The sequence below is a fragment of the Alexandromys fortis genome, unplaced genomic scaffold, assembly GCF_014885135.2.
Source record: "Alexandromys fortis isolate MF-2015 unplaced genomic scaffold, M_Fortis_MF-2015_v1.1 scaffold_245, whole genome shotgun sequence".
NCBI classification, from domain to species: domain Eukaryota; kingdom Metazoa; phylum Chordata; class Mammalia; order Rodentia; family Cricetidae; genus Alexandromys; species Alexandromys fortis.
In genome coordinates, this window is record NW_026068139.1 from 237170 (window position 1) to 340311 (window position 103142).

The 103142-nt window shown below is 38.4% G+C and overlaps 2 protein-coding genes and 1 pseudogene across 4 annotated transcripts in view; 1 reads left to right on the top strand and 2 right to left on the bottom strand.

Moving 5' to 3' along the window:
- Positions 1–4686: 4686 nt before the first annotated feature.
- Stk31 (serine/threonine kinase 31) lies at positions 4687–73681 on the bottom strand. The gene is given in 23 exon segments (XM_050126619.1): positions 4687–4715; positions 4718–4910; positions 8957–9025; positions 23714–23836; positions 25220–25369; positions 26937–27023; positions 27187–27312; positions 28514–28639; positions 33061–33141; positions 34356–34457; positions 36214–36345; positions 37328–37447; positions 38700–38816; positions 39256–39435; positions 44490–44612; positions 45509–45668; positions 51621–51736; positions 53134–53308; positions 55556–55914; positions 60026–60184; positions 62294–62368; positions 70473–70571; positions 73652–73681. Coding segments are annotated over 23 exon segments (2931 nt in total).
- A 587-nt stretch (positions 73682–74268) lies between these two features.
- LOC126491173 (60S ribosomal protein L29-like) lies at positions 74269–74940 on the top strand (annotated as a pseudogene).
- A 12937-nt stretch (positions 74941–87877) lies between these two features.
- Positions 87878–103142, bottom strand: part of Fam221a (family with sequence similarity 221 member A) — a 46982-nt gene continuing 31717 nt past the window's right edge. For all 3 annotated transcript variants that reach the window (XM_050126617.1, XM_050126616.1, XM_050126614.1), the window contains exons 3-7: positions 102477–102667; positions 100429–100635; positions 96539–96655; positions 94657–94736; positions 87878–88328 (exon numbers count right to left, since the gene is read on the bottom strand). In XM_050126617.1, coding sequence (XP_049982574.1) covers positions 88260–88328; positions 94657–94736; positions 96539–96655; positions 100429–100635; positions 102477–102667 — 664 coding nt within the window. In that variant the 3' untranslated portion in view covers positions 87878–88259. The remainder of the gene's footprint in view (positions 88329–94656; positions 94737–96538; positions 96656–100428; positions 100636–102476; positions 102668–103142) is intronic.

Below are 103142 nucleotides of genomic sequence, written 5' to 3' on the forward strand. Positions count from 1 at the left end.
GGGGGGGGGGGGGGGGGGAGGAATGGGCTTCCTCCTTCCCAGCATTCTCCTGTTCTATTTCCTCTCTGGTTTACCCACATATACTTCCTGACTGGCCAATCAGTATTTACTTAAAACATGATTGACAGAATACAATTATCCCGCACCAACTTCGTGAAATTAAAAGGCTTCTGTGCTGCAAAGGAAATTCCTAATCAACTGAAGAGGTTGATCACTGAAAAGGAAAAATCACTGCCAGCTACACATCTGACAGAGGGTTAGTGTAGAGAACATAAAAAGAACTCAAAAAAATAAACATCCAGAATACAACTTAAAATTGAGCGACAGAACTGAGCAGAAGTTCTCAAAAAAAAAAAAAGAAAAGAAACAAATGGCTAAGTAATAGTTTTTAAATGTCCACCATTCTTAGCGATCAGGGAAATGTAAATTAAAACTACTTTGAGATTTTACCCCAGTCAGAATGGCTAAGATTAACAAATGACAACATGTGCTGACAAGAATGTGGGGATAGAGAAATGTCACGCACCTTTGGTGGTAGTAAACCAGCATGGCAGTTTCTCAAACACTACTGATGTTCTACTGTGTGAACCAGCCACCATATGCCCAAAGGACTCTATCCTACTACAGAAGACCTTTTTTGTTCATTGCTGCTCAGGTATCTATCAACTCAAAAATAGATAATGAAAATTTGGTCTCTACACACAATGCAACTTTATTTATGTAAAATAACATGAAATTGTGAAAATTTCAGGTAAATTGATAAAACCATGTCTGAGTTGTGGTTTCTTTTAACTTTTCATTTCATTAATGTTTATTAGTAATCATTAAAATTTACAGGTTTTTCAAGTATCACAAATATATCCTTCTCAGTAATATCACCATTTAATATAAAACAATTTTTAATTAAACTATATAACCAAGGTAACAATGCCTGGAATTTGTAAACATAATGTTTTCTTAGACAGAAAATATTCTTGTTTTTGCCAGGCAATGGTGGCACATGCCTTTAATTCCAGCACTTGGAGACAGAGGCAGGTGGATCTCTGTGAGTTTAAGGCCAGACTGGTCTACAAAAGCTAGTTCCAGGATAGGCTCCAAAGCTACAGAGAAACTCTGTCTCGAAAAATCAAAAAAAAAAAAAAAAAAAAAAAAAAAGAAAATATTCTTGTTTTCAAAATGGAATCCTCTTTTTGTGTTTTTAACCTTATTTTTTCTCTTTTTCTTGAGTTAGGGTTTCTATTACTGTGAAGAGGCACCATGACCACGGCAACTCTTATAAAGGGAAACATTTAATTAAGATGGCATCTTACAATTTCAGAGGTTTACTCTATTATCATCTAGGCAGACATGGCAGCATGCAGACAGACATGGTCTGATATCTTGGACATGGTCATCTTGATATGAAGGGAATAGGAAGTTATCTGAGACAACTGGGTGTGGCATGAGTATTAATGAGACCTCAAAGCCTGCCTCCACAGTGGCACACTTCCTCCAACAAAGCCACACCTCCTAACAGTGCCATTTCCTTTGGGGGCCATTTTCTTTCAAACCGCTACCAACTGGCAAACATGATACTAAGTGAAGTAAAACAAACATAGAAAGATAAATGCCACATGTTCTCATTCTTACATGGATCTCAGCATCAAATCTTTAGATTTGTATATCAAGCTTAAAGTAACTGTAGAAGCCAAGAAACTTAGGAAGGGGCCACTGAAGGGTAGGAAGTTCTTAATAGGAGGAAAATAGTAAAGTATAAGTGATATGAAGGGGAATGTGGAATAAGGAGGAAATTTAAAGAGCTATAAGGAAGAGGTAGATGAGGATAAGAAAATGTGGAATAACGTAAAGCTGTTTGAAAAGGCCATGTTTACCTGTTATTTCATAGGCTTCTTAAATGTATATAATACACACAGACACATATTTATACCAGTATAGTAACTGGTCTACACAGGAGACAACACTCTTCCTTGAAGATACTAACAGAATAGCAGTATGAAGTGTAGGGTATCTCAACTCAAGTTGTAAGTCATGGGAGTGTCATAGAGATGATAAAAATATATAGGTATTGTCTTTGCCCTTGAGTGCCCACCAGAACTTGATAAGCTGCTATTGTTAAATTTACAACACATCTTAATTGCAAAACATGAAGAAACCAAGCTGGTACTAACCAAGAAGCTTTCTTCTTGCTGGCTAGCTCTCACAGCACTGGAAGGTGCTATGTAGGGGAAATGTCATCAAAAGTCTTACCCAGCTGTGAGCACTGTAAACTACAGTAATGACCAGAATGGAAAGATAAGCCCATAGGTGAAATAGTGATATCAATGTTATGGAGCAATCGTCTGCTTTCTAGTTGGTTTGAAGGTCTGCTGTACAGAATGAAAGGAATAACTAGAGCAGCCAGGCGGTGGTGGTGCACGCCTTTAATCCCAGCACTCTGGAGGCAGAGGCAGACGGATCTCTGTGAGTTCGAGGCCAGCCTGGTCTACAAGAGCTAGTTCCAGGACAGGCTCCAAAACCACAGAGAAACCCTGTCTCAAAAATCCATAAATAAATAAATAAATAAATAAATAAATAAATAGAAAAGAAAAAAGAGAAAGGAATAACTAATCAAATGAATCTGGCAAAAAAAACTCACAGTCACAGAGCTCATTAAGTTCCAGGGGGTGAACCTATTATTATTATTTTGATAAATGGACACAGTATCAAACTGCCCTCTAAATTCATATCTCTATACTCAAAGATTAATGCAGTTCTCAGACCTCATCAGAGAAGTTTCCTTGTGCAGTGGACAGAGGTGAACACAAAAACATACAAAGGATGTATGTGGATAATTGTCTGTAGAACATTGGGTCATAAATGGGACATATGTATTACACCTTCTCCATGGCTCAGGAATCATTACAGAAGAGGGGATAAGAACTACAAAGCTGTAAAAGTCACATTTCAAAGAGAACCAGGGCTAAACAGCTATCTTCTGGACAAGATGGGACCACTGCACACATGAATTCACAGACACTCCGATTTCCTGGAGAAGTTAAAATGTAGTCAACATTCCAGCATGCCAAAAATGGAGGAGGTATTTACAGCTCATGTCTTCTGGGAAGGGAGAATCAGGATGTGGTTGGTCTCTAGTAGGTTGGCCATGTCTAAGTGGATGACCCCACACTTATGAGTAAATAGACAGTCCTATTTGGACTCAGTGATTTTAAGAAAAAGGGGGTAGGAATATGGGAAGGGGAAGGAGTTAATATGATCAAAATATATTAAATGAATATATAAAAAATTCAATTAAAATATTTTAACATAAAATAAATAAACTTAAGGCTGGGGAGATGGCTCAATTATTTAAGTGCTTGAAAGCATTAGAACCTGAGTTCAGTGCCCAGAACCCACATAAGCCAGACATAGTGCACATTTGTAATTCCACTGCTACGAAGGTAGAGACAGGCAGACCCTGGGCACACTAATCAGCTAACCTAGCCTACATAGGTGATCTCCAAGGCATGAGGGACCCTCTCTCAAAATACAGTTAGCAGCATTCATAAAGAATGAAATCCAAGGTTGTCATCTATCTGGTCTTCACATGCATCTGCAATAAGTGAACACAACCTCCCCAAAACATGCACGTGCACACACACACACCCCAAAAATTAAATTTAAAAATTTTAAAGCAGTAAATTAGTGAAATGTAAGGAGGGTATAACCTACTCCAGAAAGCATTCTATGACACTACTCCTCCATAGAGAAAATGCCCCTTCTTTATAATCCCAGAAAGCCCAGAGCTATCTCTGGATAGCTCTATACTGCATTATCAAGATCTCTTTAAACATCAAAATTTTTCAAACTGTGGGCCATATAAAAACCATGGTTTTTTATTGTTGTTTTTTTTTTTTTGTATTTTGGGCGAGGGGGCGGTATTTTGTTTTGTTGTTATTGTTATTGTTTGAGACAGTTTCTCTGTAGCTTTGGAGCCTGTCCTGGAACTAGCTCTTGTAGACCAGGCTGGCCTCGAACTCACACAGATCCACCTTCCTCTGCCTCCTGAGTGCTGGGATTAAAGGCATGCACCATTATTTGGTTTCTTTCTTTCTTTCTTTCTTTCTTTCTTTCTTTCTTTCTTTCTTTCTTTCTTTCTTTCTTTCTTTCTTTCTTTTTTTTGGATTTTTCGAGACAGGGTTTCTCTGTAGCTTTTGGTTCCTGTCCTGGAACTAGCTCTTGTAGACCAGGCTGGCCTCAAACTCACAGAAATCCGCCTGCCTCTGCCTCCCGAGTGCAGGGATTAAAGGCGTGCGCCACCACCACCGCCCCCTCCCTTTAGAACCATATGTTGCCAGAAGTGGATACAAAACAGATACTAAGTATCCTTTGTTTCTAAAAGCATCAGTCTTTATCACTACCAACTAGCATACAAGAATCAATAAAGAACTTGCTCTAATGCCATAATGATTTCATTTCAGTAAGTCCAAACAGAAACCCCTTCCTTAACAATGCCATGGTAGGCAAAATTTCAAAGAGTATGAGTGATTTTCAGGCATAACCAAAACTTTTTTATTTTTTTACAACCCAAATACACAGACCCAATCCAACTAGTTCTAGAACACTTACACATTTTTTTTGGTCTACTAAGCAAACAGAACAAAGTTTTTAAGGGAACATATACAGAAACAATAGAAGACTACATGTCAGTCAAGGGTTGGCTTCACCATTTCTTGTATTTCTTTATTTCTATCTAAGCTCTCCACCTTTGACTCATCTTCTTTGTTATGCTGAAGATACTCAATCTCTTTTTCTGGGTTTGGAAGTGATTTCCCCTTTGGAAGCAAGAAACATTCAGCATTCAAAACTTGCTCAGCAGTCATTGAACTTCTAAAATATATCAAGTTACAGAGGAGGGATTTAACATTATCATCCTGAAAGGAAAAAGAAACATTTTTTAAAAAAAGAATCAAAATCAAAAGTAATGGTAAAAAGAGGAACAAATCTGTAATGATAGAGGATCCAATTTTTAAAAACCTCTTTTAGTTACTGAGAGAGGCTAACAGTTTTCTATTTAGATTTTTAGAGATTCTTTCTAAGTTCAGCTACATTTCATTGGAAATAGATATCTCCAGTGATAAGGAAAACAGAATTTATCTGCCAGGGAAAATGCAAAAGCAAAGAATCACAACTAAAATAAAATGAGTGAAATTTGAATAAAATTTTCTTTCTTTAATGGGACAGTGGTTGGAGTTTCATATGAAAATTTCACCTCTCTACTACCCAACATTTTAAGAGAGACCCAACCACTTAGGAAGGAAAAATTTAAAAAAATTAAAAAATTGAAAGAAGTAAACCCATCTCTATTTTAATGGTACACATGTAAATTAAAGCATTAAGATACCCATTAAAAATCATTAGAACTAATAGTTAAGAATAATTAAACAAAATAGTTACAAAGCATATACTCTGAAGACAAGATATAGTTGAAGGAAATCAAAGGTTTCAGTAAACAGAAAACATTCAATGTTTAATGGACCAGAAAATAACACCGATAAGGAGGCACAGAGTGAAAACAGTCCTTATCAGATAAACCAACTTCTTTGTAGACATTGACAAACTACTGCTGAACTTTATAGATCAGAATAGTAATCCTGACTCTTTAAAAAAAAAAAAAACAAAGTGTAAAAATTCTTATTTCCCAATTTTGAATCACTATAGCAATAATCAAGACAACATGATACTGGCAAATGAACAGACACAGTCACTCTGTCCGTGAGTGCTGATGGTTAGACTTGTATTTTAGCAATACAAAAGTCTAACACTCTCATTGATATTAGACATCCTCAGTGATCTGCACTCTAAATCAGCATGTAATCACTAAATCAGCTTGATCAAGAAAATCAAGCAATATTCTTCAGTGCACAGTATGCAAAGCTGTAAATTCTGCAGGTAACGTGGACCATATGCATTTTAAACTTACAATGGGTTAATAAGGATATAATCCTATCATAAATGAGGAGCATCTGTAAGACAGTGGAAAAGAAATCAGAGTCTAGAAAGAAAGAAAACTATCATCTACTGGTTCTGACAAGGATGACATGGCCATTTAATTTTTATAAAAGTCTTTTTCACAAATTATATCAGGACAGACAGCCACAGGCAGAAAACTGCAGTTGGACTATTACCTCTTAAAATATACAATTTATTTCAAAATAGATCAAAGATCTAAATATAAAATCTTAAATTATGTAACTGTAAAAAATATCTTTTTTATATTTGACAAAGAATTCTTGACAATAATCCCCAAGCACAAGCAACATCAGAGAAAGTTGTGCTTCATGAAAATTACAAACTCTTGTGCTTTAAACAACAATATCAAGAAAATGAGAATCCCACCCACAGGATGAGGCAAAATATTTGCAAACCACGTGCCCAATATGTCATTTGTTTCTAGAATACATAAGCAACCATTAAAATTCAAAAATCAAAGGACAACCCAAATTTTTAAATGTAAAAAACAACGTAAGAATCTGCACAGGCATTTCTCTGAGAAAGATGCCACAAATCTAAATAAAGACTATGAGATGGTACTCCCATTATGATCTCTAGAATCAAGACTTTTTTTTTCTTAAAATCTCCTGAGTAAATTGTGAACATGCAGGTCACAGGAGAGGGGAGAAGGAAGGGAGGGGGAGTGAGCAGAGAAAAATGTATAGCTCAATAAAAACAATTGTAAAAAAAAAAAAGTCCTTTTTTTTTTTTTTTGGCTTTTCAAGACAGAGTTTCTCTGTGTAGCCCAAACTGCCCTGGAACTAGCTCTGTAGACCAGACTGGCCTTGAATTCACAGAGATCCACCTGCCTCTGCCTCCCAAGTGCTGGAATTAAAGGTGTGCATCATCACTGACTGACCTCAAAAAGTCTTATAACCAGTATTAATATAGAGAAACTGAAGGTCTCACATACTGCTACTACATATGTAAAACAACTGCTTTGGAATCTAGTAAGTCTTCAATCTACTAAACAGGTGCCACAAGACTCAGTAATTCTACTGCTAAGTATACAGCCAAGAAAAATGAAATGTGTCTGTTCAAATATTTATAGTCAAATGTTTGTACCATTTTTCACAGTAACACAAAGGCATATACAACCCAAATGTCCATAAACAGACAGGTATCAATAAACTGTGGTAAATATGGAGTGTTAGTCATGAAAGGGATAAAATATTAATACTAGAATTTGTGAAATTTAAAAGCATGGTAAGTGAAAGCAAATCACATTGTACCCATTAATTTTCATTCCATCCACATGATTGCCCACAATAGCAAATTATACAGAATTAGAAAACATATTAACAGTTAAGATTGAAGAAATGCAAATACTGAGAGGTAGCACAGACAATGTAGTGTTTGTGGTTTGGTCTGACACATAATACTATACTTAAAACCACTAAGTTATATACTCTAGGTAGATAAACTGTAAGGTTAGTTATCTCTTTTGAAAGCCATTTTTAAATTATTTAAAGCCTTACTGAAAGGCATACCATATCTGAATAAATTTTAAGATGCACTAAAATTAAAGCAAAAATTTTTAATTTGAGAAAATTAAAATGTCAAATTATGAATGAACCATGATAAAAAGACTTCAACTGAAAAGTATATCCTGAACCTTTCCTTCCTTAAAAATTGTTTCTTTGACATATATTTGATCGCAGCAATAAAAAAAATGTAACAAAAGAAAATCTGTACTGAAAGCAGGGGTCATTGCTGGCCCTGTAGTTCTAGGGTCTATGGAACTGGTTTGCAGGAGAAGTATGAAAGAGTTTAGATCTTGGTGTTAAAATCTCCTAGAGTTCCGCAAACAGAGCATACTGTGCTTCTAGTGGGGGTTAAGAAGATAAGAATGCCAAAACAAACGTGGACAGTGGCAGTCTGGTCCATGAGGTTTCAGAGGGGAACAGGATTCTTAATGTGAAGTGGGACAGATGCCTTTGATGGTTTGAAAGAAAATGAGCCCCAGTAGGGAGTACCACTAGTAGGTGTGGCTTATGTTAGAGTAGGTTTGTCCTTGTTTGAGAAAGTGTGTCACTGTTGTGGGAAGGCTTTGAGATTTCCTTTGCTCAAGTTGCACCCCACGTTGCCTACGATCACAAATGTCGAACTCTCAGATCCTTCTCTAGCACCATGTCTGACTTCACGTCACCCACCATGACAATAACAAACTAAACCTCTGAAACTGTGAGCCAGCCCCAATTAAATGTTTTCCTTTATAAGAGTTGCCATGGTAATAATGTCTCTTTACAGCAATAGAACCTTAACTAGGTACATTCTGCCCATATTCTGAGAACATGAGTGTGAGGAGAACCTAAATAAAGGAGTGATGCACTAATGTATTTGGTGGAGGAAATTTCAAGACAGACCATTCAAGATGTGTGGCATTAGCTACTGGTAACTTTTCTCATCCAGATCTACAATGCAGGAGAACAAAAAGTAAAACAGAAAGATATAAAAACAAAAATTGTAGTTAGTCAAAGAAAAGGCTGGGCAAGATTACATTCCTAATTTCACTTCCTGCTCCAATCCTGGTAGCCCTAGTACCTTCCTAGTTCAAGTCCTGGTACCAGACAAGTGCTCAACATAAGTTGGCCAAAAACATATATGGATGACAAAGTCCTATTGATGACATTCATGAATTTCAAAGAAAAGATATAGTTACAGACACTTACAAAAAAAAAACAGGAGTAAAACACTCATTTCAAAACAAAATATCCTTGAAACATATAGTAAATGCTATTATTTTCTTATTACATAGATGCTTTGTTAATTATCTGGCAGTGGCTTAAGTGGGATACTTGAATTTTCTTAATACTTATTTCTAACACTAGTTTAAATTTTTGTAAAAATTAGGGAACATTTTTATACACTTACAAATTTATATTATTAGATATTTCAAATGAGTAAATAGTCAAAGGAAACCTACCAAATGAAACTGATCCACTTTTGGGATTCCATCTTCACTTGTCTCAAACTCCTGATTATGAACAGAAAGCTACAAAAGAACACAAAAGTGAATAAGCTCCAAAAGTATCTAAATGAGTTGTTCTCAACCAGGGTCAAATATCAGATAGCCTGCATATCAGATATTCACATTACAATTCATAGCAACAGCACAATTACAGTTATGAAGTAGCAACAAAATGGTTTTACAGCTGGAGGTCACCACAGCACGAGGAACTGAATTAAAGGGTCACAGCATTAAGAAGGTTTAATTAGCAATAGATACCAATCTGGACTACTTTCAGATATAATCAACCCCATAGCCCATTGGCTGCATATATCTTAGTATAACCAGGAATGAAACCCAACATTTTGTAGATTATAACATCAATTCCACAATGTCCAAAGAGTGGATGTTACTAGATTCTGGTGAGTAGAGAAGAACTCATAAGAAATCACATTTATCATGAAAGATAAAAGAACTTAGTAAAAATTACTTACATAAATAGCCAAATAGTTCCTGAGGCATCTACAATGTTGATCAGCTCATGGACATACCACAAATAAACACTGTAATACTTCCTTGCTTTCTAAGAAAATGTTCTAGGAACTAGAGAGCTGGCTCAGCAGTAAGAACACTTACTGCTCTTACAGGGGACCTAGGAGCTATTCCCCGGACCCATATGGTGGTGCATGCCATGAGTAACTACAGTGCCATCTCCTGACTTCTGTAGGACCAGACACACACATAGTGTACATATATGCAGTCAAAATACTCACTTGAATGAAAATGAATAAATCTATTTTTTTAGAAAAAGAAAATGTTCTAGAACCTAGTAATCTATGTCATATTGGCTTTACCATTCTCCAAACTTAAATGCTAAGAAAATAAATCATGTGAGTTTCCTTCCATTCTAACACTTACCTTCTGTTCCTAAAATATAAGATAAACTTCATTTGGGCTGGGCGGTGGTGGCACACACCTTTAATCACAGCGCTTGGGAGGCAGAGGCAGGTGAATCCCTGTAAGTTCGATGCCAGCCTGATCTACGAGAGCTAGTTCCAGGGCAGCTAGGACTGTTACACAGTGAAACCCTGTCTTGAAAAAAAAAAGATAAACTTCATTTGTCATGATTAGTTCTGTGTCAGCTTGGTACAAGATAGAGCTATCTGGAAAGAGAGACTCTCAATTGAGAAAATACCTTTAAAAATTGGACTGTTGGGCATTTTCTTGATTAATGATTGATGTAGGAGGGTCAAAACCACTGTGGGTGGTACCAACAATATAGGTGGGCCTAAGAAAGCAGGCTAAGTAAGCAAAGAGAAACAAGCCAGTAAGTAACATTCCTCCATAGCTTCTGCTTCAGTTCTTGCTTCCAGGTTCCTGCCCTGACTTCTTATGATGAAGGATTTTTTGGAGGCCCAAAAATGTGAGCCTATTTCCACCTTGACCAAAGGTTAGAGAGTTGGAACTTACCTCTACTCTTTCAAGGTTATTTTGTTTCCACCTAGATTCAGATCAGAGAGTTATGCTCTCTCAAGGTTATTGTCAACAGGTGTGTAGCTAACAGCCAGACTTTATATTTCAGGAATAAAGAAGGAGATACGTTTCTACTCCAAACAAAAGTCTAAGGATCCAACTAAGTCGTCCAATTCCCTTAAGGAGACAACATTGGATTCCACCCCAAGAATGGTTTGCTTACAGAATGTTTTGGTCTAAGGTGTGAGCATGATTTGTATTGTTCTAGCAACAGAATGTTTAACTAAGGATGTAGCCTGTGACCTTCAACTGGTCTTGTATCATGTTAATGCAGGTTTTTTTTTAACCTTACTCCTACTCTTGGGGTCAGGGGTATTTTAAGCATTTGGAAATTAAACGCGGATGATTTCAGTATTCACTATTCTGTGTTTTCTGTTTTATTCTTTTTACATCTTTGTACTCTTTACTTATATTTCTAATCTCCATGCCCCTAACCTGGCAAGTGGTAATTCTGTCAAGGCTGGTCCCCAACAATATTTCTATATGGAAATATGACAAACCTTTTTCTCCCCATATTTCTTTTGATCATGGTGTTTTATCACAGCAATAGAAAGCTAACTAAGACACTATTAAATACACTAAATTTTTTACATTCACAAAGGTATTCTAAGTTCTATATATTTCATCACCCAATCCTAACAACCATCAATTAATGATTGTTATTTTCCTATACACAAACCCATATTCCATATTTGTTACTATTTTAGTGGTGATAAATATAAGTATACAAGCACACGTGTATATGTATATGAGAGACCAGAGATCTCAATTATCCTTCCTTGGAAGTTATATTCACTACTTTTCAATTGCTGCAATAAAACAGCATGACCGAGGCAACTTATAAAACAAAGTGTTTAGGCCGGGCGATGGTGGCACACGCCTTTAATCCTAGCACTCGGGAGGCAGAGGCAGGTGGATCTCTGTGAGTTCGAGACCAGCCTGGTCTACAGAGCTAGTTCCAGGACAGGCTCCAAAGCCACAGAGAAACCCTGTCTCGAAAAACCAAAAAAAAAAAAAAAAGTGTTTAATTTGGGGTTCAAGGTTCCAGAGGGTTAGAGTCTGTAACCATCATGGCAGCAAGAACAGCAGCAAACAGGCAGCACAGCACTAAAGCAGTAGCTGAGTATTCACATCTCCATACATAAGCATGAGGCAGAGACACACAATGGGAATGACGGAGTCTTTTGAAACCTCAAAGCCCACCCCCCAATGATATACCTTGTCCAACAAAGACACACCTAATCCTTCCCAAATAGTTCCTCCAACTGGGGAACAAGTATTCAAACATGAGCCTATGAGGGTCATTCTCATTCAAACCACAAGAGCCATTATATACCTTGTATTCTGAGACAGGTTCTTTCACCATCTTGATGCTCCCAAATTAAGCGAGTCTGACCAGTGAGTCCTAGAAATCCACCTGCCTCCACCTCCTCAGTGTTAGGATACAAGTATACACCAAACATTGCCTGTTTTACATGGGTTCTGGGGACTGAACTCAAAGCCTCATACTTGTATAGCAAGCACTTTACCAACTGATCTATCTTCCCAGTCCACATATTTATTTCTTCTGTGGTAAATACTATACAAATCATAATTTCATCTATGAACATTTTACTACAAGAAAGAGAGCACTGATGGGACAGGGGCTTTGTGGACCCAGACCCTCCATAAACTATACTGTCACGAAACTCAAAGCCAATGTCACAGGACAATATGCTGAAACCTGACCATCAACTATGTCTAGTCTACAAGGAAAAAAACTGTGAAGCACATATGCACAATAAGCAGCAAGGTAGAAACATGGTGAAAGACAAAATATCTATAGATATCAAGATGCAGCACACTCAGTGTTGGGAAGGACAGCCCAGAGGTGTGCCAGCAGTCAACATGACTCCTGAAGACTAACAGGCGTGATTACCATCTGTAACCAGACACAACGATGGCTCACTAATGGAATTAGCATCTATATTACCTGACCTCCTCTCCACTTTATTCTTTCCCTAGTAATTTCTATTTGTTTTTCCTTTGGAATAACTTTAACCTGGTTTACAGAGTCTCCAACCCCTCAGGACCTGGAATTCTTTTAGGTTGTCTGATTACATTTCTTTCTTTCCATCCTACCTTTAGCTTTTACTCTCTAATCCTTACATCATCCCTCTTTATTTATTCCCTCTTCATGGAGAAGCTTTATTAACCAATTATCTTTAAGAAGTGGAACCAAGTTAGGGTGTGGCTTTCTAGGACCCGGAGAAAAATGAATGCATGGCGCAGGTGCCCTCTCTCTCTCTCTCTCTCTCTGAACACTGTTTAGAGGGTTGTTGATTATTACTTGTATCAGGTAGAGGGTTGGGGTGGAAACTATGTGGGTTCAAAAATGAAAAAAAGGGGGGGATCATAATTGTGGATAATAGAGTGAATACTTGTGAGCTATTATTTATGGATAATTTACATTGGTATAGTTTTTGTATATTGATACAAGTTCAAATTATATTTGTTATTTCTGTTTACAATATTTGTACACTTATGCAAAGTTATTCTGTCAGACTGTATACATGCATGTTCCTACCTCTGTTTAGGACATTTTGTATATTAATACAACTTTTAGGATATAATTTCATATTGCATTATATATTATTCTTACCTCTGATCAAGATACTTATACATTGTTTACATTTTGAGGTCACTGTCCTCATTTGCTGCACATTTGTTTACAGATTATTTAACATTCTGACATGAAGTCTTAGTCTTTAAGTTAGGCACGTATCAAATATTACAGGTCAACAGTTGTTCATGTTTGTTATATACATAGATTAATTAGGTTCTTTAGATACACAGAGACTATATTCTGCCTAGATAGGTAATCTTCAACCACTTCAAGGATCTGTAAAACATGTCATTTAAATAACTTAGGGTTCTGTTGACATGAGACATGATTGCTCCTGACAGCACCAATCTATTCCTGAGAGAATGTTCAGCACCAAAGACACTCCACTCAGAGTTTGTTTTCTTCTTGGCGCAATTGGCCTCTGGGCAAGGAACTGCCCATGCCTCAACCACTGACAAAGTACATGCTATCCAGACTAGATAAGTAGGACATAAGGAAAATAACTGCCAAACCTTTCCAAGATAGGGTAAGAAGAGTTAGTTCTGAAAAATTCCCTGCCTCTGAAAATGGTCTGTCAGTTATTGTAGGCCCTAGCCAAAGTTGGTTGCTTCAACGCTGCAAATAAGACAGGTAGCCAATTGTCTCTGTCATATACTGCTCGACTCCCTTCTCAGGACTTCAATGGGGTTGAAGATTAGATAGTTGTAGTTACCTTCCTCTTATGATTTAGCCAAGCTTATTTCCAATGCAAGACTTATACTCTTTGAAATAAAATGTTTATTAAAACATTTATCAAGTGTTCCTTGCTTAATATTGTTTGTGTTGTAATTTTATATTTGATATCTGTTCCTATTGCATATAGTTTGATATTGGGTTTGGATCACTCTTGTTTAGAAAAAAGTGGGAGGTGATGGGGAAGCCTTGTTAACAATTATCTTTAAGAGGTGGGACCAAGTTAGGGTGTGACTTTCTGGGACCCGGAGAAAAATGGGAGCATGGCTCAGGTTCTCTCTCTCGTTCTTTCTCTCTCTCTCTCTGGTTCCCTGAACTTGGACTTCTCGTTCCGGTTTCGTGAGTTTTCCCCTTTATAATAAATAAAAAAAATAATTGTTTATCTTTTAGCTATCCTGGTTATTTCCCAAATCGAGTTAGCTTCTACATTCTTCCTACTATTTTTCCTTCATCATCAATCCAATATTAATCACTAGTCTTACTCTCCTTTTGTTTCTTCCACTCAAACCCACAGTAATTAACATCATAGTATACCCTGTACTATGGAGTGTCCTTTATTTGATTAATTACATTTTTCAAATTTATTTACTTTTCATCCCAGCACCATTTCCCTTCCTATCTCTCCTCCCAGTCCCTCCCTCTAACCCATTTCTTCCCCCAACCCACTCCTCCTTCATTTTTGTTTAGGAAAGGGCAGGTCTCCCATGAGTATCAACAAAACATGGCATAACTGGATTAATTTTAAATGATGATGGTTAATTGACTATTATTCTAAGTTCATAGGGAATCGAGCTTTTGACAGTGATCTTACAAAGAGTAGTCTATTTTCAGGGTAGTACTAGAGACTAGAGGCCTGAACACTAGTCTAACAGTAAAATGACACTTCAGCCTTTGACAATGTCATTCTTCTTGAACACACTTGCAAATACTTCCACTAAAAGAAAGTGGGTATTTTTTAAATCCAACCAATATCATAACTCCAATTGTGCAAAAACACAAGAAACATGAAAAATTAGGGTGACAAGACTCCTTCAAAAATTGTTAATTCCACTCTTAGCATTCTCCAGCTATCTGTAGTTCTTTGTCTAGAGACGAAGCCCAGTGAACTTTCCACTTCTGTGTTAGTGTGTAGGAAGAGCCCTCAATTGGTTATCTAATATCAAATGATCAATCCTGATACCATATACATGCAGATTACTTTATACAGACTGAGTAAATTGTATTTATGTATTTAAGGAATACACACACACACACACACACACACACACACACATTCTAGAGCTTCCAAAACCCTTTTCTCGAATTCACAAGTACTGTATGCACATGGTACACAAGGATTCATGCAGGCAAAACAACCATACACATAAAATAAAAATAAACAAAATCTCTTTAAAAATTAATTAATTAAAAACAAAACCAGCTATCTTAAAAAAAATAATTTAATGATATGCATTGGGGCCTTGGTGAAAAAAGAACACGCTAAACACAAATCAGAATTGTAAAGAAATGAGGTCAAGTTAGGTGCGGTGGTGCTGCACACCTTTAATCCCAGTACCTAGTAGGCAAAAGCAGGTGGATTTCTTTGAGTTTTAGCCAGTTTGCTTTACATACCAAGCTCCAGCCCAGACATGGCTACAAAGTGAGACTCTATCTCAAAAAAAAAAAATAATAATAATAATAATAAATAAATAAGAAAGGAAAGGAAAAAGAAATACAAAAATATAGTCCAAATGGAAACAAATAAACGAACAAAAGGCAATAAAAGAACTGATGAAACAAAGATTGGTTCTTTAAAACAATAAATAAGAAAGGCAAAGTCTCAACTAAACTAACTAAAAGACAGAGAGAAAACCCAAATTAATACAATCAGAAAAAAAGGGAACATTACCAAAAATACTAATAGAACGCTTTTTTAAATTTAATTTATTTATTTCATTTTACATTCCACCCACAGTTCTCCCCCACTCCTCCCCCTTCTACCCCCCCCCATCCACTCCTCCCAATGAGTAAGGGCTCCCATGGGAAGTCAACAAAGTCTGGCATATCAAGTTGGGACAGAACCAGGGCCATCACCATTAAATTGGAAAACCTCAAAAAAAGTAATTTCTAGAAATAAACAACCTACCAAAAATTAAACCAAGATAATATAACTTTTTTTTTTTTTGGTTTTTCAAAACAGGGTTCTCTGTAGCTTTGGATCCTGTCCTGGAACTAGCTTTTGTAGACCAGGCTGGCCTTGAACTCAGAGAGATTCACCTGCCTCTGCCTCCCGAGTGCTAGGATTAAAAGCATGTGCCAGCATCGCTTGGTCAATATAAATAATTTTAAAATAACTATAATAGATACAAGATTGAAGTCATTTAAAAAAAAACCCTCAAAACTCAAAAGATATCTTCAATGCTGAAATATACTTTCACATGTGAGTATTGCCAAAAGGCCAGAAGCAATTCTAGCAGATCTTCAAAAAACTAATATCAATGCTTCCCAAACTATTCCACTAAGTAAAATTAAAGGGGTACCATATATTCTATTTATGAAGCTAGGATTGCTGGGTACCCAAACCAAACTAGTGACCACAACAACAACAAAAGAAAATTACACCTAAAGAGCATCCATGCAAAAGTGAACAAAATTTACAAACCAAATTCAAGAACACATCAGGATCACTCACCATAGCTCTATTCCAGACATGCTGGGAAGGTTCATCATATTCAAACCAGTAAATGTAATAAAAGGACTCAGAGACTATCATCTCAATGAATGCAGAAAAGGCTTTTGACAAAAATCCAACGTTCTTTTAGGATAAAAAGCCCTAGAGAGACTAAGAAGGAATATATACCAACACAATTAAGGTGATATAAGTCGATATTCACTGTCACACTACATAGGTGGAAAAACTCAGTACACTCCCACTAAAATCAAAACAACATAAAAATATCCACTTTACCCACTCTTATTCAATACAATGCTTAAGGTCTTAGCAAAAGCACTATAAATAAAAAGGATACAAATCAGAAAGGAAAAATGCAGTCAAAAGTGTATTTTCAGGTGATATAATTCTATCCATACTAAGGAGACTCTGAATAATCCACTAGAAAATTCCTAGATGTGATAAACATTGTCAGTTGATAAACATTGTCATTTAGTTAAATGGCAGGATTTAAAATAAACATATATCCCCCTACATGCCCTTCACATGTATCAGTAACAAGATGAGAAATAAACCAAAAGATACAAATCTCTGTCAGGCAGTGGTGGTGCACACCTTTTATCCCAACACTTGGGAGGCAGGCGGATCTCTGAGAATTCAAGGCCAGCCCAGTCTACAAGAGCTAGTTCCAGGATAGGCTCCAAAACTACAGAGAAACCCTGCCTTGAAAAAAGTACAATCTCATTCATAATTTTAAAAATCCTCCTTGGCGTAAACTGAACCAAGGAAGTAAATGACCTCTACAAATAAATTTTTTTAAACTCTACAGAAACTAAACCATCTCCCATGCTTGTGGATTGAAAGTTTTAACATATAAAAATGGCTATATTATCAAAAGCTATCTAATGATTCAATGTATTCCCAGAAAAGTAAAACGATGCTAATCTCTCACCCAGAAAAAAAATAAACTCTATATAAGATCTGAAACTCTGAAAATGTTTAAAGTAAAAATGTGGGGGGTGGGGGGGCTAGGGGCTAGAGACATGGCTCAGCTGTTAAGAGCACTGGCTGTTCTTCCAGAGGACCTGTACCCGATGGCAACTTACAACTGTAACTCCAGTTCCAGGGTACCTGACATGCTCATACAGATACACATGCAAGTAAAACACATAAATGGAGGAAGGGAGGGAGGAGAGAGGAAGGGGGAGAGGGAGAGGGAGAGGGAGAGGGAGAGGGAGAGGGAGAGGGAGAGGGGGAGGGGGAGAGAGAGAGAGGGAGGGAGGGAGGGAGGGAGGGAGGGAAAAATTTTTAAATGACAGATTAAAAAATAAAAGCCCAGCAGTAGTGGCACATGTCTTTAATCTGACCATTCAGGAGGCAGAGGCAGGTGATCTCTGTGAGTTTAAGGCCAGTCTGGTCTACAGATCAAGTTCCAGAAGAGCCAAAGAAACCCTGTCTTGAAAAACTAAGAAACAAACAAAAAATAACAACAACAACAACAACAAAAAAGCAAAAGGTAGGCAAAATACTTAAAGATCTAAGTATAGGCAAGAATTCTTTAATAGGACTCCTGTCACTCAGGAAACAATGCCAACAGTTAACAATGGTGACCTCATGAGATGAAAAAGCTTTGACACAAAAAAAGGAACTGGTTATTTGAATAAGAAAGATAGCTTTCATGTTCTAGTTAGTGTTTTTTTTTTTTTTTGTTTTGTTTTGTTTCCTTGACACAAGTTAGAGTCTTCTGAGAAGAGGGTACTGTAAACCTCTTGAAACACAAACTGGCTACCCTACCACACACACACACACTCATTCACTCCAGGCCATAAAACCATTCCTAGCCTCTGGAGGTGTCAGCAGCTTGACCCTCAACCCCAGACTTCACAAAAGGCCTTTCCCAGCCCCTCAAGAGTGGCTAAATTCTGTCCTACGGGGGCAGGGCATACACGCACGCGCGCGCACACACACACACACACACACACACACACACACACACACCAAGATCAGTTAACAAAATCCCTCCAATCCCAGGCCACCCTAGAAAGCTCTGCCTGCCCCAGAAGGAAACCCTATATAAAACTGCCTCCTGTTCAGTTCTTTGCTGCTTCCCTCCCAAGAAGAGGCAGTCACCGTTTTATATCTTTTCTAATAAATCTCTTGTGTGAGGTTTGTTGTGTGATGTGACTTTGTGGTATTCCTTGGTTCCCAACTGCCAGGATACCTCTCCCCTCAGAACTGTAACACTTACAAGGTACCTCAATTAAGGAAATGCCTCCATTAGACTGGCTCATAGCCAAATCTATGGAGCATCTTCTAGATTAGTGATGTGGGAGGGTCCAGTCCATTGTGGGCTGTGTCATCCCTGGGCAGGTGGTCCTGGAAGCTATACGAAAGCAAGCAGAGCAACCTAGCAAGCAGTGCTCCTTCATGACCTCAGCTTCAATTCCTGTATTCAACTTCCTGTCTTGGCTTCCCTCATGAAGGAAGTAAGCTATAAAATGAAATAATAAACCATTCCCTCCCCAAGTTGCTTTTAGTCTGGTGTTTATCACAGCAAAAGAAAGCAAACTAATATATAATTGAGTGGAAGAAGTCTTTGCCAACTACAAGTCTAAGAGGAGATTAATATCTAGAACACAGAAAGAATTCATCCAAGTAAACAAGAAACCAAACAACCCAGTCCATAAATAGGTTTCATAAAATGAATAGATTGTTATCAAAAGACTGTAATACACAAATAACTAATAAATACATTTTAAAAATATGTTCAATCCTGTTATGGTCCATGAAAAATCCCATAAAAGACCACCAAACATGTATGCGATCAACAAGAGCACTTAATTCCTACATGCAGGGCTCAGATCATCTAACAAAGTGGTAAAATGGCGACCCCAAGCAAAGCTCACAGGCTCCTTATGCAAGAACAGGGGAATTCCAGGAAGAGGAGGTTAATCTGGGGGCTGATTGGTGGGTCTCAACAAAAAGTTTACGGGTTGCTATAGGATTGGTTGGTGCCTTAGTGGTTAGGGGCTTTCCAGCAACAGAGTGGGAGAAGCTATCTTTAGCTATCTTGAGATTGCATAAGGCTGCAGGGTGCTTACTGATTATTGGTTGTCCCTGAGTTGTGGTCTTTCCAAATCCTGCTTGTTCAGTTCCAATAAACTAAAACTGGGGCCTGGTCCCTGGCAGGGCTATTAGGAGCCTGGCATGGCATTGGTTTGGCTCCTTGGCTCTCTCAAACCCCATCTGCCATCAGAGAAATACAGATTAAAACTACACTAAACTGCTAGCATACACCATTAATCCCAGCACCCTGGAGGCAAAGGCAGATAGATCTCTGTGAGTTCGAGGCCAGCCTGGTCTATAGAGCAAGTTCCAGGACAGGCTCCAAAGCTACAGAGAAACCCTCCCATGAAAAAAGAATAAATTCTCATCTCAACCTAGTCAGATTGGCAATCATTAAGAAAACAGCAAGTGCTGAGGTGACAAAAGGGAACCTTCACACTGCTGGAAAAATATAAACTAATCCAGGTACATGGAATTCAGTATGGATATCCTCAATAAATAGAGATCTACCATAAAACCCAGCTGCATCACTCCTGAATAGCCCAAGAGCTCAAAATCAGCATATCACTGTCAACTTCATGATTTAGAATTACCTACGAGACATACCTCTGGGAACAACTTTGAGAGTTTGACCAGAAAGGTTTAAATGAGGACCCAATCAATAAAAGTGGTGCCAATGAAGACTGAGAGATACCTTAGCTTGCAAAGCATTTGCAATATAAACATAAGGACCCTAGCACCAACATCAAAAGATGAGGCAGTGTGTGCCTTTAATCCCAGTGCTGGACAAATTTGGCCATTTCTTGCAATCTATCACTTCTGCTTGTCATCTACACACCAGAATTTAAGACAAATACAACTGGTGTCATCTTGAGTTCTTCATTTATTTTTACCTAATTATTTCAGATTAGAAATACCACTGCACATTTTCCCCCTTTGGTGGGGGCATTTGCCTATGTCACCATAAATATGAAATAAAGTATCAGGCTGATGGTTATAAGTAGGGATCAACAGCATGGAGAGGAACAGCAATGCAGTATTAACAGCAGCTAGAGACCAGGGGAAATGCAGAAATGCTGAACTTCTGGTCTGAAAAAGAAAACAGGAACCCTAACAATGGGCACCAGGCAAGACAGTAGGAAAAAAGGGAGGGGAGATTTTCTTCAGTAGGGCTTTAAGCAAAAAGAGAAAAGGAAAATTATGGCAACCTCCATGAGTATTCCATTTGGCAATCTGTGAAAATACAGATTAAAACAGGAGATCGGCGATCTGTACAACAGACAGATACTAAACAAGAGCCTTTGTACTTTTTAAATTATTTGTCAGTGGTGTAGCTGGATTTTTATATTTTCAAGCCACAAAGGCCTTCCCCCATCTCCACTGCCTGAATAAGCGATAACATTGAGAAGTTGGAGACTCAGTAAACTGGTTAGGACCTGAACAGACCTGGAAAGCCCAGGTCTATGTAGCAGGAAATGTAAGCAAGCTGAAAGAAAAGCAGCCTGACCTGAGGAGGAGCCAAGGAGCAGAGCAGGAAGGCAAAGGCAGAGAGCACACAGGGCCACTACTTGCCTGTGCCTTTTCCCTCAGCACAAACTTTAGGCTGTTTCCTACACTCTCTGAGTCCCAGACACAACTCTAAATGCCTATCCCCAGCATCTCCCACACCTACACATGCAGGAGCAGGTTTGCTTCTGGTGACAGTAAATGCATAATGAGGGAAAACACAGGCTCAGCAGGTATGAGCTAGAGGGTAGTTTCTACATTCAAAGAGCTCCAAATCTACATGGGAAAATGCTAGCAAGAATTCAGCTAGGCAGTGGTCATGGATGCCCTGGTAGGAAGGGCAGAAAAGAGCTCACTTTCCAATGGCCTTCAGAGAAAAAAATGGGATTACTATCTTGAATACATAAGGAACTGAGAAAATCTAAACACAAATGTGGAATATACAACTCTTCAGACCAATATCTGGCTGTGGAGCTCAAGTCCACTCCAGCAATTCACCCTGATAGCATTATCAAAGAGAAGTAACACGAAAGATAAGGGGCAAACCAAAGAGGTAATTAGTTACAGGAGGTTAAATAGTGACATTATGTCACATGCATGAAAACTGATGTGATTTGGAAGGTACTATTTGATATCTTCACAAACGAACAGACAAAGTTTTACAGGGTGGGGGAAGAATCTGAATTCTGTAGCTGTTTAGATGGAATAGTCTATACTTGTTTGAATATTTTATACTTCCCTACTTTATTTTATATAATATTAAAGCATTTTTCTCTAAAATCAAGAAGATAAGGGTGTCTACTTACAACCCTTTTATTCAATACAGTGCTAAATTCTTAGCCGAAGCAATAAAGCAAGAAAAGAAATAAAAGGGATACAAAAGCAGAGAAGTTTAAATTATCCATCTACAGACGATATGACCCATATTTAAAAGCTCCTAAAGAACTCACCTGAAGAAAAAGTTAATAATCAGAACACAACCCATCTAAAACCAGGCAAAAGTTATGAAGAGATTTTAACAAGTATATAGAAAACAAAATATGTTCAAAATAATTACCTATATGGGCATGTATGCATGTGTGAAATGCATGTGCCTGTTGCATGCTGAAGTCAAATGAGAGTGTCAGATCTCCTAGAATGTTAGTTACTCATGGTTTGTGAGCCACCATATGGTTTCTGAAAACCAAACCCGAGTTCTCTGCAAGAACAGTGTTCTTATAAGCATTGAATCATCTCTCTGAGCCATAGTTTTATAATTTTAAATTTCCTATTTTCTACTAGTATATAAAAAAGATAATTACATTGAAGTTAAAACTGCTACCTTGATATATACATGTTAGTTTTAGAAGATTTTATGTATATTCCTTAAAATATTGTACATTGTTAATCATTTTATCTGCAAATAAACATGGCTTCATTTCTTTGCTTTTAAATTGAATGGTTCTTTCTTTTGCTCATCTGTACTGGCAAACTATAACTTCTGCCCCAAATCTGTTTTTCCATACAAAATATAAGCCAAAAATTGTTCTTATATTTTTAAATATTTAAAGGAAAAAATCAAAGAAATACTATTTAATAAGATATGAAAGCTACATAAAATTCAAATTTCAACATCCACTAATAAACTACTATTGGAACAGGTCATATTCTTTTGTTTATGCATTGGTGCTGCAGCGGAATAACTCCATACTGACAACACATACCATGCCATAGAGTCTGAAAGTGCAATGAGCTGACCCCTCATAGAAAACATTTGTTCATCCCTGGGCCAGAGGCGCCAGTATAATGTTCACTAGAAGAACAGATAAACTTCCTAATACTCAACCACTCAAATTCTCAATCACTAAACCATCTTTCCAGTCCCCAATCACTCAATTCTCAAGTGATGGGTAACATCTAATATACACTAAAAGCAAAAATATACCTAGTGCTCACTTAGCATTATTTTCCACACATGCATGAATTTCTTCTACATTACTATAAAATAAAATCTTCACTGTCAATACTGACTATAAAAAACTAAGACTATATATCCATCTAAATTATAGAAAGTGTATGGTAGTAAAAAGGGTATTAACAGTCTATGATTAAAAGAACTTTTTTAAAAGAAGTTTTTTAAAAGATGGCTACGTGCTTGCCACACAAGAATGAGTTCCTGAGTTTAAACCACGGAACCCAAGGGAAAAGAAACCCTGGGTCTGACTGCACATACATCCTAGTGTGGGGAAGGCAGACAGGCAGGTCCCTGAAACTCACTGGACAGCCAGCCTAGCGGACTTGGCAAGCTCTAAACAATGACAGCAGAAGGAGCTCCCGCAGCATGTGCTTCATGGTCTTAAAGGCTATTGGCTAAAGGAGCGGAAGGAGCTCCTGCAGCAGTGACAGACCATGTCAACAAACCAAATAGATGACTCCTAGTAACTCATCCAAAGTTGATCCCTGATCCCTACATGCAAACACACAGGTACATGTGTACTCCCACACAAACATAACACACACATATCCATATCCACAAAGTTTACTTTTAAAGTTACACCATTATTCTTCATCCAGAAAAATGGCTGAAAAATCACTATACTTATCCATTTACATTCTGAAACGTATGTAAATTACTGATGATTTTTTTAAAAAAGCAACATACCCATAACAAAAGGCAGCCATAAGCATATAAGTCTGAACTTGCAGAAGGAGGTTTCCCAATTTTCAATTCAGGTGATATCAAACTCAATCCACCAACCATCATGTTCACTGAAGCTCGCTGACTCTACAAAAACAATATTGTAAGCATTTTAGAGACAAAACAGTTGAGGGCTTTGTGTGAATGCCTCTGTTCTCAATTTAAAGTTCTTTTGAAATATGTCATTATTTACCTCTAAAATATCTGTACAAAGAACTGGTACACTAATGTTTTAGTTAGGGTACAATTCATAATAACAAATTCATAATAACTGAGAAGCATAAGCCTACAGCTAGGCTTGAGGATACAGACTTGTAATCTCAGCTGAGGCAGGAAGAGCACTATGAGTTCAAGACCTGTGCTACAAAGATGGTTCAAAACCAACAGTTACTACCCCGTAAGACCCTGTCTTAAGTAAACCAAAGGAAGTAGAAATCCAAATATCTATCCACTAATGAAAACAAACACCAAAGTATTGCATACGCATACAATTAAATACATTTGGTCATAAAAAGAATTATATCCTTAAACATGCAGCAACATACATTAACTCTGAAAGTTACACAAGTAACAAAAGTGATTCACAAAAGGTCAAGTGCTGCCTAATTTTACTTTTATAAAATTACAGAATAAGTGAATCCAGAAACACAAAGTTTATTACTGGCTTCCAAGGCCTGAACAAAAGCAGAAATGAAAATTAACTGCTAATCAGTAACTACTTTGAGGTGTGATAAAAATGATCTGGAATTAGACAGTGGCACCACTTTATGAATATGCTAAAAACTAGACCTGAATTCTACATTTTCTACTACATTTCAATAAAGTTGTGTTTTAAATGAGAATTGTTAATTTAGCCATTCATATCATACACATACTTCAAAACAACAGGCTATATATAATAAACATATACATCTTTGTCAACTAAAAATAAAAAAAAGGAAATTTCTCCCTTGTGATTATATTTCTAGACTTCGTATTCCACATATACAAATAAGAGTATCACATTCTCTTAATTGTCTGGACTTTGTTATCTCTACAAACTGCCTATTGGGAGATAATATGGCACCAAATTAAGTTATGTAGCTGAACCTAGACTTAAACAAAAACACCCATGGTTCTCAGTCTTCTTCTTATATATTAATAATAGAAAAGCATGTATATCTGAATTTAATCTGTGAGAGAAAGGCACACAAACAGAAGGAGGTTCTTATGTGTTTTCTAGCAAGTGTTTTCTGAAAAGAAAAATAATGATCAATGTTGTCAATGCCATTGAGTAGGTTAGACTGTTTCTGTATTTATGGCAAAAACACACAATGCTCATCACAATCTAGATGATTGTTACAAATACTATTTGTACAACATGGCACACCTTAACTGAAAGTGCAGATCTTACAATACATTACCACTTTGTGTGGAAGTTTTGAACCATTTATTAAAAGGTTTCTGTCCAGTACAGCTATGGTATTTTACCTCAGATTTGGTGAAGTCAAAATCTCCAACAATTCCTTGTTCACGATTTAAGGCAAATACATTGTTTTGATGAAGTGATCCATGAATTATGTTAGCATTGTGCAATGTATACAGGCCTCGGGCAACACCTTTCATGACTTTTAAAGCTTCCTACAAATAAATATATATGAAAGAGATGAAGTTTAGAAAATTGACAACTCATTTTCATGTATAAATTTTGTCTCTGTTAAGATTGTCCCAGAAATAAAGTAAAGCTTCCTTCAAATTAAGGATATATCAGAGACAAAGAATTAAAGGCTAGATAAAGCTTAACTATGTGTGGTTGTTTAAATAATAATGGCCTAAAGTTTCAAAAGCCCATGTCAAGCCCAGCATATCTATCTATCTCTCCCTCCCTCCCTTCATCCCCCACCCCAGCCTGTGGATGTATGTAGCGCTCATACATGTGTTCCAGTCACATGCATGCCACCATGCTTTCCCCATGATGATAATGGAATAACCTTCTGAAAATGTAAGCAAGTCCTTGATTAAATGCTTTCTTTTACAAGAAAAAGAATGACCTCAATAGGCTAATGTTGGTTTGAACACTCAGTCCCTAGTTGGTAGACCTAGTTGAGAAGGATTAGAAAAAATGACCTTAATGAAGGAGGTACATCACTCAGGGCAGACTAGAGATTTCAAAAAAACTAGAGTCATTCCCCAGTGTGCTCTCTGCCTCCTGCCTTTCTTTCAAGATAGGAGCTCACACCTTTCCCACCACCATATACTCTCTGGAATTTTAAGTCCAATTAAATGCTTCTTTTAAAGTTGCCTTCCTTATGGTATTCTACCACAGCAATAGAAAAGTTAAGTAATACTCTATGTAACTGGCAATATCATAAGTAGTCTTTGCACACATGCAGGCACATGAAATGCATATGCACATACACACACACACACAACCTAAGGCAACTTAAATTATAAATAATCACCTCATATCTAGAAGAGAATAAAATAATTTTACTAAATAGGAAGAATCAGAACCTCCTCTAAATTTAAAATAAAATCTAAAGCTGCCACTTTCAAAGTATCAACTACTGTCATAGGCAGTTACACATAGCACAGCTTAATGGTTGTTAAGTCTGGGCTCTGGAACCAGAAAGACCAAACTTTAAGTTTCAGCTCTACTTCTGAATGAAGAGGTTCTATACAAATCATTTAATCCTTGTACAGAGCTGATAAAACAATGAAATAGAATAATGCAGGCCAAATATTTGTGCAGGAGAACATGTAGTATTAGGTGTTGCTGTGGGATAATGCTCTTGTACACTGTAAGATCTGTCACTCGTATTGGTTCAATAAAATGCTAGTTGGCCGGTAGCAAGGCAGAAAGTACAGGTGGGGCAACCAGACCAGGAGAATTCTAAGAAGAGGAAAGGCAGAGATGCAGTTACTAGCTGGATGCAGAGGAATCAAGATGAGAATGCCTTACTGAAAAAAGATACCAAGCCATGTGGCTAAATAGAGATAAGTATCATGAGTTAATTCAAGTTGTACGAGCTAGTTAATAATAAGCCTGAGCAGTATGCCAAACAATTTATAAATAATATAAGCCTCTGTGTTTCTTTGGGACAGAATGGCTGCAGGACTAGGCAGGACAGAAACTTCTATCTACAGGGTGTTACATATTAGATGTTAGTTTCTCATTTAATGCATTCCTGAAAATGTTTTTACTTACTTCTGAAGTTAAAGGCATACTAGCTTGAATTGCACTCAGGTTTGCCTTAGGATAATATGGGACCATCAGGTAGGCAACAGGATCAGACTAAGAAGCAAAATAGAAAATGTAACTCAAAGTGAACAATTAACCATTATACATTATACAGTGATTCTATTAACTTTTGTTTTATATCAAGAAAAAAATCACTACTTTAAAACTTACCTTTAAATAAAATCATTTCTTCAATGAATTAACTTAAGAAGTTTACCTTACACAGAAACAGGAATATCAACGGCAGTAATCCAGACTCTTCCTTAGAATCTCCACAAGCTCTATGATAGGAGGCTGCTCTCTGAATCACCCTGCCTTCTGTGTCAACATCCACAGAATAGCTCTGAACAACAACAAAAAAGACATTGGCAATTTCAACATTAAAATCCCATTCTAATTTATTATTCCAACTTAAATATGATAGGTTATTGCATGCAAGGTAAAGTGTATCTGTTGAAATAGGAGCGGCGGGGCTGCGTCCCCAGCACCCCGGCCGCCTGCTAGCTCATGCCCGAAATAACAACACACAAACTGTATTCATTTAAACACCACTTGGCCCGGCTAGTTCCAGCTTCTTATTGGCTAGCTCTTACATATTGTTCTAACCCATTTCTAATAATGTGTGTAAGCACCCCAAGGTGCGCTAACCGGGAAGATTCTAGCCTACGTCCATCCTGGGTCCCATCCTGGGTCAGAGCTGCCTGGGAGAGCGGAGCCTGGCGTCTCTGCTCCAGAGAGCAGAGCTGTCGGGTCTCTCCGGGAGCAGAGCAGAGTCTGACCTCACTTCCTCTTCCGCCCAGCATCCTATTCTGTTTACTCCTCCCACCTATGTTCTAACCAATAAAATGGGCCAAGCCAGTTTCTTTATTAGCCAATGACCTTCCTCCATCATGTATCTATTTTTCTATTTTAAGTACCTTCTCTATGTGCATTGAATACTATAATATGGGAAGAAAAAAAGTAATTCTACCTGTAGCCTACTATACATCCCCATATATATAGCAACTAAGGCCAACTTAAAGACCCTTTGAAATTCATGCACAGTCTCAGCTCACAAGAAGAAATTAAGGGACTGAGGAGATGATTAGTTGTTAAGAGCACTTGGTGTCCTTGTGAAAGAGGAGAGTTTGGATCCCAGCACCCACGTGGAGTCTCACACTGTATGAACAGGTACCAGACATGCATACAGAACAAAGATATACAAGTAGTCAAAACACTATACACATAAATATATAAAATGAATAAAAAATTTGAAAATGAAAATTTCAAAGAAATTAAGCAACCCAAGATTGTGTTGGCAACGTAGCTAAGCTTTCAAGAAACATCTAGGAAAAAAACAAGAATTTTTAAAGGCTATTGAACAAAATGCAGTAAGTTTACCCAAAAAAGAAAATCAAGTACTCTTAGGGAAATGAGAGGAAGGTCAAAATTAGCTCAAGCACAATCATCATGCAAGTCAACTTACATACTTTAGAATAGTGGGTTTGTTTTCTTCTTGCACATCACTACTTCTGAAGCTTCCATAAATCAGAACTTAAAATTACCTTTAAGAGAACTGGCTGCCCATTAACGTCAGAGCACACCAAAGGACGTTTGCTGCTAAGTTCCTTCATGGGCTCAGTGTCAAGAAGGTCTCGCTCTAAGCTCATAGTAAGAAGACCACCAGAATTCTAGGCACAAATTTTTATTACGTTTAGACAATCAAAAAATTCCTTAAGGCTTTCAAATCACCAATATAATCAGAGGCATATTATTAAATGCTACGAAAATCATCAATCTAACTGAAAAATAAAAATGAAGTTTGGATTCTTTTTTGTTTTTTTGGGTTTTGTTTTGTTTTGTTTTCTGAGACAAGGTTTCTCTGTAGCTTTGGTGCCTGTCCTGAAACTAGCTCTTGTAGACCAGGCTGGCCTCGAACTCAGAGAAATCCACCTGCCTCCGTCTCCCAAGTGCTGGGATTAAGGGCATGTGCCACCACCACCTGGCTAAAGTTTAGATTCTTTTTAATACGGTTATGCTATGAGTCACAGAATCGTTCAGTAATTAATTAGCCTCATTTCACAAGGTCAACCCATCAGAGTCAGGGACTCTGTATTAGAAGACTGAGTTGGAATTATTGCCTTGTGAATAAAGTGGCTGTTTTTGCTGTATATTTCTCACCATAGTTTATCCCCATCTGTGACAAATTTGGGATTTATCTCCCACAGTTTAGCACTATCTGATCACTTACTGGGCGAAATTTCCCCTATGTATTTGGGGTTTACTGATTATATCCCGTAGCTATGTGTGAAGAGGATTACACAGTCTAGAAACCTGCATCCCACTACCAGGTCTTTGTTCCTTTATTCAATGAAAACATAGAGATCTGCCTTCCTGCAATTATCTTTATTAGTAAGCATTTGGCCAGTGTTTGGGATCCAGGAAAAAGCATTCCATTTAAGACATTCCCAGATATCCAAGTACATAGAATTACTACATGGCCAAAGCTGTTAATTCATAGCTGTTCAGATAGATAGAAAAAAATAGGCATGCCCTGGTTTATAGACAAGAAAAGTGATGACCTAAACCTAATCTTGCATTGAAAGATTCCTAACTCCTCACAGTCACCTTCACCGCAGTTTACTGATTTTAGTTCAGGAGATTTACTGCTTGTGTCTTACTCTCAAGAAAAACAATTAACCATCTACCCACATCCCAAAGGAAGACAAACCTCCACTGGTGCCTCTGATAGGCATCAAGATTCACACCTGATAATTTAAAGGCTTGGGTCTCCTCTTTGTTTCAACTGCTTAGAGTAAATGGTGTAAACTTCAGATCTAAAAGGCCCTTAGAGCTTGCCAATGGACCAAGTGCCATAAACTTCCCTTGTCTGTGTAACTGGGTTGCCTGGTTACTCTCTATGTCTGCAAGATTTTGTGGGTCTTTATAGCTAGGTAAGAACAGCGAGTTAACAGAAGCTGGGACAGAATCTGGAGCAGAAGTTGGAGCAGATGCATCCCAGAAATTAGCAGAAATAGGAAAATGAAGAAGATGAAGAAGAATGCAGGAGAGAATTGGAATTAGAATTGAGACAAAAATTAGAGCTAAGTAATTACAGACAGGACAGAAGAATTAGAATAGAGAACAAGGAAGAGAGAACAATAAAGAAACATGTTGAGGAGAAATTACATGTGAATTGACCTGGTTTCCCCTCAGATCCCCTTAGTTACTTTTCCTTCACCATCTTGGACACTTGAAGGGGTCTGAGGGGCTGGTACCCCAAATGGCTAGTACCCGTTTAGGTTAATAAGACATGCTTTTAGGAAACTCCAAAACTTACTTGAAAAACCACATATATATCCTAAAACTTAAAATGAAGACAACTGAAGGTAGTTATAAAATAATGAGAAATCTAAATATTATGACTGTTATAAAGTAATCCTAACACCTCTACTCCTCCTTAACATCCTTAAATGTGAAAATGATTTTCAAAAAATTTAATTGTAACATTTTTACATTAAATGTAATGTAAAACATTAATACTAATTAATACTAATTTTTTTCTTTAGTGGTAGATTTGATTGTTTATTCCTTCTTTGCTTTTTGAGACAGGATTTCTTTGTTTAGCTTTGGCTATCCTGGAACATTATGATGAAACTACTACTGCCACTTTCCAATTCATTATAATTTCTAACTGTATTCTTAATACTTATCCTTATACTCACCAATAAGTACAGCCCTCACCCCACATCAAACGATCTTATTTTGCAGCAAAGATTATTACTGAAACCACGACTGGTCAAAATGAAAAGAAACACTGATCATGGGGTGCCCAGCTCTAGTAGCTACATCTACACAATTCATACACCTAAGGCTCAGGGAACAATCACAGAAAGGGGGACAAAAATTTTATAAGAGTCCAGAGGACCAGGAAGTCTGGTGCAATATTGGTTAGTCTATAAAAGACAGAGAATCTAAACCCATGAACTCTCAAAATACAGATGACCCAAACAATGACAAAGTTTTACTGTAGTGTAGTTTTATAGTAGGCAAGGAAGGCTATAGGATTGCTTTCTAGTTCTTGTTTGTGTTGTTATTAAATTTCAATAATATATAATTGGTACAAAGGATTTCTAGGAATATACATCAAAAATCATCTTGAACATATTAAAGTCATTGGGGGCATCCATAAATCATGATTTGCACCTCTTATAATCTTCTACAACGAAATTAGTAAGTTAATTTCAGCTTCCATATAGCTATACACACAATCAGTCACCAGACACAAGAAAGTCTCTACAGCTAGAGCTACTTGCATCAAGGAGAAATACACATTTTTTTTTTTGTTTTGGTTTTGTATTGTTTGTCTTGGTGTTTGGGGATTTTTAAGTTTGTTTGTCTAAGGATTTTTTCTTGGGTTTGGTTTTTGGTTTTTAAGTTTGGTTTGGTTTTTTGAGACAGGGTTTCTCTGTGTAGCCCAGGCTGACCCAAAACTCACAAAGATCCCCTGCCTCTGATTCTCAAGTGCTGAAATTAAAGGTGTGTACCATCACCACTACCACCACCACCCAATTCGTGTTTGGGCTTTTAAGACAACTCTCACTTAGTATCCCAGGCTATCCTAGGACTCAGTACACAAGTCAGGCTAGATTCAAACTAAGGGCAATTCTTGTGCCTCAGTTTCCCAAATTTGGAAACTCTAATAGTAAGTTGTGATACCCAGCTTACATAACATTTTTAAATATATTATGGGAAGACATTATAACAACTGTTTAAAGAATGTACTTTATTTTTATGGATCTGGGGATGAAATCTTGGATCACATACTGTGATCCAAAACACTTTACATATTTATGAAAATAAACTCACACGTTTATTTTATAGATTATGTTTTAGCTATTATCATAACTTAATAACACTTTTTTTGCAACAGGGTCTCATGTAGCCCAGATTGGCCTTCAACTCTGATCCTCCTGCCTCTACCTCCAAAGTACTGACACTGCAGATCAGTGTCACTATACATATTTTATTTAATATCTGCATTTAAATACAGAATGCTGGAAAACTGAACAAAAGGTTTTATGCATGCCAAGCATGTACTCTGCCTAAATTAAATCCCTGGCCATGCATTAATGACAATCTCAATAAACAAACATGATTAGCATCTATATCTGTGGATTCTGCTTCCTTGTATCCAATCAATTGTGAAATGGAAATATTCAAAATAAAATTTTATCTGCAACAAAACTGCAGATTTTTGTTATGCACTCACAAAACATTGTCTACTAATTAATTATGTAACACATATTTTACTGGGTATTACAAGTATTCTACATATGTTTTAAAAATATAGTGGAAAAGTGGGAATATGGTCACTCAAGCCTGTAATGCTAGACCTTACAGGACAGTCAGAAGAAGAATGGAAGTTCAAGGTTAGCTCAGACCTTGTCAGATCTTGTCTCAAGGTGGCACAGGCTTTAATCCCAGCACTCAGGAGGCAGAGTCAGGTAGATCTCTGTGAGTTCGAGTCCAGCCTGGTCTACAAGAGCTAGTTCCAGGACAGGCTCCAAAGCCACAGAGAAACCCTTTCTCGAAAAACCAAACAAGGAAAAAAGAAAAAAAAGAAAAAGACCCTGTCTCAAAAGTCAAAAACAAAAAACACATATACAACACATATACAAATATTATGCCACTTTATGTCAGGAACTTGTACATGTTGAATTCTGGAACCCTACTAGGAAGCAATTCTAAAAATTCTAAACAATGGTGTTTCATCTAGTTCTCTGTTGCCACCAGGCAATCTAAAACACTAGGGTATATATAGATTCTCCTCAGAGAGTTAGTTTCCCAATTCTTCAAGTTATTTAATATGCTAATCTCCTGGCTTTCGAGTCCTGCTTGCCAAGAAAACCAAACTTCACATCAACCTCTCTACTTTAAACTACCTGTTTTAAGACAGCCTCAAGAAAAAGGTTCTAATAATCCTTTAAACTATTTATCAAGAGTATTTTCATAGAAAAGATACTACAGATGTGACACTGACATGATCTGAACATCACTAGGCTTTTACATTCTCTGCATGGTGGCAATTCTCAGCGGAAACAAAGCTTACCATATACTTAAGTAATCCGATTTCAGGGTATAACAGAGGCAGTTCAGGAAACCATTTCTGCGTCAAGGTGTTCAGCTTCTCCTAAAGTTAGAAAGTATTTCTACTGTAGATGAATATGTATTCAACTGTGGTATATTGCTCCTCAGGAAAATATATTACCGTATGCCTTCCTACATCTAATAAAATACATAATCCTTAATCTTACTTGTATTTCAAGAACTATCAAGCAAAACATGAGCTAGTTCATATTCAAAGTAAGATAAAAATATTTTTACACGCCTTTAATCCCAGCACTCAGGAGGCAGAGGCAGGCGGATCTCTTGGAGTTCAAGGCCAGCCTGGTCTACAAGAGCTAGTTCCAGGACAGGCACCAACGCTACAGAGAAACCCTGTCTCGAAAAAAACAAAAAAAAAAAATTAATTCTAAAAATAAACTTTCATTTCTCAAAAATAAGAACATAGTAACATTTTAAAATAATGATGATTTAACTTAGGAAGAAAATCATAAAAGCCAATCCTAAAAGTCTTGAGATAAAAGTAAGTATAAAAGTCTACATACACTTTGAAGCAAATGAGAAAACAGTATTTACAAAGTCATGTATCAACATATTTACTAAGGAAAACTTCTAAGTATTTACCAGATTTTATTCAAATATTCAAAGGTATGCATAGTTACATGAATTTGGTAAATAAAGCTGGACACTTGTCTATTATTTGCATAATATTTTTACTTTAAACAACAGTCCCTTAACTAACTCTCCTTCATAATATCTCTCAGACATAAAATGAAATATTCTTTCAATTGTGAATAAAAGTGGACTGGCTGATTTTTCTAAGGCCATAGAACTTAAGAGTAGAGTGGAAACGAAGGTGAGATTTTTTTTTTTCTGGTTACAATCACTCAGGAAGATCAAGCTGCTCCATGATTTTATTGCTTGTTAAGCTAAAGGGTGTTAATGTTAATCTGTGAGACTCTTTATGCTTTAAACAACAAAAAACTATGCAGAAGCTCATTTCCAAAAACAAGCAGAAAAAAACTATAAAGAAGTTCAATTTTTCTTACTACTTTTACCACTGAGAACATTACAAGTGATTTTTTTCTTCTTTATAATAATCTGAAATTTCCACATTGGTATAACTGTCTCAAATTTTGTCATATTTAATTAATTTGCAAATTCATGTAAACAATGCTATGACAATGATGCCTCTAGTACATGATTATATGAAGTCTATGTTTTTAAATTCAAATTCCTGAGTAAAATCTACTTTAAAATTTCAGAGAATCAAATACTTACATATTCCTCCCTCTCATGATAAATTTTCTGGAAGACACTATTGCGCAACTGAGTTATTTCTTGTTTTATTTTCTCAATTTCAGTTCCATCATGGTCATCAGACTATATCAAAGAGAAAAAGTTGTCAATAGGCTTATTGCACTGGATGAAAAGTAAATCATTCTGTGTGGTTCGCATTCATCCTTCAGTACCTAACATATAGCAGGTCGTCTAACATTAAATAAATCTGTTTATTCTAACACTAACTTTCCCCAAAACTATAAAAAAAGGTATTATACATAAAAAATTACTGCATATGTTTTAAGTTCCTGTACATTTTCTTGAAGATAAGAACTAATGTGAAGATAAAAATTAACAACAGCAACTGAATTGGATTCTGTGAAATTTTTACTTGAAATCAGGTTTTTAAAAGCATACACAACAAAAAGATGTGAAAATCTAAATTATCTACTATGAGAAATTCTGTGATTCAGAAATACTCCAAATGACTTCAATGGGATTTTAGTAAATAAGATACCTTAAAAGGAATGACTGCATTAAAAAATTAAATTAGGTCTACAATGTCTAGTACTACTACAATGAATGTGCCCAATCTCGTCAGGTATATTTCTCCAAAAGTTGAAAAGACTAGAAAAGACCACCTCCTGCACAGCCTAGACTACAATAAAACTAGAAACCTCTTAAACTGCAATTAGTTATGAAATAGCTCCCATTTTGCTTCCAATTGCATGCTAAGAAGAGGAAAAGAGACAATCACGTTGTATGAAAACATACTTTAGATCTCTTCTGTACATAAATAAATCCTCAAGAAAGTTCAGAGAATTACTAGTTTATTTTCAAGCCTAAAGGGAAGTGTAGTCAAAATTAGAAAATCCTAATCCCTCCAGCTCTATTATTATATGAAATTATTTTTTAAAACTTGCAAGAAATATTATAACCAGTGTTAAATAAGTTTACAAAAAAGAGCATGATCTTTAAAAATACTTTGTCACAAAACTCTACCTTTGGAGATGGGAAAACAGTAAAGTGCTCGCCTTGTAGGTCAAAGAACTAAATTCAATCTCCAGGAAAAAGGCTCACAGCGTGACCCATCAATTCCTGCCCTAGGGAGGCAGAGACAGGGATTCCTGGAGCTCAACCTAACTGCTCCAAGCCAGTAACATACTATCTCCACAAACACAAAAATAAAGGTAGACAGTGCCTGAGAATGACACCCAAGGTTGTCCTCTGACTTTCATGTACATGTGAGCACACATACATGTGTGCACACACACACACACACAAAGAAACCATGGGAGACTATCCTACTAACCTAAATGTAGTAGGTTTGTATTATAACAGACCTATTCTAACAGTTCATAGGGGAAAAAATAGTTCAAAATTAATTCTACAATTTTTGTGTTACTAAAAACCATGGTAGCAATGTAAAACATTTAATTTTTTAAATACTTAATTATATGGGACACATGTTTTCAGTATGAATGTCATTTCAAATTTATTTCCATATACAGAGATAAAAAGATAAAGTACTGGGGCCTGTGAGATGGTTCAGTGCCTCTAAGTCAAATGACCTGAGTTCAGTTCTCAAGACCCACATGATGGAAAGACCTGACACTTATCAAGTTATTCTCTGACATCCACATGTCACAGGGGTATAGACACACTCACATATTCACACACACACACTAAACAATACAATTAAAATAAGTAATTTTTTAAAAGATAAACATACATTATAAAAATACGAATACACTAGCTCTCTGGCTTTAGAGAGTATTTATTTATACATAGCTTTATGAAATAGTTCAATCAAAATGAAAAACAAAAACACATTAGCTAGAAGCAATTTTTTTCTTACTTCTTCCAAATTACTCTTCTCAACCAATTTCCATCTCAGTTGAGCTTTTAAGCCTTTCAAAGTCTTCTTAATGGACAACAAGTAATCCACACTGGGGCTCTTATTTAAACAGTCAATGATCTGATTTTTAAACTATATAAGAGAAAGAATTACCTTATTTTCAAACACATGAAACAACAGTCACTAAACATCATTATTTTGCAAGTACCTGGGTTCAGAATGAATATTAAGAAAATTCTGTAACTGTCTACAAGGCAATGCAACCAACTGAATTTCCTAATTGACCACATTTCTATGGTTCAGTGCTCAAAGTACCAAAGGAAATACTCTCCACTTCAACTGAGGCATGAAATTAGACACACTATACCAACATTATACAAACTGAAATTTACGGTGAGGATCTAAGTTGAAATGATCCCTCTCAAAAGTAGTTTCACAATATGTATCAAGTTTCAATAATGTTCGTTCCTTTTAACTTTAAAATTATAAATTATAGGTATCTGAAAAGTAATGCATAAAGATATGTTCAGATTTCTAAAGCATTATTTATATGATAAAAAGGAAATACCTTCAACATCCAACATATGATAAGGTTAAATAACTATATGTTTATGTAAGAATGAAAACATCCAAAAGGACAGTAAAGAATTGTTGATCATGGCAAAATGTTCACAATATACTCTAAAATTATGAAAATACCTTCAAAAGTGCTCACAAGACAATGCATTGCAAAGCACATGTGTATATTCATACCTGATAAATGTGCCCATTCACAGAATACTGTCTAACGATCTCTTACACTAAAAGTATTAAAAACAGTTTTTTCTTTCTATATATAGCAAATTTCCTACAACAAATCTGCTACACAGAAAATGATGACAAAGATATCTTTAAATTTAAACTAAGAAGAAACTCAATTATTCCAAGACTCACTGAAATAAAAATCACCATTCATATTTTATAGTGAAGTCAATTATATACCAAGCAACAATGGCTATACTATTTTTTAAGAGTACTAATTAACACACTGAATATTAAACTACTTGAGAAAAATTCACCAACTTGGAAAAAAAGTATCAGTTCATAAGACCAATAAGAGAAAGCAAAATCCAACCTCGACACTATCCTTGTACTTGGCTAGCAGAGTGGCAATGAACTTTTCCTCAGAATGGATCTTCTGCAGCACTTGACTGTATGTACTTAAAATAATCTCCTTGTCTACAACACCTTGCTCCTACACAAAAGAATTTGCATGAACAACAAAATGATTAAAACCTTTCGTAACAATGAATAAACTTCAAAATGAAAATGTCTTTGAAAACTGCTATATCCAATACAAATTATTTCTCAAATCTTTTTGTAGACAGAATCAAAGATGCTCATAGGCAAAATGCTATCCTAAATATACTATAAATTATTTCTGAAGCTGTCTGAAAGGATGTCAGGACAATCCATATTCTAAACATAAAAGAACAAACAATATATAAACTTCAACACTTTAAAGTTACTTTTAGAAACTGTCTCTCACCAACAACTTCTAAAATCAAGTCTTATAAAACCAACAAAAACTATTTAATAATAAAGAACTACAGTAAATCCTAATTTATAAATAAATTTTCAAAAAAGAAAGAAAATGAAAAACATTACCACTGAGACTTTGGAAAGCAGGCTGAAAAACTGAGTAAGTGTCCCAGGTAAGCAAGGCTTAAAGGTCTAGATTACAAAATACTCTTCAACACCTATACTTATTTTCCACTGACAGAGCAAGATAGATTATACACAATAAAGGTGTTCTAATGTATTTATGTATAGTTTGCCCAGATTTTATTTAAATTTCACAAGATTTAATGCGTATATTCTTAAATGCATCGGATATATGTAATATTAAGTCACCCCAGCCACTGGCCTGGGAGTTGCATTGGTCCGGACTCCAACTCCCATCCTGCCAAGCGCTGACCCCTCCCACAGGCTACTTAAGCTCACCCAGAAAAAGGAACGCGTGGTTTTGGGTTCTCTCCTCTGTCTTCCCCTCCCCCACTGCCTCCCGGCCTCTTGAGAGTGATACATTCATTAAACAGGGGCATTTTAAATTCAGTCTAATCTGGTTTGACTGGAATTCTTTGTGTCAGCAGAGAGGCCTGTCTTAAGACTTTTCCTAACAATATGTTGTACTCAGAAGTCAAATTGTACAGAAAGTCAAACCATGTAGATTAAGGAGAGATTTCCTAGAATTAAACATTAGTTTTCCTTAATGTGAAACATTCTATTAAAATGAAAGCATTATTCTGTGAAGAATTAGGACACTAACTGAATTGGATTGGATGGACCTTGACAGTGTAACTGTTTCAAGCAGGCCTATAAAGAAGAAAGTGAAAGTGAATGTTAGTCTTAATTCTAATAAGAGAAGTCATATTATTGGTTAACACAATCCAACTAGCAAATGAAACTGCTGTCTCAAAGAAAACAATAATAACATTGTTACTCACAATGAGAGATATCTCCAGCTCTTTGCAGACACATGACTCTGTCTTCTCTAGAATTTCATCAATATTACCAATCATGTCTTCTGAAGTCAGTGACTCACCCAAAGATAGATCAAAAACCTTATTTGCAAAAATAAAAGCATGGTACATCTCAATTAATACACTTAACATTCATTGTGCCTATATACCTGGAGTATGAGGCTATACCATGGACAAAATAGGAAAAGTAAAATTCCAGGAAAAGAACAAAGGATACACCCTTGTAAAATTACACATGAAAAGAAAAAACATATGTAAGCATAGTATGCTGAAAGAAAACTAGTGGTTAAGGTCAATTCAAATGAAATGAGAAAAACAGAAACAAAATCAACATGATTTTTAATATAATAAAACAAATAGCCTAAGTCAAAAGTGATGAAAAATCTTGACCACCAAGTCTTAACTCTGATAGGTACAAGTAGATAATGTCAGCTATTGAACAACAGAAGAGACAGAGTTGGAACAAACATACAATCCCCACTTCCTTCCATAAACTTTGCTATTTGGGAGCTCTGCTCACCTTCTGACTGCTCTGGAACCATGCCACAAGATGCTGCAGAGAAGCCTCTGTCTCACTCCTAATACTAGCAAACTCTTCTCTTTTGTTACACTGCCAGTCATAAAACTTTCTAAGTATTTCTTCAGAGTTAGTTCCTTCTTTGGCCTTTCCATACACTGCTTCTAAAGAAGTTGTTAAGTCCTAAAGACAGAAATATTCATTTGTTAAAGTAATTAACAGAATGTTAGTATTTAAACACTGTGTTAGGATTCAAGAAACAGAATATCATAATGTTGAACCCCTACTCTTAAAAATGGTATAAATATAACTAAAAAGAAAACATATTCAAATTAACAAACTTAGAAACAAAAGGGGGACATAACAGACACCAAGAAAAAAACCAGAGTATAAACCTATACTCTATCAAACTGAAAAAAAAAACAAGAAATTTTATCAATATATACCACCTACCAAAGTTAAAATCAAGATCAGATAAGCAAATAAAACAGACCTATATCTGTAAGGAAATAGAAGCAGTCATTAAAAGTCTCCCAAACTAAAAATTCCCAGGGTCAGATAATTTTAGCACAGAAGTCTACCAGACACATTCAAAGAGTTAATGCCAACACTCCTAAATTACTCTATAAAATAGAAACAGAAGGAACATTTCCCTATCCATTTTCACTAGGCCACAGTTACCCTTATACCTACACCACATAGACACAAGAAAGAAAGATACAAAAATACTCAACAAAAACCTTGCAAAGTGAATCAAAGAACACATAAAAAAGATAATTCACCATGATCAAATAGGCTTCATCCCACAGATACAGGAATAGTTCAACATATGTAAATCAACCAAAGTAACCCACTATTTAAACAAAATGGAAAGAAGAAACACATGATAATTTTATCAGATGCAAAAAAAGGCTTTTGACAAAATCAAATAGCTCTTCATTATAAACGTCAAAGAGAAATAAGGGATACAAGAGATACACCATAACGTAATAAAGGCAGTTTGCAGCAAGTCCATGGCCAACATCAACTTAAATGGAGAGAAACTCAAAGAAATTCCATTAAAATTAGGAACAAGTCAAGGGTGACCAGTTTCTCCAAACCTATTCAATATAGTATACTTAAGAGTCTAAGCTAAAGCAATAAGAAAACTGAAGGAAACCAAAAAAAAAAAAAAAAAAAAAAAAAAAAGCCGGGCGGTGGTGGCGCACGCCTTTAATCCCAGCACTTGGGAGGCAGAGGCAGGCGGATCTCTGTGAGTTCGAGACCAGCCTGGTCTACAAGAGCTAGTTCCAGGACAGGCTCCAAAACCACAGAGAAACCCTGTCTCGAAAAACCAAAAAAAAAAAAAAAAAAGAAAGAAAGAAAACTGAAGGAGATCAAGGGGATATAAAATGGAAAGAAAGAACTCAAAAGTACCTTTCTTTACAGATAATATGATAGTACTGATAATATGATACAAGCCACCCTAATAATTCCACCAGGAAACTCTTACAACTGATATAAAAAAAAATTTCAACAAAGTAACTGGATACAGAATCAACTCACAAAAATCAGTAGCCTTCCTATGTGCAAATGACAAACAAACTGAAAAAGATATCAGGTAACAACACCTTTCACAAAAATATCAAATAATCTAAAATATCTTGGGCTAATTCTAACCAAACAGATGAAATACTTTTATGATAAAAACTTTAAGACACTGGAAAAAAGAAACTGATGAAGATATTAAAAGATGGAAAGATCTCCCATGCTCATTGATCAGTAGGATTATTATAGTAAAAATGGTCATCCTACCAAAAGCTATCTACAGATTCAATGCAATCCCCATCAAAATTACAAGACAATTCTTCATAGATCTTAAGGGGGCAGTTTTCAGATTCATATGAGAAAACACACACACACACAAACTAAAATAATCCTAAGTAATTAAAGAACTGCAGGAGATAGCATTATCCCTGATCTCAAATTGTATAAAAACTCTCTCTTTATAGTAATAAACACATGATAATGGCACAAAAACAGACACACTGATCAGTAAAACAGAACTGAAGCCAGGTGGTGGTGGCACACACCTTTAATCCCAGCACTTGGGAGGCAGAGGCAAGAGGATCTCTGTGAGTCTGAGGCCAGCCTGGTCTACAGAGCGAGTTCCAGGTCAGGCTCCAAAGCTACAAAGAAACCTTGTCTTAAAAAAAAGATAGATAGATAGATAGATAGATAGATAGATAGATAGATAGATAGATAGATGGATGGATGGATGGATGGATGGATGGATGGATGGATGGATGGATGGATGGATGGATGAGAAGAGGAAGACAAAGACATAATTCCACACACCTACAGATGCCAAAAATATACTGTAGAAAACATAGTGTACTCATCAAATGACACAGCTTCACGTAGAAAAATGAAAATAGAACAATATTTATCACCCTGTACAAAGTTCAACCTATGGATCAAGGACCTCAATAGATACCCTGAGTCTGACAGAAAAAAGTAGGGAATAGACTGGAACGCATTGGTACAGGAAAGGGCTTTCTGAACAGAATGAATACTTCAGGAATTAAGGCCAAGAATTAATGAATAAAACCTCACGTAGCTTAAAATAAAAACCTCTATACACTAAAAGACACCATCTTCTAGCAAAGCTCTATCTACAGAATAGGTAAATATATTTTTTACCAATTATAATCTGATATAGAATTTGTACATAAAACATACAAAAACTAACACTGAACATCAAGAAAACAAATAACCCAACTAAAAATGGGATATAGAACTAAACAGAGTTCTCAGAAAATGACCGAGAAATGCTTAAACAAAAATGTTCACTGTCCCTAGACACGAGAGGAATGCAAATTAAAGCAACTTTGAAATTCCATCTTACAACAGTCAGAATGACTTAAATTAATGACAGCAAATGCTGGTGAGGATGTGGGGGAAGAGAAACACTCTACACTGCTGATGGAAGTACAAACTAGTATAAGCCACTATTGAAATAAGTGTGGAAGTGCCTCAAAATGATGAAATAGATCTGCTGTAAAATCCAACTATACCACTCGGGCATATACTCAAAAAACACTGCATCTTATTACAGAAATATTTGATCAGCCATATTCTGTTCATAATAGCCAGAAATTGGTAACAGCTTAGATGTCCATCAACTGATGAATGGATGAGACTAGTTCATTTACACAATGGAATATTATTCAACTGCTAAAAAATGAAATTAGAGAAGGAAATCTGTGACCAGGATGTAAAAATAAAAGACAGGGGCTGAAGAGATGGCTCAGATGATTAAGAGCACTGGCTGCTCTTCCAGAGGTCCTGGGTTCAGTTCCCAGCAACCACATGGTAGCTCATAACCATCTACAAAGAGATCTGGTGCCCTATTCTGGTGTGTGTACAGGCATGCAGGATATATATATACATGTATATATATATGTATCAAAAGAAAAATAAAATTATTAAATTAGCAGGTAATCGGACGAAGCTAGAAACAGTCATCTTGAGTGTGATAACCCAGACAGAGAGACAAATATTGCATGTTTTCTCTTATATTTAGAAGTTAGCGTTTAAGGTTTAGATATTCCATTTAGAATATCCAGAAGTTAGGTAGATCATTAATGACAAGAAGGGAGAAGGGGATCTCCCAAGGAAGGAAATTTAGAAAACAGTGTTATAAAGGTATAAAGAGGAAACTAAAATGGGAGGATTAAATGAGGAGAGAAAAGGAGGGCAAGAATAAAAGAGAGAATATGGGGAGGGATAGAGGCCTTTTGAAAATCCATATAAGTACATTCTAGAAGTGTCCTAAAATATATGAAAGGAAATTTAACGGTATTACCATATAATGGGAAAGGCAATGCCCCAACCTGATGTCATTATACCAAGTTAAACCCAAAATGGGTTACATCTTGCAGTCATTGTCAAAAGGGATCTCGCAAACCCCACAAACATTGGAGGCTATTTCCAATGATATTTGTTGTCCTCCACAACATGATGTTAAGGCCCTATTGCCGAAGATACCACTTACTTATGTCAGCAAACATGGAGAAATAAAGATAGTGCCCAACTAAAAGCTTCACCTCTACTAACTAGCATTCATGATACTGGAAGGTTATACATGCTACCAGAGAATAAAGGTAATCATTAATCTCATCCAGCAATGAACCTTATAAGGCATAACAGCAACCTGCCTGCAAGATATACTGAAGCAACAATGGCACAAATAATATGGGAGTAATCAACCACTTTTTAGTTGGATTTAAGGCCTCTGCATAAGTGGAACCCACAGCTAACACTGTTAATTAATGAAGCCAAGAACCAGAAACCAAAAACCAGAAAGAGCATACATCCTAGGGGAAAACCCACTGCCAATCTGCTAAATGAGCATAGTCATAAATCAATGCTTAATGACATGGGTCATTGAACTGCTCAACCCTCATCAGAAAAGCTTCTTTTCATCACCAGAAAAGCATCTTCTTGCAGTAGATAATTAACACAGAGGCCCACAACTGGACAGTGTGCAAGAGCACTCAGGCCTAAATGGGATATCTTTATAAAACCCTAAGGCTTACCTCAAGGCTCAGTGATCTATTGAGAAGAAGAAGAAAGATTGTAAGAGCCAGAGGTGGTAGGTTACTCCAAGAAAACAGCATTTTTTGACACAACAGGGCTGGTATACATAAGAAGTCACAGAGACTATGGCAGCATGCACAAGACCTGCATAAATTCAAGTCAAACAAAGCCCCAGAAAACTGGTCACAAAATCTCATCTCTAACAAATAAGTTACTTGCAACTGATATCTGCTAAGAGATAGAAAATCAGTTTTCTCCAAAGAAGTAACACTGGATTTATCAAGCACACTCCAGAGCAGGCCTCATGCTCAGGGGTAGCTGACCAACACAAAACAGTCTCCATAGATTTGTGTGTGCTTTTTTGTTATGGTTTCTAGAGTTCTATCTTTTTTTAAGAGAGAAAAAAACATTGAATTGGATAGTGAGGGATCTGGGAAAACAGAGTGGAGGAGAATATGGATCAAAATGTATTGTGTGAAAAAAAATAATAAAACAGGTTAATATAAATTTTAATGCCATTAAAAACTAGAAATCAGCAAAGAAGAAAAAAATGATACAATTATCAGTGCTATCTAAAATATCAAGGCTAGTACTGATTTAATCTCTTAAAGAATAAGCTTAATTTTAATGTATATTTAATATATTTTAATTCAAACCTGCAACGTTTTTAAGCGTTTATCAAGTGGTAACTCATCTACTTCCAGAATAAAAACATCTACAGCCATGAACAGGTTTTGTTGCACTTCATTTCTTTTAGCGATCAAAATACTACCTTCATTCTGAAGGAAGGAAAAGAGAGTAGTCACTATTAGACATAAGGTATTTTCACACATTTACCTATAAGGACAATACTGATTTCTAAAGCTTAATATCACACTTAAAACATAACATTTAAGCTCAACAATTCTGTTAATTTCATTTTTCCCTATTATTTTTGCGATGATGAACTTGTTCCTTTGGGATAAAAAGTATATAATTTCCTAGAAAGATTTCAGTCTCCATGTTCCTCCTTCCTTCATACAAACTACCTCTCAACACTGAGTGACTTAGTCAGTACATAATAATGTGTCAGAGTCCAATTGTAGTAACATAAAACATACTACTCAGACCAAAACTCAAGGTCCCTGTTGTAGTGTAATTGCAGACTAGAGGAAGACAGCAGCTTTCTTATTGTGTTTCCCAATAAACATTTGTTATCCTTACGGGCTCTCCTGGACCTCCTTAATTACGTTAAATGTTAGCAGGTTTAGAAGTTGCCCTAGTTAAAACCCCATATGAGACCTCAAAGTCAGTATTTCTGTTAACTTCTCTACAGGTTTAGCTTCTAGTAGCTGTGAAGAACATACCCAGATGTAAGAACACTCATTAGGTGTTTATGGTTCTTCCTAATGCAGATACAATTTATCATTCAGGAATATTTACCATAAAGAATCTTGACTATTAACATGGTTGAAACATTTTATCAGATTTCCAGGGAAATATAAAGTTAGTTGAATATTAAATATGAACACAGAAAAGGAAAAAAATTGTTAATCATGTATATAGTTGCCAATTACCTACCCTAACTTCCTCTACAACAAAGTATCACTACAGTGTCAGACCCTCTGCTTTCTTAAAAATTTCAACAGATTTTTAAAAAAATAAACAAACACAGGAGACAAAGTTCTTAACCCACCTCATCAAGACAAGTTTTGATCTTCTCCTGAGCCACATTATATTCAGCCCAAATTTTTTCTAACTCATTCAAAGATTCTAGAGTAGTAAAGGAGCCTTCATTCAACACTTGCATAGCATCCGAAAGATCATTACCAAAACGAATACTAATGTTAATGTGCCTAGTAAAAAAAAAAAAAACAAACATAAAAAGGGGAAACAACAAGAAATTGCAAGGTTCATATGAAAAAATTCATCTAAAACATCTGAAAGTTACTATTTATAACACTGGTCTATGACTACATACTTTTTAAAACTTTATATCACATGTAACTACAATACAAAGTTCTAATTAAAATCTGTGAGTAGAACTAGAGGGATGGGCCAATCAATGGTTAAGAAGCTTGCTCTTGCAAAGGACAAAGGTTCAGTTCCTAACACTCATACGGCAGCTCATAACTATTTGTAATGCCAGTTCTTGGGGAGTAGATGCCTTCTGGCCTCCACAGGCATCAGACTTGAATGTAGTACACATACACACATGCAAGCAAAACATTCATGCACATAATAAGTAAATCTTTTAAAATGTGTGCAACAAATAATTTCATACATATTTTGAGATAAAATATTGCTGTCATCCAGGTGTGGTGGTACACATCTTTAATCCTAGCACTCAGAAAGCAAAGGTTGGCAGATCTCTGGAAGTCTGAGCCTCTTCTATCTACACAGCAAGTTCCAGGCCACCAGGACTACATGGTGAGACTGTGTTTCAAAACTAAGAAAAAACAGCAAAAGATACTGCTATATTACTCAGTTTGGCCTCAGAACTTCTGGTTTTTTTTTCCTGCCTCAGCCTCCAATAGAACTGTAACTATTGATACATGATACCATATATAACAGAAATAAATTTAAAAAAAAAACTTTATAGAGAAAGATGACTTCCACCGCGCGGTGGTGGTGCATGCCTTTTTTTTTTTTTTTCAAAAAAAATACTATTTTTTAATGACGAATTATTACCTTTCATCAATAGAATAAAGTTCTTTTTAGCCTGAGTAACAATTTCTGTCACTTTACTCTACCCCAGTGTTGAATTTCTATGTCCTTTAAGCTTCAAAGGTAGTGATAATAAGCTCCCTCAAGTCTTTCATGGGAACTTCATTCTGGTGAGCACAGGTAAATGTTATTTTAAAAGATTCCTTAGCATTTTGAAGATTATTGGGACCTACATCTTTAACTGTCTGGGTTCTTAGCTGCAAGCAAGAGAATGGAAGTGTTTGGAAAGGATTTATTGGAAGGGTACTGAAGGGATTACAGAAACACTGACAGCTCAACCACCTGAGAACTGCACAAAGGTAATTCTGCAGAGCCAAGAAGTCTCAGCTTCATCTTTTATAAGAGTTTTTGGTTCACAATGCTAGTGGATCCTACCTCTTTTCCTGCAAGACACCATTAACACAGACCCTGCTGCTACTTTACCTCTACAAGCCTAAAAGCGTTTTTACTGCCATGAGCTTTTCTTGTCTTTGGGGCACTATCTTTCCATTAGGAATCTTGGGTTATAATCCCAGCACTCGGAAGGCAGAGGCCAGCAGATCTCTGTGAGTTCGAGGCCAACCTGGTCTACAAGAGCTAGTTCCAGGACAGGCTCCAAAAGCTACAGAGAAACCATGTCTGGAGAAAAAAAATCCAAAATCTACAGATTTTAAAATATCAAAAGGACCTTTAACTTCTGTTCTATAATGAGATTTATAAATTTAAAAAATTTTAGACATCGCCTGTCTTGTTTATCAGGGCCATACGCAAAGTCCTTTCTACCCAGTATGTGCTGAGTTGCTTGGTTTTTTTTTTAATCTATAAACAAAGCAATCAGAGAGGTCAGGTAACAAAACCAACAAGTTTACAAAACCAACAAGTTTCATCTATATTTTTTTTCTAGCACCCAACTAGATGGCCACCATTCTAATAGCACAGTTTTTTCCTCAAGAATGAATTAAAATACACTGTCGTTTGGCTCAAGTCTGACTCAGAGCAAATACAGACACCTGAATTTTAGTATTGTATCACAAGTTAATTAGACTCTGGGAGTCCAAATTATCCAACAGACCGTATATTATGTGAGGGATTTATACTGGAGAATACACACTTCCACTGGGGAAGAAATCATCATGCAGTATATGCATTCATGGCAACATCAAAATAAAGGTTGAAAATGAATCATTAGGGGTTTGTGGGGTTTGTTGTTGTTGTTGTTGCTCTTTCTGGTTTTTCAAGACAGGGTTTCTCTGTGGAACAGCCCTGGCTATCCTAGAACTAGCTCTTGTAGACCAGGCTGGCCTCAAACTCATAGAAATCCATGTGCCGCTGCCTCTGCCTCACGAGGGCTGGGATTAAAGGCGTGGACCACCACCACCGGGCCGAATCATTGGTTTTAAATCCAGAATACAGCATGAAAAAGAGAATTAGATTGTTTTAACAACTATTTAATCCATGCATTAGAAAAGAGGGACAAATTGTGTCTAACAATAACATAATTCCCATTAACACAAAAACCTACAAATTCTAACGTAGACTTTGAGAACTACTGAATAAATGCTGTATAAGACTTGTTAATTAGTTCCTTTTCTTCACATTTTCAAATAACACTTTTTAGACAAAATATAATAAATTCATATTAATAAAACTTTCAATCCCCTTCCCTGGACTGCACACTAGGGCCCACAGCCCCAGCAACTTTACCAGAGACCAGAGTGGTCCTAAGGACCCTAGGTAAGACACTGCTCACTGCCAGCTAAAACTCCTTAAAACCTGCCCAACAATCCCAGACTGCAGCCCCTCCCCTGAATTCCATATTCCAGTCTTAACTACAGAAGCAGACTTTGACTTTACAGGCCAGATCTAGAGACCCCAGCCCCTCAACTGGGCTGGAAGCCAGACTGGTCTTAGGGACCCCAGGTAATACACTGCCCACTAACCCCTTTAAGCTTGCCAAACAATCCCAGACTGCACACTCTCCTCTGGGCTCCATATCCCAGCCAACTTCTGAAGAAGACTTTGGCTTTACCAGAGGCCATGCTGGATCTAGGATCCCAGGTAAGATATTGCCCCAGCATCCACTAATACTCCTTAAAACTACAACCCCAGACTGCACTCCCTCCCATGGGCTCCACTCCAAATAGTGAAGTAGGACCAGACTAGTGAGTCCCACCTTCACTGTCACGGACCCCAGGCAAGATACTACTCACCATCCACGTGTCCCAACCCAGCCTGCCCCAACACTTAAACCCTACACACACACACACACACACACACACACACACACACACACACACACACACACACACACACACACACAGGCTCCATATCCTTGTATATAACTTCAGAAGAACACTTTAGCTTTACCAGAGACAAGGTTGGATCTAGGGACCCCAGGCCTCAAAAAATACCAGAGGAAACACCCTACTGGATCTGAAGACTTACCAGTCATTAGAACTGTTGGCCATTTAGACCAGAAGACCAGAGAAGAAAGAAAAGCCAAGAAACAAAACACCCATCCCACAAAGACAAACACAGGAATCAACACCTTGCCAAATAATCATGCCAAATCCAAATGTCTAAATGTCACTGTAAGAACACAATCAATATGGCATCACCAAAGCCCAGGTATCCAATGATAGCAAAACCTAAACAACTTAACACAGATGAAGCACAAGAAAACAACCTTAAAAATAACTATGAAAATGACATAGCTCCTTAAAGAGGAAATTCTGAAAATCCCTTAAAGAAATTGAGAAAAAAGACAAATAAAAAATTGGAAGAAATCAATAAATCCCTAAAAGAAAGTCAAGGAAAAACAGAAAACTGGAAATTTTTCTACCAAGGAACCCAGCTATGCCACTTTTGGGCATATATCCAAAAGAGGCTCAATCATACCACCAGGACACTTGCTCAACTATGTTCATAGACACTTTACTTGTAAAATCCAGAACCTAAAAACAACCTAGATGTCCCTCAACTGAGGAATGGATAAAGAAAATGTGGTACATTTACATAATGGAGTATTACTCAACTGCTAAAAACAAGAACATCAGGAAATTTGAAGGCAAATGGATGGAACTAGAAAAAAATTATCCTAAGTGAGGTAACCCAGACCAAGAAAGATAAACATGGTGTGTACACACTCATAAGTGGATATTAGCTGTAAAGTAAGTATAACCATGCTACAATCTACAGACCCATAGAGACTAGATAACAAGGAGGGTTCACAGGGTGCGGGGGTCCCAGATCTCCCTGGGAAGTGGAGACAGAGGAGATTTCATGAGCAGGTAAGAATGGGAACGAAACCAGGTTGTGGGGAATGGAGAGGAGAGTACTAAAAGAGACTACTAGAAAGGGGGCATTTCAGGGTCAGGTAAAAACCTGGCATGAGGGAATCTCCCAGGTATCTACAATGATGCCCCCCAGCTATGGCTCCTAACAACAGCAGATACTGAGACTGAACTGGACATCTGTGACCAGGTAAGAAGACTTCAAGTGGAAGGAGTGGGAAACCAACCTAGCCACATAACCTTCGGCCTACAGTTTGTCCTGCCTATGGGATATGCTGGGTTAAGTAAGGATTAGGCTAGAGACTGAAATAATAGTCAAAGAATGACCAGCCTAGCCTAAAAGTCATGACAGGAGAGTAAGCCCACCCCTGACTCTGCCTGAAACACCACCAGACACACAGTCTGGGTAGCCCAGAGTCTTAGGATAAAACCAAATACGACAAGAGAGGAAAAATGTAATGTCAATGTAATATTGTGCCTATCAATATTTTGCTATACACATATATTGGTGCCTAGTCCAAATGTCATCAGAGAATATTCATCCAGCAATTGAAGGAAACAGATTCAGAGACCCACAGTTAAACATTAGGCGGAGCTTGGGAAATCCTGAAGAGGGAGAGAAAGGACTGTAGGAGCCAAAAGGGTCAAGGACACAAGAAAACTCAGCAAATCAACTAACCTGGGCTCAAGGGGCTGGAAGAGACTGAACGGACAACCAGGGAGCCTGATTGGGATTGACCCAGGCATTCTACATACATGTTACAGTTGTGTATCTTGGTCCTCTTGTGGGACTCCTAACAGTGGGAACAGGGGTTGTCTCCAACTCTTCTACTGGTTTGGGGGACCTTAATCCTTTTAGTGGGTCACCTTGCTCATGGGGAAGTTCTTAGTCTTACTGCAACTTGATATGTCATGTTTTATTGAAACTCATGGGAAACCCGCCCTTTCTTAAACAGAAACGGAGGAAGACTGGATTGGGGAGTTGGAAATTAACAGGAGTTGGGAGGAGGAATTGGGAGAAGAAGAGTAAGGGGAAACATGACTGGGATGTGAAATAAATAAATTTAATTTAAAAAATCTTCAGTTCCAGTAAACTGAAAAAAAGACCTCAAATAGAGTTAACATGCTGGCTCTCCTTCAAATCACCGCTTAGAAGCTGAAGTAAGGAGAGAGGGTTGTTTCTAATTTCACTCTCAAAGATGAATTTACGACTATAATTTTAAGTGAGAACAGAAAACTGACCAAAAGATTCTATAAAATTAATCTAAGGTTTGAAACTTTCTCTTTGAAGTCATAAAAATCCAAAGATTAAACCTCAAAAGCAAAAACAGTATACACACAATTTTTACATGTATGTGTAATATAGATGGGGATGGTCTAAAAAAGATCAGTTGGGAAAGTGCTTGCCACAAAAGCATGGAGACCCAACTTCAATCCTCAGTACCCACACTGAAAGGCTAGGCCGAGGGGTGTGCAGTGTAATCCCAGTGCTAATGGGATGGAGATCAGTACATCCTGGGTCTCAAGTGGCCAAGCACAACAGCCTAACTGGTGAGCTCAGGACAGTGGGAAACCCTGTCTCAAAATCCAAGGTAGAAAGCACCTAAGGAATGATACTCAAAGTTGTCTCTGGCCTCTACACATGTACCCATGCACATGTATGCACACAAACACACATGTATCCACATATAAAATATTTTTTGAAGCTGACATTTTTGCTCAATCGTAAAGAATCTACCTAGTATACACAAAACTCTGGGTTCAATAACCGTAACTGTAAAAAATACACATAATTTTGCTTTAAGGTACCTTATTTCTTTCAATAGTTCCACTTTAGCTGCCAGATTCTTCAGCCTGGTTCCTACACATGTCTTCAGAGTACTTTCTAAATGCTTAGTCAGATCCATGGTAGTTGTTTTCTCTTGCTGAAACAAAAAATATACTATCTTAGTGAGAACCAATTAGGACATTGTACTTTGAGCATTCAAATGACTGTTCAGTTAAAGACTCTAGCAAAATGTTAAGGGTTTAAAAAAAATGTTAGTGTCAGAACTGAATGGAATTGTTGGACATCCAGCTAATACCAGGTCTGGGACCCAAGTTGAAAGGGATAAATTTTAAAGATGTATGCAACCACTACTTATTTTTTATGAACTATGTAATATGGTTATAGTTTGGCTGATTTTCAGTTGAGGAGGGCTGGGATCTAACCCAGGACACCTGTACCTAGAAGTAGTTGTTTGAAGGAAGTGGAGGAAGTAGAGGTGGTGGTAGTGGTGCAGGTGGTGGCATTGGTGATGGTGGTAACAGGGTCTCACTAAGTAACCCTGATTGGCCTAGAACTCACAGTGCTGACCAAGCTGACCTCAAACTCATAGAGATCCACCTGTGTCTGCCTCCTGGGTGCTGAGATTAAAATGTGTGCACTACCACACTCAACTCTTAGTTTCTTTAACATCCTCTTCTATTAGCAATAGATATATATTATTTTTTGTAGCAATAACTGGCCTGAAGGTTGCTATACAGACTAAGTTGGCTTCATACTCATTAAGATCTACCCGCCTTAGACTCTTCAGTGCTGAAATTAAAGGTGTGCATGTACCACCATGCACAGAAAATAGACACATTCTTAAGAATATGAGATATTATTAGTGGGGCTTGTTTTGAAACATTATATGAAGTACAGATTTAACAAAAGACTAAATAACCAAAGACTGTAAAATAAAATGGTGCTGCACAATAGAGGGATTATGATATCTCTCTTTCTGGAATGTTTTGAGATTTTCCATAATTTAAAAGGTTTTGGGGGCTGTAGAGCTGGCTGCATCAGTAAAGTGCTTGCCAGACAAGCATAAGGACCTGAGTTAGGTCTCCAGCTTCACATTAAAGAGCCAAGCACAGCAGTGGCACATATCTGCAATCCAGCACTGGTGAGGCAGAAAAAAGGAGGACCTGACTGGGACTTGCTGTTCAGTCACATCAGCATGCTCCGGGTTCAGTGAAAAGCTCGTCTGAAAAAAACTACAGTGGAAATGAGGAAAACATCTTACATTGACCTCTGGCCTCCACCACACACATGTAAATGCACTTGCATACAATGAACACACACATAAAATTGAAGAACATAAGAGAAAATATAAATGAAAAATACTTAAATTTCAAACAGCCAATGAAATATAAACATAGTTAGCCTAAAATATAAGAAATTCTCCTTACATAAATATCAAAAGAGAATGGAGACAGAGTGACAAAATAACAAATAAAAACATTAAGTACACAGATTTCATAGGAGAACTTTCTTCACCACAAGCCACTGACATACCTGGAGCTCCTGAGCAGTCTGTTCAACTTTCATTTCTAATGCCTTGTAATTTTCTAGAAGAACCTCTTTCTCTGTTTTAAGCTTTTCAATCTCTTCAATTAGTTTCTGGTCCTGTTTAATTTTTGCCAAGCTGACATTAGAGCCTAAATTAAAGTCACCAGCAGCCAAATTTTCCCTGTTAAAAACAAATTCGTTCATTTTTAAAAGTATGCTAAAGCTGTTGGAACTCAAAAACTGAAATTATCGTGGACTTTTATAATACATTTTACAATTAATTGTGGACACTAAAACTACTGCCTAATTCAACATTAAAAACTAATTTAAGCTGTGCATGTTAGCAAAAGCCTGAAATCCTAGAATTTAGGAGGCCAAAGTGGATGCATACAAAACCTGAGACTACCTTCACCTACATGCAGTTTGACAGAAGTCTGGGCTACACAGTGAGACTCTGTACCAAAATACAAATTATTTTAACGAAAACTAGGTTTTATTAACTGGTGTATACTTCAAATACAATGCCTCCACTCTCTTATTTTCCAAATTCCTTTTAACACTATCAGTTCCAAAGAACAACATAAACAATAAACAGTTCTGTGTCAGTTTTTTTCTTCTCCCTCCTCCCTTGCACCTTATTTGTTTTAGTTCCTAAACCACCAGTAAAATCCATCAAATTGCTATGACATTATGGCTTGGCTCTAAGAACATACTGGAGCAAGAACAGAGGTTCTCAACCTGTGAGTCACGATCCCTTGAGGACTCAACAACCCTGTCATGGGGTCACCTCGTGGGAAACATCAGGTATTTACATTACAATTCATAGCAAAATTACAGTTATGAAGTAGCAATAAAAATAATTTTATGGCTGGGGGATCTCTACAACAAGAGAACTGTAGAAAAGGGTCACAGCATTAGGAAGGTTGAGAAGCACTGACCTAGAGAGATGCTCAGTGGTTAAGAGCACTGGAAGCTCTTGTAGAGGACCCTGGTTCAATTCCCTACCAGCACCCACATGGCAGCTCACAACCAGAGCTAAGTAACAGAAGTAAGGCCAGGCCCTCTCTTCTAGCCTCTGAAGGCACCAGACATGCATGTGGTGCAGAGACATGAGTGTAAGCAAAACACAAACATAAAATAATATTTTTAAAATAATATGTTGGTATATTTGAATATCTAGTCTGGCTTTCTGCCTCAAGTAAATAATTAAAAATTATCTAAAAAGTGGCTCAAATTATGTATACCTGAGATGACAGATATGCTACTTCCTCTGATCTTTTAATTACATGGTATAGATAAATTGAAAAAAACATACCAACATACCATACATGAGAAGTATAAACAACTATTCGATCAGTTAATAGTTAAAAATATATGTTGAGGGTGAAGTTCAATTGGTAAAGTAAATGCCTTGCAAGCATTAGACCTTGGGTTGAACCTACAACACTACAAAAAAAAAAAATGCTGAAAGAATATTTTTAAAGAAATAAACTCCTTACAGAGCAATTAAATCTCACCACAAGTTTTCACACCAAAGATTCCTTAAGCATGTGAAAAATATTCTTAAAGCCAGAGGAAAAACATTTAACCTTTCTTCCCTTAAAAGAATGGGGATTGTATCCAGAGCCTTATGCATACTAGGTATGTATTCTACTGAGCTACCACTCCAGCCCCAACTTCAAATCTTAAGTTCTGGGCTTTCCTTGAATAATTTTAATACTGGGTAATTTTTATTCTTATAAAGGCATTCAAAAGAATTGGAATGAAAAGCTGGCAAGGGAACTTTAAACAATTCAAGAACAATTTTATTTTCAAACTGGTTTTTAAGGAAAATACTAAAGAAGAGCGGGATAAGCATTTGATGAGGGAAAAAAAAACAGAAATTATGTAAGATCACAAAATCATAGGCACTATTAAGAATTCCAAAAGTCTACAGAGTTCTATAAAGGCCACTACCATAAATTTGAAATCAATTAAAATTTTAAAACAGCACCACAGTTGTCCTGGCTGCTTTTGTGTCAACTTGATACAAGCTAGAGTCATCAAAGAAGGAACCTCAGTTGAGAAAAAGCCTCCAGGAGAAAAAGCTGTAAGGCATTTTCTCAATAAGTGATCAATGGGAGAAGGCCCAGCCCATTGTGGGTGGTGCTATCCCTGGGTTAGTGGTCCTGGATTCTGTAAGAAAGCAGGCTGAACAAGTCAGGGGAAGCAAATCAGAAAGCAACACATCTCTCTATGGCTTCTGCATCAGCTCCTGCCTCCAGGACCCTGTCCTGTTTTGAGTTCCTGTCCTGACTTCCTTCCATAATAAACAGCGATATGGAAGTGTAAGCCAAATAAGCCCTTTTCTCCCTAACTTCTTTTTTGGTCATGGTGTTTCACTGCAGCAAAAGAAACCCTAGGAAAAACTAAGACAACCCCGTCTTACTTTGGAAATGTCACGTGATTTCCTGCATTAGTTTCATGCTTCACATCAAGAGTCAACTTCCCATTAAACTGCCCCTTCGGCCTGTTGAAGGATGACTGGTTTGATCTGCGCCCCCACAAGGGGATAGGGTTCTTGAGGCTCCTGAGAGCAAGCTGACTAGGATCTGGTTTCTTTGCCTCACAGACGTCAATGCCAGAGGTTAGTCTGCACTTTTCTGCAAATCCTTTCTTTGCCACTTCTTCCCCTATATCGACAGTGCCATACTCAGCCTGAGCAATAACTGTTCCATCTTGATAGGTTGCTTTAATTCTCATTTTTATTTCTTTTTCAAAAATCAAGCTCCCCAAAAATGTTCTGCCCTAGGAAAGATAAGGGGGAAAAGCATAAACCATCCACATTAACATTTTCTCACTTACTGTTTCTATTCATTGCTCCCAAGCATATTTCTATTTTCTAAAATTTGTATACGGGGGGGTCTTACCTTGTTGTTGACTTATAAAAATATATATCTTCATAGGCATGAATTATTCCAATGTTTGTGAAAATTTTCTTTTCTAGAAGTAAAGCTAGTATTTAACCATATTAATAAATGTTTAATGAATATTAATTAAATATCCTAGAATAATTTTTTAACCTAGCAGATTGAACTATCTTGGCTCTAATTAAATGTAATGTTTTGTTTTGTTTTTTGGTTTGGTTTGGTTTAGTTTTGGTTTTGTTTTTCAAGACAAGGTTTCTCTCAATAGCTCTGGATATCCTGAAGGTCACCTTGTAGACCAAGCTCTGGGATTAAAGGCATGAGTCTCCACCATCAGCTATAATGATGTTCTAAGTAGCTTTCTTTTTATAAAGAATTTCTGGTACCTATAAAAGGAGTCCAACAAAACTTAAAAATACTTTAAAAGGCAAAAAAATTTTTAATCAAAGAAAAAGAAGTAGAATCTCAAAGCACAAAACAGATGCCCACAATAACTCAGTGGGTAAGAGTCTGCCACCACATCTGACAATCTGAGTTCAATCCTCAGAAGCCACATGGTGGAAGGAGAAAAATTCCTACAAGTTGCCTTCTGACTTCTACGTATGCCGTGCCACATGCATGCCCACACGTGTGTGTACATATACACACAATAAATGTAAAATAATTTCAAAATTTATTTATTAAGGATTTTAAATTACAGAATGTGAGGTACTACAAATCGTTTACTCAAAACTCAAGACATTAGGAACGCTTGGCTATCTCTGAAGTCCCCATAAATATCAGTAACTAGAGTACCATAGAGGAGGACAGATGCTATTGAGGGAACTAGGAGTAACAGAAGCTGTGTTTGAAGCCAGTTCACTGAGTCCCATAGAACCATGTTCACAGAAGAGTTAAAGAAAAGGCTGATCCTGCAGGGACCTCAAGACTCGTATGGAGCTTGAGCAGTTTTGCTGAGTCCTTTGGTGGGCAAGACCTTTATAAAGCAGGAAGGGCTTTAGCAGATCTCAGTGACTTAGACCAGCATGTAAAGAGAGTTCAGAAAGGGGTAGGACAACTGAGAGGAGATAGTTAAAGGGTAAAGGCAAGGAAGAGGTCTGTCTGGGCTTCTCAAAGACAAAGGGCAGGATTTGTGTGGAGCTGGAGTTCCTGAGGAAAAAGGTGATAAAAAGCCACACTGTATGCTAAGGAGCTTCTGCCTGAGGAGTAGTTCACAGAGGTGTCCTTAATTAAATACAGGAGATGATTAAGACTGTCCCAGGTTTGGTAATCTGCCCACCACCACTCCCCGCACTCCTCCATACACCTCCACCTCCCCAACCCCCTGCAGACTAAGGAGGATACATTTCCCTCCAGCAAAAGGTTAAACAAGGGGTGGAGATGGTTTGCCCAGCCAGGAACTCCCCCCAGCAGTCAGGTATGTTGACTGGGAAGGCTACAGACACCATGCTAACTCAGGGCCACTCTGACCCTGGGAACCAGCAGGTGCAGCAGGGCCCCATTCACCTTTGGCCCTAAGTGGGTCTGAGCAGATAAAGTCAGGCCCACTGAGTTGATGAGAAGTGGAGAAATGTAGGGAGGCTCCCAGGAAAAGCTCCAGCATGTGTAAAAGGTGTGAAGATTACAGAGAACTAATTAAGTTAGCACCTCCTATTCAAGCTTTAGACTCAACCCTGAATTGCAGAGGAAGCAAACTGTGGAGGAAGCAAATGATACAAATCGGTGAAATCTTTCCATGCTGTATTATAGCTTGCTAATGTTCAAATTTTGTATCGTCTTAACTGTGAAATTAGGAATCACCTGACACTTTCTGAGAACAAAATGACAACAGACATTCAGGTGTTTCACCAAGGTTATCTCTGTAACCCTACTATCTTATGAGACAGTAGTTCAGGACAATGCCTTGTCCTATTTATCTTCTGGAAAAGGTCTTGCTCTATAGATAACATAATGCTAACCCCTAACTGTATTGCATATTTGGAAAGCCACTAAAGAAACAACCAGATAAAATGGTACTTCTATCTACCTTACAACCCTACTGGGGCTGGGTTAATTCTTTAAAAAAAAAAAAAAAAAAGTACCCTACATGCATAAAAAAGGACACTCCAGAGACCCTAGTGCTATTAAATAAAAACCCCAGTACCAGGAATGTGCTACCTTCCTGTGAGTAACCACTGGGGACGCTCCTGAGATCCGGTGACTGTCACTGTGATAGGGTAGCCTGTTTCTTAGCCACTGGTGGACATCTATAGTCAACCCCTCCAAGGCCCAGTGATCATTGCAAAAGAGGGGGCTGAAAGAATTTAAGAGCTAGAGAAAGTGGTGGGGAGTGTTATGTAACACTTTCCTGGTTAATTGAAATATTTCATTCTGCAAGAAGACTCCTTAAACAGAAAAGTAATCAACTCAGAATAGCTTCATGCCGGGCGGTGGTGGCGCGTGCCTTTAATCCCAGCACTCAGGAGTAAGAGGCAGGCGGATCTCTGTGAGTTCAAGGCCAGCCTGGTCTACAAAAGCTAGTTCCAGGACAGGCTCCAAAACTACAGAGAAACCCTGTNGGGGGTGGGGGGGTGGGGGGGTTCAGGCTGTCACTGAAACTGACCTGATTCACTGGGACCCCTCCTGCCAGAGTAAGCAATAAAAGACAGTCCCTCTCAGAAGAGGAAGCAGGGCTGCAAAGTCTCTGAGATAAAACCACCTGCCACAAAGACTCAGAAAAGCTGGGCTACAAAGAAGACTCTCAGAAGAAAAAAATGCAAAATAGACTCTGACATACAAACAGTTGCCTAGAAGGAAAACCACCCAAGCTGATTCGTGGAGGGTTAGAGCAACTGAGGCACCTGGAAAAGACACTCTAACCTTTTGAGCTGCCTGCAGGCTGAGCACCATGCTCCGTTTGCTCTGTCATGGGATCTCTATGTGGTGTGAGTAGAAATCTGTGTTGCATCTCCCAGGAAAACAGAATGGAAAGGGTTTATTTGCCTTATAATTTCAAGTTAGATTAAACACTACAGGGAAGTTACAGAGGCTGAAACAGCCAGCAACACCACAATCATGCTTAAAAGTAGAAAGAAACGAATGTCCCCATGCTGCCTGCTTGCTCTTATGTAGCTATCTCCTGTACTGCATCATTCAAGAGACCTTAGCCAAGGATTGGTACTGCCCACAATCTCTGAGCAGTCCCACATTACTTAGCAATCAAAACAGGCCCGCATATACACGCTCACAGAGCAATTTGATCTAGATAATTCCTTAATTGAGACTCTTTCCAGGTTATTCTAGTTTGTGCCAGCTACCATCACATTGCCTAAAACATAAATCTGACTATTTGTAATACTATTTGTAAAAAATTCAAACTACTAATATCTTCACAAAAACAATGCTAACAGAATTTCTGCCATATAAAAGACAATTCCTTTAAATTTTTACAGAAGAAACCATTTACATTTGTTTTGTTCACTTATATATAAAATCACTTATGTGATCATTAAGAATGATTACTTACTAAATAGGAGAACAAATATATAATTGTTTTTTATGTGTTTATGCTCATTTATCTGTTTGCTGGGTTGGTTTTTTGTTTGTCTGGTTTTTGTTTTTGTTCTTTTTTTTCGAGACAGGGTTTCTCTGTGGCTTTGGAGACTGTCCTGGAACAAGCTCTTGTAGACCAGGCTGACCTCGAACTCAGAGATATCTGCCCTGCCTCTGCCTCCCCGAGTGCTGGGATTAAAGGCGTGTGCCACCACCACCCGGCTCATTTGTCTGTTTGGTAAGTACCAGGAGTCAACCCCAGGGTCTGACCATATGAGGTAAGTATTCTACTGTAAACTTTATTGTAATCCTGAATTATTTTATAATTAGTATTTTTTCACCAAAATATACAAGCTTTTACATTAAAAAAAAAAACTAATGACATTTAAAGGTGCATATGCTTTCATGTATATAGTTTCAAGTATAATACATTAACAAAAGTATTTAAATGTGTGACTTGCCTGATCAAACTGGGTAACTTCTTGGCCAGAAAGGATCTGTAGTCCCCAAAGTCTATACTTCTTGGCAATACTAGAAAATTGCAGCTCCAGGGGAATTTCTACTATGTCAGATCGGTTCAGAATTTCAGTATTTCCATAGTCAATGTACCTCACCAGACACTAGAAAAAAAAATTCAAAAGGCAAACAGTAGTACTGAACCTAGATTAGAAATCTGTTAACAAGACCTATAAATGTTACTACCTCAAGTGACTAATGCCTCATAAACAGCCTCAAAAATAAAGAAAACTGCACTTGGGACTAATTTCCATAGTCCCATTTGTCTTTTTTAACCACTGATATTTTTATACAAACATGAGGATATAATGTGATCCTTTCTAATTGCTAATATTAAAAATCAATCTAAATTCTTAAATTTAAATTAAAAACAGTAAAGCCTGTTTTTTCCACAGGAAAAAAAATTTGACAAAATTAAACCCACTCTGGCTAGATCTTGAAACTGACCAAATTCACCCTTACTTCCAGCCCTGCATCAATTTTAATTTACTCCTTCTGGGGTTGTAGAGATGGCAAAGCAATTAAAAATGCTGGCTGCTCTTCCAGAAGAGCCAGGTTCAGTTCCTGGCACCCACATTGTGACTCACAACCATCTGTAATTTCAGTCCCAAGGAATCCAACGCCTTCTGGCCTTTGTGGGCACTGCAAATGCACAACACACATACATACAAGCAGAGAGATAACTCCCATACACATACTTTCTTTAATTTTTAAAAACTTTCTAAAAGTATATTATGAAGTTAATCATCATTTTGTGCCTTAATTTAAAATCTTAGTCAGTCCAAAAGGCAAGTGCAAAATATTTTTCAACTGTCAAATTATGGGGAAGGTTATATTAGAAAATTCAGTTTTACAAAGACAAAACATCTATGGCAATATTAAATGATATTTTTAAAACACAAACCAATCAGAGAAATCATTAAATTGTTCTACTTAGCATTTATCAAGAAAAAATATTTTCCAAACACATACATTGTGAAATATATTTTAGGTCTAGAAAACAGATGTAGAAAAATTACTTAAGGAATGCCTGCAGAACTGTTTCCATGATCTCACAATGTATATTTTGCCCCCAAACAACTCTGCTGAAGAATCTTATCTCCCTGAGGAGGGTGTTTGTTGAGAAGAAAAAAAAATAGGGTTGGCAGGAGTGGGAGGAGAGTAAGACAGGATAATGGGAAGGATGAATATTATCAAAGTCGATTTTTATATATGCAAGAAATTGTGAAACAAAAATATGCAAGTAAATCTTAACAAGCTTTCAATGTAAGAAATAAAACAGCTTGACACAAAAGAATTGATCACATTTAGCTTAAGGATTACAAATGGAAAACCAATCTTTATTGTTAATATTTGACACCAAATTCAAAATACAACTAACTTCAAGATCAAATAAATGTTCTTTTTCTATTCATCAATGTTAATAGGATGAACTTTAAAAGTTATTTTACAATTAACCATTAAGAGTAGGACTTAAAGAGCCAACTAATCTGCAAAAATAACCCACAAACTTTAACTTCTATTTTTTAATTTTCTTATTTTATTAATTACTATTTATGTATATGGGTATTTTGTTGGTATGTATATATGTGTACCATGTGTGTACATGTTGCCTAAAGAGGCCAGACAAGGGCACTGTCCTAGAACTGAAATTACAGATGGTTGTAAGCCCATCATGTGAGTGCTAGAAACTGAACCTAGATCTTCAGGACAATCAGCCAGTGCTTTTAACCACTGTACCATCTACCTGTTTTTAGACAACCTGATGGTTGTACAGAAACTTAAATTCAGAAGAATATTCCTGAGTCTTATCTAGTTTTAAGAAATTAATTTTTCATATTAGCAGGAAATTTTTTTCATAAATTTTAAGTTTATTAAACTAGACATTATCACTATGAATAAGCAATAATAGACTCAATAAGCACCAAGTTTCAGAATCAAGGGCCAGCAAGATGGCCTAGTAGGTGAGGATGCTTGCTGCTAAAGCTGATGACCTGAGCTCAAACTCAGGACCCAATGGTGGTAGGAAAGAACCAACTCCTCAGGTTGCCCTCAGGCCTCACAAATGCTATTCACTGTGGCGCTCTTGTGCTCACGTACATATGTGTGTACATACAAAAATAAATAATTTTAAAACTACATATTTTAAAAAGTTTTGGAACCAAAATAAACTTAAAACCTTAAGCCCAAAAACATGAATACATATTTCCTGCCTTATCATCACTGATGGTTTTTAGGACTTTGCATCTGTACCAACACTTATCTTCAGAAAACAATCCACCATAAATCTGCAGAAGAAAAAGAAACATTTGTCATTTTAATTAAAAGTACACTAAGTAGGTCAGGATATAAATTAGCACTGTGCACTAGTGTGTGTAATAAACACAGTAACTTATCTAATCCTCCTGTGAAGGAGGTACTTTGTTTATACCATTATGTATCCAAAGTCATAGCCTTGTCTTTAGCAGAACCAAGAGTCAAACTTCTGATTCTCAAGTCCATTATACTAGTCTATCTCTTAGGAAGTAAATTTTAAAAAAGACCAAGACCACCTTCTGGTCTTCTGGGAGAGGACAATACTCAGCTATCACAATCATGTACTTGCACAACCACACATGACTATACTGAGTCTGTGTAAGCACGGGTCCATCAACAGCCAGGCATACATTAAAGAGAGGCCCAGGGAAGCCTATGCCATTACTCTGGCTTTATCAAGGAATAGTCACTGCCTTTCAGTTATGTACCTACTAGTCATCCCACTGGGCTCCAATGCTCACACATATTCCCTGGTTAAACTAACTGGGCCACAAAACAATACCAAAAATCATAAATGTGGAAAGGGTCAGGTGAGGAAGAGGATGATAGGGCTGGTATGGAGAGAAAGTAACCAGAATGTATTATATATGAACAAATGAAATTATCAAAAAACTAAATTAAATTTTAGGGCAACCTTCAGGACAAGAAAAATGCCATCTGATTTCTCAGAAAATTAGGAAACAACCTTCCTCAAGACCCACTAATACCATTTTTGGGTATATATTCCAAAGGATGCTCAATCGTGCCACAAGTACATGTGCTCAACTATGTTCATAGCAGCTTTGTTTGTCATAGCCAGAACCTGGAAACAACCTAAATGCCCCTCGACCGAAGAATGGATAAGGAAAATGTGGTACATTTACACAATGGAGTACCACACCGCAGAAAAAAAAATAAGCTTGAATTTTGCAGGAAAATGGATGAAGCTAGAAAACATTATTTTGAGTGAGGTAACCCAGACCCAGAAAGACAATTATCACATGTACTCATTCATAGGTGGTTTTTAAACATAAAGCAAAGAAAGACAGCCTACAAACCACAATTCCAGAGAACTTAGACAACAACACTAAGAGAGACTTACATAGATCTAATCTACATGGGAAGTAGAAAGTAGAAAAAGACAAGATCTCCTGAGTAAATTGGGAGCATGGGGACCTTGGGGGAGGGCTGAAGAAAGGAGGGGAGAGGCAGGGAGGGGAGCAGAGAAAAATGTAGATCTCAATAAATATCAATTTAAAAAAAGTAAAAAAAGAAAAGAAAACTGCCATAAAGGAATGCAGAAATCCAAGGTAACTAACATGAAAGATTTTTAAATCTCTCATGCCCTACATGCCAGAACCCCAAGAACACTGAGGCTGCAGAGACCAACAGTTCCTACTTGCCCCTTACACACCTAGGAGCTAGAGCCAGAAGAATCAGAAGACATTACCTCTCAACTCAGCATAGCTGTGCCAGCAATTCTCCGTAAACATTCTTTTTATTTCTTATTCTCTATTATTTAATCTCCACTCTTGCATATATATCTTGTGATGATCTCCTTTTGTTCGTATATTGCTCAAGTCCACCAGTCTAATATACAGCAGTTTCTACTACACTTTTCTCCCACATCTCGTGTAACGCCTCCTCTTATTCCTTCATCTTTATCACCTCTTCTTTTTACTTAATTACAACATTCCATAGATATAACCACCTCTATTATTTGTGGACCCTTAACAGTACCACAATTTTCACATTCTAGTTACATTATACACCTTGATTTTTTTTCTTTTCACAATAAATCTAATATTGTGCTGGCTAGATTTATGTCAACTTGACACAAACTGTAGTCATCTGAGAGGAGGGAATCTCAATTGAGAAAATGTCCCTATAAGACAGTGGTTCTCAACCTTCCTAATGCTGTGATCCTTTATTAAAGTTCCTCATGTTGTGTTGACCTCCAACCATAGAATTATTTTCATTGCTACTTCATAACCTAATTTTAATATTCTTATGAATCATAATATAAATATCTGATATTTCCAGTGGTCTTAGGTAACCCCTATGAAAGGGTCGCAAACCACAGATTGAGAACCACTGCCATACCACCAGGTTTTAAGCCAGCCACAGAGAATTTTCTTAATTAGTGATTGATGGGAGAAGGCCCAGCTCATTGTGGGTGATGTCAACCCTGGGCTGGTGGTCCTAGGTTCTATAAGAAAGCAGACAGAACAAGCCATGAGGAGCAAACCACTAAGCAGCCCCCCTCCATGGCCCCTGCATCAGCTCCTGCCTCTGAATTCCTGGGTGAGATCCTGTCCTGACTCCCTTCAATGATGAACAGCAATATAATATGAGCAGAATGAGTTCTTTCCAACTTTCTTTTTGGCCACAGTGCTTCATTACAGCAATAGAAACCCTAACTAAGACAAATAATTAATCCTTATCCTTACCTACTCTACCTCCCTACCATTCCTAATTTTATTAACTACAATCTGAGTACACTCCACACTATCCTTAGTTATTCATCTTCTAGCAGTTATGGAAGCCAAAGGGACCACTGTCATTAACTGGCTAGTTAGTTTCTCCATAATGATAATATTAAGTAACTGTGGTTTATCTTGAAGTTTATATCCTGATAAAGAAGTAATACATAATTTATACCTAGCACCCTGAGCTCCTAACTGGGGAACTATTTTCTGAACTACACACTGAACACTACCACATCCAAGTCCCACAAAAACACTGCAAATACTTCAATTGAAAGAATACAACTGATAGAAAAAAAATAGCAAATGAATAACATCACATACAAAAATTCAAACACAGTGACATAAGAAACACACACACACACACAAATTATCCTTCCAATTTTTACTAATCCTACAGCAATGGTATCTAGCAAGAGTTAAATGAAATCACAGAGAGAGAGCTCAAAGAATGATTATAATTATATCCAAGGAAATCAAAGAAACAAGCTCCTGATTGAGAATGCAAAACAGCTGAATGAAATGAGGAAGGCTAGGGCCTGGATAAGATATGAAGAAGAAATTCAGTAAGGAAAAATACTGAGAAAAAAAACAATGAAATGTTGGAAATTAAAAAAAAAAACAAAGTCAAATAAAAAGCTCTATGAAAAGTCACACAAATAGAACAGATCAAGGAGAGAACAGATTATCTGTGCTTAAGGCAAGGTTGAGGAACTGAAACCATCAAACAAAGCAAAGTTAAAATAGGTAGCAGGAGGAATTCCAAGGTACAACTGGCACTCTAAAAAGACTAAATCTATGAGTAGGCATGGAAGACAGAAAATCTAGTTCTAATTAGAAGGCACAGAAAACAGTTTTAAGAAACCTAATAGGAACTTTCCCAGAATTAAGAAAAGAGGTACCAATCCAGATACAATAGGCATTTACACCAAGACCAGAAAAGAACCTCACGTTGTCAAATTAATTAAAACTCCAAATATACAGGGCAAAGAAAGTATACTAAAAGCTGCAAGAGAGAAACACCACACTATAATAAAGGCAGGCCCATTAAAGTAACAACAGATTATTCAATGGAACCTTAAAAGCCAGGAGGGCCTGAATAGGTTTATTTCAAATTCAGAAAAACTGCCAACTCATACTACTATACCCAACAAAGCTACCTATGATAATTCAAGGAAATTATAATCTTCCCATGATAAAAATAGGCTAAAGGAATTTATGACCACCATGCTAGCTCTATAGAAAAACTTTGAGAAATTCTTTGAACTGCAGAGAAAAAAAAATTCATGAAGCCACAGGAAAGGCTAAATTATGTTATGAAATAACATACTGTTGAAAAACAACTGGGTCCTTGAAGAAATAAAGACATGAAAAAAAAATAAATTACTAGAATCAAATGAAAATGAAAACACAACATGCCAAAACCTGAAATATAAGGAAAGCAAACCTAAGAGGGAACTGCAAAGCTCTAAGTGCCTACATAAGAAATCAGAAAAATCTCAAATAAATAAGTCAATTATTCACCTTAGAACCGGCACAAAGAACAACACATCAAATCACAATTCAATAGGTGAAAAGAAATCTTTAGGGCAGAAAATAGTGAAATGAGGAAAAAAAAAATCAAAAAAATATTTTGTTCTTTGAAAAGATAATAAAACTGACAAACCTTAGCCAAACTAACCAAAAGAAAAAGAAAGATGACAATTGATAAAATAAGTGACCAAAAAGGAGTCATTACAGCGCTACCAATAAGATCAGAAAATCATTAGGTCTTACCTTGAAAATATACATTCACAAAATTAGAAATACTAAAAGAAACTCATAAATTCCTAGATGCAACAAGTTAAGCCAAAGTGAGATGAATGTAAACAGATCTGTAACAGTGAGTCTGAAGCAGTAATGTGAATTTTCTTAACTAAAAGAATTTCAGGCCCAGATTCACTGGTGAATTTTACCAAACTTCAAGGAAGAACCACCACTAATTCTTCACAAACCTTACCATAAAGAAAGAAGTAACATCCCCCACTTCTTTTTACTAAGCTATTAGTACCCTGATACCAAAAGCAAATAAAGACACAACAAGAAAATCAGAGATGCCTGTGACGAAATTACACACACACAAAAAAAATTCTCAACAAAATATTTGCACATTGAATTTAAGAACACATCCAAAAAATCACCCACCATGACCAAGTTGTCTTTACTCCAGAGATGAAGGGATAGCTTAGTAAACATAAATCAACTCCCTATGACTAATTGGTCAAGGAAGCCCCAAAAATGCAGAGGCTCATCATTGTAACTAGATGGTAAAACTCTATTGCCACAGAACCAACATACTTTGGTTGCAGGACACAGAGAAACCACAACTTATCTGAAAACTTGTCTATGCGTGTATCTTTCAAAGTGCCATAATGTGCTATACAGGCCACTGGGGAAGAAAAGTCATTCAAGGTACTACCCAGAAATAAATCCTGAACACTATAAAATGGCTTTACCAGGCAAGATGCAACAGTGGTAATAACCAACTGCTTTCTGATTGAATTTGAGGCCTGCTCCATAGGAGGGAACGCATGCCTGGTACTATTAACCTGGTCAAAAACCCATAGCTTGGAAGGCCATAGGGGAGAACCTATTACTGCTGTTTTGTTAAATAGACATGTTGTCAAACTGCCTCTAAATATGTATGTCCTTGATACAAGCCAGAGCCATTCTGGAAGAGGGAACCTCAATTGAGAAAATGTCCCCCACAAGATTGGCCTGTGGGCAAACCTGTGGGACATTTTCTTGATTGATGGTTGATGTGGGAAGGGCTCTGCTCACTGTAGGTAGTGTCACCCCTCTGCAGGTGGTCCTGAGATCTGTAAGTAGGCTGAGCAAGCCAGAAAGCAGTGCTCCTTCACGGTCTCTGCTTCTAGGTTCCTGTCTTGAGTTTCTGTCCTGACTTCACTTGATGTGATGGACTACAACTTGCAAGATAACATAAACTTTCCTTCTCAAGATGCTTTTGGTCATGGTATTTGACACAGCAATGGAAAGCAAACTAAGACAATTTACATTTATAAAGACAGATTAGTGCTGCTTTCAACCTTGGCTAGAGAAGCTGTTTTCTGTAATGGGCAGCATTTGATGCAGCAACTTCATTAGTCCAAGTGCTAAAAATACGTGACTACTGAGTACTCAGCTCTAGATGGAAAATCTCCACCAACCTCTAAGCAGAGAACATCATGGGAGAGAGGGGAGAAAGACTCTAGGAGCTAGAGAATGGGGACAAGTGCTAGGAAATGATTCTCCTGGATATAACATGGCCCGTGCACTCACAAACTCACTCCAGCAGTTACGCACATCAGACTTAGCCATGATCAGTCAACATTCTAGAAGGGGGCACTAACTGGGCTCAGTGGGTTACAAAAAGAAAGACTTAGAGGAGGAAAGTATAAAAATGAAAGGGGAACACACCATAGGATGTCTGGGAGGAGTAGGTAAAGGGATTTGGGGCTAGATAGGATCAAGAGGTATTATACACATATATGAAATTGTCAAAGAATAAACAGATATTTCAAAAGGAAAAAGAAACACCAGTAAAAAAAAATAAGTTAAAAAATAAATTTTGAAAAGAAAAGAAAAATAAAAAATATAAAAAACAAAGTTTTAAAAGCATCTTAGTGCTTTAATATCTGAAAGAAAGCAGGTCAAATATTTTTATATCTAAACATGCCAAGAATATTCTATTTAAGTCTAATATTGAACCTGGTGGAATCCATAATTCCTGTGAGTAAAGAATGATTTTTATACCTTTTACTTTACATAAGGACATTAAAAACATTTTTACCAAGAAAACAAAACAAAACTCTCCCGTTTCTGTGTTCTTAATTAACTTCAAAGACACTAACAATTTTGGAGGTCAATGCACTATCAGCTTGTTGCGCATTTGCCTCTGTATGAGTATAGAAAACAGTCACTTGTCACAGAGTTGAAGGTAACTTTTGATGAAAGCACTGATTCTCCATTGGACCTACAGATGTCTAATTTTGTGACTGGAACCAGAATGAAAGGCTTGGCACCTCTGTCTGTGTTCTTTAAGACTTTAACCTTCTGGTTGTATGTGAGAATACCAGACCACAGAAGACACAGAAAAACATAGCACCCAAGTTCTTCAAAGATGTGTGCCTATTCACAGAAAAGATGTGTACTTCTTCCTGGTTTCTCTTCCTCATTATTCCTATACTGTAACTCCTTAGCTCCCTGGAGTAGAGAGGCTGAACTGCAAGCACAGACTCCACTTCTCCATTTTTTGGCCAATAAAGTTTTCTTTTTGTTACTCACTGTCTCTTGAATTGTTTAATAAATCAACAATAAAATAAAGTGCTTTCTGCTGCATGGTTAACTGAATAAGTTTAGACAATACTATTAATACCAAATTTAGACTTTAATGATGTTTAATAAAATAGCAAAAAAAATATAGTATGAATTTTGATCCTGCCTCAGCTCTACTGACATTTGTGACTGGGTGGTTCTTTATTTGGAGGTGAAGAGCAGTATGGGATGTTTGCCATCATTCCCTTTGGCATCACCCAATAGATATCAGTAGCACCACTTCCAGTTAAGACAACCAAAAGCAATCTTCATTGTCAAATGTCTCCTAAAAGTAGAAGTGGAAGATACAAAACTCATTCCTTGGTTATAACCACTTAAAAATATACATTCTCAGCTGAGATAATATTGTCTCCATGGAAACAAAAGGTAGATTTGGAGAAAAACAGTACAAGGGAAATCTTAGCTATTACAATTGTTCACAAACCTCCTAAATTCCACCCTACATGACAACATATACAATTTATCAATAGTATGATATTACAATGTCTTGTTGGAGAAGTCCAACTAAGAAAAGATTAGCCAAAGATGTTTCTTAGGAGGAAATAATGAAAAAAGCCAGAAAACTTAGCCAAAACAATTGAGCCCCAGCTTCAGTGACAGACCTTGTCTCAAAAAAAAGTAAAATGGAGAATAGAAAAAGATACCCAATCTCTGGTCTCTAAACAAGTACAGGCGCTCGCTCGCGCTCCCCCCCCTTTGTGTGTGTGTGTGTGTGTGTGTGTGTGTGTGTCACCCTTGCCTTTCCCTCTCACTCGGACCCCTTCTCCTCCCTCTCCTCTTCTCTCCTATCCTTCTTCCCCCATCTTTTTTTAAGTGAAGAGTTGAAGTAGGAAAGAGAAATCACATAATAAAAAAAAAACACTAATCTAGATCAGATTTCAAGTGATATCCAGACGGTAATCAAGTTAGGCACAGACTAGGAGCAAGTATTAGCCATACACATATAAGACAAAAGTCTTACATCAACATAGAGGCTGAAGACGCAGCTCTGGTGGTAGGGGGCTCACCTAACATGCACTAGACCCCACACTTGATCAAGAATCATCCAGATTGTAACTTATATCACAATTCTTGACCATAGTTATTTTAAATTAAATAAATTTACTATTATTATAGTTTTTGGAAATTCTTAAAAATTCTAAAAAATCTATCTTTCCAAATTCCAAAATCTGTAATTCTAAAATGTAGAAAAACAGACATATAAGATGAAATGGTTATATGCAGGAATAAAGCTTACCTTCTTAGGATCAAGATTCCCAAAAACTGAATTAGCATGAGGACAAACTTCAGATAGTGAGCAATTGAGCTTCATAATATCCTTATTTTTACTAATATTCTAAGAAGAAAACAGAAAAAGTATGAGATTCAATAAATTCTGTTGGTATTATATATAATTGAGGATTCTACTAAGCATGACACTTAAAAGGACTTTAGAGCACTGGGAATTAGATCAAATTCTTGTGCTATCATTTTATAATTCAAATAAATTCTTAGAAGAAATTATATTAAGCTACATGAAGTTTAATAGCAAGAAGCTCAGATCACATAGGTAGAATTCAAATAAAGTTTTGTAGAGACACAAGAATAAAATATTCAGTGAAATCAGGCAGTGGTGGTGCACACTTTTAATCCCAGTACTTTGGAGACAGAGACAGGCAGATCTCTGTGAGTTTGAGGCCAGCCTGGTCTTCAGAGCTAGTTCCAGGACAGGCTCCAAAGCTACAGAGAAACCCTATCTCAAAAAAAGAACAACAACAAAAAAAACTAATTTTAAACTGAAGCATTAGAATCAGTTCTTGGAATCTGTAAATAAAGTTCAAGTATATCAAAATATTCCTGTCATTCACTATCAATACACAGACTACATAAATGGAAGTTCCTTTCAAAGAAAGAAACAAATAGATGTGGGGAATGAATTGACATACCCTTAATCCCAGTACTCAGAGGCAGAGTCAGGCAGTCTACATACTGAGTTCCAGGCCAACCAGCGCTATACAGTGAGACTCATCTCAAAAATACACACGAGGGGGGGGGGGACACAAAAAACTAAGGAAGGGGGGGGGGGGGGGGGGGGGGGGGGGGGGGGGGGGGGGGGGGGGGGGGGGGGGGAAGGAGGAAAGAGTTGTCATTCATCTGACTAAGAACACAAACAATCCTGAAGTATTCTCTTTCAAGTGACTTATCTGGAAGAAATCAGGCAGGGGAAGCAAACAACAGCTCTTCACCCTGGCTTACCTCTGCTTCCAAATCTCTTTGTGTCTCTGATCTCCTCTCACTCCTAACATCAAAAAGGTTTTATGATTTGCATTTTGGGAGCCTCAAGTTGATGGTTGGAATAGTAAGTAGGTAAATTATAGCAATCTGTTTTGATGAACAAAGTTTATTGGGTGACAACTGCATACCTTCTTTCAACATGCTGTCTATGGCAGCTTTTATACTACAGGAGTAGGGCTAACAGAGATGAATAGCTAAAACAGAGAATGTATGACCCATTAATCATGTAATATTTGCTATCCGGTCATTTACAGAAGTTCTGACTCCCAGTTTAGATCATAGCTCTATTTTTAATTTTTTTAAATTTATTTTATTCATATGTGTCTCTGTGTCTGTCAGTGTTAGCAAGAGCGTGATTTGATCTCCTAAAGCTGGAGTTACAGGCAACTGTGAGCTGCCTGACATGGTGCTAGGATTTGAACTAGCATCCTCTAGAAAAACAATGAGAGTAATAATTTTAAACACTAAAAACCATCTCTCCAGCCCAAATTTATTTCATTTTATGAGTGTGAGTGTTTGCCTTCATGTATCTATGTGCAAAACATGTGCTCGGTGCCAAGGAGGGCTAAATTTGATCATCAAAAGAAGGCACCAAATCCCCGGAACCGGAATTACAGAGGGTGTGAGTTGTCTCTTAGGTGCTGGGAATGGACCATGGGTCCTTTGGAAGAGCAACAAATGCTCTTAGCCTCTAAGCCATCTCTCTAGTCCCCATAACCTGAAATTTAAACAACTAATGACAAAGATAAATGAAAATCAAAGTCTGGAAATACACTAACAAATACAAATAAAAAAGATGCAATATAAGAAGAGGAATGCAAATATCTTGCTCATATTTTATTATATTTGTCAATTGTGTGTAAGTGCACTTTCTTCTAGCATTGGAAATGGAAGCCATAGCCTCCCTCACACATGCTAGGCACATACTGTACAACTAAACCACATCCCCATTCTTATTTTATTGAACAGGGTATGATTAAATATTTCAAGATAGCTGCAAACTCAGGTCCTCTTGGTTCAGTCCCACAAGTACCTGAGATTACCATGTCCAGTTTGCTGATTAGATTTTGAAACAATATTTTGGATATATTATGTTAAATAAAAAATATGTATTAAAATGAATTTACCTATTCATTTTACTTACTCCGATATAGCTGCAAAACCTAGGTTTAATTACTCATAGGACTCACATTGTATTTCTAAAGTGATAGCACTAATCTAGAAGAATTATTTTAGTACATATATATAGTTACTATATAATGAACTTAAATGTATAATTTGTCTATCAGTATAGGGCATCATTAAGGGGCACATGTGCTATTAATACATTACACAGACCCAGACCCACAACATGTGAGCACCATTTTAAAAGTATGTGCACAGCTGGAAAGATGGCTCAGCTGTTAAGAGCTCTTGTTGCTCTTCCAAAGGAATCAATTCAATTCCTAGCATCTACAGGGCAACTCACAATTGTCTGTAACTCCAGTTCCAGGAGATCAAATGTTCTCTTCTGACTCCATGAATACCAGACACACAAGTTGTGGACAGACATAAAGAATCAAAACATACATACACAACTTAAAAAATAATAAAAATAAGTGTCGGGTGGTGGTGGTGTACACCTTTAATCCCAGAACTCAGGAGGCAGAAAGAGGCTGGCTGATCTCTGTGAGCTTGTGGCCATGACCTCCAAGAGCTAGTTCCAGGACAGCTAGGACTATTATACAAAGAAACCCTGTCTCTAAAAATAAAAAATAAAAAATTATAGTGCTTAAGTATAACTCACCACAAATTCTAAATATTCTTTGGCTTTTAAGAACTTTTTGATGTTGTTAAAGATTTATTTATGCAGTGGTCAACCTGCATGTGTGCCTGCACATCAGAAGAGGGCACCAGATCTCATTATAGATAGTTGTGAGCCACCATGTGGTTGCTGGGCGTTGAACTCAGGACCTCTGGAAAGACAGTCGCTGCTCTTAACCTCTGAATCATCTCCCCAGCCCAGTTTTTAAAAACTTTTAATCATATTCTTCTGTAGCTCCATATAACTTCTATTTACACACTGTACACTTAGTCCCATCAAAGAAGGAGGCCCCAAGCCATGGCAAGTGTAGATAAACACAACTTTCTTCCCTCCCTTACCATGTACAGCTTGCAAAACCAAAAATCCATTGGTTGGGGTATATTAGAAAGATTCACCTCCTAAAATCTGAAACCCAAGAACTTTGGTGCTTTTGTTTTGTTGCTCTTTTCTTGTTTTGTTGCTCTTTTCTTGTTTTGTTGAGAAAAAGTCTATGTCAGCCTTGCTGTCCATGACTCAAATCTACCTGCCTCTGCCCCTAAATGCTGAGATAAAAGGGATGTACTACCACACACATTTAACTTTGTATTTAAAACTGAATACACTTACCTGATTTTCAATCTGTCATTGGCATCAGAAATATTTCATTAATTCTCCAAATTTCATAATTACATAAATATTTATCTTACATTAAGATTTATGCCATTAGAAAAAATGAACAGGGTTTTCTTTTTCACCTCCCAGTGTCTTGAGTATGGAGCTCTTCCTCTCCCTATCTTTATTCCTTTTACAATCTACCACCTTCTGATATGCTAGAAACTTTCGAGAAATGTCTTTGAAATGGCACAGGAGTATAAGAATGGTCCCATATTTGACATATCATCTGATCTCCCCCACAATATAACTTCTAACAAAACAATGCTGTCCCAAATCCCAGCATGGAAGAGGGAAAGTGAACATGAAAACCCCACACCTAGCAAAGAAGCTACACAAAATTGATAGCTTCTGGGAAAATGGGTATTTTTAATGGAATGATACTGGATATATTAATCACATTCCTGAGCAGGAGTAGTCAACCAACACAAATTGAATACCATGGGTTTTTGTTCTGTTTTTAAGAGAAAAAGCATGGCTCTTTCTCTTCCTGTTGCAGGCGCTTCAGGAGCCGCCGATTACCATCCAGCCATGGCCAGTTCAAGAACCACATCACACACAACCAGTCCCGGAAATGGCACAGAAACGGCATCAAGAAACCCCGGTCATAAAGATATGAATCTCTCAAGGGGTTGACCCCAAGTTCCTGAGGAACATGTGCTTTGCCAAGAAGCACAACAAGAAAGGCCTGAAGAAGATGCAGGCAAATAGTGCAAAGGCCATGAGTGCACGTGCGGAGGCCATCAAGGCCCTGGTGAAGCCCCAGATGGTGAAGCCCAAGGGGCCAAAGGGCCCCAGCCGCAAACTCACCCGTCTGGCTTTAATTGCTCACCCCAAGCTTGGGAAGCGGATTAGAAGCTACATGGCCAGGGGTCGTAGGCTCCAAAAAACAAAGTCCAAGGTTCAAGCCAAGGCAGAGGCCTCAGCTGCAGCTCAGGCTCCCAAAGGTGCCCAGGCCCCTGTGAAGGCCCCATAAAAAAGGTCTCAGTCTGCCAATGTGAAGACAGACAGACTGGTGTGAACACCTACACAGTATTTGCAGATGTTCAGGACCTTATGCTGTTTTTACAAATAAACTTGAGGCAAGTTCTGTTAAAAAAAAGAGAGAGAGAAAGAGCATGAAGGTGTATAGGTAGGGAGGTGGGTGAGGATCTACGAGTTAGGAAATAACAATATCAAAATATACTGTATGAAATTCTCAAAATAATAAAAAATTAAAAATATTAAACAGGAAGAGCACATTAAAATGTTATTTTATAGAGATATAAATGGTACATGTAACCAAATTCAGACGTTAAATATAATTAATGTTATTTTAAAACTAGGCTGCCCAACCCTCCAGCAATGGAACTGTTCACCTTTATACCAAGAAAACTGGGAAAACATGAAATTTCTGAGTGTGCCTTACACCTAGGCCAACTGTGCTGTGCGCCTTCTGAGGCCACCTGCTGATGCATCTACAACCCCTGCGATGTCAGCAGGTCTGCTAGTCCTTGTGTAACAAACTGGTCCATGGCAGGATCAAGAACGAAACTTTATTTTGAATAGAGGTGTGGGTATGACGACAACATGTTTAATAAAATTCTCAAAGAATAAAAATGAGAAAAATAGTCATTGTGTTAAAGGCACAAAAAAAGCCCCACACACAGGTCAGAAGCTAAATTTTTTTTAATCAAGTTTTCTTTAATAATAAAAAAAAAGGTTTGTTTTCAGGAAACAATCTTACAAAAGACCTCTAGATGGGGCTATAACTTCATAAATACAACAGTATGTGGCTTCCTGACCCTACTGAATATAATTTTGAAGTCCCAATCTTGAAATTTTTCTTATTTAATTCAGCTGTATTACAAGCATATTATTCAACTTAGGAAAACTGCAAGTTGGGGTCATTTTGTCTTCTAAGTATGTCTTGTGCTACATGAGTTCATCAAGAGTGATACTGATAATGAAAACAAAAAATACATTTATTCTTAACTTTTTACTTTGTTTTTGTTAGGAAAGGCATAGCTAGAAAGGGGAAGGTAGAAAAGAGAAATCAACCACAATTCTATTTACCTGGGCCCAAAACGTCACTGCATCTTCTACATGACTTCCAACAACATCTTCAACTAAAATAAAATCACAATGCAAAACAAATCAGAACTTCATCATATCATCTAGCTCCTCCCCCCGCCAATATTATTTAATGCCAGTACCTTTATTGTAATGTGTATCTTCATCCATTTGGACAAGTCCTGAAAAACTAACAATTCAATACTTTGAATTAGATTTTAGTATCTATTAATAATGAAAAACTCTAAACCACCTATATTCAAATTCTTAAGTGTTTGTCCCTTATGGGGTTATCAAAACTCAAGCTCTATACTAAAAATTGCCTTACATGTATTTTCTCATGATTCTTATATTTGTTATGAATATATTGTAGTTTTTAATGTCAAAATGTATCATTTCTATCCCTATCATTATCGTTAACCAAACTTTTACAGATTTACATGTAAGATAATTCACTCACAGTTTGATCACTTATTTAAATCAATACTTTGGAACAACATGGATACTCTTGTGTGTGTGCCTTCAAGTGTTGTGGGGAGGATGTTTTGTCTGCATGTATGTCTGTGGACCCCATGCATGCAGTACATGCTGAGGCCAGAAGTGGGCTTCAGATCCACTGGGACTGGAGTTCAACCGGTAATAAACCACCATGTTAGTGCTTCTGGAGGACTAAGGGCCAACTTCTAACAAACCTCGCTGGCCCAAGTCTCATCCTGGAGGAGGGGAAGTGAACCCCAGTCCTCTGGAAAAGCAACCAGTGCTCTTAACTGCAGAGTCCTGCAGCCTCCATACAAAAAAGAGAGAGAGAGAGAGAGAGAGAGAGAGAGAGAGAGAGAGAGAGATGCTACAACTGTCTGTGAGACAGTCTATTTGGTTTTTTTAAAAATACCCTGGAATTAAAAACTGAAATACATCCAATTTTGCCTATTAAAAAATCATTTCATACTTTACAATTTTATTCTAAACACACCAGAAATCAAATTTTCCACTCATGAATCTTAAAATGATACAAATACGTAATGTATTTCACTATTCAATTCCAACTGATTTTATTTCGTTCTCAAAAAAGGCACAGAAGGTGTATGTCACCAGCCTCCACCCTTCAAAGCTGTGGGGTTTGGGGGACCAGGGAGGTAAGAGGATTAGTTTGTCATCCAACTTTAAGGTAACTATTCTACACATTACAATACACGGGAAAAAATAATTTTTCGCAAAATTGCCTTTAAAACAGAGTACATGTCATGTTTTAAAACACATTTTTGTGAACTTTTAAATTATTCAAGAACATCTACATCAAAGTTTCAAAGGCTCTCAACTATGAAAAGAAAAATTAACTCATAACGGAAATTAACAGCGCTTATCTATAAAAATTTAAAACTTTCGATTTTTGTTTAGCGTAAGTATTTTGGGTTTTTTTGTTTTGTTTTCCAAATAGTATCACAGAAACATCTTCAAATCAGGGATCCTTTACTACAGATCAGAAGGCAGTTTTAAAATTCAACTGTCTAAGAAGCTGTAAAACAACGTTAGAATCTGTTTAGAGGAATAATTTCTCTGGAAAATACTCCTGTGCTTTGTTTTGCTTGTTTTTTGAGACAGGGGCTCTCCGTGTAGCCCTCACTGTCCTGGAACTCCCTCCCCTCTGTAGACCAGGCTGGCTGCGAACTCACAGATATCCACCTGCCTCTGCCTCCCAAGCGCTGGGATTAAAGACAGGCACCACCCGTTAGTTAGTTAGTTAGTTAGTTAGTTAGTTAGTTAGTTAGTTAGTTAGTTAGTTAGACAGACAGACTTTGGAAATCCTGCCGCTTGTTTACACTCTTTTCTAGAACTACTTGAAGTCATTTTTAAAAGACTTGCCACGTCGTTTTTAGAAGCCGGAATGGCTGTGAGTACACGTGGACGACCGAATGGTGGGTCTAAATCTCACCCTGAAACACATTAGGGAAGAAGCGGAAAGGAAGCCCCTCCACACTTGCTTTCTGGGGGGCTCCTCCGCCCCTCCGGCCCTGGAAGGTGAAACCACCGCCGAATTTGCCAGAAGGGGAAGAAATTGTCCACACACTGGGTCTACTGGCACCTCACAAGGAAGCGGGGGTGCCGTTGAGTTCCTGCGGCAGGCGGCCCGAGGGCAGCGGGAGGCCCGGGGTGGGGTGGGGGCAGGGATAGGCCTCATCCTCGACGCGAACCCTAAAACTGCGACAGCGTGGACCACACCGCCCTGGAAATGGCCCCCGTCACCCTCACCACCAGGACTACGACTAACCTCACACTTTCCGCCTCGGCCGGCCCAGCAAAAAGCCGCTGGCCCCACATGCTAGGCGCTCCACCCGCCCGCCCGCCTCACAGGCCAGCCCTCGGCTCGCTTGCAGACGCTTACCGCTCGAGCTTCCCCGCCTCGGGGTCCGCACTGCGCTTGCGCACCCGCACCCGGTGCTGCTCCATGGCCGCTAGAGCGCAGCAAGTAGTCACGTGGACCGGCCGCTGCTAGGCCTCGAGCTCGGCGAAGCTGGCTAGGCCGCACACGGCCGGGCACGCGGGTCCGAAAGCCGCCCGCCCCTGTGCGCTGGGAATTTATAGGATGGCTCCCCCGCACCTACCGGCCAATGGCCGCTTGCTCTCGCCAGGCGTCAGTGACGTAAGACCATGGCGTGGGGTTGCATGGGTTTTCCTTTTTGGCGGGGATTTAAACTACAAAGGGAAGAGGAGGGGAGGGGGGGGGGGGGGGGGGGGGGGGGGGGGGGGGGGGGGGGAACCACAAAAGAAGGAAAGAAAGAAAAATGGAGGAGGAAAGGGAGGGAGGAAAGGAGGAAGGAAGGATATTCTTATCCCAAGGTGGAAAAGAGAATAACTTGCTAATAGACAGTGTCTTTTCGTCGAAATAGCTTTACACACATTTGTCCCTGAACCTTTGCAGCCAAGGCTAAGGTTGCAGGGGTGGGGGAGGGTCTTTTTTTCTCAGGCCATTAAGAAGGGAAGGAAACTGATGTGGTTGAGCTATCAGGTACACGTGGCACAAATATTGCACAGCTGAAAACTGTCTCTAGTTGATTTATTTTGCAAAGCTGGGAACGGAACCCAAATTCTCCTGCAAGGTCAAACCACTGAGCTACACCCAGCCCTCCAGTTAATTTCTGAAGCTTGAAGTATAATTTGCATACATTGCAGACATCAATATTTCATATGTTAATTTTTGCATGCCATGGAAGTCATCCTCCCAATAAAAATTTCCATCAACTTCAAAAGTTTCCTCATGTCCATTTACAACAACATGGCTCTCCTTCCTTTTTCTTGATACTGAACATTAATTTTCATTTTCTGAAAGTGTTAACTGGATCATATATAATGATCATTTTACCTGTCTTCTTTCAAATGGCATGGGTATTTTAAGATAATTTCATCTCTCTTTTATATATCACTAGCTTCTAACTTTTTATCCCCGTGACTAGTCCACTGTGGATGTATAACAGGTTTTCTACATTGCTGTGGACATAGGGACTGTTTCCCATTTAGAATTGTTTCCATTAAAGCTGCTATGATCTGCAGGTTTTTGTTTTGTGTGAACGTATTATTTTTTCATTTCTTTTGGGTTAATGTCACCCAGAGGATGGCTAAATGGTAGAAGTGTGTATAAGATATTGCCAGGCTGTTTAACAAAGAAGCTACGCTAATTTATACTACCATCAAAGTGTGATGGCCCCTGTCACAAGTTGCCCTCCTCTGACAGTGACCTCATGACATTCCAAAGCACCAATGAGATACCCTCATGGCTGTTGGGTGTGTGCTTTGGTTTTACTCCTAAGAGCCCTTGCAGATGGATGCTTTTGTTCGACTTCCTACCTGCTTGACTGAGCCTGTTCTCTTGGTGACTGGCCTTCCTACAGAGCTCCTTAGGAGGCATACCATGCTCCCTTTTCCAGGACCCATGGGTAGAAGGAATCCTTAAATTCATATTTCTCTGTAATTTACCCAACATTATTGGAATTCTTAAAGATTCCACATGAAGGACTCACTTCCCTGTTCCATGATTAATAAAAACCCAGAGACAGAAACTGGGGTTCAACCTGAAGGTCAGAAAAGCAAAACAAACAACCACCTCTACCTCAGTCTGAAATGGCAATCCTGCCCCCAGGAATCTCAGAATGAGATTATGTGAGAGCTGTCTCCTCCCATTTTATAATCCTCTCTAGTGCTGGGATTAAAGGTGTGCACCACTACTGCCCAGTTTCTATGGCAAACTAGTGTGGCTACTGGGATTCAAGGTGTGTGTCACCACTGCCTGGTCTGTAAGGCTGGACATTGTGACTGTTTTACTCTGAACTTCAGGCAAGCTTTATTTATTAAAATACAAATGAAGTTTCACTACACTCCCCTCCCTCTTGGTGTTTTCCAAAGGATTTGTCTGTTTGCATTAGCAAAAATAAAGAAGGTGAGGAATGGAATTATTTACATTTTTAGTAAGTATAGACTCTATGGGAATGTCTTTAGGAAGTTACAATCCTAAAATTTATAATTTGGGTCATCATCCCCTAAACCAATCACACCCACTGATCAGTCACGGCACAAGTTTACTGGCCTCAAAGGAAAAAATTCATCTGTATTGACTTCCTCTCATGTCTTCCTGCTTGTTTCAATTTATGATCTAATCTTTATTATGTCCTCTTTACTATTTAGTTCTCATGGCTATTTAACTCCACAGAATCACAGGTCTCATTGCAACATTTCCATGCATGCACATAATTGCCTTGATCCGGTTCACTCCCCATTGCCCTCCCTGATCCTACTTTCACGTCTTTCTCTAGATTCTACACGAGAAACTTGTGTTTGTCTCTGTGAGTCCACCTTATTTCACTTAAAATGGTGGTTTCCTGTTCTATTCATCTTTCTACAAACGACAATTCTTCTCAAACTGAATAGTACTTCACGACATAAAACGAGACATGATTCTTCACCCATCCCTTCGCTTATGGCCATCTAGAGTGAGTCTATGCCAGCCATTGTGAAGAGTGTCATGGCATACATTGGTATGCAGGCATCTTCTATGATACAGTAACTTTGATTCTTTGGAGGTGTGGAATAGCTGAGTCAAACAGTAGTTCTATTTTTAGCTTTTTTGTTTGTTTGTTTTAATTTTTTATATATTTTTTATTTTTTTTATTTTTATATATATTTTTAATTAGCTTTTGAAACGCCTCCAAACAAATTTCCAAAATGACTGTCAATTTGCATTCCCGTCAACAGTGTATCCCATCACATCTTCACTAGCGTTTGTTGTCCTTTGTTTTCTCAATGATGCCCATTCGACAAGAACTATTACCATCTCGGTGTCGCGTTGACTTGTGTTTCTCTCGAGGCTAAAAGTGTTGGGCATTGGGCATCTGTCATGTGTACATCTTCGCAGGTTGGCATGTGCAGCTCATTTTCCAAGTACTGACTGGACTGCTTATCTTTCTATATTTTTCTACTTTCGTAACATAATGTCTGAACCCGCTAATTTGACAGCATCCTTCTTTGCTGATTTAAATATTTCTTTTTTTTAATAATTTATTTATTCTCATGTATATTGGTGTTTTGCCTACATTTATGTCTGTGTGAGGGTGTCAGATCTTGGATTTAGAGACAGTTGTGAGCTGCCATGTGGGTACTGGGAATCGAACCCGGGTCCTCTGGAAGAGCAACCAGTGCTCTTAACCGCTGAGCCATCTCCCCAGCCCTGATTTAAATATTTGTTGTCCTAAGTTTTCCTATAAATACTACTTTAGCTACAACCCAGGAGTACTGTTTTCATGGTCAGTTATTTTTAAGCACCCTTTTTTAAATGGCTAAACTTGAGACAAAGTATTGAATTCAAGTAATGAACACAGTTACGAAAGGATATAAAGCTAATTATTTGTCCGGTTCTAACTCATTTATGTTTTTTCATTTTTTATTGATAGGTAAGTGTGTAAAAATATACTTGAGAGTGAAAGTATAATATCAGATATGATGTGCCACAGCTTCAGCGTGGAAAGGCCGCTAGAACCATATAGAAGTTCATCCAGTTGCATAGTCTTTGAATCTAGTTAATTTTGGTATTAATTTTTTTTGTAGTTTTTTTTATAATGAAGTGTAAAACATTTTAAATGCCCCATTTATTTATGTATTTATTTATATAAATGTATGCTGAGTAACCCAACAGTGGCCATCAGCATGCTTGAGAACCTGCCAGCTGCTCGGCCCACAAAGCTAGATGCCTCAGCAGTCCCAGGCAAGGTGCTAAAAAGGCCTGGAAGATTCCTGGACAGATGCTGATGTCCAGTCCACATTAGTAGGCCAAAGAAGCTTGTGTATGGTATCAGTCAAGAATAGAAGCAGAGCAACACAGGCACTCAGCAGCAAGGAGGGAAAGCAGGTAGGCTACACTTTTCCCTTAGGTCTCTTGGCCATTTTGAGGAAGGGTCCTCTTCCCTCTGAAAGACCCTACAGACCCCCCCCCAGGACCTGCAGCTAGCCGGCTCTCATGAGAACATCCTATTTGCTTGAGACCCCCAGGACCCTCTCAGGACCTGTAGCTAGCCAGGCTCTCATGAGAACGTCCTGGTAGCGTAGGAAAATAGGATGCCTATAGTCAGCACATGTGCCTAACTTAAAATATCAGCAGTTTACAAAAGAACCAATCCCCCCTATGAAGGACCCCATCTTAACTGCTGTAACATCATTTTACAAGGCTCTTGACAAACAAATGTAAGTGCAGAGTGAGGTCAGGGCCTCTGGCTGCAAAGCAGGATATTTATGAGGTCAGGGCCTCTGGCTGCAAAGCAGGATATTTATGACAGGATGTCTGTCATACCACTTATGCCCCCTGCCCCATTCTAATCAGACCAATAACCATGCATCTACTTCTGTAATTTCTTGGCCGCCCTCTTTCCTATAAAAAGACCTTCCCCCAGTCTGCAGGCGCGCAAGTCCTCCGAAAGACTTTGCCGCCCGCAGGTACCTGTGTTCACCTAATAAACCTCTTGCTATTTGCATCCGAGTGGTCTCGGCCTGTTCCTTGGCTTCGAGGGAGTCTCCTCTCCAGGGAAGTCCTCTTCGGGGGTCTTTCACCTCAGTTAATCCCTTCTGGAAATGCCCTCATAGACTGACTCATCCAGAGGCAAGCCTCTTAGCTGATCCCAGATACCACCTAGATGACAATCGAGAGCAACCATTGCACCTGGCCACCAAAACAAGCTCCCCTGCTTTAAAGGCAAGCCTCTTAGCTGATCCCAGATACCACCTAGATGACAATCAAGAGCAACCATTGCACCTGGCCACCAAAACAAGCTCCCCTGCTTTAAAAACAAAAATTTTTTAAAAGAAGAAAGGAAGGAAGAACTAGGAGTTGGGAAGGACCTACTGAGGTCACTCAGTCCAATAGGAGACCATGAATTTGATCTCCAGCACCCCCCAAAACAAACAAAAGAAGCCAGGCACAACAGGACAGCTGGAATCCCAGTGCTAGAGGGATAGAGCCTGAAGGATCATTGGGGCTGTGACCCTATCTCAAAGACCAAGGTCAATGGCTACAGAGGAATGACACCCTCAGGCGACCTCTGTCCTCCATACACAGTCGGTTGGCATTCCTACAAGTGCGTGCATGCGTGTACACACAAAACTTTTTGTTAAAAAATACTCTTAACCAGTGGGCCAGAATATTTTTGGTCCTTTTGAATCTGTTAATGCACAGCCTGTGCCTTTGTGTCCTTGACTGAAAATGTATTAACCTTTATCCGCTGAATAGTTGCTCTAGTAAATATCTTCCCCAGAAAGATTTTCAGAGGATAGTAAAGATCCTTCCTGCACTGTGTGTGTGTGTCAGCTTGACACAAGCTAGAGTCATCAGCGGAAGGAGCCTCAGATGAGGAAATGTCTCCATGAGATCCAGCTGTAAGGCATTTTCTCATTTAGTGATCAATGGGGGAGGGTCCAGCCCATGACAGGTGGTGCCATCCCTGGGTGGGTGGTCCTGAGTTCTATTAGAAAGCAGGCTGAGATAAAATGAACAAAGGGGTCAAGACCACGATGGGGAAACCCACAGAAACAGCTGATCTGAGCCAGTGGGAGCTCACTGACTCTGGACTGACAGCAGGGGACCTGCATAGGACCAAACTAGTCCCTCCGAATGGGGGTGACTGTTGTGTAGCTTGGGTAGTTTGTGGGGGTCACTAGCAGTGGGACCAGAATTTATCCCCAGTGCATGAACTGGCTTTTTGGAGCCCATTCCCTTTGGAAGGATACCTTGCTCAGCCTAGATACAGGGGTAAGGGCCTTAGTCCTGTCTCAACAAGATGTGACAGACTCTGTTGACTCCCCATGGGAGACCTCGCCCTCTCTAAGGAGTAAATGGGTGGTGGGATAGAGGGAAAGTAGGGTGTGTAGGAAGAGGGAAGGGAGGGGGAACTAGGATTGGTATATAAAATATTGTTTTAAAAAATAAAGCAGCCTGAGCAAACCAGGGAAGCAAGCCAGTAAGCAGCAACCTCCATGTCCTCTGCATCAGCTCCTGCCTCCAGGTTCCTGCCCTGTATGAGTTCCTGTCCTGACTTCCTTCATTTTGAAGAGCAATGCTGAAGTGTAAGCCTAATAAACCCTTTCCTCCACAACTTGCTGTATGGTCCTGGTGTTTTGTCACAGCAATAAAAACCCTAACTAAGACACTTCCTGAAGGGATCTGGAATCTCCCTTCCTCCTAGAACCAGGACTGAACTGCTTTGGAACTGGTAAGTAGGTAAGAAATTGTGGAGTTTGTTTGTTTAGTTTGGTTTTTTGTTGTTTTCTGTATTCATTACCAGAACTTACATGAGCCTTCTGCTTGCCAGTTACCAGTTTGGGATTTGGGTTTGTTATATTTGAGAGATGAGGCAGGAGTAGCTATACATGGCAGATATCTTAACTGCCTTCCCTTTGTATCGTGAACTTACTTAATCGAACTCACGCCTTGTTGCCCATTTAGTTACATTAAGCCTCTGACAGTCAGATTCCCCCACTTGATATTCCATTATCAATCTGCTCGGAGTCCAGGATAAGGGCAGTATCTTCCACTAATTCTAAATTGTATTGGTCAGCCGGGCGATGGTGGCACACGCCTTTAATCCCAGCACTCGGGAGGCAGAGGCAGGCGGATCTCTGTGAGTTAGAGACCAGCCTGGTCTACAGAGCTAGTTCCAGGACAGGCTCCAAAGCCACAGAGAAACCCTGTCTCGAAAAACCAAAAAATAAAAATAAAAAAATAAAAAATTAATTGTATTGGTCAGACCTGCTGAGTTGTTTCCAGGACATTCTCAGCTATTGCATAAGACTGTAGTGGTGAGTATCATCCAGGCCTTCCTAGAGAAGATTCAGACTATAGCTTCTCCAGGTTACTTTTCCAACATAATTTTTTGATTTTGGAATTTCACATAATACACCACAATAACACTCATTTCCCAGTCCCCCCAGGTCCGCCCTCCCACCCTTGGACCCTCTCCAATAAAAGAAAACATACACCAAGTCCAATTTGTGTAGCCCATATATTCATTGAAGCATGATCAAACTCCTAGTAACCAGCCCCTTACTTGTAATTGGGTGCGGGGGGCTGCGTCCCCAGCACCCCAGCCGCCTGCTAGCTCATGCCCGAAATAACAACACACAAACTGTATTCATTTAAACACTGCTTGGCCCATTTCTATCTAGCCTCTTCTAGGCTAATTCTTGCACCTGGACTAGCCCATTTCTAATAATGTGTGTAAGCACCCCAAGGTGCGCTCACCGGGAAGATTCTAGCCTACGTCCATCTTGGGTCAGAGCTTCATCGCGTGTACCAAGGAGAGCAAAGCAGGGCCTCTGCTGCTGAGAGCAGAGCTGTCGAGTCTGAGCTCACTTCCTCTTCCTCCCAGCATCCTAGTCTGTTTACTCCACCCACCTATGTTCTAACCAATAAAATGGGCCAAGCCAGTTTCTTTATTAGCCAATGACCTTCCTCCATCACTTACTGAGTCCACTGGGTAGTGATGGAACATGCCTTTAATTAATCCCAGCACTTGGGAAGCAGAGGCAGGCAGATCTTTGTGAGTTTGAGACCAGCCTGGTCTACAAAGTAAGTTTCAGGATAGCCAGGAAACTCTATACACACACACACACACACACACACACACACACACACACACACATAACTGAGTCCTTCCCCAGCTCTACCCCACCCCCACAGAAGTCATCAAGTGTGGAAGAGCTACACTTCAGATTTCAGAATCCCTATGACAATTTTTAAGGACTCTCTTCAATGGCTTCCTGTCTAGACTGGGTTTGTTGTTGTTATTGTTTGGGGGGGGGGATATCACAGAAGCCTTCAGTGTCTCTCACTCTCAGTCATTCTGCAGTCAATCATGCCACTGCAAAAGAAGTTTTGTTGTGCAGAACAGCCAGCAGCAGCACAGATCATGGACTTCCACATGGTTTCCAGCAGCAGCAAGGATCATGGACATCAACATGGCCTGAGACAACATGGACCACAGACAACTCAGTCTCTGGCAGCAGCACAGACCGTGGAGGTCTTTCGAGGAGGCCCAATCCAGAAATGAATCATTCTCCACCTCGGACATTCTGCCGTTGCTCAGAGCCAAGGAAATGGAGTGACTGGGCAGCACTTGCCTGAGCTCCAAGCTGCTGCACACCACCCTGCCAGCAAGAAGGTACCATGTTCCCACACCTGTCACCATTGCCGTGTCTGTAGTTCTGCCTATTCCCGCCTGGCCCCGCCTGGCATGTGACTCCATTCTGCCATCTTTCCCATCTCTCCATCACACATGTATTCATTGAACTGTAATTGCAAACTTCAGTGTGTCACTCTGTGTGTGTGTGTGTATGTGTGTGTGTGTTTGCCCAAACAGCTTTACATGCAAATTCTTATGACAACGAGCCATTGGTCTAGTTCAAGGCTCCTGGTTTCTGAAGCACCATAAATACTAACTACCACTGAGACTCATCTCAGATACCCTGTTCTTGCCCAGAACCAGGGTGACCTTGCAGGGTCAGCACCTTGAGGCCCGTTGGTCCTTGCCTCCTGGCAGGCAGAGCACCAGCCCTACTCAGCCATGACAAGTTCTTTATCCACTACAGCCACGTTGCTTCTCTGTTTTCAACACTCTCACATCCTTGAGTTTCTGACCCCTTTATTCAGTACTATGTCAAACAACTTCTGAATTCCATATGGGCATTCCATATCTTCTGTGCACCATCCCTACAGTCTCTTAGGGCCAACTGCAGGCACCTTTGTCAAAGTCCAAATCGCATTATCATTATGAGTGCTTCCACATCATCCTTTCCTACCTTACTTCATATTCTCTTTTCATCCCGCTCTTTGATCCAGCATATTCTCAAGATCTGCTCTCAGACATGTTTCCTGGGTTCCAGTCACCACTCTTAGACCAGAATCTGCAGTCCCATTCAGGACATAGCATTCTCCTCAAGGAAAGACTATTCCCCAATGGGGTGCAGTGAGACCTGACCCTCATTATTAATCTGGAGTCAGTGTAAGGTAGCAGGAATGGGGTGTGAGAAGGACAAGTGTCATTTGTCATACAACTGCCTTAGGTTATTTTTTAATTAAATTTTTACTACATACAGGTGTGTGTGTGTGTGCACGCGTGTGCGTGTATGTGTGCGCGCGCGCTTCACTGCAGGTGTACAATACACCTATACCCAATGGACAAGTTTGTAAGACTGTAAAAAAATCAAGTAATTTTATTAGAAATAGACTTGTAATTAAAATATAATTTTTAATTAAAATAAGTTAACATTCCAAAGCTTAAAAAGTAAAACCTAATGGTTGTAACTTTCCATTTTGAATGAAAAACTGACCCGTGTTTATTTTTTTTAAACCTTTAATAATATCCTTAATTTTATAGGTAGCCTACAAAAGTTAAATATAATAAGCTAAAAATATTTACCTAGTTTCAGGGTTCTAATAATATGAAAATAACATATATAACTCGCTGAGAGAGAGAAAGCATACGTGTGCTGTGGCGGGAGTACTGTGACTTCAGCACCAGCCTGGGCTACATAGTAGACCACATTTAAAAAGCATAGAAAGTGCTACGTCAGGAATTCTGACAAAAATAATTTCATTTCACTTGTTTCAATGAAGATAAACAAAATTCAAAAAGACATATTTATACAATAAGAACGTACACAGATCGAGAGATAATAAATAGAGATGCATCCAGAAGGTGGCTTGTCCAACAGACTTCAAGAAGGTTTTGTACCTGGTGGCAACAGAGCTTTTCCTTTCTGCTTAGCAGATTTTTCCATTTTTATCTGTAAATTTAAAACATTTATTGATAAAATTTTTAAATTATCCTAAATAAAGCTACACATATCATACCTTGTTAGCCATGCCTTATTTAGCATAGTCATGCCAGAGTTATTAACTGTTAAACACTAACACCAAAATCTGATCATTAATGGGGCATGACGGCATTCTTCAAATGACCGGCTTTAGCTTTTCAGAAATTTGATAAGAATATATAAACTAATATTGCCTTGATAAAAATAAATCTGAAATGTTACTGGAGTATTTCTGAATGCTTAAAATCCTGACAGTGCACCTGGCCTGTCTGTTTCCTGCAGTTACAGAATAAACCTAATTCAACAGGATCATCTGGGACGCACAGGCACCGTTCAGGGTGAGTTCCTAGGATCCCAGAGTGGGGACCCTAAGTGGCAGCTGCCTAACTGAGAAACATGAACCTTCTCATGACAGCAGGGACTCCATATAACACAGGCACATCTACTTCTTCGTCACGGCCACTCAGGACAACTCCCAGGCACACCATCTCAGCCTCAAACTTCAAGGGGACAGGGGGCTGGAGAGATGGCTCAGTGGTTAAGAGCATCGCCTGCTCTTCCAAAGGTCCTGAGTTCAATTCCTGGCAACCACATGGAGGCCCACAACCATCTGGAATGAGGTCTGGTGCCCTCTTCTGGCCTGCAGACATACACACAGAATATTGTATACATAATAAATAAATATTAAAAAAAAAAAACTTCAAGGAGACAAACAAAAAAATAAAGAGCCCAAAGTGAAAACAGGACCTTTGAGCTTAAGTGATAGCACAATACCAAGAAACCAAGGGGAAATGGAACAGGGATTGAATATGAGCAAAATAAATTATATACATGTATTAAATTCTCAAAAAATAAGTATTTTTTTAAAAAAGAAACCAAAAAAAAAAAAAAGTCAGGAGGACGGTGTAGCTCAGTGGCAGAACACTTTCCAGCAGAAAGGGAATGAGAAAGGACAGGACAGAACAGGAGGAAACAGAAGAGGAGAAGAGACCAGGGGAGACTAAAGGAGCAAGGGGAGCTGGAACCTGGTAAGACCAGTTTATCCTATCCATTGAATTACAAGTGACAAAATTTTCAGTAATAAAATCCAAGTAACAACAACAACAACAATCTCTCTTCCCCATTTTCCCTTCCCCCTCTTTGGCTGGCACCGCACTCAGTCACCATGCCTTCCTACCACTCACAGGCTGTCAGTCAGGCCATGGGAGGGCTCTAAAGGACACCCCATTCAAAGGCAGCATCATAGGACCTTCTCGTTAGTCTTTCTGTGGGTTTGGGGGGATTGTTTTGGTTTGGTTTTTGTTTTTCAAGACAGAGTTTCTCTGTGTAGCCCTGGCTGTCCTGTCCTAGAACTCACTCTGTAGACCAGGCTTGCTAAGAACTCAGAGATCCACCTGCCTCTCCCTCCCAAATGCTGGGATTAAAGGCTAGTTTTTGTTTGTTGTTTTTAATTATCGTGTAAAGACATAGGTTTCATAATGGCATTTGCATGTGTATTTTGTTTATCCTTCTCTCCATCCCCATCTCCCCTCCTGCTGATCCTGTCTAGGACATTTAGAAATGTGGTAATACAAGTTAGAGTACAAAATGAATTAGGTACAACCTCTTGGGATCACCAAAATAGGATAGATAACAGAGTATTTTCTCTGAATTTGTCAAATGCTAATGGACTAGACATTGTTAATGTAATTATTGCCTTATATATTACATATAGTTATTGTACTTATTGTATGTAGTTTTTATATTAGTTATAACTTTCTTTTTTATTTTAGACAAAAAGGAGGAAAAGTGATATTTTCTTTGTGATCTACCAAATAAAGCTTGCCTGAAGATCAGAGTGCTGAGCTAGCCACAGTAGTCAGCCATAGAAGCCAAGCAGTGGTGGCATACACCTTTAATCCTGGCACTCGGGAGACAAAGGCAGTTGGATTTCTCTGAGTTCAAGGCCACCCTGAGCTACTCAGAATTGATCCAGTCTAAAGAGAAACAGAGCCAGGCAGTGGTGGCTTTCACCTTTAATCAATCCCAGTACTTGTGAGTCACACACCTTTAATCCCAGCATTAGGGAAGTAGAGACAGAAAGGGATATGGGTGGTCAGAGAGAGGAGAAGGAGACAGGAGCTCACCTCACCATATTCAGTCTGAGGACTTGTAGACACAGGATACCCATTTGGACTGAGGATTTTGTAGATATAAGATCTAGTGGCTGGCTGCACTGCTTCTCTGATCTTTCAACTTTTACCCCCTAATATCTGACTCTGGGTTTTTATTATTAAGACCAATTAGAAATCACACTACAAGAACTGTAAGCCCAATTACTTTCTTTTAAAATGCCTTGGTCATGATGTTTTATCACATTTATCACAGAAATAAAAAAAATAATTAATATATTAGGCATGGTGGCATATGCCTGCAATTCCGGAATTTAGGAAATGGAGGCCGGAGGATCGGAAGTTTAAAGTCAGTCTCTCAAACATATTGAGTGTGATGTCACACTGAGCTACCTAATACCCTGTTCCCCCAACCCTCCCTAAAAATCAATCTATAGATAAGTGCTCAACAAATCCTACTCCTTTTTCATCTCATTTAAGACTAAGTGTTAGTTCTTAGTAATAAGAGAAAGAAGGGGAAATGCAGAAAGTATGCCAAACAAAAGCAAAAGGCCAAAGAAGCCACTAAAGCCAGGCAAAGTGGCACACACTGAACCACCAACATGCTAAAGGCTGAGGCCAGATGATGGTAAATTCAAGGTATCAGCATATAACAAGACCCTGCTCAAAAAAAATTAAACTTAAGAAAGAGAATTATTAAAAGACAAACAGTAGTTATCAAATATCTATTTAGCAAGCTAAAAGGCAAGCTGTCTCTTTCCCAGACCCTGTCCTGCTTTTTTAAATGTCCCAACACAAATAAAACATCTTGTCCTAGTGAGTGTTCGGTACTAGTTTCATAAATAAAATTCTGCTTTCTTGGGGAAAAAAAAACAAGTCTTATCATAGCAGAAGAAAACAATTTAACCTGACATATAAAGTAAAAACCTTACCAATAATCTCTGAAAGCAGAGAGTAAACCACATTACCACAAAAGCTCCACCTGTCAATGCCAACTCCCACTAACCATTAAGAGTCCCCATACCAGTGTTCCAAAAAATTAGCAAAGGACAGAGGCAACACACTGTGCTCTTGAACAAAGCCCTGAAACATCCAACACAGCTTCCTACTCATCCCTTTTGCTCAGTGGTTCTGGAGTAAATGCCGGCTCAAGGGAGAGCACTTCAGTGTGGACTTCTTACTTTACTACTCCATTAACTCCACTACAAGGAGTATGAAAACTGTCTCAGGAAACAGTTCATCACCTGGACTGGAAAGTTTTAAACTGCATCTCATAAGTCATTAATGAAGGTTTACTTATAAGTAAGAAAACATTCATAAATACGAGTTCCACTCTACCTGCCGGCAAACAAATGCCGCTGCCATGCTTTCAACACAGCCAGCGCTATCCAGGCCCATTCAGGGAGGGACAGGCGGTTTAGAACCCAGAAAAACTAAAATTAACCTGTAAGTATGTGTCCCAAGAATAAAGATTGATTGGATTATAAATCCTGCCCCCAATAGTGCTATAAAAACAGTCTTTTAACTCCAACTCACCTTGAAGGCTTTCAGTGATGTGTTTCCCTTAGCTATGCCCCCAAGTGCTTGTACCCCTGCCAAAGTCATATGTTGGCAGATGACAGTAGGAGGTGTGAACTTTCAGCAGTAGGTCGGCCATGAAGGCAAGCACTCAGGAGTGCAGTTGGTGTAAATGAAAAAGATGCCAAATCAGCATCTAGAAGAATGAAAAAGGATCCATATCTATCACCATGCACAAAACTCAAGTCCAAATGGATCAAAGACCTCAACATAAAGCCGGCCACACTGAATCTCACAGAAGAGAAAGTGGGAAGTACACTTGAACGTATTGGCACAGGAGACCACTTCCTAAATATAACCCCAACAGCACAGACACTAAGAGAAACAATAAATGGAACATCCTAAAACTGAAAAGCTTCTGTAAAGCAAAGGACACAGTCAACAAGACAAAACGACAGCCTACAGAATGGGAAAAGATCTTCACTAACCCCACATCAGACAGAGGTCTGATTTCCAAACTATACAAAGAACTCAAGAAATTGGCCATCAAAAGAACAAATAATCCAATTTTAAAAAAATGGAGTACAGACCTAAACAGAGAACTCTCAACAGAGGAATCTTAAAATGGCTGAAAGACACTTAAGGAAATGTTCGACATCCTAGGCATCAGAGAAATGCAAATCAAAACAACTCTGAGATTCCATCTTATACCTGTAAGGATGGCCAAGATCAAAAACATTGATGACAACTTACGCTGGAGAGGTTGTGGGGTAAAGGGTGTTCCTTCTGCATTGCTGATGGGAATGCAAGCTGATACAGCCCCTTTGGATGTCAGTGTAGCGATTTCTCAAAAAATTAGGAAACCTTCCTCAAGACCCAGAAATAATACTTTTTGGTATATATCCAAAGGATGCTCAAATGTGCCACAAGAACATGTGCTCAACTATGTTCATAGCAGCATTGTTTGTCATAGCCAGAACCTGGAAACAACCTAAATTCCCTTCCACCAAAGAATGGATAAGAAAAATATGGTACATTTACACAATGGAGTACTACACAGCACAAAAAAAAATGACATCTTGGATTTTGCAGGCATATGGATGAAGTTAGAAAACATCATTTTGAGTGAGGTAATCTAGACACAGAAAGACAATTATCACATGTACTCATTTATAAGTGGTTTTTAAACATAAAGCAAAGAAAATCAGCTTACAAATCACAATCCCAGAGAACCTAGACAACAATGAGGACCCTATAAGAGACATACATAGATTTAATCCACATGGGAAGCAGAAAAGGACAAGATCTCCTGAGTAAATTGGGAGCATGGGGACCTTGGGAGAGGGTTGAAGGGAAGGGGAAAAGCAGGGAGGGGAGCAGAGAAAAATGTAGAGATCAACAAAAACCAATTTAAAAAAAAAAAAAGAAAAAGATGCCAGAGAGCTAGCTGCCTTACCTCGTTCACAACCACACACCAAGAAGGTACCAAATATGGACCGGAAGATATCTGCAAATATCTTCACTTAAGACTTCCTGGCCTCAAAAACTTAGTAAGCTTCTATTGTACTTAGTAAGTAGTTTATAAGCTACTTAGTTTACGCTATTTTGTTAAAGTAACCCGGACAGAGCGCTGCAAAAGAACTCTGCAGTGGTAGAAAGGAGGTGTATCTTCGCTGTCCCAGCGGGAGCTGCTAGACACTGTGGCTATTGAGAACTTAAGCATGGCTCGTGTAGCTAAGGAAAATTGTTTCAGTTTTCATTTTATTTAAATTTAGACTTATACAGTCACAAATGATAAGTGATTATAGCACAGATAGAGATCGTTTCTATCACTGCAAAATGGTCCCCCATTTATCTCTGGCCTAAATTGTGTCCAGGATGCCCTTTCCCAAATTCAGAACCTGCCCCCCAACTTCGGGATTCCTCATGAGGGCAGCTGAGGTAATCTTGTTCTCTTTCCACCTTCTGTGCTCGTGCATGGAGTTTATTTAATATTCTACTTCTAGATCCTCCATTTCATGGCAAACTGAGCTAGGCATCATGTGAGGGACAACAGAAAGGAAAAGGAGAGTCTCATCTATGTGCAGTTTTTAGTTAATTATGTATACTGACGAGCTGCAATGTGGTCCAATATCAGCATAAAACGTCTAATAATTCCACTAAGGTAGTTGGCTTATCTATTACCTCAAACATATACCACTCCTTTGTTTTAAAGCCATTCAAATTCTCTCTGCTAGCCATTTTGAAGTACAGTTGCTGCATCCTGGTAAGCTACAGAACATTAAAATGTGCTCCTCCTACCCAGCTTCAACCCTGCACTCATTAACCAGCCTCTCCCCTGACAATTACTTATGTAAAAAACTTTAAATCATGTATAAAAAATTCAATACACATAATTAACAAATATGCAGTTGGTGGATGTTTATTTTACTTCTGTATTTAATCAATATATTTATGAGTTTCACAAGCCAGCTGGGTAGATGAGTCCATTTACTCACTGGTGCTATTTCTATCTGAATTGTTCTAAGGAAGCCTTAAAGCCCAGTACCAGCTGTGAGTTAACCCTTTACAAACTATTTTCAGTGATGCTGCACATACTCAATTGACTCTTCAGTGGTATCTGTGTTTCAAGTAAAGCCTTATGCAAGTAGATTTCCGCAAACACTTACCCTTTCCTGGTATCGCCTTTCAAAGTAAGCCATATCATCCTCTTCAGGTTTCCTTAAGGAAGAAATCTGAGTGCTTGGACCTAGTAACGTGACAGAAAAATTCAAGTTGTGTATTTATAACATTACGTGCCCCCCCCAGAAGGAGATGGGGAGGAGGCAGAACTCCCTTATACCAAGGAATAATAGTTTATTATTCAAACCGGAAATGACCTAGTGGTCTCATATTAAATTCTTTCTCTACAAGAATTCCATCACAAAAGTGATTTTCCATGGCAAACATTCTCTAAATATTCAATTGGTTCCCATTAAACAACACCATACGGCTATTCCATTTGAGTAGCCTAGAACTAGGCACAGAGCTTACACCTGAATCCAAGTCACTGAGAGAGGCAGGAGGAGTTCAAATGGGCTACCTACATAGCAATCCACGCTACTTTAGGCTACAACGCTGTATCAGAAAGTAAAAGAGAGGAACAACAGATGGTTTGATAGGTAAAGGTACTTGTCACCAACCTAAGTTGAGTTCCCAGGATACATGTGTTGGAAGGAAAGCACCAACTTCAGCAAGTTGTCCTCAGAACTCCACACGCGTGCACGCGCGCACACACACACACACACACACACACACAGCAAGTAGTCCTCTGACCTCCACATGCACACTCACCACACACACACACACACAAATACACTTATTTTCCAACTATTTTTAGGATGTAACTAGAATCCACATTATACCTTATGAGATAATATACAGCACTGTACACTATTGAGGCTGTCTATAGGCAACCATAGAAATGATACTAACTGCTTTGAAAGTTCCAGAACTAAAATAGTTTAACCATCTTTCATGGTGTTTATTTTGTAAAAATTAACCAATATTGCTTTCATAAAGTCAATTTTTTCCACTTCTGTGCAAAAAGCATGGGATAAAACCGGACTCGCTGAACATAGTGGACAATGAGGACTGCTGAGAAGTCAAGAACAATGGCACTGGGTTTTGATCCTACTGCACATACTAGCTGTGTGGGAGCCTAGGCTGTTTGGATGTTCACCTTACTAGACCTGGAAGGAGGTGGGAGGTCCTTGGACTTCCCACAGGGCAGGGAACCCTGACTGCTCTTCAGGCTGATGAGAGAGGAGGAGTTGATTGGGGGAGGGGAGGGAAATGGGAGGTGGTGGCGGGGAGGAGACAGAAATCTTAGATAGATAGATAGATAGATAGATAGATAGATAGATAGATAGATAGATAGATAGATAGATAGATAGATAGAAAATAGCATTATTCCCTGAAGCCTATAAGAAGTAAATTTGATTTAAAAAATCATCTGATGTATGTGTAACCATCATCTGCAAATAAAATAACTAGAACAAAGTGAAAAAAATTAACCAATAGTTGGTTTAGTGTTCTGAAAGGAACTTAAAATCGTTTTTATGTGTGTCTGTGTGAGTGTGTGTGTCTGGAGTGGGGTTGGACTCAACGCATAGACCCAGGTTCCTGGGAATTGCAACATTCCTTCCAAACTGAAACATTGCCTGCAGGGGGGGAGGAGGCTTTTTTCCTTTACAGCCTCACAGGGAAACAAAAGGCCACCACTGGAGAAAAAGGAGAATTCCCAAGATTCTCCCAGCTGTAAAAAACAGGAGTAAACAGTTGCTGTGGGCAGAGAAAGCCAGACTGTGGAAGAGATCCCCAACTTTGGTTGTCCTGAGTTGGGGTCTTTCCAGTAAAGCAGCTTTCTTGAGTTATCCCTGCTCCTCACCACGTAAAACTCACTGGCTCACTAAATTAGACACTGGTGCAGTCCTTACCCTGGTCTGTCGCCTGGGAAGCACATCAAAGCTCCATATTGTTATATTGTACACCCAAAAATACTTCTTTTACCTTCATTACCATCCGTTAGTGTTTGTGAAGCAGAAGTAGATGGCATTTGCAAGGCTCTGAGGAATGGGTGGTCCATGGCTGAAACTGGGGAGTCCAAAACTGCAACTGAGGGTGCACCTGGGAACAGAAGATCCGGAGGATGGAAATCAATCTCTCTCCATAAAGATAGATGCAAATCATTTATATAGATTAGAACATCAGCAGAACTGCCAGGAAGAAGTCCTGTGAATTGTAGCTGCCCAAGTAGTCCATGTCTATAATCCCATACTTAGGAAGTGAGGCGTTAGGCCAGTTTAAAGAGTACAAAAAGAAGGAAGCTACAGAGAAATAGATCAAACCATCCTTCCTCAGAAACCACCTCCTTGGAAATGAATTTTCAGTCTAACTGGCTGACAAGCCAGTCTTAGCTCCTCAAGCACACAGCTCAGAAAAAGCACTCATTCTTCCAATCCCTAACCCTGCCCATCTCCACCATGCCCTCCTGTGACAGTGGGGACATGGGAGGCTCAGTCCAAGTGGGTCTATACAGCCTCACTTGCTGCATGGGTTCCTGGTCTCCAGTGGTAAGAGCTGGCATAAGACAGGGCCTCATGGGCTCCCATTTACTCTCACTGCAAGTGCAGACTCTACCAGGGTCCAGTGCCTGTCACTTCCCATACCGAATCTTCCAGTGATGGGGACCCACCTTCAGCTATGCTCTGGGGTCACCTTAGCCCCACTACAATAGACTGCATGGCAGACCCATCATCTCACAGCTCAGCTGTCTGTCAAACTCTCCTGAGAGCTAGGAATTACGGACTGCTTCTAAATCACAAAAGAATTAAGTCCCAGCCAAAGAGCAACACTGTCTAGAACTCTACATGGCTGTGAGCAGAAGCCCTGGGTGGTCCTTCAACAGGGCAGAAACTTCTGGATCTCCTCTCCTCACCCACTTTCCCTTACCACCCCTCCCTCATGGGTTGTGGTGGTTGACTAAGAATGGCCAATAGGTTCATGTTTGAATGTGTTCCCAGTTGATGAAACCGTCTAAGGAATATTAGCAGGTGTGTGACCTTGTTGGAAGAGCTGTGTCACTGGGGTTGGGCTTTGAGGTTTCAAATGCCCATGTCATCCCCCGTTAGCTCTCTACCTCCTAGTTGTGGCTCAGATGTAAGCTCTCAGCTATTCCTACAGTCAGGCCTTCGTTCCCCCACCATGGACTCAACCCTCTGGAACCATAAGCCCGAATTAAACACTTTCTTTTCAAAGTTAGTTGCCTAGGAAATGATGTCTTATCACAGAAATAGAAAAAGAATAAGAAGGCAAGACTGCTTTACACTGCAGACTTGAGGGATAAATATTAGATAAATATTAAATAATTAGATAATTAAATAAATATTAGACAAATATTCACCACCACTATTCAGGACAGCTGTAAAACTATTAATAAAAAGATTTGGAAGCACCCGGGGAGAAGCAAAAATATCATTATTTGCAAACTGTACTGAAAATCTATCTAAAACTCCCAAGATTGAGGTTCCACACGATAGAGGTACTCCAAAAAGTTGTTGTCTGGGCTCCATATGTGTTCTCATGGATGTGCGCCTACACATACATACACACAATGCACAAGTGTAACTTTTAAAAATTTTAGAGATTAAGAGTCGCCATGATTCTCCCACTCCAGACAGACGCAGGTTAAGATCTTTCCTGGTTTTTTCATGGCAATGAGACACGTCTGCTCCTGGCAGCACCAATCTACTTCAAGAGGAAGATGGGCATCAAAGAGGTTCCTTATGGAGTTTGATAGCCATTTGGGCAAGAAACTGCTCTTGCCTGAACTAATGCATAAACTGGACACAAAGAGCCCGCAGAGAGAGGACTGCTGAACTTGCCTAAAGGTGAGATGGTTTTTCGGGGTTCCTGATTCATGAAAGAGTCTGCGAGACATTCTGCAGGACACAGCAGAAAATGACTGAACTGTCTTTAAAATTTCCTGCTTCATGGAAATGTCGGCTGGAAACTATGGGCCTGTAGGCCAAAGATGGATGCCCCAACGGTACAAAAGAACTTTGGGTGACTGTCCAGACAGCGAAGATGTCTCTGTCATTTCTAAAGCTTTGTACTTCTTGTTGGCTTAGGTAATATTATATCCTTCTGGAGTCTTTGATGGAGTTGAAAAATAAATGGATGGTTATAGTTTTCCTTAGTTATGATAAAAGATAAAATATATATAAATATTGTAACTGTAATTCTTGCTTGATAACTGTTTTGTTATATGTAATTTTACTATGTCAAAGTGAACGCCTTTCTTTTTTGTTTAAACAGAAAAAAGGGAAATGATGAAGGGTCATCTGTCTATTGGTTAAGGTCATTTGTCTATCTGTTGCTTTCATTGGTTAATTAATAAAGAAACTGCTTGGCCTTTGATAGGACAGAAAATTAGGTAGGTGGAGTAGACAGAACAGAATGCTGGGAGATAGAAGCTGAGTCAAGCAGTCGCCATGACACTGCTTACACTCCAGACAGACGCAGGTTAAGATCTTTCCTGGTAAACCAGCTCGTGGTGCTACACAGAATATTAGAAATGGGTTAGATTGATATATGTAAGAGCTAGCCAATGAGAGGTTAAAACTAATGGGCCAAGCAGTGTTTAAAAGAAAAAAAATTTAGAGATTAAATAGAAATAAGAATTGTGTGGGCTTTCTAGAAAAATAATTTCAGAATTCTACTTGTATGCACAGAAGAGCACAAATCAATGAAGATAAAATATTATAAACTATCAATTCTTTCTATATTAATCTGCATATTCAATGTGCTTTTAATTAAAATATTGTGATGTTTTTATTAAAAAATTAGGCCAAATTTCTGAAAAATTTTAAAAATAGGCCAGGAATATTCTGAAGTAGTAAAATTAAATCGTAAATTAATTCATTTATTTACTGTGAGCCCACAGTAATGAAAATAATAAGGTGCCTATACAGAAACAGACAAGAGTGAGGCAGACCCAGGAGTTCAGAGCAATCTCTAGGCTGCAGCCAGTCCTACTAACTGATGAAGAACAGCCAATGTAGTATATCCATTGCTCATCAGTAAAGCAGAAATCTTAACTTACCCCCACAGACTCACTTTAATAAACGATAATGAGAAGTGGTTGGAACAACTGAGAGCACTACAAAGCTTTCACCTTCATTATCATCAATTTTGTACTTGCTTTGGGTTTTCTGAAGCTGTTGCATGAGCCTAAGAAAATCATGTAATTCAATCTACAGAAAATTTTGTTTATGTGATTATATAATTATGTAAAATAGAAAATATATAAAAAGTATCATAATTTTGACAGATGAACACAAACAGGAAGAATGGGTCAATGAGAAAAGATGAAAAAAAAGAAAAGGAAAACTGAGGAGGGAGGAGAAAGAGCAGGAACATAACAATAGCAAGTTTCACATAATAAAGTAACAAGTAACTCTATCATATCAAACAAAAGTGTCATCCAGCTTCTTCAATAAACAGGAACATGGATGGACTCAGGTTTGGATTAAGTATGGCAGACAGAATAATCTTTTGTGTTTTGTAAGTTTTCTATAACAATACGTTGTATAGTACAGCAATTTTTGTAAAACACAAATCAAATAAGGAAAATTTTCTGGAAAAAAAATATGACGATAAAATGCTAAATAAGGCCAGATGGTGATGGTGCACACCTTTAATCCCAGCACTTGGGAGGCAGAGGCAGGTGGTGGGTCTCTGTGAGTTCAAGGCCAGCCTGGTCTACAAAGTGAGTTAGTTCCAGGACAGCCAGGGGGCGCTACACAGAGAAACCCTGTCTCAGGAAAGAAAAAAAAGTAAGGATTCATTACTATTAGTGCACCTTGTGCCAAGTTCACACTTCAGATGCTTTCACTTACCAATGCCACTGTCATCTAAGCGCATGTAGCCTTCTGCCAATGAGCTGAAACCAGTTAAACCTCCCATTGCCGCATAAGGAACATCCCGTCCTACTGGTTTGCCCTGAGCCAACCTTTCTTGCCGTGTTTCCACCACTGTGTCGTGGGCATATGCCGGCTGGCCACAGGCACAAGTGAAGCAGCTGTGGAAGCCTGAACACTTGGAGCCTGAATTAAGACACAAAGGGTAAACCGTTAATAAATGCTAAGCTGCCCACCCTAAGACATGTATCTTAGGCAAAGCCAGCTAGGGGTAGGTCCTTCAAGCCTGCACCTCTTATCTCCTGTCACGACTACTCTACAGATGCTGAAGTGGCTAAGTACACACTGAAGGGGAAATGTTTCAAACACCAACTGGGCCCAAAAGACACTGAGTTAAAAACCTGAGTGCCCGAAAATGCAGACCCTCTTCCTCAAAAGCTACACTAAAGCTGAGCACTGTGGTGAACTCCTGGAAGCTTAGCACTTGGAAGGCTGAGACAGGAGGATCACAACTCTCAGGCCAGACTAGTTTACACAGCAAAACCCTGTCTCTAGAAAATGAAATAAACAAAGGCTGGAGATGGTTCAGGGGTTAAAAGCATGCGCTGTCCTTCAGTTCTCAGCACCTTCATGGTGGCTCACTACTGTCTGCAACTCCAGCTCCAGATGCATGCATGCAAACACACACACACACACACACACACACACACACACACACAAAAAACTTTTTAAAGTAGCCATAGTGGGATGGAGACCAGAACATATAATGTAAAATCTTTACCTGCTCACATCACTTATACCTGTGTATGGGAACCAAAGCTCCTAAATTTTATGCAACTAATTCCATTCTTGGCAGATGAAACACATTTACTGCAGCTATTGTCAGTAAAAATGTGTCTTGGGTTGAGTATCCTTATCCAGAATACTGGAAGTCAGAACTGCTTCAGGTCTGTTCTGGATTTGGAACTGCTACATGTAGAATTTACTGGCTGAGCACCCGTAGTCAGAAAATATAAAATGTCTGTCAGGTTGTTGTATCTTCTTTACCTACAAAATTCCTCTTTTAAAAGTCTATAAAGAATTAATTTAGGGCTGTGGGTGTAGCTCAGTGGTAGAGGGCTTGCCTAGCATTCGTGAGACCTTGGATCAATCCCCAACACCAACCCCCACAGCAAAAAGGAACCAGATTGACTAAACTCTCATTATTAAAAACATTTTTGTCATTTTTTAGGTTTATTTATTTTAATGTATATGAGTGTTTTTCCTGAATGTACGAATGTGCACAGTGTTTTGTAAGCCATCATGTAGGTGCTGGAACTGAACCTGGGTCCTCTACAAAAACAGTGTTTTTTACTGCGGTGCCATCTCTCCTGTTATTGACAACTTTTAATCAGAACTGGAGAGATTCTTCTAGAGGACCTGGGTTTAATCCCAGCACCCACACGGCAGCTTACAACCATCTATAACTCCAGTTCCAGGGATATGACACCCTTTTCTGGCCTCCACATACACCAAGCACACATGTGGTGCAGACATGCATGTAGACAAAGAAAAGCACCCAGACACATTAAATTTAATTTAAAAAACTTTTAATAAGGTGGTATCTAGTAATTCTTTAAAATCTATTCCTATTACTTAAATCATTTAAATTCTATGACACTGAAGTTTATTATTATAAATCATACCAGGAACTGAGTATCTACCCATTGAATTTTGCTTTGTAGCCAAATAAATTGTTACAAAAATTCATCACCAGGCAGTGGTGGCACACACCTTTAATCCCAGCACTCGAGAAGCAGAGACAGGCAGATAGATCTCTGTGAGTTCGAGGCCAGCCTGGTCTACAAAAGCTAGTTCCAGGACAGGCTCCAAAGCTACAGAGAAACCCTGTCTCAGAAAAACAAATAACAAAAAAAAAAACAAAAGGAAGGAAGGGAGGGAGGGGAGGGGAAGAGAGGGGAGGGGAGAGGAGGGGAAGAAAAAAGAAACTAAAAACAGTCTGCAACTGTGTATAAAATGGAACTTACAGGAATTGCATGCGAAGCCAAGTGCAGCACTGTGCTGGTCAGCAAAGTGCTTGCACCTGCAGCGAACAGGCTGGGTACCATTCAGAGGAACATAGTGGTAAGCCTTGCACTGGCACCCAGTCACTCGGCAAGGCAGCTCAATGGGGCGCTGCTGTGGAACTGTTTCAAAGTCAGTTTTATGTTGTTTGTACCTTTTAAAAATAGAAACACAAACACAATTTGGATATTGTCAAACATTACAATTTATTGTCTATTAAATGCATATGTAATTGTTTTGATTCTGTTTTATCTTTTGCTATTCATATTAATAAGGTAAAAGTAACAGCTCCCACATTCAGTATTTCTATCTGCTTTGGTAGGTCAGTAGTCGTCACCTTTTCAGATTTTAATTTTTGGTTACGTAAGAAGTTTTACAATTGTATAAAGAAATATACAGACCCAAAAAGAGGAACATGGGATGTACTCACTCATATTTGGTTTCTAGCCATAAATAAAGGACATTGAGCCTATAATTCGGGTTCTTAGAGAAGCTAAATAAGAAGGAGAACCCAAAGAAAATCATATAGGCATCCTCCTGAATATTAACCTTCATCAGGCGATGAAAGGAGACAGAGACAGAGACCCACATTGGAGCACCGGACTGAAATCTCAAGGTCCAAATCAGGA